We start from the raw sequence: 110,577 nt of genomic DNA on the forward strand, positions 1-110,577 counted from the left end.
CCCCGGGGCCTGTCTCCCTGCGGCGCCCGGCCGTGCCGCTTCCCCTCCTGCAGAAACTTTTAGGCAAATAAATGCGCAAACGCTCCGGCTTCTTCTGTCCAGCGCCGGGTGCTTTACCCCTCCGTGGTGTTTCGTTCCAGCGTCTCCAAAGGCATGAATGCTGCTCATAATACTTGCGCGGATTTTGTTCTTGTTTTGCTTTATAAAAAGAGCTGTCGGTAGGGTTACATTGGTAAGGTGAATGCTTTTGGTTGCAGGGAGGTCTTTTTCTCTTTTTTAAGTGTTTTGGGTTTTTTCTTTTTTTAGTAAAACACTTTCTAGGCTCTGACGATTCCATAATATCCGAGTGGTTCAAGAACGACCATTTTACTACCAAAACTTATAAGGCTGGAAAGTTGGTACGTGTCACTACAGTTGTTTTGTACCAGCAAGTTTGTCTTATGCAGAGACTGACTTTTGAAATGGGTGGTGCATGTGGATCCTGCCAGAGGACTGCTGTGTCCCATGTCCTCCTGGGAGCCATCAGTGCTGCCCAGGGAGATGTCCAAGAGCAGGACAAGTGTGTAACCACCCTTTCCCAGCACAGGGTCTGGCCTCCAGAGATTGTTTGGTGTGTTGTGGACAGGAGTTTGTCTCTTGCTGGGTAACAGGCCTTGCTGGTGTTTAGTTCTGAACGTGGTAATGCCATTTGTTACTGACTTCTTCCCTTCTATTGGGAAAGATGGTATATAATCATTCTTGTGAATGATGTACACTGGTTTATAGACTCCAGTTGTATCCCTTTTTTATTATTTTCAAGTTGAAGAGGCTTCATGGTTCCCAGCATGGAAGCTGTGCCATTCCTTTGGTCATCCTTCTTGTCTTGCTTGGTAGCTTTTTAAAGAATTATCTAATATAACCCCAAAGTCTTGTTCCCAAACAATAATAGATAGCAATTGGCTCTGACCTGTCTTGTCTCAGGTGTAGCATTTCACACTCCTCTACTTTGCAGTTTATCATCCAATATTTCAGTGCTCTGAAGTTCTTGTGTGGTTCTTTGTAGTCAGTCTCTGTTCTTACCACCATACCAGGGAGTGGTTTCATCACAAAACCTCACCAGTTCCTTTTTTGCCATCCCTTGCACAGTATTAGTGGATATGCTTATTAATGCTTTGGTGACCATTTCTTTCCTGGTTCTTTGCAAGATAACTTTAAAAAATATTTTGGAGTACATTTAATTTGTCTTTTTGGAAACATAACTGTCCCAAAATATGGTAATTAATATAGCATCTAAATGTTGTGCATGCTGTTGCATGTTTAGGAAGCACAGATTTCAAGTGGCAAGGGAATACTTGAAGGTGTTTTCACGTTGTGGGAGTATTGACAGGGAGCTCTTTTCAACAAATCTTTAGTTATTATGTCTATTCACATCTATTTTATTGTATGCTTTTGTCAAGAAACATTAAGCACATTCATGAGTGCTCACAGCACCAGAGTCTTAGAGTGTAGCCCATGGAAACCAAGAAATTATGATTAATAAAGGAGAATTTAGTGATAGTAAAGCATGGAACTATCAGTTCCTTGATCGTTTGCATTTAATGAAGGTTGTGATTTCAAGTAGCAGGGGAATACTTGAAGGTGTTTTGAAGTTAATGTTATCATGGCTCACGTTGTGAGAGTATTGACAGGGAGCTCTGTTCAACAAATCTTTAGTTATTATGCCTATTCACATCTATTTTATTGTATGCTTTTGTCAAGAAACATTAAGCACATTCATGAGTGCTCACAGCACCAGAGTCTTAGAGTGTAGCCCATGGAAACCAAGAAATTATGATTAATAAAGGAGAATTTAGTGATAGTAAAGCATGGAACTATCAGTTCCTTGATCGTTTGCATTTAATGAAGGTTGTGAAAATAAATGCCAATAGAGGTACTTGAATTTCTTTTCCTTACAGAGATTTTCAGACGTCACCCTTTGAAGTGTCCGAATCTGGCTTGTAATCTAGTGGGAGTTTTGAAGTTCAAAGAAGGATGGAATGTTCAGAAGTCAAAAGGAGAGGCACCTGATCTGTCATGTCACTTGAGAAACTGCATTTTATATCTGTGCAAAGTAGCCACTCCTCCTTCTACAGTTGATTAATGCAAGTTTTAAAATGGTGTAACTTTTGTTATTATTAAATGTAGTGTTTGATAAGTGAGATATGAAGCAATGATAGATCACTTCAGTGAGATTTTTTTCATGGAAAAATGGTGCTTATTATACTCAGTTGAGTATCCTTGCCACAAGAAGTTGGAATGCATATACTTGCCTTAGAGTCATCATAACCTGTGCAGGACCATCTCCAGGCTTAGGACAAATGCCCATTCCTCTGTGTATTTATACAAGGACAACGTAAATTTCCTGTTCTTTAGTGAAATGATGAGGCATCTGCCTGCCTTTGGTTAGAAAAAAATACTTCTAGTCTTGCTAAAGTCAGAATTTTGTAATTTGAGTGTATGCATTGCTTAGAAGATGCCCTGGGTTCTGGAAGTGCTTGTGGACAGAACCTGCCATGGTTTAACTCTTTTCAGCTTGTCTTACAAAGACTCTTGGCTTCTACTTTCTCTCCTAAAAAGCTGTACCTGCAGATCTCATTTCCAAAATGCCTTTCTGCTTTCTTTCAGTGAGCTGGAGCGTCTGAGCAACTTAGTTGGTAAACCATCTGAGAACCACCCTCTGCACAACAGTGGGCTGCTGAGCCTAGATCCTGTTCAGGACAAAACCCCTCTTTACAGCCAACTTCTTCAGGCCTACAAATGGTCCAATAAGGTAAGAGAGCACACTGGTGTAACTGGGTTGGGCATTCCTACTGAATGTTTGCTTTGTGATCCAGTAGACTTCAGAGTGTTTGAGACTGCCAGAATTGCTGAGGCTTTTATGAAGTTGAGGGGCATAGTGTGTACCTAAATATACTTTCAAGGGTTAAAATGGTGTTTTAATTCAGAGGAGACTTTTCTGCTATACTGAGGCATGTCCCTGTTTTTCTAAGGAGGTGGTGGCTCTCAACAATTTTTGTTGAAAGAAATTTTGTTCTCATGAGCATAATTCAGTTTAATAAACCTGTATATAAACTCTGAATATATTTAGAGGCAGAAATTGGATAGATAAGTTTCCTTCTCTGTGACTGTAGTGTACTTATGGATCTACAATACTCCTTTCCTCACATCTGATTTGATTACATAAGTAAAATTTGCATTATTGCAATTATCACCAGTCTTGGCACCGTTATATTTCAGGTTGCCTGTTCCCATCCTGAATTTTTTGAGCGTGCTTATAACTTTTTATAGAAATATTTAAATAAGCATGTAAAAGCTTTCTTAAAAATGCTTGAAATGCTAGTAAGCAGTAACATCATGTAAAAGATAAAGTCCTGTTACAGTAATTATTACTAATCATATATTGCAGTCGTGGCTTTTAACAACCTCACACAAGACACTGAAATGCTAGTAAGCAGTAACAACATGTAAAAGATAAAGTCCTGTTACAGGAATTATTACTAATCATATATTGCAAAGTTGTGGCTTTTAACAACCTCACACAAGACAGCTGGAGTAAGCAGGAGTAGTAGAACTGAAAATATTCAGGGCACTAAAAGAAACAGTTCCACTTTAAATTATTTAGTACAATACATGAGCAAGGAAGACTTTCAGACTGCACAAATACTTCGTAGGCCGATTCTTGTATGTTGGGTCAACCAATCTGCTATTCAAATTTACACTGCAGTAATATTTGTACAAATACAACAGTAACATTTGTACAGTTATGTTTCAGGATACCAATGTGTGTTAATGCCTTCTAAAATCAGTAGGATTCAGCTCTGATAAAATTTGGGATAGTTGGAAAATGGGGGACAAGAATGATTTTTAAGAAGAGATTCATTAGTTGAGAAAATGTTTCATGTTTGCTTGTATTTCTTGCTGTTAGTAGTCTTGGCACTGAAGAAAAAAATATTAATTTGCTAAAAAAAAAGCCATTTATACCTGAAAACTTCTAAACTTGTAATGCAGTTAAATCTTCAGTGATTTAATGACTTCTTTAGATTGTTCAGAGTAAACTCAGTTGATAATCACATAGCTTTGACAGAGATGTTCTAATGGAGTTTTTTGTTAGTGTTAGGGAGCTTTGAAGAGCATTTTTTTTTTTCTAATACTGGATTCTGATTTCAGAAAGCAGAGAGGTTTAGTATCCTGCACACTCATATACAAAGTTAAATGTTCCAGGAGAAAACCAGATTTTTTTAAAAAGTTATTTGCTCTCTGTTTTGACTTCTGTTGTATAGCTAAAATGAAATATACTGTTCAAGTTGTATTTAAATAGCTATTTTCTACCTGATGGTTCTTCTGAACTTTACCAGCATCCTTTCTAGGGTCTGCAGTAACCAGCAGGCATGAGTAGGTTGTCTCTAACAGCAAACATGTTGTCTGTGTCAGCTACCAGAGTTATCATTAGCAGCAAAGACCCTCTTGATGCTCGTGTATGTTGCTGCTTAATTCTTCACTGAATAAGTATTCCTTCATTACATCTGTTGGTCGCCTTTTGTTCTTATTATGTGTGTCTGGTGTTTTCTGTTGCTTCAAAGGGAGCCTTTAGATGTGGTGATGTCAATACACTTTATGTCTGTCTGCATTTAATTTTTAATTTGTGACCCCTTGGTGGCTTGCTTGGTTGTATTTTTGATGAGCTGAGATAAGGGCATTTTCCTCTCTCAGATTGTTCATTCATTACTGGTGGCATGAATAGCCACATGGCTGCCAGGGGAGGATGGATGGAGCAGAGTTTTGGGGCTGTGGTGCAATTCTAAAAGGACATTTGTGAAATACAGGGAAAAATGAGTACGCAGACTTTGTGTTGCATGTTTTGATGTTTATTTTTAAAACATGAGGTGGCTGATAGTAGCAGCTTCTAGAATAATAACAAGTAAGGTTGGTAATAACTGGGCTATCTCATGAGAAGCAGACTATTGCTGAGTATATCAAAGCATTATACATAGTATTATTTTTTTCTTTGAAAGCTTTGCTGCATTATTTTTTATTTAAAGACCAATTAGAGGTGTGAAAGGTTAATTCTTTAAAAAAAAATGCCAAAAAAACCCCCGAGAATTTTAGGAACTATCCTATAGAACAGACTGTTTTAAAAGCTGAGATTTTTAGTTGCTATACTTATATCAGTACTTCTGCTTTGGAAATTATATTCTCAGCCAGTTTTTGGGGAATGTAGTGATTGTAACCTTGTAAATACCATAAACCACAGGAAACTCTTTAAAGCATAGTACTCCCAAATTGGTGGTGTGTGGTTTTTTTTAGTGTGTGAGTGTACCTAAAACTGAAGCAATTTTGCAAATCTGGAGGTGGATCATATTTATGTGGATGACTTTTACTTGTGCATACAGTTTTGCCAAAAAAAAGTTAAAGTTTTAGTTCTATTTTCTTAAATTTCAGCTGAGGCTGTATTAAACATTGTGCCTTGTGCTTGACAAGGTATTGGATGCCTGAACAGTTATTTCTTTATATTTGCAGTTTTCTTTAGTGCAAGTGCCCAGTTTTGATCTGTTCTTGGATGCATGGATGAATCTTTTGCTGCAAGGTAGCAGTGCTGGTTGTGAAGTGTAGTGAAGATAATACTCTAAGGTATAAATAGGAAATTCCTGTCTTCACATGAGAGTGTTAATATAGGAAATTAGACTTATCTGACACTTTCCAACTTGTTTTATTTACTACAATTAATTCTTGTAGCTGTGGCTAGTTATGTGTTGGGAGAAGACTCACTTTTAGGTACAGATTTAGTTATTTAGGTTTGCATTCAATTGTGATTTCAGAGATATTTTCCTGCAACCTTATTTTACTGCTTCTGTGAATCACGACACTAGTTCCTTTCTTTCTGAGTCTGAAGTTTGCCTGCTCCAGGGGTACAGAAAAGTACAATGGGAAGATTTTAAAAGTTCCCTTATAGAAGTGTTATCTTGGCAGTGCTTGTTATTTATTAGCACCTGCTATCCTGATATTTGCTTGCTGTAGTTTACCCAATAGTTTTGCAGATGGTAAAGTTGTCTGTATAATGGAAGCAGCTGTTTGGGAACACAACAGCTTGTCAAATGCATTAATTACATACACATGCAGCTGTAAAGGAACTTTTCCAGGTGTTTAACAAAGCTAGCAAGGTGTAGCTGAAAAACACAGGAAGTTTTGGGTTTTCACTGCAGGCAAGCTGCAAGCAAGAGCTCAATGGTTTTTCTTCTTTGCTTTAGCATATCAAATCATACAAGTCAGTTACTCTGACTCTGGGGTAGATGTAGGTGTTTTCTGGCCATGGAACAGGATTTAGGTCTGCTTGAGAAATCTTCACCCCCTCCCCCCCTTCAATTTTACTTAATTATGAATTTTATGGAAGAAAAGATGTTTTCTTGATTACCATTGAAGTGCTGTTTCCCAGAAGGATCCATATGTGCCCTTTTAATGTAATAATGAAGATATGATATTAGATAAGATAAAAATGAGCTATCATTCTTTGTGGATAATACAGATAAAGTGTTACTGGTAAGTTAGGAAGTTTGTAGAAATCAGTAGAGGTTTTTCATGTGGACTGTCTCTGTTAGTAATTGTACTTGGATTCTGGGTTTAATAGTTATGTACATGTTAGCTGTTTGGTTTTTTGTTCTTAATACTTGAGTGATGATGAAGGGGTTTGGGGTTTTTTTTTGGGGAAAACTTGTGATGATGTGATTAAACCAATTTAATATACTGATCCATATATAAAATGCTCTATAAAGCTCACTGTGGTGTGGTTGCCTGCCAGCATTACTGTAGTTAGATCAGACAGAGTAGGTGCAGGTTTTTGGAATCTCTGAGTTTGAACTCAGTCGTTGAGTGGTATAAACTTTTGTTTCCCATCTGCTGCTTTAGTGAGGTTATTTGTTGCCTGTAGTTGTTCGTCCTCTTTGCCCTTGGCAAAGAATTTGTGTAGTCTCGCCCTGTGCATGCCCCAGGCACTGTCTGTTAAGGTGTTTCCACTGACTGCAGTAGAACAGAAAATATATGGAGTGTTTTATGTCCACTGAGCAAGGCAAATGCTTTTATAGGGCTACTTTCCCCTCTTGTAATGGGGTCCTGTCAAGTAGTTCAGGCCCAGTATCTGAGCTTTAATCACTGGTAGAGGTTTTTTATTTGCTTTTGTTTATTTAAGGGTAAATGCAAAATGCAGCAACCACCAGACCACTGCTATAGAATTACTCTTGCTACCAGACATGAGAGTCATTGAGTTTGTTGGGTAGCAGCAAACTCATCTTTCCCCAGTTACTGAGTGCTAGCAGCATGGGCAGAGCTCACTTGCCTGTGTGAAAGTAATATCTGCTATAAGTCATCTCTTCTTTTTCTTTTTTTCTTTGCAATAAAGAGTTTTTCAGACTTACAGATAATATTTCTAACAGCAGTAAAAGTGGGGGAAATTTAGAACAATTGTAGACTTAAAATTAAAATAGCATTATCTGGCTTTTTCCTCAGTTTTCAATCCACTTAAGTGTTGTGTACTCTGTTGCAGTGTTCATTTGCTTTACTCCAGTTGCAACACTTCTGTGCTTTGAACCTATAAGCATAGGTATATGTGAGTGGTGATGGTGTTGTTTAAAAAGGTTATAAAAATAAAAGATTAAGGCAACTTGCATAAACTTTTTACAGTATTGGTGTGTAAATATTCCGAGCAAACAAAGCTGGACAGGAGTTGTCGTGAATTTATTTAAAAGTAATACACTGGCAAATAAACTAAAAAGAAAGTCACTGTTGGTCTGTTTGTTGACATACACAAAATATATTTGGATTTAAATTTGTTACTTCATAGCTTCCTCTTGTTCTTACATAAATTTAAGATCGAACTGTTGAGATTACCATTAATGAGTTAAAATGATTTTCTGTCACATGACATAAGAGAAAAGGAATATATAGGTTTTGTTTATTAAATTATTTTGATGTGTTCACTGATAAATTATTTGTTTAAATTGTGTTTGTTGTAGGTCTCAAAAAAAGAAATCAATAGAGCCTGTAGAGAAAATCCAGACTTGTTATGACTGCCCTTGGTAGCTTCGTATTGATTAGACACAAATATTGAGTTTAATGACAATAAATGACATTAAATGTTAACCATAATAGTAGAGGAACACCGTCGAAGTAATTTTTTGTTGTTGTTGTTCATCTTGATTGTAAAATGAAGTGTTCATTCCAAGGAACATTAATTTTAAATTTTGGATGCACTGAAACATTTTGACTGTAATGTAGTTTTACAGTAGCATGGGCAATGTAATTGAATTATGGTGTTGGCAGTTCTTTGGAAGTTCAGGCAGATGACCAAGATTTTGTCCTTTCAGTACCCTCTTTCTACAAAAATGTGGTGTTATAATATTGTGACAGGCTGCTGCATGGAAATCCAGTTAATTCTGCTGAGATATCATCCACCCAACCTGGGAGACAGTTTCAGGTGTAGTGTAGTATCAGGAGCAGACCTGTAGCATTGAGAACTGCATCACCTCCTTGCCCAGTGCTTCTGGTTGTACTGAAGATCACCTGTGCTTGCTGGGGTAAGAGTGGGAAGGTTAGTGGTGCAGCTTGAAATACTGGAACATCAATCCTGTTCTCAGTGAACAGGAGCTCCAAAGAAGTTACTTCTAGAAAAGGTCTGAAGTGGCCAAAATCCTTTGGTTTGCTCACAGAGGGAACAAATGAAAAAATAAGATTTGAATTGAAGCAGAGCAACGAGTCTCTACAAGGGTATCTCTGTTAGACTGGAGAGCATTTTTTAATCTGATTTGTAAGAGCAGAATCAGTGCTTCATAGAGGGAGCCAGAGTGGGAAGGTTCTTGGGGATTACTGGTAGGCTGTGGACTCCTTCCCTGTGCAGATAAACCTGTTCTGTCACTGGAGAAATGAGTGATATGGGAACTGGTGTTCTCTTGTACACAGGACACAAAATAGGAGCTCGGCCAGTTGGATTCTATTCTTGCTTTTCTTGTTAATTTTTGTTGTAACCTTGAGCAGGATTCATTATTTTTTCTGTGCCTCATTTTTCTTATGGCTAAAATAGGATAATAATACTTAACCTACTTCTTGGGAGGGTTTCTGGTCTAGATGTGTTCAAGTGCATTGGGTTCTTTGGACAGAAATGTTTTGTAGATGCCAAATATGATGACTAATGTTGTTTGCCTGGCAGTCTGGAAAAATGCCCTTTATGGGCTTTTGATTTTGTGCAATTTTAGGCAAAAGTTTTGGTGGAATGCCCTTGCTCTTCAGAATTGCATTAATGTTCTTTTTTTTTTTAATATGACTAGGAAACAGGTGGTTACCTCTTTGCTTCCAGCTGCTGTAGTTATTAATTATTGCTCAGTTGTCTGCCTGGAGAATATTGACATTTATTATGGCAGGGTTGATTTTAGTAGCCAGCAATGGCAGGGGTGGCAAATTCAGGTAGTGTGCAAATTAACCCTGATATTACAGAGGTGGGGAGGGTAAAGCACTAGAAAAGCTGTGATGAGGGGAAAAAAATACCTGCTTGTGCCAAAATCTAAGGGGGTGGAGACAGGAATCACAATGATCTACATCTAGTTTACTGGAGGAGGAAGAAGGTGGGACAATTTATCTGAGGGTCTCTGAGTCATGGGGAGGGAAAAGCACTAGAAAAGCTGTGAAGAGGGGAAAAAAAATACCTGCTTGTGCCAAAATTTAAGGGGGTGGAGACAGGAATCACATTGATCTACATCTAGTTTACTGGAGGAGGAAGAGGGTGGGACAATTTATCTGAGGGTCTCTGAGTCATGTAATGATAGTTAAAAATAGAAAGTGAATAGAGAGAGAGGGGGGGGAAAAAATATTGAAAATAGTAAAAACCATAATGAAAACAGGGCCACTAATAATGATAGCAGCAGTAAAAGTAGAAGTGGAAAAAAAAGAAGAGCAGAAAAAGTAGCAGTCGTCGGCTGCTGTCTGTCAGATGGGTTTTATTCTTTATTTATGGCTATCTCCTTTCAGAGGATTTGTCTTCCCTCCTCAGCTGGGAGTCCCTGGAATCTTCAGCTCTTGGGCTTTTGTGCTTCTTTGCCTTTGATTCCTGTGCTGATTTTGAACAAAAGTCCAACCCTGGGCTATCTTAGCTGTTTTATGGTTAGCATGTATAACTGTAAAAGTGGTTTTGACACCTAATAATTGAACAAAAGGAAATGAAAACTCCCAGTTTCTTTTTTTCTTTGCTCTACAGGCAAGTTACTATGGCAGGTGAAAATTTGGCACCTATCCCAGTATGCAGGTTAGCTTAATTTCTTTGATATTTTAGTAGTCTGGGGTTAGTTTGTTACTTCAGAAAGAAAAGAGTGATGATGAGTAACTTGTTGCCTTAAAAAAAAAAAAAAAGAAGTAATTAGCCTTTGAGTCTGGCTTGTTTAAGTAGTTTGAATATTTTATATCTATGATCTTCCCAGAGTTGGAGCAGAATTCACACTAGGATGCTATTGTGAAATAAGGTTATATGTGTCCAGACTGAATTTGCCTTTCTTACTGGGTTTGTAGAATGTCTTGTTTCAAATCTGAAGTGGCCCGAGAGTACGATATGGTGTTTTTCTGTTGTGCCTGGTGCTTGTTGTTATTCAACAGTATTTTTCAAGGCTCTAATCAAAATAATGCTGTAAGCAGTACCAGTCTCACTTTTCCTCATTATGGGAAGTGATATAGCAATACACACTTATAAATCACAGACCCTTGTCAGCTGGTGGGAATTACTTAATGCTTTGCAACACCTTTATTTGCTAATGAGTGGGCTTTTTTTTCCTTGTTTCCTTGATAAGTATTAATGTTCTAGCTGTTAGCCTATTTCAGGATGGAAATGATTGATGTTGCTCTATTTTAACCAAAACACTTCTGCCTACTCCTGGTTCTTCCTCTCCTAACTGGTGTTTTTCTTAACTTAGCAAGAACACTCCATGGAGTTCCTGCTGGATGGCTCAATTATGTAATTTGTACGTCAGCAATCACTTTCCCTTTCTGGGCTGTATAATGTGGTCATCAAACCTAAGTGCTTAATGCTGCCTTGCTTTGTGTTAATAACAGACTTTGAGTTGAAGTGAGCCACGTGCAGGCACCAAAATGTGGTATGGGGATGGTGAAGTCATGTTACAAACATTAGATGGAAAGAAAAGGCTTTACTTCTAGAAGTTGAGAAATACAACAGAGTATAACTGGAAATCCATGTTGTGTAGGGATTAACTGAAGAATATGTAGGATGCAGAACGAGCATTTTAAGAAACTTGGCATTCCTTTGAATCTCATGCTTGCCAGTTGTCTCAGCTCTCCGTGGCTCACGCTGACTTACCTAGTGGATGGTGGCCACTCTGAAAGCATAGAGGATGTCTTCAGAGACTCAAAGTTATGTCTCACTTTCTTTGAGGCAAGTTAAAGATGTTTGGAAAGTATTTGGGGACCTTCATATGAAGGGCATTCAAGGACTATGCGCACTAACACAAATAACTGATGCAGGTGATAAGCATCCCATTGATATTCTTTATATGGAAAAGATTGGTGGTTTTTTAGAGCTTCTAAAGGAAATCAAATAAAATGGAAAATTTCATTATGTCACCCTGTTGCTCTCTGCTATTGTTGTTGTCAGATCTTTTTGTTTGACTGTTATTTGTTGTTTTTTTTTAAATGCAGAAGTGTGCTTATATCTCATCTTTTTCTGGAGTTACTAAAGTTGGCTCCCTCAGTTCACGGTGATTTGTTTGTCTGAATGGCATATACTCAATTCTTTTCCACTGTATCTTAATCAGATTGTTTTGATAACTGGGCTAGAAAAAAAAACAGAAGTTGCCTAAAAGCTAATAAAATGGAAATTAGTCTTTGTAAGGAGCTGTATGTGATCAGAAGTGCAGTTCAGGCCACTGGCTTGGCTACTGCTTAATCGAAATGCACGTTTGTCAGAAATGTGGCAGCAGCTTTATGTTCAGCAGCAGTTAACACTCAGCTTCTGATGTTGAAGGCCTGTAACTCAGAAGGTCTGTGGTGATTCTTGAAATCTCTTGCCTCTTGGGATCAACATATACTGATTTTTAGTTTCCTGGGAGGAAAGAAGAAAGCTTTGCAGGAGTGGTGTTTTGTGGCTTTGATGCTGAGAATGTGAATATGAAATTAGACCATGACATCAGTGCTCTTACTTCTTATACCTGTGCCTGGTTTCTGGTTTTAATGGAGGTAGAGGTGTGTTGAAAAAAATGTGCAGTTGATCTCAAACCACCTGTCAGAGTGAGTTTGATAATTTCAAAATATTCCTGATAATATAGTAAAACTGCTTGATAATTTGAAGCAAGTTGTCTGTTTTCCCCAAACTTATAAGATTTCACTACTAACATTAAGCAAGCCATTGAGGAAGTCCACACTTTGTGCAGTAGGTGTGGTCATTTTACATTCTTCTGACAGGGTTTGGGTTTGCAGGTGAACTTTGTTTCAGGTCTGGCTGGATCTCTAACTCAGCTTTTAGGGACACTTGAATCTGCTGTTCTGCTTTTTGCATGAGCTCTGATGAATGATGACCTGCTTCTATAGAAAACCAACCAAGACTTCTGTTGGAAAATGCTACTTATGAAATGAGCCTGGTTTTGTTTTTTTTTCTTCCACTCTTACCTCTATAATAATATTCATCCGTCTACTACAGCTGGGAGTAGAAATGGGGAAAAAACAATATTCTATTGTGGTACTAAGAATTGCAGCCTGTGTAACTTTCTGGCTGACTGTCAGGCTTGCTTAGTAGTTGCAGAAGCATCTTAACTCTCCTAACCAAGACTTATGTTGTAAAATGCTACTTATGAAATGAGCCTGTTTTTGTTTTTTTTTTTTCTTCCACTCTTATCTCTATAATAATATTCATCTGTCTACTACAGCTGGGAGTAGAAATGGGGAAAAAACAATATTCTATTGTGGTACTAAGAATTGCAGCCTGTGTAACTTTCTGGCTGACTGTCAGGCTTGTTCAGTAGTTGCAGAAGCATCTTAACTCTCCTAAAAGTTTTGAGTAGTGCCACAGCTGGGCAGGTTTGGGAGTTGATAGGAGAATAGAGATGAGAATATGAACACTGCACTCGGAGGTGCTTCACCTCTAACTCCATTTGTTGGTGGTACATCTTGGTATGTGTTAGCATTCATATCTAATAGAGCTGTAAAATCCTGAAGTTCTGGAGATAAAGATGGCTTATCAGTAGATCGTAGCACTTTCTCTGCCAATACAAGATTAGTCCAAACATGTATAGCAATTCACTTCATCTAATTTTAAATGCCTGAATGTCAGGCTTCCACTTGCACAAGAAACAAAAAATACGAATAAAATATATTACTGACATTTGTTCAGTTACAGTATGTCTAGAAAAATATGTCCTCTGAACTAATAAAAGATGATTTAATGAAAGCTGATTGATTCTACCAGGTGCTAGTCTTTCACGTTTTTGATCTTTTCACAGGAAGATCAGAAGTTTATGTATCCTAAGCTGCAGTTACCTTGTTGTGCCCTTTTGTAAGGCTCTTGGCTTAGTGTGAAGCATTCAATCATGCTGTAGAGCTCCACTGAGTTTGCTGAGAACTTAAGTGCTCAAGTTAAATGCCTAAAGCTAGACCACAGGAAAAAGCTGAATGGTGAACTGGCACATGACTGTAGTGTAGACACACTTGCCTGCTGTCTGAGTGAAACATATATTTCTTGGAATGTGCATTTTTTAATATGCTCCTGAATTGACTTGTTCCCAGATAACTCTTCTTCAAAAGCACATACAGTGACAAGCTGACAGGAATAACTAGTATACTTATTGGGTAGAATTAGTGTATATCATTATAATGAAAAGTAATGACCGTGTTGAAACACTAAGGACATCTTCAAGATTACTTTAGATTTGGAAAGCAGAGTATAATGGCTACATCTTACAGCATGTAATAAAATCACAGGGGTCTTTGATGTTCAGACTTGTGCTTTGGAACAAATAGTTCTATTCAAAGTCAGCACCAGTCTTGATTAATTTGGGTGTATTTGGATTCTCTAAGCTTCTGTAGCTGGCAGTGGTATAGTATGAGAGGTGCTCTGTATACTGCATGGGCCATTAGACATAAAGGAATTACATATAGATGGGACATTTTCCAGTATGTTCTAAAATAGATGTATTTACTTCTCACTGTATGAAACGGCAATTGCTGTGGAAATTGATATTGAAAATGTGCACTGAAAGCCTCCTAGGATCTGCCAGCCTGCACAGAAAGGAGCTGTACACTTGAACTGTTACAAGTGGGGGGTTAAAGTGAATTATTTGTCTTTTCATGTCAACAGCTATTGAGTATATTTTCCTTATTGCAACATCCTGTTACGTTGTGCTGCAGAAGGTGCAGAGAATGTGGACTAGAGCAGAAAGAGTCTTCAGGTGTCTTTAAACTGTCTTAAGCTGCCCATGGTTTGAAAATATTCAAGAATCTGTGATATGAGCTGTTTGACATTTTTCCTGTTCCAAATGCTCAAAGGAATAAATCTACATAAAGAGTGTTAAAGATGAGAGAGTCTTTGCAACAACGTCTGGAATCTCAGAATGTTACTTTATTTCTCTCTTTTGGCTGACCACCACGATAAAACAGCTGAATCAAATACAGTCTTTTATGTATAAAATATATTTTTTTGGGTCTTGACAGCTTGTTTCCAGTTTTGGTCTAATTCAGTTTGAAACAGCTGTTCCTGATCTCTGCAAAACAGTTTTTTGATGGAAATCATGACATTCTCAAAGGCTGCAGTGTTACTGGGTTCTATCTCATTTCAGAAGTTGGCTTTTCTTTATGTTAAAAGAATTCTTCATTCAGAGAAAATGTCACTTTTTGTGTCAAGTAAGCTGCAATTAAAAGGATAATAGTTTCCTCCTCCCCCTAAGGTGATCTCTCAGTGAGCTTGGATATACGTTTCTCTACCTACTTGACTTTTAAGAAAAAACATCACTGTGTGTTTTACCATTAGTTAGACTTTAATTCTAATGTTCCCTGCCCTACCCATATGTTTTCAGTTGGCTTCTATTTAGAGTTTTATCTGCAGTTGTCTCTGCACTCAGACTTCACAAGTTCTCTGGCTTGCCTTATGGTTCAGTTTTACTCTGGAGTCAAATCTTGTATTTTCAGAATTTTCAGTGTAGCATTTTCAGTTCCCTCACTGCCATCTTTTTTTTTTTTTATTGAGGGGAGGGTTGGCTGCACTGTTTGGTGCCTCTTCCAAAGCTGTTTGTAGAAATTTTGTAGATCACAGGGCTGTAAGCTCTCTTGTGCCCAATAAAGAAAAAGCTAACCTTTCATTCCCACTTTTCCTGGTTCCTTTGGACAAGTAGTAATGGAGGGATGTCAGTGGCTTTCTGCATGAATGAACTTGCCATGGGGTTGACTGTGTGAACACCAGTGTCTGAGAATACTGCGTGTGGGCACGTCAAACACCACCTGATGGGGAGGGTGAAGCTTTCAGGACTGGCAGCATTGCCAAGTTTAGAATGGGACTGGAGGGACTCTGGAGTTGTACATCCTCTTCTTCCCTCTGTCCTTAGCTTGCTGGATGAGGTTTCACAGGTCACTTAATTACACATGTCTTTGTTTTCCTATCTATAAAATCAAGACTGTGCTACAGAACGAGTGCTCTGAGAAATGGGAGGGAGATGCTGCTGTATGGGCAGGGTCACTACAGGTTGCTGATCTCAATTCTGAGCCCACTATGGACAAATAACACCATGAACCTCCTTTAGGTTATTTTGTTAAAGCACAATTTAACAACTGAAATAAAACTAGCATGTAACATTACGTGAAAGCTTTGCTACTTAAAGAGCTGTTAAATATGTTTTCAGTTCCAAATTCAACGTTTTGCCTGGCAAATACTTGAGAGTGTTTATACTTTTCTTTGCATTTTTTTTCTTTTCCCACAGTCTGAAGAACCTGACTTGAGGTTGAGTTAGGATTAAGTGAGATTACTGGCATCTTCTTTCCATCCCTCTTGTGTACCTTGTATGAATACATCCTAATAACTATTGATATTGCATTCATCCTGCGAGAAGCAAAGACCTTTAGTGTCTGCTGATGCTGCAGTTTTGATGTTGTGTTTTTCTTGCAAGTAAAATCAATTGAGGCAAATCTCAGTAACTTTTACAGCAAAATAAAATGGCTATGGCAGGCCATTGGAAGTTTTTTACCTATGGGTGTGCTCTTAGATCACATACGCAGGGTTGTTCCAGCACAATTGATTGGTTGATCTACTAGATTTAAAGGTCAACTGTAATCACATTTCAGGAAGATTGAAGAAGATAGAAAATTGCTACTGTGTGTTTCTGGGTCACATCCCTGTTTCTGGTGCTCTTTGCTTTTCCCCTGTACATCTTAATTTACTCATCTAGAGCATCAATACATAAAGGGCACGAGTCAATGTGCTTGCTGGTTATCTGTACTTCCTCCAAGCCAATGCCTTCCCTCTGGAAGACCTGAAGCAGAGAGGAGGAGGAGTCCAGTAGAAATCCCCTTTCCAGAGGAAGGCTGTGAGGAAAACTGCAGTCAGGCTGTCTTGTTAGATGATCCATTCAGTTGCTAGAACTGATGCATCCAAGGGGTGAGATTGTCTGTTCCAAGTGCAGCACATACAGGGGAGAGAATCAGCATAACCCTCATAATGATGGAGACGTTTGATTGTGGGGAGTGAAAAGAACATCTCATTAGTAGTGTTTTATGTGGCAGCTTGGAATTACACAGATGTCCATAGAGACCAAGCAGCTTTGGATATTATGCATTGTAAATATGGAAGCATGTCTGCATACAGAGCTGAATAAATTTCTTGCTAATTTTTTTTTGCCAGAACCCAAATGAGATTTCTGCTTTACCATACCAGGTTGCATGAGCTAAAAGCAGCAGGGATGTGGAACATTCACCTGCTCAGATACTTCATTTTCCCTTCAACAAAGCAAAAGGACTCCTGAAATTAAAAAGGGTTTAATGGTAAAAAAGATGATTTAATGTGAGAAACCAAAACATGTTATTCTTCAAGATTTTTCCCTCAGGAACAATGTTATTGCTATATTAATTTGACTTTGTTTCACTCTTCTCCTGTGCTGATAAACCTGCTGTCCTTCTGTGTGGATCTTGCATAGAGCATCAGAGGAGAAGTGTTTAAAATAGAATAGACTTCAGTGGCATGGGAGCTGTTCCTGAATCAGAGAATACTGCATTATAAATGCTCTCAGCTAATCTTCAAACAAATTTCAAAGTAACTTCATGATTTTGTGTGACTAGTAAATGCTTATTTGACGATGGTTGTGCCATAGTGAGGGCTTTGTTGCATTAGCTGTATGCAGAAAGATGCCTCCTTTGAAGAGTCACTTTCTCCCCAAAAATGTTGTAGGGAATGTTAACTGTTCTACAAAGGTTATTTGTAGTAGAGCTCCAGGAAGTTTAAATTAACTCAGAGTACTGTCCTTAGTGCATTTTCATATGTGCAAACTTGCAAAATGTAGTAATTCCCAGATGTATAGAAATCAAGGGTCTGTGGCTTTTCTGTAAGCATTCATGACCTGCTTTTAAAATAGACACTGGCATAGAGCAGTGGTAGAAGACTTTGCTTGAGTGGACTGAGGACACATTTATTGTGCATTTATTTAAGGTGGCCTTTTTCAGAGATTCTTGCTCTGATGGCCTTCTAATTTCAGTACACATTTTGCTTTGTCAGCCACAATATGAAATCTGGAAAACTAATGTCTCATGTTTGCTACACTTATGGTAAATATGGAATGAATGTTTTTTTAAATAAATAATGGACTAGGTGAAGTTTTCAGAGGCTTGTCTGATCAAATCAGAGTAGCAGCAAATCCTTTGTGTATATTCCCAGTGCCTGATGTAATCAAATAGTGCCTTGACTGACTGATTTGTTTTATTTTTCTTGCAAGTTGCTCAAATTTATTTTATTTATCATTTTGTATCCCTTGATGATGTCTGTCCTTATTAAAAAGGTACTAATGGAAAGAGGGAATTTGCTGAAGAGCAGAAGTGGTGCATGTAGGGTACTGGAAATGTGATTTTCTTTTCCTGTGTGCAATTGCATGTCATCCTGAGCAGTAGGTTAGACATTTTTTCAGGGACTTCAGAGAGATTAAAAACAAGAGTACATGATATGTGCATGAAGTTGCCAGGCTACAGGGAATTGTCAGGTTATAAAACAATGCTTGTGTGGAAGTGTGCTAGGTAATAAAACCTGTCAGTAGGATGATTAGTGTCTGTGAGCTTTATGCCATTTTCTCCTCGTGTTTTCCCTTCAACTCACAGAGCTCTAGCATCCCTCCTTTCTCCAGTTTGATAATTGTGGCAGATTGCTGTTTTGAATGAAACCAGTTTAATGTAGAATCCACTCCTTGCCAATGTAAAATACCCATTAGAAAAGCAGTAGAAAAATCCCTTTATTATCTAGAGTATTTAAGCAAAGTAGATAGTTTGTCTGTCTTAACAACTTCCTTGAGAAGAGCAGCACCAGGAGCAGCAGTCACAGCAGGCAAAATACTGTCAGTCACAGAATGTCCATGCAGGTTCTGCTCCCATTCCTCTTATACCATCTACTGGGCTGAATGAAGTCCAGAAGAAGAGAAATGTGTTTTGAAAGCATCTTCCTTCAAAAGAACTTGCTGTGATTTCTGACTTGATTATTATTTTAAAGAACAGTAGCACTTTGTTGCTCCCTGGGAGGGATAGTAAACTTGTGCTTTCCTGTCTCTTACAAACTAAACACAAGTGCAGTTGTGTTTTAATGCTGACTCCTTTCATAGCACTGCTGAGCTTACACCTTCCTCAGTGTTCAGACAGTGCAATACCCCTGCACTTTGGGAATGATTCAGACCAAGTTATTCTGCCTTTTTTTTTTAAACTCCAGTTGTCCTGTTGTCATCTACAACAACATGTATGTGTTGGTGTATTTACTCACAATGAATTTCAGTTTCTCATCTTTAACAGAATTTGTGTTGGAATGTGCATTCCAGAAGCTGTTGCAGCCTTATAGGGAAACATTTGAGTTTCAGGAAGCACTGACAGGTAATGTTCACGAGTAAACAATACCTGGAGATTGCTTCAGACAGATTCCTGAACCATGCAAAGCTTGGATGTGGGAAGCATTTCACAGAGCCATTGGGAGCTGATGCTTTAGTGAAAGTTCCCTGGCTCTAAACCATATTTTAAAACTGCATGCTGAGGCCTTTGGTTTCCACTGCCTTATACTGGCATCAGCAATTGTGTCAGTAAGTTTTGAATTAACAAAAATAATAGACATTTTCTGAAGTAAAACACTTGTTTTAATTTTTTTTTTTAATTTAAGTAGTCTTTTTGCTAAAACAGAGAATATATGATCATAATCTGTAGCTGAATAGCATCACCTGTCATGGTGTGCAGGGCAAGATACTTCCTCTGTTAACTCCAGCTGCTGGCCTTGCCCTTCTGAGCAGCCTGGTTTATTGTGGGAGAGCTGCAGAGGAAGAATCTTATGCTTGGCTTTAAACCTAGGCTTTCATCCATGCTCTGATTCCCTAGAGAGCATGTATGTATGTTTTAAGAAGTCTCTGTGGTCAAAGAGTTTGTAATTTGGTCTTTCTGAGAAACTGCAGGTTAGATTTTGAGAATATTAAAAGTGCTGGCATGACTCATTGCTTAGTCATGATGGCCTTGAAGTGTAACACTTAAAGAAAACAGTTTGAGCTCCTTATGCATTTGTCAAGAAGTCCTTTACCTGTTCTTCAAGTGTTTGTGTCCATGTGCACTGGGAGTTCATTGCCTTGGAGGGTGTCCTCAAGGTCTGAAAGAGGCCTTCCACTTGAAACCAGCCAGCTGCTTGTCTGCTCCAGCATGTAGTTGGAAAATACCCTTGGCAAATTTTGGGTTTGTTCCACAAATTAAGTAAATCTGCCTGAAAGAAAAAAATAAAAAATAAAAATAAAGCCCTCCACAGCTTGGTAATGCTGCCCAATTGCAGTCTGTGCCATCTCCATGGTTTTGAGCAGTCATTATGCAGCTTGCACTCAGCACACTTTTATTTAAAGCAGAGCTAAAAGTAGAACTAAATAGCTGACGTTCATAGCTGCTGGGTGTGATGCAGAATTACTGGGAGGGGGACGGGACAGGAGGAGCAGCACTGCTGGTGCTGCATGAATTAGTCTCCTTTATGTGCACAGAACTATGCAGGACTGTCCTAAAAACCTCTACACTGGATCACACTTTATCAAGGCATATAAACTAACTGTAATAAGTTCTATTTTGTTTTACTTTGTTTGCTTTTGTTGTATACCTTGAAAAGATGCAATTCAGTGTGCTGTTGCTCTTGCAACAACCAGGCAAACTATTGCTGCTACGTTATTGCAGCATCCCTGTGCTGATTGCTTTTCGTGGAGCCATCTCCATATTGCAGAGCCATCTGTTTTCCTTACTGTCCAAGCATTAGGCTCCATAGTATAAATTACAAACTGCTCTGTGGCTTTCAATTGTTCCTGTTTGTTTGGTGTGCCAGCAGCAAGTCTTCAGCATCATTTATAAGTTTTCCTTGCTCTTTTTTTTTTAATGCTTCCGGCAAAACTATAGTTGAGTGAATTGTTGGTCATTCATGTTGCTGAATTACTGGCTTGATAAGCTTCCGGAGGTAGGTAGATAGTGTCCTCATTTACAAAAGATTTTGTAGCTGGAGAAGTGGTAGAAACAAGTTAAAAAATGAAGGCTTGTGAAAAGCAATATCTTGCTCCCCCACCGCCCCAGTTTCCTTAAATGTGTGCTGGTTCGTCAGCTTGCTGGTGCTATGATCTCCTACAGCAAGAGCTTCTTCAGCTGTGGAAGTACGTGCACTGCTGAAAAGTTAGGGATACTTCTGGAAAACTTAATGCTGAATTTATCAGCTTGTGTCTATTTTGAAGCCTAATTATAATAATTGTGTAGTTTTAAAATGTAATTTCCATGTCTATCTTTAAGACCTAATAGATGCAAGGTGGATTTTTTTTGCCTTTAAATGTTTAGTATGTTTTTACTTTCTCAATTTAGTGCTCAGGCTAAGCTAGTCCCTTCCAATAGTTCTTTGATGTTCTGCACCCGCTGTAGCTGCAGTGATGGGAACCATGGCATGCTTAGCTCTGTAAGGTGTTTGCTTCTGGGCAGCTTAAAACTGTTGGAGGAGAAGGGGTTGCTTTGGGTTTTGAGGGGAGAAAAGTAAGAATACAGGTTACAGCATTTTGTGGTTGTTCAGGACTGATAACGTTTTGGAGGGTGACAGACCATGTATATTGAATGCATTGTGATTTTATGGGAAGCTGTTGATAAAATGAGGTAGATACAAGTTCATAATAGGGTGGTACTGAAATTTTGGTGCAGTGGAGAAACTGTGTGAGAAACTAAGTCAGCTGGACTTTGGACTTTCCCATCTTGGTCTAGAGGAGTAGTTATAATAATATACCATATAATGAATTGAACTGCGAGAAAAACACTTTTCCCTCTTTGTATTTCAGATGCAGTGTTAAGAGAGCTCAGATCTAGCTGAAGGCTTTGGGTCTCTGAGGCACCTGAAGCCTGGTGAGCTGCTGCTCCCTGTCAGGCTCGCGGGCTCGGTGGTGGGCAGCCTCTGCCACGGTGTGTGGTGCCATGGGGCATTCTGCCACTTGCTGTGGGCTCCTTTCTGTAGAGCTGTGAGCTGGGTGATAAAGGTGCAGGGAAGGAGGACCCCCTCAGAGTCTCCTCAGCTTTTTCAAGAGACTAGGATGCTTCAGAAAAAAAGGCCAGTATTTGTTCTGGCTGATCCATCCATTGTAAGCTCATAGCCTTCAGAAGAGAAGGGTGAAATAGTTGAAACAATCACAGAAGTTTGTCTTACAGTTTAAGGGAAGAAACAAATCTTTGTCAGGTGAAGCAGTATGGAAGAATTTTATATTCCAATCCAGTATTACTATGTCACTTGTAGCACTGTGGTCATTAGTGCTCTTAATTTACCTTCCAGTAAATGTGCCAGATATGTCACTGTGGCCAGCCACATTAATTTTCTATTTATTTTTGTTATGATGTCCACCTGAAGTAAGAGATGGATGCCTGCAGTTTTTACTTCATTATTAATGAAGTCCACAAAGCAGTGGGAAGAGTGTCTGTTCACTTGGTGCCTGAAACTGGGTGTACTGATGAACTGCTGGTTTTTTGATCTGTTAAGATTTTCTTGGTGATTATCAATGTACAGAAACAAGGTATGTCCAGAGTTGGATATGGAGCTGAAATAACTGTGGGTTAGGTGGTAGACATTTAGGAGATTATTGGGTTATTGAAGAATGCCAGCAAGACAGCTGATGCATGGAAAGTCAAATGTATGTCAGTCTCCTTTGAAATCCATAAAAAATTAATCATTTAGGTTTTCCTGTGGCTTTAACTGTGTCCCACAGCAACTTAACAGTGGTGCAGCCTCAAAATCTTAAAACTCTTCTGATAACGTCAGTGCAGATTCCTAGCTAAATAGGGAATCTGAAGTGTTTATCATCTCCAAACAGTATTTTTCCAATCCTGTTGTGGCATTTAGTGATAGGACTACTGTAGGGCTTGTGTGGGTGGGGATGTTTTATGCCACTTACAGTGACAGCTGCAAGTCTAGTCTTCAGGAACCTGGGTTTGGCCCCGAGTATCAAACTCTGTTCCCTCTATTCCTTTTTCAAGTCCAGTAAAGAGAAGCATATGTTTTGTTGCATCAGCTACATTGGTGTTACCTTGTGAAGCATGACAAGGTCGTGTGTTTGTATGGCAAAAGAGGAAATCTAAAACTGGTTGATCTGTCGCAGACCTGCTTTTTTCCCTGTGATATATTAAAGATTTCCATGATACATGGTTAAATTTCTCTTCATGTGCGTGTTGATGCTACATTGCTGCTCCTGCAATTGGTACTGTTATATTATTAATATTGCAGATCAGGCCAAGAAGGTGTCTTGCATTTAATATAGAACATAAGAAGGCTTGCCTACCCCATCTGAAAATCTCAAATTGGAACTGAAGATGCTATAAAAATTTAAAAGGGACAAGGTCAATCTGAAAATCACAGATTTTAAAAAGCAGAAAATGATCTATTTTTAACAGGATATTTCCTTACCTGTTAGTACCTCTACTAATAACGTTTTCAGTTATTAACACTTGAAAATGGTTTTTAAGCATAGTTTTAATTGTAAAACTACTTAGTTACCATTTGCCTATTAATTTGGGGGTTTCTAGTTGAGAGACATGAGGACTGATCAAAAGCATTTGGGTTCCTGTGCTCCTTCTGTATGATCAAACAAGTTCAATTTCACTCATAAAAGATAAGGGATGACTCGCTTGCTTTGTACCAATATTTTTATTGAGGAAGAAAAAGTGGATAAGAGGGTGCTTTATTATAGCAAGCAAAGACAGAGTTCAGTAATTGAAAATAGAAATTTAACAAATTCAGCCTACAGCATGGCTTAAATCCTGAAGGAAACTAGGCACTGGAAAAATTGAGCAGGAATAGTTTGGGACTTTCTTTCCTTGGAAGACTTGAAAAGTGGGCATGTACACGTTCTGTTTTTAAGTACATTTGCTAAATTATAAACACAAAAGTAACGTGATTTGGGTAAGAGGCAAGACTAAATATTCACAGAGGTTCTTTTAGATTGACTTAATATTTTCTAGGAAGCTTGTGAAAAGGATCAGTACCAATCATCCAGGCTCTTCACCATAATATAACTTTTTTCTCTTCTGTGCTCACCATGTGCCTTCTAATTTGAGTACTCAGATGGGAAGGGTCTGTATCCAGGAGAACATGCTGTCCTCCAGAGTGTAGAATTCAACTTAAAAGTTCAGAATCTCAGCTTTAAATATATTTCCAGAGAATAGCTGGCAATATGCATTTTACTTCCAATTAGTGGCTGACCAAGACAGAAGGCAATGGTGGGCTGCTACTGACTCATCCTTTATTTCAAGAGAGAGAACTGGGAGTAGAGATTCAGATCATGCCATGACCTGGCTTAAATCCTTTTCTAGCTGCTTCAAAGACTTGCTGAGCACCTGACTGAAGTTATCTGTGGGAAGTCTACTACAAATATAGCAAGTAGTAAAAGCATTTAGTGTTCTTAAAATCTGAGGTTCCTCAGATCCATACCCAGCCCGAGTGGAATAAGCACTGTGAAGGTAAATTTAACAGTATTTGTAAAGAAGCAAGATAAAGCAGGAAAATATCATAGGAGACATCTGAAAAGATAAGTGTGGGCATTGTGTGAAATGCTGTAAATAACATTCTGTGCATGGAAATGGGTGCTGAATAACTGCCTCATCCATGCTATCCTCCAGACTGGTAATCTGAGGTCCTTTTGAAAGAAGCACGTAATCAGTCTGAATTCTTAGCACAAGCAGACTGATTTAGATTGCATAGGCAATATGAATTCAAGCATTTCCTAGTTACTGAATTCGTTGTTTGTAACTCTAACAAATTGAGTATAGCTTTTTTACCATACATAACTATACATGAACACACTACTTTTCTTCTCTCAAACGAAGTGTTTCTTGGGTCAGCACAAAAGCTCAGATCTCATCGTAACCAGTGTGTTATAAACACCTAGATAAATACAATAGAAAGCTTCTGGAGAGGATTTCTTCTTTTTAGTTCCAGTGAGAGAGGGGTAAATAAAATAATTGATGTGCCCTGTTAGCTGTCGACCAAGTTTCATGTGGCATGTCTTTCCTTTGGCATGCAGATAGCAGCAGCGCATTTTAGCACCTCGCCTACAGCATCCACCTCCTGACAGCAAAACTTGTCAATAGAAAAGCATTCAGCACTTCATTATTTCTACAACCTGAGTGCATTTGCAAATTAATTGATGTGTGGGAGGAAAGGCATCTGCTATTGTAGAAGCCCTTAACTGTTGCAGCAAAACTAGAGCTAAGTTGGGTAGCTCCAATGAGCTAATATGCTGTTGCAGGTGTTGAAGCCTCTGAAGTGGCATCTTGTCCATTTTTCTTGCTGTCTATGCTTCTTGTGGGTTCTTTGTTGTTGTAATTCAAAAAAAAACCCAAACCCACTTCACTGAATTGTGACCATGAAACAAACAGCATGATATAGATAATATCATATGTACTTATATATGGTTGATTAGTTAGCAAGTAGTTTCACATTTCTTGCTGGCTCAGCACCAAAAGAGCTTTAATTAGACCTGTAATGAATGACTGGGAGCATTTTACATGCTATTAATCTTGTGGTGTAATTGAGTTAATTATAATATTAAAGTTCCCATGAAAATAATATGAAGTGTGTTCCATTTGTTTTACTCCTAAAGATAGTTCTGAGGTCCCCCAGCTTCATCTGAAGTATTCCTACTGCAAGTCTTCAACACTGACAGAGGAAACTGTAAAACCTCTTTATGCACTGTTCCACCAAACCCTTCTGTTTGGCCATCATCCTGTTCTGGTCCTGTGCTCTCTGAGCTGCCACTTCACTTGTAAAACGTGGGTAACTTCTGCAATGGAATGTGTCTCTTTTAGCTTTCCTTGCACAGTGTAGTATTTCCTTGTTTTTCTGGTTTCTGATGGGTTTGCTTACCCGAGCATGGCAGATGAGAGGAAGAATATGGGATCTATTTTCAGAAATAAAGATTACAGCAGCTTTTGAGCTGTTACTCTTTGTGCTGTGGTAAAAAAAATGTGTAGCAAAAGAGGTGTTTTTGCAAAGCATATGGCTTTTACACTAGTTCCGACTACAGCAAGCTTTGGATTCGGTTGTAAAACATCTCTGTGCTTTTTGCACTCTCTAGTCAGAGTGTGACATCTTCACCAGATGGACAGATAAACTTTCCATAATCCATGTATTTTCTTTCTGAAGAGAAGATGAAGTTCTCATCTGTACAAGTTGAGGAAAACCTCATCTGTACAAGTCTATTGTATGCTTGGATATTTGGGCATGAAAATTTGATGGATGCGCAGCTGAGCACTGGAGTTACTGGTGGTTTTGGGGCTGTCTGGGCAGCTACAAAATCAAGCCTGCTTTTGTTTGTCCTTCAGGCCTTCTGAGAGCCTTTGCTTTAGCTACTTTCAGAACTGTGTGCTTAATTGTGGAACAAACGTTGCTCCATTCCACCTTCTCTCTGTTTTGGTTGATGCACTGTCATGTTTCCTTTTTGTAACTCTGCACTGTCAGGATTGGTTTGGTTTAGTATTTTTAAATTATAAAATCAATTGTTGTTTCCAACCTTAATTAACCCTGCTGGGATGGTAGAACTGCCTTTCTTTTTTCTTTCACTAACTTTGCTGGTCACACTTCTATATTTTTCCATCCTCTTGACTATTACAAATTTTGTAAATAGTTTGGAAATGCCACCTTGTGATGTATGGGCCTCTTTAACATTTCTTTGATTTATGTGCACCGTGCTGAAAAAAAGCAGAGGAAGCATATTATTCTGGAAAAAATGTTGCCAGTCTTCAGTTTTTTCAGTCTTAGTTAAAAGCTACACTTTTATCAATCAAACTTGATAGATTCTTTTTTCATCCCTAAAAACATTCATAACTTAACTCTTTGAAGTCTAAAGAAATAATTTGACCAAGAGTTTTATATATGTCTACCTGTTTTTTGGATGTCTAACTTGAAATATCTTTTAAACTGATTTTTCAGAAATTGGCTTTTTCATGCATTACAGCTTGGTCATCTAAAAGTAGAGGTGTTAAAAGATCACAAAGGGTAGGGTGGTTTGGGTTTTTTTCTAAATAAATTTAGCCATATGTTATTATTAATAGAGCATTGCAGAAACTGATGTAGTAAAACACATTTTGATCTCTAATAGTATGCAGTAAGGTGATTTCTCTACCTTGTACAGAAATAACAAGGATTGCAGATTTCTGAATATCCAACTTCTGTAATGTCTCAATTAAAGGCAGAGAGCTGTTTTTTCTTAAGTCAGATATTCTGTTTTGGGTACAATTCCTGGAAGTCCATATTGTAAACCACAAATGACTATTCTGAAGGGTTAAAAAAAAAAGTAAATGAGTTTTAATTTTGAGTTTTTAATTCTTAATACTGCTTTAGCTGGAGAACATTTTCAGTGAAACTTCTTGGAGAAGGAAGAGCTCACAGTGCTGCTAGTGATCAGCAGGATTGCTCATTCTCCCAAAAGTCAGTGTTTGAAATGGGGGAGAAGGATGTGTTTCTTTTTTATGCCCTTCCTCCAGTGTGCAGCTGATCTAAGTTACAGCCACCTCTGATAGTTCTGGAGTTTCTGTGCAAAAATCTGTGGTACAAGGGAGGGTGAGAGTTTAAAGCTCTAACTACTTCTAACAGTGACCTGTAGCAGTTGCCATTATTTGTCTGTGAACGCTTTCTGTGGGTCACTTTATACTGCTTGGGGAGAAGTATAAATTAATCCAATCATGAATATTCTGAAGCTATAGTAGGAATGTTCATATAGGGAAATAGGCCACATACATTCTGTTCCAGAGCTAACTGTCTTGCTTCAAGCTTTATTTGGTTGTCCTTGCTAGCAGGCTGGACATTAGCATTCCCTGGGATTCCTGCTAGATGTGAAGAAAGAGGATGTTAGCAGAAGTAACCATTTAAGGAAGAATCCTCTTGTAATTTTGCAAGTTCAGCTCAATCTAAATATTCTCTGTGCAACCTCTTCTGCCGGCCGTGGTACTGTGCTCACCTCTAGTAGAAGAGAGCTGTGAGATCTGGGACAGCTTGGCAGAGCCTGTGGGATACCTGTGGAGTTCCCATCTTTGGGTGCACCTTCCCCTTCAGGAAGGCCACAGGAGGCTGAGTGAAGCCAGGTTTCTGCATGCTGCCAGAAGGACCCATGGCTGGACTAATAGCTAGGGTCTGACCCTCAGCATGGGTGTTTGCTAGTCTAAATAGATTGGGAGTTTTAATTATTGTGTGATGGACCAAAGCTGAGGAAAGGCATTTAACAGATGTTAAAGGAACTAGATTTAATGGGTTAGGGGGAAAAAAAGCAGCTAAGTACCAGCAGCAATCATTACCACTACACTGCTTACCCACTAAGATTTCCCTCTCAGCTCTTGTGACCACCTTTCTGCCCTTTGATGGTGCAGCTGGATGAATTGGATTTACGTAAGCTGCACCACACAGATATTTTATTGAAGAAGAATATTCATTTCTTTATTTGTCTGAAAAATAGTTGGTTTGCTGTAGTGGTGAAGCCCAGCCACAGTGCTGCAAATCATGGCATGCTGCTAGACAATTTGGAGAGTGTTTCTGCAGCTGATTGCAGCCCTTTATTCTACCACTTTGGTTTAAAGTATCTTCACATTTTTTCTATAAGCACCTGAGCATCCCCTGTCACGGAGGCAGCAGGCCATTCTTTATACTGACATAGCTGCCACCTGAGCCCCTGGCACTAAAGATTTAGTCTAGGGCTTTAGAAAATAATTTTAGCATGAGAGCAGTGTCTTCAGTTCAAAATTCTGGTGACTGTTGAAGAGGGCATAGCAGAACTGGGGGAAGACACTAATTCTGTCCTTATTCAGTCTTGAGTTTTAATGATGACTTTTCCCTGCTACAGATTATTTGTCATATGCAAAGATAATGCTTCTGTCAAAAGGGAATTCAGATTTTGTCAAATATTGATCAAGTGCACTTCTTGGGTCTTTAGACTAACGAAAGCCATTAAGTGAACACACAAGTGTGACTGTATCACATGGGGTGACACTAAGACCATTTGCCTGCTAGTAGACAACCTCTGTAGCAGCTACTACCCTTGATACTACTGTTTGTTACTGCACGTGGTTTTATTTTGTCATCTAGACACAGTGCAATGTAAGAATTTTACTCTGTGTTTTTGTGGTTTTATGTGGGTTGTAGTTGCTGTGTCAGTGAAATGCCAGTTCTTTTGGTTATTGTTCAGGAAATACGTGTTCAAACTCTTCAGAGCATCTGGAGGTTTTTATAAACATCTTAACCATAGAATGCAGTTACTTTTCTGAAGAGGTGAATAGTCTGTAGCCCAAGGTTACAATTATTCTGCCTCTTTATGCATTTCACATACCAGATCTCTTTAAACCTCACATCTGGTTGGCTCTGTAGTGCCCCTTTGTGTTGATGTTCTCCATAAAGCAAGATATGCCACTGATGTGACTATTAAGTGGATTCCAGAATACTTTTTTAAAAAACTGGGGGAGTGTTAGTGGCTTTTGCAAAGACTTTGAACAATGCAGATAATTTTATTGGCAGCAAGGATGCAGATGCTAAAGCTTTGACCAATTCCTTGAAGAAGATGCCACCAAATTTGCTATCTCTGCATGGTAAAAAGCCAAAGACTTGCAAGCAGTATTGGAGTGAGGGAACATTGATGCAGTCATTCATCAGCAGAACCTCGATATTTTCGAAAGAAAAGTATGGAAAGAAGGTGCTTTAAGGCTGAAATCTGACACTAATTAAAACAGCACTCTCAGCAAAAATAGGAATTCAAAGACAATGGAATAAAAATGTGTGGCAGAGACAAGATGTTACAAGAAACAGGTGTATGTGTGAATGCACTCCTGTTCTGTCTTTATAATAGATATAAATGTCTGAACTTGTTTTTTGACTCCTTAGCCTTGGGAGGGAGGAGGAGAGATCTAAGGGAAAGGCAAGATTGTCTTTGCAGGGACATGTGCAGCACTGAGCCTCTCGGTGCAAGGCAAACGGGAGCCGTGGAGTGCAAGAGCCTTTTAACACAAGTGTGGGCTCATTAGTTTCACAGTTTAGTTGGATCAGGGTGTTTAGGAAAAGATGCAATAGCTTCTGTACAGGAAGTTAAAAAAGAATGGAATGGGGGTAGCCTTTGTTCCCCTTGTGGATTGGTATATGTAGGTTAAATATTCTTGTAAAACTGGAAAGTGTTTGAGGGGCATAAATGTTTTAAAAACATAGAGCAGAGCATGCTAATTAAATTGTGAACTAGAGAAAAAGGCACAATAGCTAACTTTTCTATTAATTGAAAAGCCTGCAACCTAGTTCCACGAGAGGAAAAACAATGAGTAAAGAAATTGGAGACTGCTCTTTTAGTTTATTGATGCTGTTTTGGCCAGTCTAGAATTCAGCTATCCTAAAATGATCAAAAGTTGTTTGGAGAAAAAGAGTATTTCCAAACTGGCCTCATTATCTGAGAGAAGCTTAAAAATAGCAATTAAGGTAGGATAATTTCTTTCTTGCCTGCTTTAGTCTGCAGAGATGAAACTGTGGGAGTGTCCTGCTTGCTTGCTCGTTGCTCTTTTCAAACGAACGACTAGAATTTTATCATAATAGACAAATCCCTTGTTAGCTGCAAGGGAGAAATAGTTTAATGATGAGGGGCAAAGTCTTGTGCATCTTAAATGCAGGCAGATGTATCTGTGTTCAGTGTTCTAGTGAACTCTGAAAGTTCCATGATGGGCAAGTGTCTGTCAACCACTTTATAAAAGTTCATTTCTTGGAGGTATGGAAATAAACATGTTTTTATATTAACTACAGGTGAGAAATGCTTTTCTGTTTATTTAAAGAAACCCTTTTGTTGCTTAAAAACCTTTTGAAAATGCTCATGTGCAAATGTATTGGGCAAGGAGATCTCATGGAAGAAACAAGTATATAGCTCATGTACGAAGGGACTTGCCAGTTGGGAGAAGTTTAGGGAAACTGTCAGGACATGCAGGAAGGCAGTAAGAAAGGCCAAAGCCCTCTTAGAGCTAAAACTAGCAAAGGAAGTAAAAGAGAACAAAAAGGGCTTCTTCAAATCTATCAGTAGTGAAAGGACCAACAGGGGAAGTGTGGGCCTGCTGCTGAATGAGGCACAGCCCTGAGAACTGAGGCTGCAGAGAAGGCAGAGTTGGTGAATGCTTCTGTGCTTTGGTCAGTAATCCTGAGGCCAGCCCTTGTGAACTCCAGACCCCAGATATGAGGGTTAGTTAAATATATGAGGGCTGGGTGTCAAGAAGAAAAGGGCAACCTCTTTTCACTTATGCCCTGCAATAGGACAAGGGGCAATGGATACAAGCTGGAGCACAGGAGGTTCCACCTCAACCTGAGGAAGAACTTCTTTACTGTAAAGGTTCTAGAACACTGGAACAGGCTCCCCAGGGAGGTTGTGGAGTCTCCTGCCTTGGAGGCTCTTTAGGTCCCTCTGGATGCCTTAACCTGCCCTACACTAGATGGTCCTGCTCTGGCAGGGGGTTGGACTCGATCTCCAGAGGCCCTTTCCAACTACTAACACTCTGTGACTCTGTGATTCTGTGAACTGTGAGTTGACACAATCAATCCTAAATGTTCCAGTGATTGTTTTTTTTTCCTTCCCTCACCCCAGCTCTTACCTTCTTCCTACCCAACCTATTTTTGCAACGTTAAATGGCCTTGTCAGTAAGTGGAGTGAGATGACTTGTTTGGTCAGCAGTCAGCACATGCAAAACCTCCAGCCCATGAATTATGTAAACTAAAGACCTTCAGACCCAGCATGATTCTAATGATGAAGCTTTAATTTTAAAAGTTTTAAATTAGCACAGTGTATGTTTTTGTAGTTTCATAACATACCCTGTAAAGTAATCCTATTGGCCAAGGTAGAACCTGTTAACAAACTCTGTGAAAATGTCAATTATCGCACCTGTAAAATATTAGTGATAATATTTTCTAGAAAATACAGACCATGTTGCCATCCATGTAGAAAAATAATGTACTCAAAAATAATGAAATCTTATAAAAACCAAGTTCTGTATTTATTTACTGTCATGTAAAGCTTTTGTATGTATTGAAGTGTTGTTTTCAGTACTTTTCCTACATCCTTGAGAAGCAGAGTCTCTTTTGATTTTTAAAATGTGAAATTCACACATTACTTGGAACCACAGTTCTAAGAAAAATATCAATTATCATGAGACTCATCATGAGAGTGTACAAGTTGGCACTGGTATATATCCTAAGTGTTATAAATTGATTTTTGTTGTTGTTTATTTCTTAGTTTTCTGAAATAGATTCAATGTTTCATCTGCATATATTGGGGGGGAAAAGATCAATCTTGTTAAAATCTTGCAGAGGAATATTTCATTAGGAAGTAAAGAGCTTAGCATCACGTAAACCAGTTGGAATTCCCCACAACTAAACGACACGGATGCTTGCTGTAACAAAGCCACGGCGTGCTGGGGAATTCCATGATGGCTGATACAGAAATGATTTCCAGTACCACCTAGTGCTGCGTCAGTAATCGTGTTCAAGGAGCATTTAGTACAGTTTATGGATCAAGCTATTGCTACTCACCATTCTGCTGCTTTAAATGAGCACAGTGCAGAAGGGAGTTGACCATCCACAAGTGCCCAACGTCTGCCTGCGTTGGGTCGCAGGGTGTCTGAGAGCTGCCCAGACCAGCCCTCTGCAGACACTGGCACATGCAGCAGCTCTGCTGGCTCAAACCAAAGGCTCCTGTCACCCCAGGTCTCATCTCCAGCAGTAGCTGTGAGCACATGCCTCTACACAACGTCCTCCCCTGTGTTCTCCCAGCCATCAGCAGGCTCTGGCTCGGGGACTTACTGAGCTAAATGTGGTTTCTGTGTGTTAATCCTCAAAGGGTTTGTGTCCCATGAGCTTGTCTCAGCTTCCCTGTATGAGCCTTTTAGCACTCAGAACATCCTCTGACAGTCCATTTCGTATGCATTCCCTAAGGTGAAGAGAGTGTGTTTGGAAATAGTGTTCTCTTGTTAGTAAGCAAAATTTTTGAGGGATTAGTATGTTTTTAGCTGAGGTTTGCTGTCATGGCTGATGCTGGCAGACAGGTGTTTATCTTGCAAGAGGAAAAAGGAACTGAATGGCACATGTATTATCCATCAGGAACAGTGGATCTCCCAACTGTAGCTTTGATGCTGGTGGTGCTGCTTTGGTGCTATTTTCAGTCTTGTTTCTGTTCCTCAGAAAAAATTATTAAGAAACAACTTCCCAATCTCTTCAGTTAACACCCTTCAACGCCCAAAAAGGAATGTATTTTGTGCAGTACAGTATGTGATACTTAATAAGGTATAAATCAAGGTGGACAGAAGCTGCCTGTCAGTTTTATTAACTTTGACCTTTTCTCCCATTCTAAGGATCGTTTGGTAAATATTTAATGGCCCTTATAGATTTTGACAGTTGGATCTGCATTCCTAGGAGCAAAGGTAGATCATAAAGAAATACTTGTAATTAATAAAAATAGCTTAATCAGTAGGAGTCGGTCTTCAAGGACAGAAGTGGTTTTTTAGAATATACTTTTCTTTTTAATTCCTTCTTTTACATGCTGGGCTACTAAATGCCAGTTTAGCCATGGCTAGGAGGTTCTGAAGTAGGAGTTGGTCTTCAAAGACAGAACTGTTTTTTTAGAATATACTTGTTTTAATTCCTTCTTTTACATGCTGGGCTACTAAATGCCAGTTTAGCCATGGCTAGGAGGTTCTGAAATGTTTTTAAAAGGTTGCATTTAAAATTCATCTGTGATTAGCACCTGTGATTACCTCCATCTCTGATGTTACCTACCTGAAATACCTGTTGGAGTCATTCTGCACAGTGAGCGTAAGTGAATGATATCAACAGCACAGAATGGCTGATGGGGGGGCTACTCTTAATAAGATGCAAAAAGAAGAGGGAAAAACGTGTTCCTGAGTCAGAAGGGTCTTCTGCCAGAGCTGTCTTTCCCTTTAATTCCCTGCATATTGCACTCACTGCAAATTCTGGTAGTGAAGATTGAAAACTAAGCCCCTGACACTTTGAAACATTGCCTTTCAAATATGTACCGTCCATTGCTCTCATTGATTTTTTTTTTTTTTTTTTTCCCCCCATTTCAGAAATCTGTCAGAGTCAAACAACTCTGAGCAGAATCCCTTGGTCTGAGCAGAGCTGTTGGGGCAGTGCAGTCCCTGGTCCCTGCTGGGGGGCAGCTCTTCCCATTAGCAATGCCATGTGTCTCCGTGTTGTGCCAGAGCTGAGGTCACGTGCCAAAGCAGCCAAGTAGATCAGGAGCCTGTTAAGAAGCCTTATGGATGCTCTGAGCATTGACATTTGAGTCAAATTGGCTGGCAGGAGAGCTTCACTCATTTTAAAAGCCATTTTCAAGTAGATCACGTTACCAAGCTTAATTTTGCTCTTTTTTAGTCAGCACCCCCTGCAATAGTTTTACCTAAGACCACATTTTTCTGAACACTTGTCTTATTTTCCTAAATATAAGCTTTTCTTAGATGCAGACCATGGCATTAGAGTTGTTAACTTGTTAAACAGTTCATCTTTTTCGGAACAAATCTTTAGACAATTTAGTGAGCATGTTCATGTAGAGACTACAAAGGATGATGAAGGAAATTGCATGTGTCTGACAGAACCTTGTCCCCACACTTGGAAAAACAGGGAGCTAAGAATGTAAATAGAAAGTATTTAGTTGCACTTGAAGCTGGTTTCAGGACAGACACAGCACTGGAGTCATTCTTAGACCTGCAAGCAGTGGGAATGCACTCAAAATCTCACAGATTCATGTTGTGTCCTTCATAAATTTGTTTTTCATTGGCAAGTGGAATAAAAGGTTAGAGGAGAACGGTACTGAATGAATATTTCTGCAATGCAAATGTGCTAGCAGGTATTTTAAAGGCTAGATTCTTCTTTACAGTAGTAGCAACTTCTTTGTGAATATTTTTTGGTTTTATGCTTAAGAAAAAAAGATGAGTGTTATTCCTAAGAAGCTGGTTTAGATAGTGATCCCTCGGGAGGAGAAACAATCTTAACATTTAAAAGCAAGCCTAAGTTACAGGAGAGTTAAAACTTGAGAGGAAGTTTTTGATTCATCATCTTACTTGCCCTATAGCATAACTTCCCTGTAATACCTAATTCACAGCAGATTTTTTTCATACGCTCTTGTTGGTATCACTTCCATCCAAGCAAGATATATCTAATACCACACATTGACTCACTGGCTGTGATTTGAATCGAGCAGTACAGAGAGCAGAGGTCTGACAGAGTGCTGCAGTGGTACATATTTTAATAGATGTGCTTTTTGTTATCCAGCTGCAGTACCACGCCGGGCTGGCATCTGGCCTTTTGAATCAGCAGTCTCTGAAACGCTCAGCCAACCAGATGGGAGTCTCTGCAAAACGCAGACCCAAAGCCCAGCCAACGACTCTTGTCTTACCTCCTCAGTAAGTAATGGAATATTCTGGAGGGTTTGTGGGGGTGGGGAGTTTTATAAGAAAAATTTTTATTTATTCTATTAAATCATCCTAATAGCAGCTTTGTGCATGCATTTTTATTTCATACACAATGAATTATTCTTGTTGGATTGGGGGGGTACACTATGGAAGCAACATTTTGTTTCTTCTGTTTGTGGAGGCACTGTGGCAACAGAAAAGTTGGAAGGATTCTTTTTTTTGTAGCAGGTCATAAAAGTTTTTTTTCAACAAGACATTGTCATTGAGGAATGATGTTCCCCTGATTAGTATGACTTGGAGCTTCAAGTAGGACTTTTCTGAAGGTCCTAAAAGGCTGAAGCCCCAAAGTCTTTGGTGTGAGTACTTTCTCAACAAACGTCTGTTCGGCGTCCATCTGTTCACCATATGCTAATTTTTCATTGGATCTAAACATCTTTTACAGGTGACAGGCAATTATGAGGACACTTAGAAACTGTTTGAGGACATAGAGTATCAACACTTCAGGCAGTCTGTGTACTGATGCCAAAAACACAGAGATGTCCACAACTAAGCTTATAAATTAATAAACTGCCTAAAATATTTAGTCGTGTATAAGAAAATGATTATTATGTGGAAAATGAAGCACTAAGGAATTATTCATTGTCCTGAGCATCCTTGTAGTTCGTGGAAACTGCCTGCTTCTTTTCCACAGAACAAGAGTTGCTGACTTACAAACACTATGTTGCTAAAAACTTCATAGCTGTAATAATGAAAGTCCCTCTTGGCACCAGAGTTCACAGGCCTAAGTTCATGAAGGAATCAAAGGAAGTTTGGAGCTTTTTTCTTGTATGAGATGAGGAAAAATATCACAGTCACAGAGCTTTCCCCTTGTACGTTAACTTTAGAGGGATGCTAATTCAAGAATCCATAAAATGTTCTATTGTTTCACCGGTACGTCGGAGGAAGAAGAGTGGTTAGAAAGGCAGCTCTGGCAGAACTAAGTGTTTGAAAACCAGCTGTCATTTCTCATCTGTCTGTGAAAGAACAGGGATATATTGTGACAAACTTGCTAATTAGCTGCTTCCTTTGGGGTATCAGGTTTATCCAGAGCTTAAAATGGACTTCTCCAAGAAGTTTATAAACTAGAATAGTGCGATACCAGTTTTCACAGTTCTGATTCAGAGGTCTTGAAATATTTGGCTGTTTTGGTTTTTGTTAATCATGGCTTACTTTTCTAGTAACTGGCTTCTCCAGTTACTAGAAATATGTATAGTGTGAGAGAAAGAGCTAGCTTCTATTTTTGCCTTGGAAAGTCTGTACTTATACAGTTGTAGCTGTATATATTATACATCTCATGTTAAGATTTATACATTTAAAAGTATTGTATGTCTCTTGATCTGCAGGTGATTTTTCCTTCAGTGGTGCATTTACCTAGAATTTGCAGATGGAATGATCTTTTAGTGGGATGACTAAACTTTAGCGAGTCGTTGAATTATGTTTCTGTACCTTATTACCACTTCCAGCATTATTCACAGCAAAAATAAGTTTTTGCTGAGCTGGCCCTTTATCTGTCACTGGTTTCCTCCACTCTGGCTGCTCTTTGACCTTTCTGTATTTGTCCTTATTTGCTATCTTGGCGTGTCCTAAGAAGAGAATAGTAGTTTTATTAAGTCAAATCAAATACCTGTTGAGCTCAGTATCATTTCTCCAACACAGGGCAGAAGTGGATTATGAAAAGATTTATGAAAATAGGCTTAGGAGAAGGTTTTGTTTTTAAAAAAAAAAAAAAAAAAGGGAAATGGATTTTAATATCTTGATTTTGCTCTAGTCTCATGCAAATAATGATGAATCATGCTGTGATTTTCTAAAATGCAAAGGAAGAGAACCTCCAGGTGTAAAACTACACTTCTCCTTGAAAGGGCATGCTGCATACTAATTCTCCTGTGGTAATTCAGGAGTTTGGGGGTTTTTAGCTTTATTGATTAATCAAGAAAGGGGTAACTATTTCTTTGTCTCTTTTTGCTTTGATGGGTGTTATTAAAATTAAGTTTGGTGACAAGTCTTGGGGCTGAGTAACAATATACTATGATTCAAGTATACATTAAATGTTGTTCAGAGCAACTGTATTATCTAGAGCTTGTCTTAAATTTAAGTAGTTTAAACTGGGTATGTGCCAAAATGTCATTTTAGGACAGCACATTGGAGCAAATAGCAACACTGCAGTAATACTTTACAGCCAGCAAAGGAATGCAGGAGGCACTGTTGCTCAGGAGGTAACATAGGTGGTGATTTGAACAAAATCTTCTAAAAGCTGTTCAGTGTTTGTTGATATTGCATATGGATACTTTGATATTAACCATGTCTTAGTTTGAGGTAAAGGTAGCATTAGTGAGCATGTAACTGATCTGTTTATTTGTGTTTCTGTTCCTTGAAGAAACTGTGGGTCACTTTTGCTATTGCACATTACATTCTTAATGGTGATGATGCAAGCCTGGCAATTATCTTGCTAATCCATATCTTTAATCTTTCCTGCTACGGTGAGACTTGAGTTTTAGCCAAATGGCATTTCTTGTTATAAAGGTGGTGATAGAAAACTTGCTTCTTGTGCTGTGTCAACTTACTGTTCATTTGAGCCCTTAGTATCTATCCCTGCTCTGCTTTTTCTTCTTTCCTCTCCAAGATAGCAACAACAAACCAAATTAAAAAGACAAACCCCAAAACCTTCTCAGCCTGTCTTGCAGACTCAGCCATCTCTTCCCACCTTATGCTCACAGGAGGAGCCAGAGAAGGGGTTTTGCTAATGGCATATCTGATTGTTGGTGAGCCTGCTCATTTGTCCCTTGCCAACTTCAGGATAGGTTTTGATGTGCTCTGGTTTGGAAGTGAGAAGCTCTATATTTTCACTAGCAGATATCTGAAACAACAGTTTTAAATAAAAAAGGTATTTTTAAGAAGGTAAGATCTGTCCTATGCAACCATTAGTAGGAAACACCATTTTCTCAGTGTTTTCATTATCTGGGGGCTTCTAAGGGTGCCAAACAGTTTTGAAGACAAGACCTTTTGGTATTCACTTCTGGTTTTCACTGGCTCTGAGAGTGCAGAAAGGAATACTAGATTGAAATGCATTCTCACTTCTAGCCAAATGTATCTGTATGAGAAAATGACTAACTGCTGGTTTCTTTCTCTCCCTGCTTTGTCCCTCCTTCTGTCTTCTATTAACAAGACATCTCCCTGTACTTGCTAATAGATGCGTTCCCTCACATGCTTCTCATCTGGCTGCTGGTTCCTTCCTTCTGTTAAAGAATCTCAAAGCAGTGTTTGCTGAAGTGCTGAAAGCTGTCAGCTCCTTCTGAGTGACTAGGAAGTGTATACATGCAGCCCTTCTGAAAACCAGGACGGCTGCTTCTGGTCTGAAATAAGACAAGGATGCAGTTAATTAATCTTGTATTTTGATAGCACCACACCTCAAAAGCAAAATTCCCAGTTACAAAGCTGGCTCCATGACCCTGCAGGAGCAGGATGTTGTGCCCCAAAGAGTCTGAAGTGTCTGAAAGCAGTGAGCCCACAGGTAGTCCCTACCAGTGGACCACTCTGCTGAGAGCCCAGCGGATTCTGGTATGTCACTATCTAGCTGGAAAGTGACAGCAGTGAGTCACTGTGACATGAGGAGGAAGAAAAGAGAAAACACAGGATGTTGACTATATTCCTGCAGTTGTGCTCATTGATGCATACACAAGAGGGCCTGTTAGTTTTAATGGGAATTTTTAGGGGTCTCATCTGAAAACCTTATGACTTTAATAGCTCTGTTGCATGGGGCTGTCTCACTGCTCCCAGATTAATTATCTTCTCTGTCTAGAAGGAAATTGCCAGAACAAGAACTTGCTCACCACAAAAGGTACTGGACTCTTGCCCTTTATTGTGCCTTTTAGGGTTATTCATTGTGACGTTTGTAGGTTTGGGGGAAATAAGCACACTATAAACAAGTGGAAGTCTGGTTCTTGTTTGACAGCTTTAGGCTCAATGGACAGAAAGGCTTGAGTAAAATAGAGTCCAATTTCTTGTTTTAGGGCTCTTGAACTTGTCTTGTAAATCTCTTGTGCTCTGATGTATGCTCTAACCTGACAGTGAAAACACTGTAATAGATTGAGTAAAAATCTCTGTAAATTTGTACTCTATTCGTAGGAGTGGACCAGCAAAATTACTTTTCCTTTATTAAAAAGAGAACCAGCAGTGCTGCCTGTGATATTGTTCTAGATAAATGAGAGAGAAAAAGCTGTGAAGCTAATATTTCTTTTAAGAGATAATAAGGACTTGAAGATAGAGTCCTGGACAGAGACTCAGGAGGGCCAGGTTGTTTCCATCTCTTGTTCTGGATGAGATGGAGGAGGTCTTTATTCTGCTCCCTACACCTTAGAATCTGTCTGGATTCTTCTTCTAGAGAAGATGGATATATTCAAAAGAAGTCCATACTTGCTTCATCCTTTGGAGCTGTGTTAGTAAAAGATACTTTTTAGTGACTGGTCTTTTAAAAGCTTAATTTACTGGCTCAGCAGGTGTCTCTTCATCTGGATTTGGAAAATAAATTTACAGATATCCTAAACTCTGTGTTTACTGTAGCTTGATTCAATACCAGCTTAGTCAGTGTGTTGTTCTTTTGTAGCATTAATGTTCTATCAGTTTTAATGATTCTGTCATGTGAGTAGTGCTCTAAGGTTCTGTTTTATTTGTTCAAGAGCTTTCTTCAGGACACACAAGTTGAGTCTTGAGGAAGGAATTTAATTTAAAATAGTAATGTAGTATTCCAAAAGTTGCTATTTTTAACAGCTAACTGAAAGGTGTGTGTGTGTGTGTATATATGTATGTTTAAACACACTGTACACTTACTCATCTGATGAGCCAGAATAAATTATCTGGAACTTAACTTGTGTATTTTATAATTTTTAAATTAAGAAAAATCCTGATGAGCCCTTTGCCAAGAGTTTTTGGAGCAAAGGGTATTTTCAGCATTTTGTTTTATAAACAGCATTTAATTGCTTCCTAGGTTCAGGAATTTTCATTATGAAACAAGGAGGCAGATTATTCTAAAGATAATGGCAGAGAATGTCTACACCAATAAATGTTCATTGCCTTTGTATTTTTTAAGACTGTCCGTTTAAACTTTACATACTTAGTCTGGCCTCACTGTGTTACAGAGACTTGAAATCCCAGCCAGGGATTCATAGTTTGAAACCAAGAATCTGATGTACTGGTTGAGTGTGACAGCTGGTGTATAGGCTGTGGGGAATGCAGTTATTTAACATGCAAGTGTTGTTATTACAATAATCTCATTCAGCATTATGAGCTGTACTCTAACATTTGGGCCTCTTCTTAATGGTATTCAAGAGTATAAGAGCCATGGGTGTGGCTGTATGTCCCATTTTGAGAAAAGTCATCAGAAGTTCTTCGTGCAGTTCTAAAATTCTTCTTTCCCCCTACTGGCAAAGCTGCATTAAGTTTCAATATTCATTAAATGCCACAGAGATGATAATGTAATAAAGCAATAATCCTCAGGCCCACATCTATACTTCTCTCCAGAAGAGCTGAGGTTGAGAATATAATTAAAAATTAAAACTCTGTTTGCATTCCGGAACATGGAGATCTCTTTTTGTACATGATGGGGAATTGTATTAATAAGGAAGAGATCAGTTTCCAATAACTTTCAATACTGGGAGCTCATTTATTATCCTTGTTCATGTTTAAGTTTCTCAGTGTTCCTTTAGCATGACTTCAGTGAGACAGCACAGCAAGAACTGTAAAAGAACATGTTGGTGAAATACGTGACCCTTTTGCTCCACAAATTAATCTTTTTATATGAAGAAAAAAAGATTAAAAATTAGTTCTTTATATTGTAAGACAATAATATTTACATGAACAGGTTTAATTGCTTTACAGCCGTGTGCCATGTAGATGGAACATTCGCTTTAGTATTTGGTATCTCATGTGCAGTTTGGAGCAGATCTTTGTACTGTTTTCTTTTTATTTTTAGTAAGTTGATGAATATCTGTTCTGCAGATGTTTTGTGAAGCTGGTTTAGTTTAAGGTGCAGTGTATTACTGCACAGTGAGGTTGCATTTATCCCTAACTGCTGTATTGATTTTAGTGAATTCGGAGTTTATGTGCACATCTCACAGGATCTTTTGATACTTAAGGCTCTAATATTTCACCTGGCTCAACTAAACAGAAAGTCTCTTTAAAACTTTCTATATTGTATTTCATCAGCTTAAGTAACTCTTACTTTCCCTTAAAGAATCTCAAGCAATTGGTTCTTTGACCTTTTTTTTTTCCTGCCCATATGTTTGGTGTTAATGTGATTAATCATTGTTAAATACATCTTTGCCTTGCTTTTTAATAAGCTCCATATTTTGTGCAGAAGGTCCAAAATATCCCCTATCCCCTTCAAATACTGGTGATTTAATTACCCAACCTAACCTAGCTAAATAGAGTACTAGTTCATCAGGACCTTTGGTAAAAAAAGATTGTGCTCATTATACAGGTGGGTTTGTGTTTGTCCATTCCCTAGAGGAAAATCTATTTAATTTATAAAATCCATAATGTGCATTCTAGGGGTTAATTCCATTCTTTCTAAACACAGTGCTGGTTGAGGGGTTTGATGCAGTGACAGGGTTGCATGGCTTGCATTCCTCTAGATTTTTTCAAAGGAATACGAATAGTGTATTTGTAGTACTTAAGTTTTTTAAAGGAAACCACAGAATACTGTGAACCTCTTCAAACTGCTGCCTCCAACTCTGCTTTGGAGAACAGCGACATCCTCAAGTGTATTTTTCAGACCATGTAGACTATAATAGAGCCTAACAAGCAAACAGGAAACACTATTTTGACAGCTTTGTTACAGGAAGATAAGTGCTGAGAAATTCAGATCGTAATGAATTTCAGCAGCTATTGAAAATACAATAGTTGCAAGTTATTTTAAGATAGGCACATTTTGGTTTCTTTGGGGATTTTCTTCAGGTTTCCCTTCTGCAGAGTTATCTTCTGCTTCCCAAGCAGAGATGACAACAGTTGCTCTTAGACAAGTTGTTTTATGGTAACGAGACTGCAGCCTGCTAGAGGAAGAGTGAGTACACATTTGGTTTAGTTTGAGTGAGACCCTTGGGTACTTCTACTTGTAAAGTTGTATCTGAGGCCATGAGAGGAAAAATTATAATTATGGAATCCTAACTTCTCTGTTTTCTTATAAACAATGTTTTCCCACCACTAAAAGCTAAGCAATGTGGTTACATGGTTTACTATGAAGTCTGTTGCCACCATGGTGTTAGGGATTTTAATTTAAGTTACCACTAAACTCAATACAACATTTAATAGATGGCTTGGAGCCAAATCTGTTTCTTTTCAGATTCAGTAGCCAGGACACTGAGATCCCAAAGCTGGGGAAGCATCTGCCATGATTGAACCCATATTGTATTACAAATTGAGGGAAAATTCCTAGGTGATAACACATCATTACACTTTCTTGAGCAGAGTTTTATCAAGAGAACAGATGTGCCTGTGGGTGTCACGTTGTTCTTTCTGGCTTCAGATGTAACACAAGCAAGTTAACCAGTCCTTGTCATTTGGATGAAAGATGACTCTAAGCTTTTAAAGAGAGAGAATTTTTATTTTTCCTAATGGCCTGTATCCACAGGCAGTGGCAGGCAGTTTGTGGAGCTCAGAGCTTGGCTGTTCTCTGGAGCAGAGCAGTGATGGGACTGCCACTGCTTTATCCTTGTTCATTCTTTGTGTTTTGTTTAAATACTGGAGGGGAAAAGCAGTATGCTATTAAATGTAATAGCAATCTGTCTCTCTTAGTTATCTGCTATTTAGAGCTTAGCACTCAATATAATTTAACTGGAAAGAAAAAAACCCAAAGTAGTGTTTTGATTCATGAGGGGCTTTATTAGACAACTCCAGCAAGATCAAATCCAATAACTTACTGGGGATATAACATTGATTAGTCGTCTTGCTATTTGTAGCCAAAGATATTTTACCAAGCTCTGCTCAAAGAGGGAAGGGGGTAATCCTATTGAACTTTTGATTTCATTTCAAGAGGTAAATTTTGAAATAAGGCACTGTTAATTTATTTTATGTGTCTGCTTTTTTTTTTTTTCCTACTGTTGTTCTCTTGGCTTATCTATCAGGTTAACGTTGGACCATAGATGTGTGTTGTAACCTGTTTAGATACCAAAGATACCAAAGGCAGGCAGATGATCCTCCCCCACCTTCTTTCTTTTCCTGTTTGCCCAGTGGAGCTTTTGAGGTCAGTTGATTGTCCTTTTCTGTGCCTTATTAAGGTTGTATGTGATTTCATTAGTGACAATTTTGAATAGTGGACCAACACAGATTTAATGAGAATCTGAAATGTGAGGAAGAAGTTTTATCTGCTTTTAATATTTGTGGAAGATGAAAATGTCACTCAGTCCTACAGCAGGTAGCTGCTGGGACCCAAGGCCCACTTCTGCATGTCTTAACTGCTAAATTTTTGTATGGCATGTTGTAATACCATACAAATCCAGTTCTCTTTTACGATGTGAAATTGATCACTCCTACAGTATTAAACCACCATTTGCAGACTAGGAGAAACCCTCTTACTGTGTTAATACATTTTGGGGTTTCATGTATGTTTATCTCCGACCAGTTAGAGGTGTTGGAACCCCAGGTGGAGCTTTATGGCAACAGGAGCTGAGTGTGATCAATACTAGACCCTTACACTGGTAAGAGGGACTGGTTCCATAATAAACCCTTGTGGGTTCTAGCAGATGTGGTGCCAGTATGTGTGATGTGAGGAGGCACTTCTCTGCTTTGTGGTCTGTGCCCTCCTGCTGTAGTCAGTAGGAGAGACTTCTTTGGAAGCCAGAGGTCTAGTAGCCATCCAGGTAGACTCCACATTGCCACTGCTTGGGTACAACATGACTTTGTGTGGAAGTTTTGTTTTGTTTTTGTACCAGCTGCCAGTTTTGAGTCTGGTGATGCTTCCTATGCTCAGTACTGAGTCAACACCTTTGCTGGTCTGTGTGTCTTTAGAAATACAATTCTTTTAAAGATTTTAATCTTGATCTAATCTCCTAATATGTTGATATAACTGACAGCAGGGGTTTCTGTAATAATCTTCTTTGCTTTGTTATGCCAGATCAATGCTTTTTTTTGGCCATAGTTATATGCTGAATTTAATTTCATTCCATTAAGTACTATACAGTTTCATTTTTTTCTTTCAAAGTAATTACAAAAAGCCAGCAGGCATTGATCAACACAGATTGTCCAAAGGATGGATTTTGACTAAAGCCAAATGTTCCTTATGATATTCATTAACAGGATAATTTCTATCCATACAAGTACCAGAGACAAGGATCTCGGATTCTGCTTTATCTGTAGGAAATTACTGAACAACATTAGTTGTAAAACTTCACAGTGTATGTTTTACACAGAGGAAAAATCTGGTTTATTTATGAACTTTTCAACAAGTATTCTACCCAACCACTGTGGAAAGGGTGCATAGAATAAAGATTTCATCATTTCTTTACAGTGAGTGGAGCTTCACTTTGGAGCATGTTGTGGGCTGTTATGGACTGATAGCTGTAGCTCAGATGTCCTTGTAGTGAACACCTCTGTGAGCACATCTGTCTTGAAGACATTTGCCAAAGGAGGCTGATTGCTGTTGATGTTTTGGTGTCATATCCCACAAACTAATCCCGAAAATAGGATTGCTGGGAGTGTGATGTGCAGCCCTGTGTGACTGAGCACGGCGATTTGAAATCATTCCCATCTACTTTGCTGAAGATTAGCTGGAGCACTCCATAGTCAGGAAGTGGAAAAAGCTGGATCTTTTTGGAAACTTTTGAGCTGTGTACTGGCCTTGGTCTGCATGTTTGTTTTCCAGAAGATGCACAGATCCGGAGCAGTGTGTAGCCCTTAGTAAATGTTAGTGTTACTGGGGATTGCAGCTCTGTTGGAAAAGAGCACGTTTCTGACTCTTTGATGTATGTTTGCCTTAAAGGTAATGTTTGTGTGAGAGCTGTGCCATTAAAAGGTGGCAATTAATTAAAAGTTGTTCCACAGTCCCGACCATTAGAAGATGCCCTTGCAGCATTTAGAGCAGAACACTGATATTGCACCGTAGGGAATCCCTGTACTTTCAGTAAAAAAAAAAAGTTAAGGATGAAGATTTTAATGTGTAATTAAAGACTGCAAATACTAGTTTAACTGCTTGTTTCTGTATCCAAAAAAAAAAAACAAACCACCACAAACTACCAGTGATTGGACTAATTAGACAGTGAAGAACAAGCTAGATAAGAGAGGAAATTTGTATGAACTTAATGTTATCAAAGCTTTTGCTAAAGCTGGGATTTTTATCATATGATTGCTTTCACATTTAACACTCCCCCCCTTTTTTTTTTTAGCTTTACTATTTGGAGGAGGGGGATTAGAGGCTGCTTCACTGCAGCAGATGATCAATCTGAGAAGAATAAATTAAAACTGTCACTTGCCAAATTCAGAAACACATTACAGCAAGTGTTTCCCTCTGCATTGGTTGTATATTCCCTTGTCAAAGATGAGGAACAGAAAGAGCAGAGCTGTGATAAGGTGGAGGGAGGTCTTTATTTTAGTGGCTTAGCAAGAATGGAATTATTGCATAATCATCTTGTGTAATGTGATGTGATATGAATGCACTGTGAATGTATTTATTAATGACTTTATTTCTGTACCTCGACATGATTCCAAGTAACCTTTAGCTGTTTAAGAGGAAAACTAAACAGCTACACTGTGAGGGGAATAAAAACACTTGGAGATGTGAAGCCTGGACTGTTAAGGAGAGGGAAGCTCTAGGTATATTGGACTAAAAAAACTTTGACATGTAAGTCATATGTGAAAATGAAGGCAATTAAAGTCCCCTGTAGTTTGGGAAGGTTTTCCCAAGTAATGAACTGCAGATGGGGAGTTGCCTGGGGACTGAAGGGGCTGTTCCCTTCCCTGAGTGGGGCAGTGGGTGGTGGGCTGGCCATGCTGCAGCACTGCCTCCAGCTGCTGTATCCAGCACCCGTCAACTTACCGGAATCAGGGTTGGAAGAGGAGAGCTAGATGTCCTTTCTGACTAGGAAGGACACAGAGTAGAACTGCTTTGCTCTGCTTTCTTGACTCGATGTTAAAAATAACTGTTATTACTTTTTAATTCCACTTTAGGGCATTCTCTGGGTATTCATGTGTTTACGACGAACCCTGTGGATGGGTTAAATGGAAAAAGCTTGGGTAGCAAATTCATGCCAGTGACTTCATGACATTTTCCTCAAAACATAGTCTTCATTTCACAGAATCATAGAATTGTCATTTTTAATAAAAAGTAAAATTACAAATAATATGTAATGATTTGGAGTATTTTGGTACAATCATTTGGCTAGTCCCATTTTCCCAGCTGCCACAGGGAAAAAATAAAAGTGTAACCCTTAGAAGTTTCACTGGGTGGAGTGACTTGTTTTTCATCCTTTTATAGATGCTGCTCTACTATTAGTTTCATTCATGATGGTTTAACTTTGTAAGACACTTCTTTGCTGTATAGATTTTACCTATAAAGAGTAATCCTGTCTTTAGAATTTCAGTGATGTTACTCAGTAGTGCGTGTATGTCATTTTGAAAACAAGTGTATTAAAAGTGTAATGCACAATTCTAATTGGACATAGATACAGTTGCCTCAGTTTTAGTTTGTTTTCCTGATTTTTACCTTTGCATGGGTAACATAGGGAATAAGACACTGTGGACAGGGAAGACGTTAACATTGGCAGACTTAGTTTTGACTTTTTTCTGCGTACAGTTTCTTTATTGTAAGTGAGTCATGGACTAGTAAGTCCTTTAATTTTAGCAACCAAATCCATCTCCATGCAGCAATTTTTGCACTGAAATGAAATTTTTCTTCTGTGTTGCTCAGGATTGTTCTTAGAAATTGTTTTTTTGGGAAAGAAGGTTAGTTTGGCACAGAGAGAGATCATGATAAAGCAGTTACTTATTTAACCTTTGCTGAGTTTACCTGGACACTGAGTGGAAAGAAATGAAGATTACATTCAGTGTATGATCATTGTGCTCCACTGTTGCCTATAATTCTTTGTTTCCATGCCTCAGAAAATAGAACTGTGCAATAGTGTTGGGCTTTTTGATTCTGTACTGTGTATGTTTGAAAACACTTAGATACAGAGATTTCTGAATAGGTTATTGCAGAGCAATTTACTATTTTATTAAGTTGCTGTCTGCCTCGGTTTCCCCAAGTGAACTGTGTGAATTGTATCATCTGGGAACTGTTCAGGAGTGCTGGGAGTGACTGGAGTAATATTTGTACAAAGCTGGGATAAGAGAAGGCATTAACTGTAAGACAGGTGCTTTCATCCAGGGGAAGAGTCTGGATTTTTGTCTTTATTTGTAGGTTGTTCAAGACCAGTTAATTTTTTTACAAAATCCGAAGTCCAGGAGAGAGACGTTGTGAGGAATGAATGACCATATAATACCTCCTTGCAAGACCTAATAGGAAGCTCTAACTGTCCACTGTCAGCATTTGTTCTGATAAATGACTGATGATGTGCTACTCGCTATCCTTTGTGTTCCTGCCTTGAGGTGTTCATTTCGGGGATGGCAGACAAAGTGCAGGCACATGAAATAATTACACGGCAGGCTTGGCTGGAGCCTGTCAGTCTCTGTCAGGCTCCCTAGACCTCCTGAATCTCTAAATTGCTGAGCCCTTTTGCTGATTGTTGCATTCAGTGTTCAGTGTTAAAATCAAATGTGCTCTAGAAGTGGCAAAAAATCTTACTGTTCTGATGTATTTCAAGTCAGAATTTAATACCTATGTCCAAAATAGCACTATAAAACTGAGATCCCCTCAAGCCAGAAACCAGGCTTTTCTACTTTCCTATTTTACATGCAGAACCTTCTTTGATTTTTAGCTGTTGCATTTTGACAGTTGCTCAGGAAGGATGATGCTTTTGCTCATGACAAATTTGTATGTGCTTTGTAGACAAGTCTTATAAAAGAGCCTATTGTAAAGGGCTGAATGACAAATCAAACTTGGATCTAAATTGGGGGCTAATCATCTATATGGCAGACTCATAGCTTGAAAAATCATACATCTAACAGTACTTTACCTTTATTATAAATAATACCTAAGTCTAAACATTTATTACTTTTAAACTTTTTTTGTGGTTCAGTTTTATTAGGCTGGTTAGCTGAATGTCACTGAGATGTTTTATTAGCAAGTAACCTGTAAATTTGAAAGTTTAGGAAATAATTCCTGGTTGGTAATCATTGGTTTGGTGTTTCAGTTCCTGAAGTGTGATCTGCCCACTGAGCACACTGAGTAGACTCTAGCTGTAATTCCCCCAGCTGTTCTCCTGTGTGTATTCTTCAGGTACCACCTCTGCTGACCCTCTCCCTGCTGCAGCTTTTCGTATTTTCTAGTCAAGTAGACCTTAATGGAGAAGTCTGCTGTGGCAGTGGTGCCTCACACTATTAACTCTCAGTCCTTTTTGATTTCTTGTTAGAGATTGAATTGGAGGGGACCTCGGGAAGTCATCTAGTCCAGCCTCCCAATCAGAGATGGTCTCGTGTCACAAAAAGATCAGATTAGCCGTGACGGTGCGTAGCTGAATGCTGGGAACCTCCAGGGTTGGATGACTACACTTGCAGTTATGAAAGCAGTTCACCTGCTTCTAGAGGTCCAGTTAGTGCTGTTCATGTTCAAACAGGTCTGCTGAAAACCCACATGTTGAAAATAACCCTATTCTAAGGAGGGTTTGAGAGGGGGTGGCTGGTGGAAGGGAAAAAGCAGCAGATGTTTTTTGAGAAACTACATTAATAGCATGGATTGTAGTAGCATGTTTAAAAAACACAGTGAGAAACAGATGAATTAACTAAAACGAGCGCTGCAAGGAGGAGTGCTTGGGATTTAAAATGTTATTTGTAGGATTTTCTTTTTAATCTAAACTTTGGCTTAAAGGCTGTTCATTTAGACAAAAGGTTACTGCTTCAACAACGTGATTTTACAGCATAATAGATGATAAACAAATCTAATGCTGTCTAATCTTAGGTGTTCCTGTGGAAGTGAAACAAATTTCTTGATGTGACAGAGCAATGGTGCTCTTGTATACCATTTGTAAAATGAGCCTGTTGACAGAAAATGCCAGGTACAAGTGTTTTAACATGTGATTATGCACTTAAAATGAAAATGTATTTTCAGTGTAAAGATAGCAACTTCAACAGCACAGACAGAAAATCAATTATAATTTTTTCCTAGAATGGCTAAAATATTGTCTGCTGCTACTAATTTCTTCTTGTTCTACAATTTCTGTCTTCCCTCTGTTTTTTATTAAGTCATTGACAGGGATAGAGATTCTGGTATCAGAGCCTGAGTGTTGTAATGTCCTTCTTTCTCTCCTGCTATGTACTTCTGCTATCTGGCAGTGCCACGATTGAATCATCTATTTCTATGTTTGTATGCATTTAAAACACTTAATTGTTATTGTCTGAGGCATCATCCTCCACCAGCAAGTGAACCACTGTTTGCTTTTGCTATTAATTGCTTTATTTAAGTGTCAGTGTGTGCTGGATCTTGAAGATCTATATTTTGCAGATCCCTTGAATACCTTCCGCTGAAGCTTTTCCCTGCACATTTTAAAATGCTGATCTAAACAAGCTACACAGAGAACCTCTAGTTGGATGGTCCTTAGTTTTCAGGTTGTTTCAAGTATTTCCTTATCTATTAACTTGTTATGGTTGGCTTTTGGAGAACCTCAAGAGGTTTTTCTGTAAGGTCCACTGAATAGTTGACTCCTTTTCCTTTCAAATCCCAAATAAGGATTTAATTTCTATCTCCTGAGTGTGAAGAATGGGATATATTGAAGAGACATTCAGCTCTGATGTGAGCAGAGAGCCTCTTCAGGGGTTTTCCTTGGCACTGATGCAGTGTGGCAGGCGAGGGTGGAAACTGCTCCTCAACTGCCTAGTGATACTGGGAAACATATGAACACACCCATATTTAAACTAATGGTTTGGAGTTTGGGGGAGTTTTTTAAGCCTTTGAAGAGAGTAAATGAGGCCTTGGTTTTGCTTGCCTGTGTTTTCTGTGTGTTGCTGTTACTGACTTCTCACCAGTTGCAGCTTACAAAGGAGTCTGGTTTTGTACCAGGGGATGGGTTGTGGGAAGACAGTCAAAGCCCCAAACCTGTCAGGTTTGCAGCTGATGTATACTCTATATACAATCTATCTCTCAACAAGATTTATTTTTTTGCTTTCTCATCTTCATGCTTCCTCCTCAGAGCTGCTGTGTAATGTTTGTCTCGTGTCTTTTGCCAAATAGTTACACAATACAATCAAATCTATTATTTTTGTCTCCCTTTTAAAAATACCTATTAAGAATGTCTCTGATGTTAGATCAGTGGAAGTGTATTTAGTGTCTGTTTTGAATCTACAGGAAAAACTTGATGATTGCAATTAGGCAAAAAGTGAAGAACAAGTAAATGATTTAAGAGAAGTCAAATACAGAAATGTGTCAGTGCAGTGAGTGGTGAATGCAAAGTGAGCATCAGTGAAGAGCTCCCCTGAAACACCTGCAGATTCACTCATGTTTGGCAGTTTAACTGCAGGACAAGCTTTTGAGGTGATAGATACCATTTGGTTATATTTTATCTGTTTCTGTAGGGCATCAGCTTCCACTGGTTGATTCTCAGTAGCTACATGTTAGCTAATTAATCATATAATTTGCTGTCATGTTACTGGGTGAACCTGTATGCTGGTAGCAGCATGAATTAGAGATAAGGGTTTCCTAATGATGGAAGTAGCTGTAATAGCCCTGGCCCTCATGGCTGACTTCATCTTTCCTCTGGTTGCTTTGAGCAAAATCTTTAATAGAAGGTTCCTCATAATGAAAATCCTGTCTGCTAATACATGTAGTTTGCAGCTGTATGTCTTAATATAGCTGAGTCCCATTCTCTTCTTTATACAGTGTGGTTTTAATTGTACTATAGTAACACAGTTACATCTATTGTACAAGTTTGATACCAGACTGTTATTCTGTGATGAAACAGATATGATTTTTTTCATGTATATTAGATATATTGTTTATGCTATCAGATCTTTTCCTGGGAAAATACAGAGCTCTTTATTTTGTGGAATACTTAAGAAGATTTGCCTAGAGAGTTTTTAATCAAAAAATTATTGAACCCCTTTTCACAAGAAACCTTTAAGCTTGGACAGTGTAACTGTGTAATGTAAACAGCCATCTCAAGGAAAAAGATAAACACTAAGAGTAAAACAAAAAAAAAAATCCCAAAGTAACCTTGCCTTAAAATAGACTATCATTTATCTCCATGTTTAAAATTTTGTCTGTGTGCAGGGAGTGTCTGTAGTCAGTGAGAAGATGTAATTAAATCTTCTCATGATAGTGATTCATAGCTGACCCTCTCTTTACTGGAGCATCTTATTAGAATAATGAACCACCTCCTGCTGAGCGACGCTGTCACTGCCAGGCAGGCGAGACACTTGGGCTGAGCAGGCTGCTATTGTCTTCAGAGCCTGCAAGAAATCTTTTATTGTTCCTTCTGTAGCAGAACTTTTGAGATGCCATTCACCAGGGTCCTGAGTTCTTGCTTGTAACCGTGGTGGATTATTGATTATTTCATGCCACTCATTGCCATTACAACAGGCAGTCTTTCTTTTTTGGTCAGTTGATTTTTATTTTTTTTTTGTTTGTTTGTTTTGGTTTGTGTTTCATTTAATTAAGGAATGTTAATGCATAGAGACTTTTTTTAACCTTTTTTTTTTAACCTTTTTACTATCGCCATTACAGCAGGCAGTCTTTGTTTTTTGGTCAGTTGATTTTTTTTTTTTTTGTTTTGGTTTGTGTTTCTTTTAATTAAGGAATGTTAATGCATAGAGACTTTTTTTAACCTTTTTTTTTTAACCTTTTTACTATCAGACATTATCTCACAATTTTGAATTTCTTTACTTTGGGCAACCAGGTTTGACATTCCTTAAAGGAACTTGGATTTTACAAGTTTTGAGCTTCGTATTCATGAAGTGGCTTCTCAGAATTAGAGAAACATATCTAAGACAAAGCTAGGCAATGTTAATAACCATGTTTGTATTTACCTAAGGAGATCTTCATTCCTTGTTTTACACTTAGGCAGTTTTCTCTTCGTGTGCTTACATAAACAGTATTCTATTATTTTTTAATAGGCTGAACGTTTCTCCCTGATAGCACCAGATGCAGTAGTTCTAAAGGCTTTATTCCACTTTAGATATGTAGTATAAAAGCTGATTTATGTTTTATTGTTTAGGGAAGCTCTGCAGGTAAAGTGATGCAGGTACAAGAACATACTTTTGAACAGAAGTGTATTAGCTTACCTGGCTTTAGTCCAGATTTCAGCCCCGTGGAGTGCTTTAAACTCTGCTCTGCCTGCTCGGCGCAGTGGAGGCGCACAGGAAGAGCAGAGACCGGCCCTTCAAAAGCCACGGTGAACATGAAGCCTCTCTGATCTCTGCTGTGCCTGCACGCTGATCCTGGTGTGTGAGGGGACATAACAAATGAGAGGGAGCCTGATTACAAGATTGGGAAAATGGCCAAAAAGGTGCAGTGAATTTCTGCAGTTGCTTTGCTGAGGTGTCTGGACTGTTTGTCAAGCCCAAGAGTAGCTGCCATGATCAGCTTGTTTATTCAACCAACTCTGTTTAAAGAAAAAATATTTTTCAGAGAATTTACTGAAGGGAATTAGCCCTCCTGCCCCATATTGACTTTCAGTAGAAGCCATGCAGTTACTTTCCACGAGCCCTATAAAAACACCCCAACCTAAGGAACAGCTTGTCATGCTGGAGGAATAAGTGATGGAAGTATATCTATATATCTATATTTTTTTTTTTTTAGAAAATAATATTTTGGAGGGCTTCTCTGTCCAAAATTTCTGTACTGGGAGAGTCTTGATTTTATAAATGCCTGCTTGTACTCATTATGTGCAGTCTTTGTACTGGAGTGTAAAGGTGACCTTGAAGGAATCTTTTGATAAACCTCTAAGTTTTAAGGTCTTTAGTTTCACAGGCAGATCAAAATACTTGGTCAGAGGACAATCCTGAAGAGAAAAAAATCAGGACTAATTATGAAACTCCCTCAAGAAAACTTGAAGTAGTGGTCACAAAACTTGGAGTGGACATTTGGTAAGAGTTTGTGCAATAAATTGCACTGGCAAGCACTCACTTGTCACAATCTCATCTTTCCTATTTTATTTTTGTCACCTTTACTTCCTTCTTAATTATGGAAGAACAAATTGATCTTAAGTGTCCTTAAAGGCTGATATCAAGTATCCTAAGAACCCTTTAGAACTAATGCTGTTAAAACTTGTCTGTTTTTACCATAGTTTATAATTGTAATATAAAAGCACTAGATCTTGAAGTGGATGCTTTTTTTGAGTGGCTGCTTGAAGTTTATTGATAAGGTCTCAAATCTGAGTCTTTACTTCCTAGTCCAATGTATTCCAATAGCATGTTCTATACTACTTCATAATGAAGACTGAAGCCCTGGTATGCATCTTGGTGTCTGCATTAGATGCAGACATGACAGAAGAAGGTATTATGTGTTTTTAGCTGAAATTAAAAGTAACATATGATAAGGACAAGAAATTCCAGCAAGATAGGTTGTCAGAGTACTGAGCCACTGTGACTTTAAAGAATGTTTTAAAACAACATGATGCTGCCTGCAAACTGTCAGAGTGGGATTTAATTAGGGGAGGCTATTTTAGAAGCAGAAAATGTCAGGGCTGTGGTAACTTAGCTGATAGGAACAAAACCTCTGTTAGGAAATGGTCCAGTCTGCTCTGCTCTCCTGTTTTGATGCGTTAGCCATTCTTCACAGGGTTATCTCCTTAATCCTCCCTTCTTCCCATCCTCTGGAATTTGCGTTGCCTTCCCTAAGTTCTGGGACTTGATGTGCCTAACAAACGATCACTAAGATCTCTTCCTTCCAGCAGTGCTTGTCACATGCTCAGGCATAGTAAATAAAAAGGTCTGTGCACAACATACTGTTTCCTATTTATCAGTTTCTCCACCCAAAGGTGAAATCTGGCTGCTTTTGATAGGCATGGAATACATATTGGGTATAATGTATCATCTGTTGCTTTTTATAAGAGGAGTTAAGTACTGTAACTTCTGCTCTGTTGAGGGAGAAGTAAAGCTCAAAAAGCAAGTGAGAAGACTTTGCTACTGAAGTAATTTCTTAACAGCAGAGCTGAAAATGTTATAAAATACTGAGTTCTAAGTGTAGAAGGCTGAATTCAGGAGTGACAGGGTGGAGTGCTGTGATGTGCAGGATCAGGATCCTGTCAGGTGGTCAGTCCACACAACGGGATCTCTTCTGTCTGCAGGGAGCCCCATTAACTTTGAGAACTTGGCTGGGCAGGTGGGCTGAAAACCATCCCAGCCTGGCATCGTTTCTAGAAGCAGGACTGAATTTGGTGCATTGTTTTGAGGCCTTTGTCAAAGCATGGTCTGGTGTTTGCTGAAGATCAGTATGTCACAGCTGAATCCCTGTCCCTTGCTGCGGGACTGACCGGTGAGCAGGGCAGTTGGCTCCACCTGACAGTGCAGAGCCAGGTCACCTCAGGTGAACTCTGCTGAGCACAGTGAGTGGGGAGGGTGGGGGTTATCCACCTCTGAAACCCCAGCAGGGAGAAGTGTGTAGTTTGAGTAAACATTTTCCTTAGAATTATTTTATTTTTTAAAGACCGTCTGGGTCCCTTGGCTTGAGTCTCTCTTGCTGACTTTTAGCACAGCTTTACTGCATGGGAACGTGTGCAGATGTAGCCTAACAGGTGGGGCCCAAACTGCTCGACAAGTTAGGAGTCATTCAAGAACCATCTTTGTACATAAACACCAATGTAGTAATTCTGTTTCTCATCCAGGCCCCTGACAATTACTGGTTTTAGCATTTATTGTTGGGCTGTGGAGCAACGTATAGTTTCACAAAGAACTGGGAATACAATATGTATGTGCTGTGAAATATTGCTTCTGAAACTTGGTTACTAGTGATGCTGTATAATTAGGGAGGGCTGTTTTTTTTCTCTTGAGGTATGTGTCAAGGAGTTAATGTTTTCCATAAAGTACAGACTAGTAACAGGCTCAGACAAGATCCTGGTGATGACTGTAAAGTAGATGCACGCTTGTTTTGTTAACCAGCTTTCACACGTTCTAATATCCATATTCCTCTCTTGATTACTGCTGTGAATTAAAGGCATTTGGAAGAGTGCTTCACATAAGTACAAAGAAAGCTATTTCAAGAATATAATAAAATATCTGTGGGAATTTGACTGCAAGGTCTCTATTTGTAACTTATTTTCTTATTAAAGTTACGCTTCTTAAGGTGGCCCACTGGAATTCAATGTTGTGAACAGATGTGGTTTTGCTCTGTCTTAGAAAACAAACTATGCTCTGACAACACATGTTTTCAGAGTGCATTAAAGAGGCATTCATAGTTAATCTAAATGTGCATATATCTGGAGGCAGTTTGATTCAGGGGCAGGTTTGCATTTCATGTGCACTGAGCATGAGAACTTGTGTGTGCATTTGTAGTATCACTGTCAGCTCATACTTTTGAGGACATTCCTAGCAGGTTTACACCACTTCACTTATCAGTGGATTCTCAGTAGCCCTGAAGAATTTGGGATTGTGTGTTTGTATAAGCAATACAGTATAAGTAACACATTTTACCATAAACCAGTATTTTATTGTGATAGAATGACCCGAGTGTACAATATTCCTGGCCCATGATGCATGGTCCCAGCAGGAATTGGGCTGGCACACAGTGTGGCAGCTGAATCATGAAACTGGTTTAGACTTAAACTGATGTATTTTTCTTCTATTTTGTACTTTTAAAGCCAGATCAGTTGTGTGATCCAGCTCTTCCAGCACAGTTGAGGGGGCTGGATGCTGCAGCATGTGGGGGGATGTGTCAGTGCCTTATGTCACTATTGGTGCTGAAGACTGAAAATTGTTGAATCACAGCCTCAGGTTTTTAAATGCCTTTGTAAATCCAACCCTTAAACACTCTGGCTTCTAGAGAACTGTCCAAATGACTTCACATGCAGCCTTAAGTGCTGTACCAGTTTGGCCTTTTGTGAGTGAGAAGTGCAGATGGTGAAGTGTTTGATACAGCTATATGTGCATATGCTTTTGGAGCAGACCACCCTGTGTTTATATGTAAACACTTCTAGACTATTTAGGCACATAACTTAATCTTGCATCCACTCAATAATAAAAAAGTAACTCCTCTATGACCAAAATAACATCCCTAGTAAAGTTAAAAACAAGCCAACTTTCAAGAATGAAATGAAAATCTGCCTTCTTTCAAGTCTGGAGTCAAATCTTTCAGCTCTTCCAGATGCATGTTGTCTCACTTCTCCTTTGCAGAGTGGAGGAAATTTGTTCCTTGGGACCTTTGTCCAAGGTATCTTAGCAAATTCATTATTTACAATCCCTGTGTTCTGGCTTGCTTCTTCCCACACCTGTGGATTCCTATTACTGAGGCACTCGAGTGCTGAAACTCCCTCATGCTCCTTGTGTGTTGTAGCCCAAAGACAAAAAAACTGCATATGACTCGAGAGACTCAGGTTTGCCCCTTCTGCCCTCAGCTTACCTCACAGCAGTCAGGAATCAGTCTGTTATTGCAGAGAGGTAACGTTTTCCCATGATAACACATCATGAATAAAGATTTCACAGCGGGATCGGCGGCGCTGAAGTAGCAGAGCCAGAGTTAGTGTGCAGATGAGAGCAGAAGGGAACAAAGCAAGCCAGGAGGAGCCTGGCTGGAGCCTTCCACCAACTGAAACTTGGAAATTGAGTGAGAAAAGAGAGGAAACCGCTGAAGCAGTTTATTCAGAAAGGACAAGAGGACAGTGTTAACAACTGTAAGAGAAGACAGCCTGGCAAGGAAGCTTATAGCTGGAGGAGAAGTTGGGCAAAACAAGCAAGTGATTTTAGTCCTAGAGCCTATGTAAGAAAAGGGCAAGAGCCTGAATTAACAATTAAAGAACCCCCAAAAACCAAAACAACAAAACCTGTGGAATTCGGGGAAAGAGGCAGAGACTTCCAGGCTTGATGAACCCCTGTCACGGGTTGTTCCAGCTGTCTGATTTAGTCCTGAGACACGAAGTCACTTTCGCAGCGTGAGAGTCGTTGAATTGTTTTTCACGCTTTTCATTGCCTACCAGGCAGGAAGTGTCAGCTCACGAAAGCTGGCAGAGGTCACTGTTTTAATAACTCTTGTTAATTGATGCTTCTGAAAAGCTTTCTATCAACTTGAATTTGCTACCTGCAGAGACTTGCTCAGCAGGTAGCTGAATCAAATTAAAACTTCAATTCATTGATTAGTAAATCACGCTAGAACTGTGACTGCCTTGTATGTTTTAAAATACAATATTTCTCTAATCAGGTTTCTTGAAAACTATTTAGTCTCTTTATAAAATCTTTAATGATTAAAACTGATACCACTCCTAAAAGCTCTAAGTTATATATTGAGTCTGGTTCTATATAAAATACCTGTTCCATAGGTCTTAGCAGAGGGCAGGAGAGATCTTGGCACCAATGCCTTCATTAGCAAGTACTACATAAGCTAGCGAGAGTCTGCAGGGCCAGCCTATGCTTCTGCAGTACCACACATAGGAGAAGAAATTATCAGCTGTGTTCAACACAGTAACTGAGAGCAAAAAAAAGAAGTCTGGGAACAAGTAAATACTGTGCTAGTAAGTGAGAGACTGTATGGAGCATTTCCCTGGTTGCTGTCCAGAGTATCATTAGTTGAGATTCAACAGAATTGTAGTTTCTTTTCATCTCATATGGGGCATTTTTCCCCTGAGTGTGTAGGAAATATTATGCTCTCTTATATTAAAAATATGGGGGTTGTTTCCCCTTCTTTTCCATCTCCCTAAGATCATTTAGTGAAGTTTTCTTTCTTCCAAAAGATCCCCTCAAAAATTATTAGTAATACCTGTATTTCTAATCTTTAAGTTGTTGTGTTGAGTGGAAAAAATGAACAGCATGCAAGTTAAAGGCTGTGTGGGATAAATGCTATTTAAATCTTATCTAAGCTGTTAAACATCACACTAACATTGGATTGCTGGATCTAATCCAGTAAAAAAAAAAGGTCACATTAGAGAACTAAGCCATCTGTCCAGTGCACAATTGAAAGGAATTACTAATGAATTACTTTTCTATATTACTGTCTTTTGGGGAACCTTTGTGTGAATCAAAGAGATGTTACAAGACTGTTTATCTGCAGAGATGGTTCCTGCATTATTTCTACCTTGTCAAGCTGATGTTTTAGTATGGAACTTCTCATTTAGTGTTTTATATAACTAATTAGTCCCTTACAAACAGTGTTTTCTAACTGGCTTCAGAAGCAGCTTCTGTCTTTTCCAGGCATTGTTACTCCAGCACGGACTGAAGGATTTATGTGTGCACTTATTGGCAAAATGGCAGAGAGATTTTTTTTTTTCTAAGTAATATCTGTTGCTTTATTCTAGGGTTGATTGTTTTGCATGCTCATAACAAGACTTCATTTGGAGTGAAACATTTTGAATTGGTTTTAGTCTTTGTTTGTGTTTATGATAGAGATTGTTGTGTTTTGATTTCTGCAGTATTAATATAGCATGTTTGTAGAAAAAAAAATATTCTACCATATTCAAGTGAAAATAATGATTTATAGTGTTGCCAGCCCTGGAGAGAACCTGATGTCAGGTCTGATCTCACTGGCTGGTTGTGTTGCACATTCAGATATATACCCTTTGAATGATCCTATTACCATTTTTTTTTTTTTTTTTTTTTTAAATAAAGATTTTCTGTCCAAAATATAATTTTAAAACCTCCTTTAAAATTATGAGTCTGTGTCACGAAGGAGAGAAAGAAGAAGAAAAAATGGGAGAGGGAAGTTGGTACAAACCTGCCATTAAGGTTTCTTTAAAAATCCTCCCTCTGACCAGTAAAATTACATTAGCAAAATTGCTTTAGTACTTGATATGATTTAATCATCAGAAGTCCTGTTGGTCGAGTCTGTTGTTCTTTTCTGACCTGGACACACACAGATCTGGATTAGGATGCAGGTATTGATGAGGTCACTCAAAACTTTTTTGAATAGAATGGGGCTAAGGTAGGATGTTGCAATTATCAGATGTTAATGTATTGGCTTTTGAGGCCCAGAAGAATAAGTGAGATAAAATCCTGTCTCTAAGAGTTTAAATGTTGTGCTGTAGTTGAACATGAGTGTTACTGGGTATGATCTTTTGTAGTCATTTGAGGTCTGTATTCAGACCTTTTTGAGCATCCTTTGCATGACAGAGAAGCTATGGAGAGGGAGTTTGTCTAGATGCTATTCATAGGCTCTTTGTAGGTGGAACAAGGCCTGCTCTAGGCCAAGAGAATAAGCTACAACCATATAATTTCAACTTGTAGTTAATTCTGAGAATTCCATGAATTTTTCCTTCTTAAGATATGCCAAATGTTTGTGCAAGTCTATTTCCGTTTACTTTTTCCCACTTTGCTTTATTTTTTCCTGGGTTTGCAAGAGCTCGTTCCCGCCAGCATCTCCTGTAAGTAGGAGCAAACTGAGATTTCCGTAATATAAGTACATTAAAAGTTAGAAATGCTTATTGGCAAGGTAAAATTAGACTTTTCTACATCCTTAAGTGCTACGCTTCTCTGAGGCTGTGTAAGAGGTTCTGTAACATAAATAGGGACTATCCTATTTTTGAACTAAAACTGAATGGACAGAGATGTGTCAGTTGTGACTCTGCCTATTTTGGAACTAAGTTAATGTATTTCAATTCTGCAAAATAAGTTCCAGGCAGCAGCTTTTTCTCTGACCCTCTTTCCAGACAGCCTTGAGAGTGCACTTTATCTTGTCTTCATCATATGTTCTTGAGTTTTCTCTGAAGTCATCACCAGTTACACTTCTACATTACTTTGCTGCATCTGATTTATCATAGCCATCCTTCCACAAGATGTTTTACCAGATGTCCTCTACTGAAGGGCATATCTATAGAAGAGTTTTGCCTTACTTTAGGTTGTTTGTCATTTTATATTTGAGGCCGCCATGTAGTCAAGCTAATTTAGTAATTACATATGTATTATATGCATCTTTGAAGAATCCTTCTGTTCTGACAAGTCCCCAGGAAACCCTGATGTCTACTGGAAAAAAGGCAAAGGGGGCAAAACAACATATACATCAATGATCTTTTATCATACTGGTCTTGGATTTTTCTCTGATATCATCTTGACTGCAAGGAGAAGGAAATGGTTACCTGTGTGGATGGTCCTGGTAGAGCTGTTGAGCCTTGCCAAAGTGGAACAGCTCCTAAAGTGTCAGGGTTTCATTTTTTTCTTTTTTTTTTTTTTTTTTTTTTTTTTTTTTTAAATCACCCCATGACCCATGAAGAGTAGTACAAAATATTAGCAGGCTTCTAAGGCCAAAGTATCTAGTAACTCATCTTTAAGTTCTTTCAGAAGCTGCTTAATACAAAGTAGAAGATTTCTGTTGTGCTCCATGTGGGATTTCACTTAAAGGGAAGAAGACTCTTCATAAGCTCCCTCTGAATTCCCTGTTCTGCCTTATGTTGCTCTGTTAGTAAATGGTGATAATCTGGATTTGAGTCAAGTTTTAAGGCATGTGCTCAAGACAATTCGTACATTTAAAAAATAATCCTATTGAAAAAAAGAGTTGAATTGTTTACTTCCAACCAGCCTGGACCACCTTTTCCAAAGACAGATGTACATGTCTGGGGGGATTTTTCAGAGCAACATGAGCAAATTAAAACACCAAAGTCTGACTGTCATTTATATGATTTAAAATCACTTGACCTTTCCTTCCTCAGTGCATATAGATTGTGTCATTGTCTTGGTTTATGCAGATTCATATTTTGTTTAGTTTTAACTCCTTATTGCACAAAGCTTGGAAAATGAGCAAACTTCAGTGCAATAATCTGCACCATAGTGTGCAAGGCTGTAAAGACACGTTCCTGACCACACACTAACCAAGAAACACCATCTCTCCTTGCCTGTTTCACAGTCATCTCTACTCACACCCAACCGATAGCTCGATTTAGTTGCAGAGCCTGGAGTAACTGCATTTATGGAACAGGATAAACTCTCATGCTGTATAAAAAAAGTATGGGCTCCAGTAATGTTTGAAATGAGTTGGGTGGGTACGGTCGCTGTGTAGCTTACTCATCCTGAAGCGCTGCCTTTGCCTCTCCTCTTTCACCATGCTGAGGAGGTTCTTGGCTTATGGATGTTTTGACTTTGCTTATCAGCAAGCAAGCTGTTAATGAGTCAGTCATGTGAATGGGGAAACTTTTTCTGCACAAGTGAGGATTAAGATTTTTATGCAAAACCGTCGTAACTAATGACATTCTTTTGTAGCTTTTTTGGAAGCAGGCTGGCTTTCCCAGCTGTGTAATGTAGCTTGCTTGAGTTTATTTTTTTTCTGATGATTTTTAATCCCTTGCAAAATAGCTATTGGAGCATAACACCTCATAAGGTTTTGTTGGTTTTTTTTACAACTGGTGTTGAACTGAATAACTTTGAAGAGCTAAAATGCAACGTTGTTCACCTTCATTTCAGCAGGTTAAAGGGAAATAACTAGATTTTTCAGTCTTGCTGTTAATCTGAGTGGGGCAACAGATAATTTATTATTTTTTTTCCAAAATTATTTTTTCAGAGCACATTAGTGGGCTAGTATGGAACCAGTTTTATCAATGACTTCATTCATGGACCTGATCTAGTTGCAGAGTTTGTAGATGGGCGTGATAAGAAGGCAGCAATGCCCCTCCCTTTTTCTGCTTATTTCAGGAGAACTGACAGTGCCACCGGAGGACAGATTAGTGCAGAGATGATAGACTGCCACACAAACTCTGCTAAAGCAAATTCCATTTTAATCTGTGCAGAGAAATGGCTCACAGATGTGAGATGTGCCTGTGGGATGGGGCAATGTGTCCTGGGAAACAAGGTCTCCTTGCTTCCAAAGTTTTCACCGTGAATGGATGTGAGCTCTTAATGTGATACCAGGGAACCAAGACAGCTGCATCCCAGCTCCCTTTGGCCTGCACCAGCAGAGGGATTATATCCAGCAGAAAGGATATTACCTCTGTGTTCAGTCACCCCAGAGAAACTCCTAGAATGTATTAGGCCAGCGAATGAAAGAAATTGGGAAGATTCAGGGGGAAGGGGGAACCTAATAATAGTCTGAAGACTCGATAAAAACCTTCATCTCTTTAGTTCAGCAAAGAGAATAAGGAGATGCCATCCTATGAATTCCTATGCTGGAAGAATAATTTTGATAATTTAGCCTTCAACCTCCTGAGGGAAAAGTATAGAAATACAGTGGCAGGAGTTTGAGGGTGACAGACATAGACTGAAAATTAAGTGAAGGCATGTTTTTAAAGGCAAAGTAATTAATTAAAAAAACTATTTGCATAGGGCTTTGGTTTATTTCCTCTTATTGATAACTCCTTGCATTTCACTTTAATGTATTTTTTTAAGAATATGCAGGTATCAAAGAGAAATTAATTCAGTGTAGTCCCATGAACATTGTCAAACAGGAGTGATAATCCAAGTTTGTGACAAAGAGCATGTGTGCTAATACTGTTGGTTTGGTTCCTTTGGTAGATACGTTGATGATGTGATCAATCGGATTGATAGGATGTTCCCAGAAATGTCTATCCAGCTCTCCCGGCCAAATGGAACTTCAGCAATGCTCCTGGTAAGTTGGATCATTTGATCCCTTGAGATGGATTTCTTAACAGATTGAACTGCTGTTCCAAAAATGCAGTTTATTAATGATATTTTTTAAACATACTGTTCTTCATTCGTCGCAGCAATGTAGGATCTTTCTAACTCTTGGGCAAAAGAGCAATGAAAAGACCTTCCCCTTTAAATGAAAGATCAATTACTTTTTATTGCTAAATGTGATTGTAGAAATATGAATGTAAACTCAAATGGTGGTTTCAGCAGTCTTGGCAATGAGCGAGTCTTAATCATGATAATTAAGAAGGAAAAGAGTGGTGGGAGGAAGAAAAGGAGGAAACCAGTATGATTGAAATTTGTTCATCTTGTTCTTGGGTCAGTGAATTTCTGTTATATGATGAAGTCAAGAATTTGCCTTTGAAGTAAATGAACAGTAAAGGCTCGATTAGAGATAAACAAGTCCAATACATTCGACTTATTTCTGCCTGACCAAGCAAGATTTCATTCCAGAAGAAACTATTGTTCCCATCAATTTTCACAGGCAGCTGTGGTGCTTATAGCAAGACAAGGTTTTGAGTCTGTAGTGTGGCAGGCACTTGGATACTGATTTTTCTTTAACAGGCTGAAAGGCAGAAGTCACATCTCTTGCAAAACTTTACAAAAAAAATAGAAAATATACTGTATGCACAGGTGAAGAACTAAGACCAGTTGTGTCTTTTCCAACTTGGATATCTTTCTCTTACTTCTTCCTTTCCTCAATAGGCTATTACAGAAGGCTTGGGTGTAGTGTACATTTAAGTATATTTCTTACATCCAAGCAAATGGTCAAATGAATCTGAAAATCAGATACTTTGTCAAAACAAAGCTGTTGAATCAATACAAGTCAACACTAGGGTCACTCCTTAGATTTTATATTGTTTGTGGAGTTTGTTGACTTTAAACACTGTTATGGTTAGACTTTTTTTTTTCCTGTGTTATTCAAAGGCTCTGTTAATTTCTCCATAGTAAGTATAGCTGTGATTGTGTTTAGTTTTAATTAATCGACTGTCTAACATCCCATTATTAACTTGCTTTGAACAGCCCCAAATTTGCAAGAGATTAACAGAGTCAGAGGTTAAAATAAACAGCTGGCATTAAAACATTTAATCTGCAATTGTTGTATTCACCGAGTGGAACAATATATTCCAGAAAACAATTGAATTCACCAGTGCAGTCCTAAGAAGCTATAAGTCATAGAAGCTTTTGCACTTCCTCTTAAGCTGACTTTATAAATATAAACTATTTTGCTATAGAAAAATGTCTGGGTTTACTTCCTTGTTTTGAAACCTTTTCCATTCCCTTGGAGCTCTTCTTTGCATATATTAAGTACCTTCCAAATCTAATGGCTCTTTGAGGTCAGAAAATACTTGATGCTTTTCAAAATTCAGGCACAAGTAGGAAATAAGATGGATGTGACTGATAAGTGGTAAGGTAGGGTGGAAGGGTGGTAACTGTAAAAGAAGCCCCTTTTACAAGCAGAAGTCATTTCGTGAGTTCCATGTTGCAGTTGCTCTCTGAATCAAGGACATGGCTGTTGCTACAAGATCTCAGCCCTGTGTTGAACCAATGGTATGCATACTTTCCTTGGATCAGAGATCAAAAAGATTGTTTTTAAAGTATTTTTATGTGATTGTGTGATGGGTTTATTTTTTTTCTTTTAGGCAGGTTTTCCCTCTTTCCCATCTGTCTTAGTTGGTGTTGCCAATATGGCACTTTCCATCTGGCCCTGGCTGCTGCAGAAGCTTTTGCTGTTTGCAGCCACAGATCATTCAGTGAAAGGTGCTGCAGGATGGGCAGTGTGAAGAGCACCTCCCCCAGAAGAAGGGAGGTTTCTTCAGTACTTGTGATTTCTCACAGTGAACTTATTCCAGGTTAGATTTGGAGTTGCTCCCTTGCAGCACTGTGGTTTACCACAATACCAAAGGATTCAGATAATGCTTAGGTTCTTTTAAAATATTTTACAACCTTACTATATTTCCAGAGTTAATTGAGTGTATAATCTCAACCATTTTCATCCTTGGACCGCTGATATCATAGAATCATAGAAATCATACCTGCAGTTGTTTATGAAGGTCTTATATGCAGAGGTCTAGTTGTTATATAAAACATCTTTAAACACAGTCATTCCATTTATGAGAAAAAAAAAAAACATGTATTCATCTTCCAAGGCACTGCTAAGCAGCATACATATTTTTAAGAAAGTGCACATGATTGGGAGGGGATGGGGAAGAAAGAGAAAGGAGTGTCTGTGAGAGTCTTTGAAACTTCAGAATAGGTGGAGACTTTGCCAAATAAATCATTAGGAAAAAAGGCCTAATAAAGTTTCATGTACAGACTCTACAGTCTCATGTGCACATGGAAACCAGTTTGTCTTGAGCTATAAAGGTGGGACTTTCACAGCCCTGAGGTTCATCTGGTGTTTCAAGAAGAATCATTACCAGCCACGTGAGCCTGCTGGATTGACCCCTCTGGCGAGTAGCCTTTGTGTTCAGCTGGGTTCTCCCTCACCAGGGTACAGCTTTCACCTAAGCTGAGGAAGTAAGGCAAAAAGAAAAATAAACTATTCCTGAGAGCATAAATGCTGTGTCTTGAAAGGCTGCTACCTCCTAGTCCTTCGAGGTTACTGCTTCCTCCAGACAATAAGGAGGTTTTTTTATGCTTTAGATTTATACACAGCAATTGTACCTCATTAGGCTGGATTTACGCTACACAGACCAAACACATAAATAATTGAAACCTTTCAGAGCTCTGTGAAATCCTCAGCTGATTTTTAAAGCAGTTTATCATGGCATTTCAAGGTGCTGTTTAATCCCAATCTTCACTAGTGATTTTTCAATTAATCTTTTAATCGCACTATGCGTAAAAAAGACTAAACATAGAATTCTATCAGCTTTAATAACAGTGTTATGCAAAATTAATTTCCAGCAGCAGCAGAGGGAACTGCAGACTCCTTAAGGTTTTTGTGAGGTACTGTTGGTCAAATGCCAGGAATTGTAAATACATCAACCTCATCTTGTATGTTAAGAAAACACAAACTGTTTTTTTTTTCCTTTTTTGAGTGATTAGTTCTGTTCCTAGATACACATGATTTTTTCTGATAAAATAATTTGATAGTGTGATTACTAGATGATTATTTCACATGCCTTGTTTCTGTTACCAAAATCCAGAATGTGGGTTTTTTTTGTGTTTGTTTGTTTGTTTTTAGTTTGAAACAATTCCTGGATACAATTAATTAATTAACATCAGAAATGTTTTGGAAAATGGTAGATGTTAGCCCTGCTTTTCCAGTTGACAGCTATGACCTCCTTAGGGTCATGTACCCACCCAGACCTGGTCAGGTGTAGAAACTTGTTTATTTGTCTTCATCTGGAAACTACTTTGTCTTTAAAATCATTTGTATCCCTGGTGTTTGTAAAGCTCCATAAAAGCAATACTTATAGAAGTTACAAACACCAGGTAAATATTTTTACAGCTACTGGAATAGTTTTCTGTAGTTTGAGCTATTTGGAAGGCGTAATGATCTGTATAACTAACTTCCAGTTTGAAAAACTGAATTGTTTCTGCCAAACCAAAGCTCTTGGCAGAAATAATTTCTTCTTTTCATGTTTTCTTACAAATTTTTGATAAGTTAATTTTATAAATTTATACTGATGTCTAGATTTTTAATGGATCGATCGCTCATAAAAAGCTTTATATTATTTTATGCATTCTCCATAAAATCAGACATATTTATGTTCAAACTTTCAAATCTTGTTCCAAGCATTTTAAACAGGCTGATTGTGTGGAAGTGGGCTGTATTAATTGCAAATAAGCTAGACATCTGTTCACTGAAACTTGAATAATTTCTTGTGTCTCATTTTTGTTTATCAGTGATTTACATAAAATTATTTCTGGTTGGAAAAATGGTTTCTGAAATGTATTATTTGCCCATTAAGAAGGTCCACCAAACTGATTTTTGTTCAAGAGCCCCCAGTGTTGAACTGGGAGTAGGGGGAATGGATTTGCTAAGTGACTTGAAATCAGTATTGATGTAAAACTTGATTAGTTACAATTTAATGCTGTTCTTGTCAAAACAATCCCTTTTCTCCAGCACACTCAGCAGTGTGAGCAGTTCCTCCTTACCCAGCTGGGGCTCATGAGGATGCTAGTGCACAGCAGGCACTGGGTAAGGGCAAGCAGGTTAGTGGGAGGGGTATAGATCTGGTGATCACATTTGGTGGCTTATGCACCTAATTTTAGGCCCATAGGATGAATATGAATGTAGGGGTTTACTCTTTTGGAGACTCTAGCTTGGTTTTGGTGTCTGGTGGAACTGCTGGGATGTTTCAGTATCTCTTGTGTGAGCTGGAACTTGAGAAATTGCTTCTAAGCTCATAGTGGGACTGTTGTGACTGTGGTGGCTTGGCTTTGTCTCTGAAGATTGAGAACCAGCATTTAAAAAGCATTAAGCCATCATTTGAGGTCACATGTACAGAAGAAGAACATCTTGAATCAACAAAGTATGTGAGCAGAGAACGTTAAGTGAATTACAAATTTTTTCCTCTGTTTAAAACAAAAATGAGGAAGATGGGGAAGAGCCTTTTGATGGGAAAGTGAACAAGAGTAGAAGAAGTAGAGAAAGACCTGTAAGATTAATTTCCTCAGCTTTGTTCCTTCCACAGGGTTCTTGTGCCCTAAGTTTGCTGCACAGTCCTAAAGGTCTGTGTTTATATTCCATAGATTTATTTTCTGTGAGATCAGGCACTGTTTTCAACCCTGTAAAATTCCTGGTGTGCTGTAATTCATAATGGAAAAGAGACAGAATCTGTTTCATCATCTGCAGTGATGCTGGACTAGTGTGACCCTTCTGTGACTGGCCACTGGCAAAAATCTGTCTTTTAACCTTTGAACAATATCCTGTGCCAGTTTGTCTCATTAGAAGAGTATGCCATGTTACTGAGGGAGGGGATCACCAGCTCATCCCTAAATCATTTAAAGTCCTTCATTTATGTTGACTTCTTATCATGCACTATTGCAATTAGGTTAGACTAATGAAAGGTAAATTCCAGCCCTTACATAAAAAAGGAAATCCTTGTCAAGAACCTAATTAGTATGTTTGTTTATTTAGACTCTAATGGCTTAATTGCATCTTATCTTGCTATTTACAAATAGGCATCATTAAAGAATAATGAGCATGTGAGGGAAATCGTGGCACTCATACCAGCAGCAGATGAGCCAGGAAGGGGAAAAATAAGAAAACTAGGTGAAAGTGTGGGCAGGGTTTGGGTTTGTTTTTTTTTTTTTTGCTTTATTTTTAATACAAACCCTTATTTTTCAGTACATATAAATATGATTTGCAGACATTGTACTAATGAATGTAGATACATGAGTGGGAGGAGAGGCTTATGGCTGGTTTGTGGCAGGGAGCAGGTGTCTGGCCTTTTGCTGGAAACACCTGCAGCTTGGTTGCATCTCTGCTTTGATAGTGCCTTATTTTTTCTTAAGGTGAATAAAGAGCATGTACAAACTTGTGCTTTTTTTATTCAAGTGGGGAGGTACCCATGCTAACCGAAAATAATGTTTTCTTTCTTTTAGCTCTGCATTGCAGAGCATCTGCAGCTCAAATCAGCAGCAAGTTCCCTGGGATGCTGAGTGGAAGTCTGGAGCTTGGGGATTTTTTTTTTTTGCAAAGTGTTGGAGCTTCGTGTTGTCAGTGTTCATTTTCCTAATATCAAATTTACAAGTAAATCTGAAGAAATAATGTTTGTTAATGCATTTTTAAAAGCTGTTTATAAAAGAGGTTTTCATGTGGTATGAATTTCAGTTAGGAGGCAAAATTGAAAGGGGGATTTCAGGCTATTTCCTGCAGGCAGAATTCTGGCATGGTAAATTAATTTTGATCCTTTTAATTTTGTAAATTAATTTTGACCCTCATTCTGACTTACTTGAAGAGGTACTTATTTCATTTCCAGTCATAAGTGATATTAAATGGGAACTTTTTTAGCAGTCTTACAAGACATTATCTAAGCCGTTCTCACAGATTATTCTGTTTCCCCCTCCCTCTTTCTTGGCAAACAGTGTCTGTCATATGATCTTTGAGAATTATCTTCGTGATAGACAAAATATTTTTAAAACTGGGATATTTCAAGAAGATTTTTATTTTATATATCTTTGTCAGAGGAGCTGCATAATATTGGAGATTTCAATCAGCTGCCTGTCCTACCTTCTTCTGGAGCTTGCCAGTTTAGGAAGCAGGGGATTTATGAATAACTTAACTGTCTGAATTTAGTATACTTTACTTAAAAGGAAGTTAGAAGTACATTGTTATTACACAGACCAAAACAAGCTACAGAAGTATTTAACTTGCAGGCTGTTCCATTTTCAGCTCGCAGAACTGTGGGGCATATTTTTTCATTCATATTAATTGAATTTTAAAGTGACCTTGTACATGTATTGATTTGAATTAAAATTTTCTACATCAAGGACGAGTTGGCATATATCCTTCAGGCAAAATATTAAAAAGCCAAGTGCTGTCTTAACAGGATATCGACGGGAGAAGTTGAAATTTAATAGGAAAAGTTGGCTTAGGAAGGAAATAGTTGCCTTTTTGTCACGATTGAAAGGTGTCTTTTCTGTATAATGAAAGTAGTTTCTTTCAGTTGGTATCTGTGGAAGTGCAGGGACATTTCAGTGCCCATTAAGTAGGGACCATCTGGGTGAGTCTTGATGTCCAGGAGAGACCTGCACTACTGGAGCTCAGAGTAGAACTCCCAAATTACTTTTTTACTAGAGCCATTAGTTTACTACCTTCTTTCAGGTGATCTGTAGGGACACAGTTGTATGACTATAGGTGTATTTTATATTCCATAGTTAGCTAACTGGAGTCCATGTTCACAAAAGACCTATGTTGAGCAGGTATTGAAAGAAAATCGTTTTCTGCAAAATATGATTTGTGAAATATGGTTGAGGCAAGCAAAAACATTACGTCCTGAAAACAGTTACAAGTCTTGATTATTAGAGGACAAAATAAATGGTATTGTGTGCAATACAGAATGTGTTTTACCCTGAAAATAGCTGTGGAGCATACTTTTGGCTTCCAAATCTAACACCATCCTCCAGTCTAGTGACAGGCTGTTGTTCAGGCTTTGTACTACTAGCCTCATTCTTTCAATGCTGTTAAAATGATGAACTATAATTTCTGAGCTATGTGTAGTTTTACAGAATTTCCGCTTCTGTCAAGCTTAACTAATGACACAGTCCTACAAAAAATCATCTGAAAGTCACCATCTCTCTTCCAGCCAATACAAAACCTACAGGAATCCTATGTCAAAACAACAATGGCACAAAATAGGAGAGTTTTCTATTTTGGTGCCAGAGCACTGTAAGAGCTAATTCAGACAGCCTGGCACTAACCCAGCTGAAGCTGCAATCGTTTTATTTATTGTTCAGTTGTGTTACCATGATTCCTGGGTGTCCCTTGTCCCAGGGAGGGGACACCCTTACACAAACCATTGTCTGAGCTGAGGTCACAGTAGTGTGTCCCTCAGGGAGCTCACAGTCTTGGGTACCCCCTAGGGATGGGTTTACACAGCTCCTCAGACGTGGGGGAGACAGTGTAACCCTGCTTGTTTGACATTCCAGCAGGTGGGTGGTCGAGGCTGCTGTCCTGGACCACTCTGCAGAGTTTGACCTTTCAGCACTGCAGGATGGGTGATCGCTGGGGCCTGAGTAGCTGTGATGGGTTCTGAAAGCGTGGAGTGAATGAGTGCAAGGGTATGAAAAGGGGAGATCTGGGAAAAGGCAATGAGCTGATGCAGAAGCATTTTGAAAGCATCTGTGCAGGTGAATCCTGTGGGGCGGTTTGAGGCCAGCAATAAGTATGTTCAAGCAAGTTGGAGTGCCAAACTTGGGATTTTTCAGCTTGTTGTGTTCCACTGTTCACTCTGAGGATTTTCAGGAACATCCCACACAGGCTTCAGATCAACTTCATCCAGTATTTTTTTTCTACCTGGCAGCAGTGTGAGCTATCATGAATGCAGAACATAAGGGAAGAGGAAAGAGGTGAGCATCCACTGAAGTGTGCAAAGGCAATGGAGATAGAAAACATTACAAATAAAGCTGAGTCTGGGTGTTGTAGGGCAGCCTTTTTGCTCTTCAGTTAAGAACATCTATTTTCTTTTTTTAATGGCTTCTTCCCGCCTTTTAATTTTTCTGTATCTGGTTGATGCCTAGTGTGAAGTTATGAGTCAGTTCTCTCAGTAGACCCATATCCTAGTGAAGTGCCAATCTTTCTAAGGTAGAAAAATAAATAAAAACCTGTTAACTCTTAAGTGCACTGAGAGCTTTTTTAAGAGTGACTTTGCTTCCTCATCTTAGCAGCTAGGACAGAGCTCTCTTTCTAATTCCAGTGCATGATCAGCATTATAGATCAAGGCACTTCTGGATCATGACTTTTTTTTTTAGCTTAGTTGATCCAGTGGGAAGTGCTGAAATAACTTTGCTGGTTTATTTGCAGACCAACTAGGTCTTATTACAGAGTATCCCAGCAAGATGCTATGTTTAAGCTCAAATTTGCAGTGCCTGATACTGTGATGTGGTTGCCTGAGAATGATCAAGTGTTCCATACGTGTTCAGAAAATCCCCATTGATTGTAAGAAGGTAGGAATAAGAAAAAACTATTCACAGTATGTGCATATCCCAGGCCTTAATATAAGTTACCCTACTTCAGCCTGTGGCATTTTTCTGCAAAACCTCACCCGTTCTTCTGACCACCTTTTTCTCTTCATGTTCTTGTAAAATTATACTGAGCAGCCCATCTTTAAGTCTGTCATTGGCTCTTTTTTACCTTCTTGTTTCCCAGTCCTTGCTCTTGCTGTAAGCTTGTTCTTCCCTCTTTAGATTCTTCTCTCTTTGAGTTGTTTTCTCCATGTCCTGTGCCAAAGGGTTATCATCAGTTCTTTTCAGGGTTTGTAGCTCTGTCCTGTTCTATACTGATATAATAAGCAGGAGTTTGGGTAACTGTTCTGTAAACTCTTTTATTGTTACCCCATTCCTAGTACTATTTCCCCTCCTAACCCTCCTTCAGCAGCATGATCCTTGCACCAGCTTTGAGATGGAGTCTTTGTGCCAGATCTATCTGTCTTCCTCCTTGGGTGAGTTTGGGAAGCATCTTGACACTTGAGAGTTGATTTGTCTGTTAATCTTAGTCAGCATCAGATTGAGGTTACTAGTGTTAAAACAAGGTGGCAAGTAGGAGTCATTAGCAGGAGTTAAAAAGGAGAAATGTGACAGATCAATAAAGATGCATATTGACTGATTTCTTCGGCTGTGGATTTGTCTGCTGAGGTTAGAAGTAAAATCACAGTTCTAGCCTGTGTTCATCTATATGGGACGAGGTGTTGGAACAGACAATGGAAAATGAGCCACTGCTGGTTGGGAAATATTAAAATGAACTAATTGTTTCTTTCTTATCTTGGTTTTATGCTTTTATGAGTGAGGAAAAACTCAGTAATAATCGCTGTATAACAAACCACAAAGAGTTATCGTTAGACACATCTTAACAATATTGAAGTGCAAGTTCATCTTTGAAATGTAAATTGATTTTTAGATTAAAATTACTTCATTATTGCATTTTTGTCAATAACTTAGGCTTATTTCCTTTGTTATACTCTGACCCTATATATTTTGCACGATACTAGTTTTATTCTTTGCAGTCTATCCCATTCACAGAAGAAAATTAAACCTTTGAAAATGTAATATTTCTACTTTTTAGCTGTGGTTTCCTTTTAAATAATTTTCATTTTTATTTGACCTAGAATGCTTGACATTAAGCTTGTGGCATGCTTTTAAAAGCTAGCATTAGAAGAGTCCAATTCTTCTTTTAAATTATTTTTCTCTAAGTGGAATTAAATTGGCGTATATCAAATGCATCGAAAATAATCACATTTGCTCATGGTTTTTGACAAGTTACTGAGTTCTGTTGTTAATAAAATTGAGAGTTGCTTGGCAGTGTCGTGTCTACACAAGGGAATTCTGTGAATTCATACATTCTCAGTTGCAAATGAATGTTTGTTTGTTCTGCACTTTATAGTCTATCTCTTCCTTATAACACTCTCAGTGGTTTTAGATCTTTTATTTTGGTCTGCCTATAAAATATTGAAAACTGAAATTGCATCAACTTAAGCTGTTAACTTGATGGTCTTGTGAATTCAGATACCATCTACTCTCCTTCAGCTTGTTTTTGTCCTTCTCTTGTTCCTCACAGGTTACCTTAGGAAAAGTGTTAAAAGTGATAGTGGTGATGAGGAGCCTCTTCATTGACCGGACGATAGTAAAAGGGTACAACGAAAATGTCTATACTGAAGATGGCAAGGTAGGTTATTGTATATCCAGTAACATAAAATTTTATTTTTACCTAGTATTTAAATGACGGAGCACAGGAATCCCATCACGAGTATGCCAGAAACATAAAACTGTCAAAATACTCTGTGGACGTGTTGCAAAATGCTCAGGTTTAAATTTGTCACGCATTGCTTGCATTTTTCTTACCCAAATGCCTGACTTCTAAGCTCTGAAGCCCTTGCTTGAATTTCTAATTTAGCACCTTAGACCCCAGTTGCCTCGTTAATAATGTCTACTGAGAAAACATTTTTTCAGTGTACTAGCATATCAGTAGCCCAAGGTTCAGATTCCTCTTTTCTGAGAGCCATTGGGAAATCGTGGGCTAGTTTTGGGTTCAACTTGATAAACATGACTGCACGTATCATTGGTAGGTAGTCCCCAGTAAGTTGCTTGTCCATAAGAGCACATCTTGAACAGCAGCTATTAAAGCAAGCGTTACCTGTTTGCAGAAGTGATTTGTTACGTGAACAATTCACCCTGCTTGAACCCTCAAATTTTGTCTGACTGCACACACTCCATATGGCTCTTTAGTGCGTCAGAAGATGTTAATGGGACCTGACGGCCTTCAGCTCAGCTTGTTTCCCTTTTTAGGGTGGAATGGTCTCTCTTACTGAGACATCCACCAGGACTTTCCTTTGCCAGTAACAGTACTAAATACCTCCATGTTTCACGTTTTTCTCTCTGGAGCTTTCTCTTCTGATTATGAAGCCTATTAAAATAAAAAGTTCATTATGTGAAGATGAATACTTGGCACCCATAGGCCATGTTATAATGAGGTGAGACTTTTTTCCCTTTCAAAAGAGCTAACTGTGTTTTAGCACACAGAGGCACGTTGTGTACTGACCCAGAGTTCAGTGGCTCGGAGTCTGAGGCTCCGTTCCTTAGGAAAGGCCAGGAGCTGGTGTGCTGAAGGAAATAGTCCAGCTCTGTTTCCCAGGTCAGAGATTCTCACTCGAAGGGCAGGGGATTGGCCCAAGAAGTAGTAAAATAAAAATTGCCTGGTTTTGATTTGCATTATTCAAATATGCAGGTTTAAATGCCACTTCTCTGCAGAAGTAGCTGCACCACACTCCCTGTATATTAGCATATAAATACAGACTTACAGCAGCAGCCCCCTTCACCCCAAGTTCTGCTCAGGACTGAAATGATACTCTATCTAAAGAGCACTGACAGTGCTTGATGGATTCCTGTGTCACACTTCATTTGGGTGTGCTCATTTTCCCTGATGAATCCAGTTTCCTTTGAAGCTCCATTGAAATAGAATAATGCTATATATGCTGAAAAGCCAAGTAAAAGAGTTCCTTTCTGAAACTCGGCATCTGGAGTTGGGTTCTGTTTAGCTCAGGGTTCACTCTCTTGAGACCATACACCAGTTCTCTGCCATCTTTTGCTGCAAGGGGGAGAGCAGGACTCACCAAGGCCAGGATTGGGCATGGGGCACTAACCTTTGTCTGCTCTCCATGGGGAGCAGCTCAGCATCTCCAGAGCATCAGTGCTAACACCTGGCTTGTTTTCTTGCTTTAAGCCAGTCTGCAGGGGAGTCTGTTTTCTACAGATTTAGCTTTCTGTGTCCAAAGCTAGGTTAGTGACTGTTCCCACGAGGCTGCGTGAGCCTGTGACCTTTACCTGGCAGTTTGCTATTCCATTGGGCTATCCTGCAGCTTTCACAAACCTGAATTTCTGTGCTTTAGGTATAAATAGGAACATTTCATTTGACTTAAGTAGAATTGGAGTTGCAGTCACTTAAATCATGAGTAAATTTGGCTTGGAAGATGGAATAAATGCGTAGCTTGCTAGTTTTGCCAACTGGAGCACATATTGACAAACAGTAAGCTCCCTCTTTTTCACTAATTAACTACTCTGGTAATTGGAGAATAAGAATAAGATTGTGCTCTTGCAATGATTCGCTTTACTTACTGTGCCTGCTGGGAATGAGCGATTACAGTCAACTGCAAATACAGTCCATTCCAGTTCCTTCCCTGTCACAACAGATGCTGTTGGGAGAGTACTCCAGTGAGGTTTCACCATACTATTTGAGCTTCTCAGTTTCTCACCTGATAGAGGGGGAAAATGCAGCATTCGGAGGAGGCACGAGTCTCTTTCAGAAGAATATGAAAAAAGGAGATCAGTGACTGTCACCTCTATTAAATACCAAAATTACCAAGAACCCTCAGGAGCACAGTAGGAGGTGATCATTTTTCCAGTGAGCAGTTTACAAAATAATTGTTGATTTAGGGGTTAGCTGATGTATTCCTAGATAGCATTTAATATTTGTAAACAGCAGTGACAAGATTAACTAGGTGGTACAATAGAAGGATAGCAATTTTGAAGCTCCTGTCTTTTCTGTCAGCCCTGTTGAAGAACAGACAGTGGATAAGTCATTGTGCTTCTTTAGACTTAAACAGCTGACTGAGGGTCTGTTGAGTCATCCTTCTAACTGCACAAGTCAGAAGGTCCTTGAAGTAACAGAAGAGAAATTTGGTGGGGGGCTTTTGCCAAGTAGAGCAGGGTTTGGGGCCACAGAATCTGTTCAACAACAGAGGCAATGGCCATCATTAGGAGACTGAATGATCACACCAGACAATAAATGACAACTGGACTATGCACCAAAGAGGCCAGCAATTTGCTGGCAGATCATTGTTTATCTTGCTTAGCAGATTTTGCATTACTGGGAAGAAAAAAGGAAGAGATGAGGGCAAGTGGCAGAGGCATTGATAGCCTTCTGCTCCATTAGTCAGACAAGTCTATTTTAAAAAAAAAAACAAAACAAAACAAACCAGGTCTGGGTGTTTCTCCTAGTTGTGGAAGTGCCTGGTGGCATCCTGGCAGTGACACAGCAACGCTGAGGCTGTGTTACCCAGGTTGCTGTAGCTCCCCGTGCGCTTGTACACTGTGCTGTGTAGGGTGACAGGCTGAAAGCTTTGCATGGCTTCTGCTGCACTGAAGTCTAGCTAAATTGGGTACTCTGTCTTCCAGATTTAAATACTTTCAAAATTAAGGTGAAAAAAAAATAGAAGTCTTAACCTCTCAGTAAGGTAAGACACTACCTTCTGGGGTCTTATTTTCGAGCTTTGCTTCTGGAGATGAAGAATTGTTGCATTTCTTAAGTGCTTCATGTACTCCCCTCGTGAATTATTCACAAACCCTGCAGAATGTCTTTCCAGGTTGCCAGCTGCATAACTTAGACAGTTTTGGTGACACTTTGTGAAAACAATAGGTGAGGTCTGGCAGGCTGTCATGTCGTGGGTTCTGGATGCTGGTCGCTTTGCAGCCTCTCTTGCTTACCATATGAACCCATTGTGTCCAGCATCTACTGAGGGGTTTTAATTAGCCCTGTGGTTTTAGTGATGGCACTGTGCCACACCTAACTTCAAACTCTGACGTACTCATTGTGCACTGGAATTTAATCATGGACAGTAACTAATTACTAATGTTGTCCGGATTCCTGAATAAATGAAGCTATGCAGCTGACCCTTCCAGAGCAGGTGTATTGTCAACCGAGCCATTAGGAGCCTTAGTCTGCCAATAAAAATAAACATATGGGGATTTTTTTGGCATAATAATACTGTGCTTTTCCCTGGATGCAGAGACCAAGAACCACCTTGACAGGGCGTATTTAGAGTAGGTGCTCAACATCACTGCCTAGCCAGATTCCTATTTTTGCATCTGTTAGACTTAACTAAAGAAACATAAGTGTCTCTGTTGAATTATCATGTTAAGGAACTTGGGTTATGTTAATGCTATGGCTTCATTAATTACTCCATATCAATAAGAAAAGGCAGCTTTTAGCCTCCTAGCGTAAGAGAGGAAAAGAAATAGTAGTATCAAAGGAAAGCTTCAAAGACAAGCAGAGCCGTCTCTTGGGTAATTTCTGATCCCTGCATTCTTTCCACTTCAAAGCTGGATGTGTGTGTGTTTGGGTGAAGGGGGGGTTGAATCAGATTTCTCTAATAAGTGTTGGCACCGGACCTGTTTGATATTAGATGCAGGGAACATTCTGATTTGTTATCGCCTTTGAAATCGTTCAGACGACCTTCAGAAAATGGCCTCTTGTTACTTATGCTGGGGGTGGGTGGGGAGAGTGGGGCATTGGGAAAAAAAAGCCCCAGTTTAATTCACATGCAGAGGATGCCCTGAAATTGTGCTTTCAGCAGTTTTTTAGTTACAAATGTGTGTCTTGATTGAAAGTGAAAAGTTGAAGAATAATAGACCTATAACGATGCATTCTTTAATCCGCCTCTGCCTTAATCCTCTGTTGCAGGGGGAAAGGTGGGCAGTCATTGAGGATGTGTGCGTGTGGCTTGGGGGTTTGGTAGCTTTTTCTTCTTTCTTTTTTTTTTCCCCTTTCTTAACTTGGACAGTATAATGTCTAAGAAAGACATTCATTACTTTTTCAGCTTTTCAATCTTCATGTCAGCTAATGAACATTCAGAACCTGTTGGACTCATCTGAATGCAGCATCTGAAATGAACTTTTTTTAAAAGATTTTGGTTGTAACTAGAGAGGATCACATACTTGGTTTGATCACTAGAGATTAGCAAAACCATAAATACATTCCAACTCTGCTGTCAAAGGCGGCTTTAAATTACATGAAAACAGTTTTTTAAAGATCTGGTTTATTATTTTAATTTCAAAATGTAGCCTTTCTCATATGGAAATGCAGTGCTTCCTTCCTGACAGGCACCAGTCTGTTATCACAGTGTAACTCAAGCTCAGGTCCAAGTTTTGAGCTGAGCTGCTACTTCTGCACTCCAGCGTGTGAGTGGTGTTGGTGTTCACACAGGTTCTTGATCCTAGCTGAAGAGCCAGTAAATGTAAAAACATTTGTAGGTACATGCCTTGGGGTGCTTCTGTCTTCATCTAATCTGGAAAAGGCACTGACACATCAGCTGCCTTTTGTCTCACGGCAAGGTCAGTTGTTCTAAGCCATGAAACACCTAACCTTGAAGTGATTTTTAGTCTTTAACATCACCTCCTGTCCAGACTGGGGATTCAAGAGTCACTTCTGTACCAGTGTTTAGAAGTGGGCCACTTAACAGTGTTACTTTTGAAAGAATGGGAACTTCCAGCCTTCTGAACATTTTGTGAATTAATTACTTGGGTTCAGCGTCCTTGCCCCTCTCCTTTCCCCTGCCCTCGTGTTCTTTACTTAATTCATATGACTTCCTTCATTTCAGACATTTTTTGTGCCTTTTAAAAGACTTGCAATTCCAGCTAGGACTTAAGGGCATGTAAGACAGAATTAAAATGATCAGTTGCCCCTTATAGTAAAGAAGATGAACCCCCATTGTGGGAAAACGTGGCTCTAGCTGTTATCAAGCGCTAGATGAGCTCTCTCTGTTTCATAAAGTCACTCCAAAAATTTTCTTCTTCTGTCTGGAGTAAAGATTCCTGAGGTTAACGCTATATCAAACACCTTTCCTGTGACAAGGTTTATGCATATGTGATTGAGTACAGTGGAATTGGGGAAGAGGAGGTGGTTTGCAAGTCTGGGATTGATGGGAGTTCCTCGTGGTTTTCCCTCCTGCTTTTCCTTGTCAGAGGAGTGCAGGATATTCCCCAGGGGAGGGCTAAAAGTGCAATAGCACGTCAGTTGGAATTGTTTAAGTGGGAGCCATTTGGTGGTTTAACAAGGGCAGTCTTACCTTCTGGTGTCCATGGCTGAGAAAGCTTCCCTCAGTTTTGTCCTTTTTGTTTGCATATAGTTGAGCACATGTTTAAGTTGTGTAGTTATCTCCAACCTTAAATCTCCTCCTGTTTGATTTTTGACTGCAAATGTAAATGCAGTTTCCTGAGGGATGGTTTATTTAGCCCCAGCAGACCAGTGCTTTGGCTTAATTCAGCTAAACGTTCTTTGTGTCATTTGTAACTGAATCACTTATTCAGACAGAAGACAGGCATAAACTTAGTAAAACTGCCCTCATTTTACAAACAGACTGAAGCTAATGAATATTTGCATAGATGAGGCACAACAAATGAAGATTTTGCTGTTTTTAAAGAGAACATATTAATTCAACAGGTCTTGTATACATCATTATTTATTTTAACTAATGAGCTACATGCATTTGTGCAAAGGACATCTTACATCATTATTTCCCTTTCTTGGGTTGCAACAGGTAAAGGCAATGGGTCAAAACAGTGACCTGAGAAATACATCTCTGAAGAGCTGTTTGCCTGCCCTTTTAATTTGAAAGCTGCTTAGCTGCTTTTTCTCTGTAAAGCTGCTTCATCTGGTAATATGTAACTCTTTTTTTTCCCCTGCTGTAGCTTGACATATGGTCTAAGTCCAACTATCAAGTTTTTCAGAAGGTAAGTCTCACATCATTTCTTTCTACTTAATGCATGTAGAAGATATGCAGAGTTCATTTTAAATATTTAGGCCCTTCAATTTATCCCCCTGACATCACAATTTGCAAATAACAAGCAATAAGCTGTAATAATGGAAAACTGTGAGTAGAAAAGGAGATGCCTTCTGCTCTTATTTAATTTTGATTTATTTCCCATCACAGTTCCAGTCCATGGTTTGGAACAGGAAACTGGAGATTATACTGCTCTAGCCTTCAAATTTCATGAGCTGTCTTCAAGCACTCTTCTTTCAGTTTAAATCTTTTGGGGGAGGAAATCTTTTCAGGTTCACTTGGATTTTGTTTTGTTGTTTTCATTGGTTTTGGTTGCCCTCTCCCCCACTCTGAGGGCTTGAGTTGAAGAAATGAGGAGATTTATTTACCACTTCCAAAAGTGATTTTTTGCAATTTTTTCCCATGACATTATTTTGCCTACTTCTGTTCCCATGGTGGTGGAAGCAAAAGGAGTAACTTACAGAAATGAATGCTGTTCCAGAGAGTAAGAGAAGACCCGTGAGGGAGTGGGAGCACTAAGCATAAAACTATTAAGAAGGTTAAAGTGTATTTTGGAAAGATCTATATCTCACTATTTTCCAGGCAGGGAAGAGAATATTCCTCTTTGAAGACCTCTTGTCAAAATGCTGTATGTTCAAATTGATCCAAGTTCAAACTCGGGTTTCCTTACCTTCAAGCCACAGTTCAAGGAGCTTGGGTCTCCAGCTAGCTTCCTTTCATCTGCTTCTGTAGTTTGTCTAACAAATAGGGGTCAGGGTCTCAAAAGGGCATAAAAGCAGGGGTCAAAACATGGCATATTGGCTGTATTTGTGCATCTTCCTTCCAAGATCTCAAATGCAGTCGGAAGGGAAGATGTTTGACCTGTGGTATTAACCTGCTGGAGATCAAAGGACAGCTTGTGGGGAGGCCGGTTGCTCTCCCTCACTTGCCTAGTGTTAAAGCAAAATTTTGCAGCAGTTGATTCTTTACCCCAGAGAGTAGTGGATTACATACTCTTTCTTTTTCTTCTGAATCCTCAAAAATATTTAGTGTCACGTTGAGTAATATAGCAGGAAGTAAAACAGCATGAAGCTTAGCAACTTGTTTATCAGTAGGCTTTTAAGGAACTTTTGCAATGGAATATGTTCAAAGCTCTGTAATTAAGTCTCAATTTCCTCATGTGTGTAAAGCTGTAAGATCATTTGGGCGTAAGATTGTCTTCCTGGATGTTTTGGCTTAGAATAACTTGGAAGGGTTATAATCATATTGCCATCATTTGTGTTAAATGCTAAGGAATCTGAAAGGTTTGAGTATATAATTTTAATTACCAATATGCAAGGTTATGGAGTAAAGTAAATGCACAGGTTTGTTTAGGAGCCCAAGCTAAGGATTTGGGGAGCATAAGCAGGCAGAGTAAATTTCTGTTCAGGTCCAGCTGATGGCCTTCAGACAACAGGTGAAAGAGCTCAGGGAGGAAACGTAAGAGGGGTGCTTCACTGTCACCTGTGTGGCTGCATTATTGGTAAATAAGAATCTTTATTCTCTTCCTAAATATCTAAAATAATGTGATACAACCTGACTATTAAGTTCCTGTTGTCCAGTTCTCTCTTGGTAAGTAATACTACCAGATGTATTAATGTTTACCAAAAAATAGAAAGAAAAGACTGCAGGAGAAAGGGTTGCCTGTAACCAGTTGAAGAGCCGTCTGTGTTTTTTGGTAGTAGTTTTACACATTCTGTTCCCAGGTCTGACACTGTGTTACCTTGGGCAATTTAACCTCTCTTTGGATCCCTTTTCTGCATCCCTTAGGCTGGGGTAATTCTTGCTGACTTTACAGGAGCTACTGCTGAATTGGTTGCATAGTGCTCTCAGATTGTTGCATGAAAAATGTGATAAAAATGCAAGGTGATGGTGCTTTCTAATCAATAGATTCTGTACTATTGAGCTGATAGTTAACGAAGTTGAGGCTAGGACCTAAGTCAAGTTTTCGAACAGATGATGGAAAATGCTGTGGTTCAGCATAGTAAGTTTTCTCTCTGTGGTGCTGTGCTTGGTTTGGTTTCCTCTTTATTCTCTGAAGCTGCATTTGTATCCATTTATAATACCCAGGACTAGTGATTCAGCAGTAGCAAAATGAAGGAAATAGAAAACAGTGTTAGAGAAACTATTACACTTTTACTGGTATGGGATCTGTGCTGCAGGATCTTCAGAACAAATGTTTTCATGCCATTAAAAAATCATCAGTAAATGTGTCAGAGCACATCTGAATGTTCTTGAAATGTATTTCTCATGGCAGTCACCAGCAATGTGATGTGGAAGTGCTGTGCTGAGAGGGAGAAATATGGATGAGTTACTGCTCCCACTGAGGAGACTGGGTAGCCCTTTCAGCTCCACCACCTTTAACACCTCAAAATCAATCATCCCTCTGAAGGGCAGGGCCTTTTGTTTTTAAAAGCTGGACCAAGTTCTCAAACTCTCTTCAGTAATAATACAACAACATCTGGAGCTCACAAGATACCTGCCTGTAGTAGCTGCAGGCCTGTCAAATTCTCACAGGGTTGCAGTATGACTTTCTAGGTTAAGGACCAGAGACCTCTGATCTTCAATCCAACCCTGTCAAACAAAGCTAAATTTGTCCTGACTTTTGTTTGCAAATGTTGGCTGTGTCAGCAAGCCTTTTCTCTCTCCTTCTTATTAGGCAGGATACCCGAGTGTGTATAATTTGATGGGGGACGGCTCCCGGAGGGCCCATTACTGTTAAAGTGTACAGTCATTTTCTGAGTTCCCTGGAGACTCCTTGAATCTGGTCCCGGGGTGAATAAGCTTTATAGGCATTGAATCCACCAGCAGGGTTAGATTCAGAGAATGGAGCTGGGAAATAAGAAAAGGAAGGCTGAAAGGGCAAAAGCACAAGGAGCAAAGAAAAGGTTTTTCAGACTTCCATGCTGGTCTGACATTTAAACTCCACACAACTGGCAACTGTTTTGATCTTAAACCTCCTTATTTTAACACCTCGCAGCATCTCTTGATCCACTGGTGCAAGAGGAGGAACAAAACAGGAAATGGGGAAATATTTGGGGGCTTGAATCTCAGTGAAAAGGGCATACATGAGCACTGCATAATTCTGGGTCAGTGTGCAGAGGATTTTTTAAACTGTGTTGTAGAGAACAGTGCAATATTCATAACTTTGCATTCAAAGAAAAAAAGGCAAAAATAGAGAACAGTGGTACTGCTATGAGTGGATTAAAATAGGATGTAGTGTCAATCTTGAACTGCTGGGTGTAGCAAGCTGCTCAGTCACAAGCAGTGTAGCTGGTTTTGCTGTGTAGTATGATCAGTTTGGCTGTTTTAAGTCATACGCATAGGCTTCAAACCCATCTATTTCATTCTGATCTCAGAGTCCCGTTCTTATTTTCACTGAAATGGTCTATACATTTTAGCATGCCACAGACTGGTTTTGTTTTGGCTAGGTGTGCTTCTTACCAAGGCACTTTTTAGCCTAATTTCTGAGAAGCTGCTTGTGCCTCTCTGGTTGTTTGTGAGCTGCGTGGTCCCAGAGCGGTGGAACTGAGGAGCAGGATTTGCACCACCACAAGGGCACATAAGTATTGTAATGTATGAAGATGTATTCTTGTCAATAATCTCAGAATAAAATCACATGCAGGATGAATTCATGCATGAGAGAAATATTGGGCTATTGATGATGTCTGTTCAAGGAGAGGAGATGGACTGTTCCAGGGTCACCTGCATGATTGCTCCCGTGCATGATCAGTGCTTGCCTCTGTTCAAAGACCTCCTTAGGTGAAATAAAATCCCTATGACCCCATCCAACTAAGCAGAACAAGAAAAATAAAAACCTAACCACTCTGTGAGCTCTGTAAAACAAGTGATAAATTCTGTGGCTCAGAAAAGTCTAGTAGTGCTTTTCTGAACTGGGGACAGGGAAGAGTGTGTAAAGGATCTGCGTGGAGTTCATCAATGCCTGTTGGTAGAGGCACCATCTATCATCCTCCTGGGCACCAGGCTCTGTGCATCAGATTCCCTCCAGAGAGAGTCAGACATGGTCCTGGAGAGGAGATTGAGTAATGGGAATCCTTGGAAGTGAACAAAGGCATTCATGCAGTTTTCAATGCTATAAAAGGTCTAAACACTAATAAAATAACTTCTTTTTTTATAATTTTTTTTCTTTCAGTGCTGTCATCATCCTCCAGAACTCATTGCTACAGGCTACTTACTGTTAAGGCCATGAACTTAGCAGGGTTTAAAAAAAAAAAATTAAAAAACTTTCAGGGGATTTACAGAATCCCTTTATATTAGATGGAGTTGCCAGTGCCATGCTTGAGGGAATAAACCAATAAGTAAGTGGCAAGGAAAGTTATGACTTTAAAGGAAGTTTTGCACCTACTTTTGAAAAGCATGAGGTAAAATACTAGAAGAGGAAGACAGCTTCTATATTCAGTGTGTGATGTTTGTATGTTTATGGTTTAGATTTTATGTCAGGCATAGCTTCATACATCTGTGGAACATACCCAGGCTATGGGGAGCAAAGTTATACCATATGTCCTGCCTTTTGTGCTTCTTATTCCAGGTAGAAGTACTTGTTCAACTTTCTCAACCTATGAAGTCTTTAGAATGTTGTGGGGTTTTTTAAATGAATTTTCAGCTTGGCGAATGCTGCATGACTAACAGGTGTCATCAAGGCCCAGTAATGCCAGTTTTTGGATGTGTCACCTTTGGAAAACACATTTCAGCAGAGCACTGTTGTCAGGTGCTGTTTATCTTGGTTGAGACCAATACCAGGGGTTTTGTTTTCTGGTCCTTGCTGGCTGCTGGTCTCAGGAGTTACTGATAACTTCACTGCATGTTGGCTGCAGGAAGGGCCATCAGGAGACCACATCTCCAAGTCTGTGGAGCAGAGCAGTGGTGCCAGCTCAGCGGGCAGCTCCTCATGGTAGGCACCCAGTGCCCAGGCAGCCCTGCTTGCTTGCCTGGGGCTGGTGGTTCCCCAGGAGCCACAAGTACCTGGGATTTAATTTGCACAGAGTCACAGTGGTGGTTCAGGCTGGTATCGGGCTGGTTGGTGTGCCTCGTGTCCACAGTGCCCTAGAGGAGGGAGCAGAGATGCTTTTAAGAAGTACATGGTTATAGTCAACTTGAATTTGGAAGTGGAAAGGAGAGAAAAAAATGAAATCTCAGGCAGTATCATGAACTATTAACAAGAGGCAAGTTTTCTTGTTCAAACTGAGTCTGTCAGAATTTTTCCCCATGTAACTGAAGTCTCTTTTGCTCTGTCTCAAAGTGCTGAGTTAAACAATAGCTGTTTTATTTAGCAAAATCCAGCTTCAGGAGATTGCCTCGTCTTACCTTCTTTTCAGACAAAAATTCCAAGTGCTTTTTAGTATATGAATTGTGAAATATTGAGCTTTTTTGCAAGATCTCTTGAAACTCTATTTCAATGTCCAGAGCAGCAGCTATCCCAGTTAGTGTGTGCTCTCTGAGTATGTTCCATCTAAAAGAGGCAGAGAAATTAGGAATTGGCTGATAGTTTAGATAACACTAGGTAAGGCAGAGCAAGAAAAGCAAAGTGAATAAAATCCAAGCCTGAAATGTACAGAATGTTATCCTACACCCAGAATAAATTAGTTTGTGATTCCAGCTTGGCTGGAAGAAAGTGTGTGTCCCTCAAGTGAGCTCGCACGTATGCAGCTTGTTTTGCTTTGCTTTGGTGTGAAATTGTATCACCATTAGTAAAGCTGGGTATTGATGTGGGTTTTTTCTTTTTTTCTTCTTTTTTCTCCTTTTTTAATCTTGGCCAGTCTGTGCATTCTCTCATCATCTCTGTTATCTTGGGAGGGTTTAATTCTTCCTTCACTCCCATGCACTGGCCATTTTTTTTTATCCATCTCTTTTCTCTTCTGTTTGACATGAGGTTTGGGGTGGGGAGGTCATTCCCCTACTCCTCTTCCTCAGATTTGACACCTGCTTTGATCTTTTCTAGAAGCACTTTATCAGCACTTGTTTATGGTAGGAATTGGCTCATTTTTGTTCAGAAAACATTATTAGTGTTCTAGCAATGCTTGGATGGCTTTTATCTCCCTGTGGAATCTCATTAGCTTTACATCACAATAGAAACAGCATATGTTCAACTTCGACAAAGCGGTCAGTCAATTTAAATTTGTTAATAGCAGTATTTTTTTAAGCAACTTTCTTCAGTACCAGGAGAAAACAACTTTGTTGTTCAGGAAAAAATAAAAATTAAAATACAATTTGTTAGAAGTAGAAATACAGCAGAAGGAGAGCGGCTGCTCATAAATATCCTCAGAACTTTCTATTCTTTGACATGTCTGGTACTATCCTATATAAAAGCACTATCTTAAAAGGGAAAAAAAAAAAATCACATTCCTAGTAGGGCTTGGATTACAGTCATTTCTGAACACTACGTGAGATGTGTTTAAAAGAACTGACTGAGTTGTGCTGTGCTATTAATGCTCTGTTAATCACATTATTTCTAATACTTTCTTTTTAATACACTAACATAATAAATGGCTTAAGCAGGCTGAGGTCCTTTTTATGACTGTTTTTGCAAACTTGCCAGAATGTGCACGATCCCAAAAGTTTTCCCTTCCAAATGTCAGAATCACATGTCCTCGTTCAGACTGAAGGGAGCTGCTTTTGGAGTTAGCTGTGCACGAGTGATGGGGAGCAGAACCTGCTTCTAAAATTACAGTTTGACTGAAAACTGGATTCAGTGTAGGGCAGACTGATGTAGTGTTCTGCAGAGGCAGTTTGTGTGGTGTGAATTAGAGCCTGTCTCTACATGGCTTTATTCAGGAATACAGCTTTTACAGGCTCACCTCCCTGAATAGCTTCAAGCACGAGCTGCTCTTTCTGCAGTGAAAGTTTGAGTGCTTCAGCACAATTCACATTGCTGAATTAGACTAAATACAAATTGGGAACAAGTGGAGTTAGCTGGGAATAGAATTGTAATTTCAGTTCACACTTCATCTTACTCAAAATTTGCTGTAGTACATAGACAAGCCCTGGGAAATACATAGACAAGCCCTGAGAACAGCACTTTGTGTTAAAACTAGAAAATACAATTTAATCACTAACTAGACAATCACGTATTTTGTTGGATGCTTTGATATTAATGATGAGGACCATTAATAGATTTACAAGTTACTAATGAGGGCCATTAATAGATCTACAAGCCACAAGATGTGAAAGGCTCTCATGGTTGTGTTGTCTTGAGTTCATTAATAGTTCAGCCCCACAGTGTTTTGCCAAGAATTTCTGCATTAATCCTAGAACTTTGGAGAAACAGCAAACTCTTGACTGTGCTAATAATTTAGGAAGCTGACAGGCTGCATACTGGTAGTGAATTGTTATAGCTGTCAGAAACTGCCCCCTTCCAGAACCATTTCTAAATGATAGTGATTTAAAAAGAAAAAAAATAATAAATCTATGAAACCCTTTGGTTTCTTGATATTTTTTCTTTAGTTATTCTTGTTATTATAAATACACATTTTATATGTGTTCTGTCTAGCTGTAATTCCCAGATGTAAGATATTGTTATGACTCTGTCTGGGAAATAAAAAAAGCTTTCTATCAGAAATCTTTTACTAATGCAAATATTTATAAGCCATAATCATATTAATTGATTCTTGGTTTCAGAGGAAATGAAACTGAGAGTTTGATTCCTGTTCAGCGTAAGCAACCTGAAATAGGACTACAAGAGTTCAGTGTTTTAAATTTTCCCATTAAAAAGTGGAGAGCGTGCTCATTTTTCTGTAAAAATACAGTTTCAATTCACAATATTTTATCCTATTAGGAGAGGGTGGATGGGGCTGATGTTTTCCTGGTTTGTTTTTTTCCAATGTATCAGGCCAAAACCAAAGCTTTGGATTGTTTGGGGTTTTTTGTTTCATTTTGAAGTCTTAACCTCTGTTCTTAGAATTTAGTCTTGTAGGAAAATTAAGTAGTTCTGCATTATTGACACTGTTTTTTCTTTTGTTGAGCAAATCCTTGGGAACATTTAAAGAGAAAACCAATGTGCTTTCCTCTGACAGGATTAGTGTAGTGACTTTGCTTGTTTGTGATGTCACAGAATACATGGGATTTCAGTCACAGAAGCACAGATTCTGCTCTGAAGCTGCAATCATTTGAAAGTTAGACAATTTGTTTGGATGTTTTTATTTTATATCATACAGGGCACTTATTTCTTTTTCCATTTTCCAGCTGGGTTGGTAGCCCAAAGTGGGCAGCGAAGCATGTTGCTTTGGCATTGCTCTGTGTAGCACAGAGCTGGACACCAGTCTAGATCCTCTGACCAACACCATCAGCTTTCACTACCTTTAGAACTTCCAAAGGTGTTTGACCTTGGTGTATCCACATGAAGTTATTTGTCATGGTTGCTTCTTGTATGAAGCAACCATGACATTCAGCTGATTCTTGTATGAAGCTGGCTGAAGGAATGGAAGCTGGCTGCCAAAACCCACCCAAAATTACTTTGAGATTGTCTTCACAGTCTTGTAATCCTTGATTTGCTACTTCCCCATGGAATTTATACCGTTTTCTTGCAGATTAACACTGCTTGGTCTGAAATACAGAATGAGTAAGCATATATCCTCCTTTTGTCTGGTGCAGGTGACAGACCATGCGACCACTGCTCTGTTGCACTACCAGCTCCCTCAGATGCCAGACGTGGTGGTCAGATCTTTCATGGTAAGTGTATTGGAAAATGCATTTTTCCAGATAGACTTCATCATGCCTACAGGGATTGGCATGAGGTAGTTCTGGTGCAGTTGTAATTTCCTCTATTTCATCAAGCTAGACAGTAGCAAGTGACTGTAATTCCTTGTGTGGTACCTGGAGAAGGATGAGGAGCTTGTTCTTATTACCCTGGGACAGCTGGTGTTGGAAGGCTGAGCTGTATATGGTGGTTCTGGTGCTGGTCTCAATATTTGCTTGATGGCTCCTATTTGCAAAGTTACTCTGTGTGATTTCAAGGCAGCAGGAAAAAACTCTCAACAAGAATCTTTGGTATGATCCAGCCCTTTCCCCCTCTTCATACTCTGCAAGTAATTGAGTTTCTGGTTCCCGGTAGGAGGGAACTCCCAGGTACTGTGTTCTAGCACAGAGTGAGAACAGGGGGTTATGATTCAGAATTCCTGCTACCAAGATGGATTTTGGCTGGGGAGACTCTTGCTGTTGTCTCTGCTACAGCCTTCCAAAGGAGGCTTTTGGGAGAGTTTTCACTGCTTTTCAGACTTTTCCTTTCACTTAACTTCCATTGCATTGCCCCTTCACCTGGAGCGAAATGTAATTGAGACACTTTTTTTTCAAACAGACACCTAATTTTGCCATTCACAATCTTAAGGTCTACACAGTAGCATTGGGTCTTAATTTCCACTGTGTAATCTCAGGTCGGTCAGACTCCCTTACCTGCTGTGCTGGTTTGCTTATTTAACAAAGCAGCCACTAAGATGAGAGATTTGCAAAGGTCTCTTTTCTTGGAGTGCATCTTAAAATAATAGGTTTTGAAAGGTGAAGGCAGCTCTTACTGGTCAAATCCATGTTGAACATGTATCTGAAAATTAATGTTCAATAGAATGGGTAGCACGTTTCTTTGAGCCACGGACCTGCCTTATTGATTTGATAAAACACCACTACAACTTTTAACAAAGCAGACGCAGACGTACACCACAAGTGTCAATATGTTGGTCCTTTTGCATGTCAGTTGTGCAATCCACATGACAGGGTGTAGTGAAGCTCTGGGTTTCTGATGGGAATGAAGAACACCTTTTTTTCTCTTCTTTCAACAGCTGTCTCAAGTGCACAATTTAACTTCATTTACCTATTTCTGTATTATGGTTCAGAAAATTCGATTTCTCTGTAGTGCAAGCAAAGCCCATCCAAGCTGAAGTAAATAACAGCAATTTACTTGTAGTGTTCTGTTGCCCTTGTCCCCATATTTACTGCTAAACCCAGAGAAGATCTAGTTCTTTTGGAGGAGACTTATTGACGGCCAAAGGTTTGGTTGCTATAGAGAAGGCTCTGATGAAGATGGAAGGATTTGTTTCAATAAACTCAGCTGACCTCTTCTTCAGAGAACAATTTTCTCTTATCGATGTAATTCAATAGGACTTTAAATGACAAGATTCATGTGCATCCTTCACAGTATGAATCTGCTGGTCTAGGTGTTTTTTAGTTGTGTATCTCCTTGAGTTGGGAATTGAGTTATGTAATGCTTATTGCTACCTATGACAGTGGGAACAATCCACTTCAGAGACAGGAGCTTCACCCGGGAACACCTGAACTCACTTGGTGTTGTTGAGCACTAGCCTTTAATGTATATGTATTTATCAGTGTAATCAGATTTAAAATGGTACAGTATTTTTATGACCAATGAGTATTGATCCTAGAATTGCATTAGAGAGGAAGTTAGTTAGCTTGCTCTGAAAGCCCTTATATCTTCAGCTGTGGAGGGTTCAGACTGTTGCAGTGTGACTGCAGCAGGGGTGTGATAGATGATCATAGGAAGAGACAAACCAATATTTGGTTGAAGAAGGTACCCATCAAGAACAATTATGTCCCAATAAAAATATGAGGAGCATTACTGTGCTTGCCTTCCACTGTGATTCTCCAGCTGCAAATACCTCCTTGCTCAGAATGCATGAATTTCTATTAACAAATTTGCTTAAATGACTAAAAGAAAAAGGAAAAGATGATTAATAAAGTGAGAATTCAACTACACGGTGACCTTGTAATCTTGGGCATGTTTCTTTTTCTAACATCTCTGTATATCTCTCTGGGGCCTCGCCAGAGTACATCCTCTGTCCTTGCTATGGCTGTTTGACAGGAGTGATGACAAAGGGGAACATCCCTACCCAGCTTCCTTCACTTCTCTCCCTTTCCCTTCCAGACCTGGTTACGCAGTTACATCAAGCTGTTCCAGGCGCCGTGCCAGCGCTGCGGAAGGTTCCTGCAGGATGGGCTGCCCCCCACGTGGAGGGACTTCCGCACGCTCGAGGCTTTCCACGACACCTGCAGGCAGTAGTAGCCCAGCTGTTGACAACGTGAGGAGTGAACTCTCTGTCGGGCTCAAGAGGGCCAAAGGTTTATTAAAAGGTGGTTCCACTTCTGAACCTTTCATCCCGTCCTGAGCAGTGAGGTAGAAGGGATACGTTTGCCTCTTTAAAAGCCATCAGTCTGCAGAGCACACGTGAGGCTGGTATCTTCTGAAGAAGATGGTGAGAAGCTGTGTGTGATCACTCGCTGCTTCTGAGCTGACATTGTCTGTCTGGGGAGATCTGACAAAGATAATCGTTGTTCTAAACCTTAATGAAAATATCTGTGTACAGTTTGTGTTTTGTGACAGAATTTGCAATGTTGAAAACTTTTATAAGCTTGAAATAAATTTTGTATTCCAGAATTGGTGCTATTTATTTCATTACTTGAACAACAAATTCCTTGGGTTTGGTGTGGACTTTTCAGCACTGATCTTGTCTTTAGAATAACTGGAAACATTTAAACGTGCATGCTGATGTAATAGGGGATGCTTGTTCTCATTGCAAGGCTGCTTATTTGAGTGGTGGGTTTTTTTGTGGAAGAGATTATTGACTCTTGTCTTTAGAAAAACTGGAAACATTTAAACATGCATGCTGATGTAATGGTGGGTGCTTGTTCTCGTTGAAAGGCTGCTTATTTGAGTGCTGGGTTTTTTTGTGGAAGAGATTATTGATTAAACATGGAATTTCAAAGGCATATGGCAGCTTGGAAGATGCAATGGATTTCTAAGGTGGGGAGAAACAGATGTTTCCCTTTACTAAAATTTTAATGAAGAATGTTAGCAAAATCTGCATGTATTAAGTGGTTAGAAGAAGTGTAATGAGCAGTGACAGTGTGTATAACTCATCATGCTTTAGGACTGAAGGTAGTAAAATAATTCAACTCTAAAGCAGAGCTCCTGCAGCTCAGACACAGTGCTCACTGGCCGGGGGCTCTGCCGGGTCTGGTGTCTTCTCTGCTGTTTTCTTGAGGACTGCACTTTTCATCTGTCACCTCCTGATAGCCAGTTTGATTAATTCTCCTGTCATTCCCACTAGCACACCCTTGTTTCCTTTACAAGCCACAAAGGCTTTGTCAGGAGCTGGTGAGGGGAGGGCTGGAGAAGCTTTGTCACTCAGTTAATTTTCACATAAATCAACATTAAGGTGTAGCGTGCTCTGGACTAATTTTTGAGGTTGCTTCTGCCTGTGTGAAAAGCCTCTGTTGCAAAAAGAGTAGATGTCCCTCTTTGAGAGTTTGGTGGTGGTGAAGTTTGGTTTTCAGCCAGGAATGTTAAGTTAATCACATGGAGTAAAACGAAGTGGATGTGGGACACACACACAGGGCAGCATGGGGAGGGACCTTGGGTTTTGCAGCCAATTGAAAGAAGGTGTTCAGAGACGTTAAAGCTCTTGGTTAATTTAGTGTGAACCTGCAGCACTTCTGAAACAGCCTGTTGCACAGCTGGGGAAACTGGAAATGAAGAGACTTGGGTATCACCCGGTGCTTGGCGTGGTACTAAATTGACTGTGTTTGCTGGTAGCATGAAAGACTGAGCTGCCAAAGAGCAGCTCCTGCCTGCAAGGACAGCCTGTGGAGGGGGAGTTTCAGCTTTCGAGGCGTAGAAATCCCTGCAAGACTGAGAGGAACTTGAAAGCAAATACACCTTTGAGCTCCTTTGGAGGCACAACGTTGCGTATGAAGAAGGTGCTTATATTTGTTTGAGGATGTTGGTGAGCTCTGATTCTTTTTTCAACTTTGTAAAAGTTATTCCCATTCACTGAATAGAAACATTGCCATGGCAGAGGGACAAGGGCTGCAGCTGAATCACCTAATGAAAACTTTTTGTGCTGTTATTTGACCCAAGTAGCCTTCTCAGTACAAAGATCACCCAAGACAGAACCATGTCTGCATCTTAGATGAGAGAGAGCCTTGTAAATAAGCAGCCCTGCTAACCATCCCGTTACTGTACTAATTAGAAGGCCTGGGTTTCTGACAGTGTAAGCATTTTCTGGTTTTTAATAAAAAGGTCATAGTATGGAATCCAGCCTGGTTTAGGCACTGCTGTCTGCTCCGATCTGTTTATACTTAAATAATGGTGTAGAAAGCAAGTCCTGAAGTTCACAAAAGTATTTTATGTGGAATCGTGTCTTGGCACTTAGAAATAATTAGCTGCAGAAAACAGCATCAGCCAGTCTGTGTGTTAATTGAGCCTGAAATTTTAAACCTGTAATTGGTGAACCTGATGGAGAGTCATAAAATTCACTCTAGGTACCTCGATGCAAAATTAATTATCTCTACAGAACTGCAGTGGGAACCTGTTGGTCGAGTTCCTTCCCCCAGAGAACTGCAGCAGGAGGGAATCTTCTCCCCTCCTAGGGAGAAACAGGGTTATCCATCCCTGAAAGCCTTTCAGTGTCACGGGCTGGAGTGTTTCCATTTTGGGGAGTGAAATTCAACTGTAAATTCTTCTAAAGGTTATACATTTCAGCAGTTTGGAGGCACTATGTGCTTGTTTCTGCTTCTTGTCCTGGAAGTGTGAATGCCAGGTGGCCAGTGCCTGATGATCACCAAGATGTGGATTTCCAAGCCAAGCAGGAGTTCTCAATGTGAGTAATCAAAATTAGGAGATTCTAACCAAAAGGGCATTCTCACAATGTGCAACATTTTGGTGTTCTTCCTCAGCTTTGCAGCTTGGGTACTGGACACTTCGTGGAGAAGAATCCCTTATTTAAAAGGGATGGGTGACAAAAAGCTGTTTCATTGCAGGATGAGCGACCTGGTGGGGTTTTTGTATCACTGGAGTTGTTGCAGCTTTCAAGACAGATCTTTAAGGCAAACAGCAAGAGCTGTGATCCCAAAGAGTGGTTGGCTCTTCCCTCTTCCAGCACATCTTCTAGGACTGCATTTCTCCTGGTAGCTGTTTCTGCGAGGCGAGCGCCGCTGCGCAATGGGTAACAGCCAAATGTAACAGAGGGAAGAGGAAACCCCTCTGCATGCAGAAGCAACGGTGGCTCAGGTTGTGTGACAGAGCTGGGTCAGTCCAGCATTGCTGGTGGCACAAAGATACACGGATCTCCCCCAATACTGCAGGCACTGTGCTGCCCCACCCTGGGTAGCACCAGCCTGGTGTCGCTTGCCGTGAGCAGAGCAGGCCGGCTTCAGTTGCATCCCTGATGGGAAGAAATCCTGGTTGCTTTCCCATGTGCAAACCCCACCTACTGTGCTTGTGGCACTTGCAAGTGCTAAAGGTTACAAAATCCATCTTTTTGCTAAGAAAGCGACTTAATTAATGTGAAAGTTTCTCTGGTGGAGGGAACCCGCCGCAGATAGGCAGCGCACATTGCAGCCAGCTCCCCTCTTCCCTCTCAGCACCCCTCCCAAAACCACTTTAATTTCTCTGCCAATATTGGACAAATGTAACAGGCTGACTTTTTAATTTTCTACTCCCAGGTCTCCCTTGTCCCCTCATGCATTTTTCATCACAGCTCATGGCTCCTGCCCTGTGAACAATATTGATCGACTGATTAAGCCATCAAGCCATGGCAAACAACTTTAATTTTCTAACCAAAGCCTTTTAGTTCTCTTCCCTTTCTTGTATATTTGTTACCTTCTTATGAAGTTTTTAGTGTCTGCTTGGAAACAAATGCATTTTTTGAATTAGTCCCCGGGTTAATTGGGAGCGGTGCACCACTGAGAGCAATCCACATCAAAATATTAGCCCATAAAACCCAAACAGAGAGTGGGAAGTGCTACATACCCTGTTTCAAAGCCAGAATCCTCCCTGCCCAAGCTTTTGGAGAAGGGCTGATAGAGGGCTTGGGGTGCTTGGATTTTCAGTCCCTCCCAATAGCCCTAAAGGTTAGTGAGAAGAGAGGAAGCCCCTGCCTGAGCAGCACAGGACCCCTGGGTACCAGGCTGTGCACATCAGGATCATGCACAGCTCTGCCCGCACGCTCTGAAAACCCTGAGAGTTCCTGCAAGACCCAGTTTGTCTTGTAGAGTATTTTTAAGTGATGATGATGATAAAGTGAAAGAAGACTCATCTGACCTGAATCCCAGGGCTGGCAGGTCTGTCTCTCAGACTCAGTGCACGTGTTCTCAGCGAGGCTTGTCGGGATCGCTCTGTGGGTTTACAAATTGCTTTTCAAGGTAAAAATGCATCTTAATATCAAGGTATTTGTCTCACTGGAAGCCTTAGAGCTCTGCTTTGTGCAGCAACGGTGCTGTCTTGTCTTAGGTGCTGGTCCTTTAGGCAGCACTTTGTCGTGCGAGCACAAGTGGTGACCTGCAGCATGTGCCAAGGATCCACGTCCTGAGCATTCTGATATCTCCAGATCTGTGAATTGCAGAAAGGTGCAAAACCACCTAAAGAAGCTGGGCTGCTGTTGGTGGAGGGTTGGTGTAAAGGCAGTGCCAGGACCAAGCTTCACCCTCCTCTAACTGGTCTTTCAGCTAGTATTTAGCTGGGAATCTATTGCTCCCTGCTCTGTACCAACGCCTGGCAGGAGCCCAGCCCCTGGAGGGGGGAGATGCAGCTCCCTGTGCTCCCAGCGAGGATCCACATCCTGAGCGTTCTGATGTCTCCAGATCTGTGAATTGCAGAAAGGAGCAAAAACAGCTGGCTGCTGTCAGTGGAGGGTTGGTGTAAAGCCAGTGCCAAGACCAAGCTTCACCCTCCTCTAACTGGTCTTTCAGCTAGTATTTAGCTGGGAATCTATTGCTCCCTGCTCTGCACCAACGCCTGCCAGGAGCCCAGCCCCTGGAGGGGGGAGATGCAGCTCCCTGTGCTCCCAGCGAGGTGGTTAAGCGGGAGGCTCCGTTGTCTGAGTCAATAGCTGTTACCCACTGTTGTGTGGAAACCTCAAACGTTCCCATTGCCATCCTCACCTCCACCCATGGGACCTCAGCACAGACCCATGCTGTGGATTCAGTTCGGTTCCATGCAGTAGGGTGACAGAACAGCCTCGCAGCTGGCTCCTGGGACAGGTTTCCTGGGTGACTGTAGCACTTGGATTCATGTTCTGGGCTCCCTGCCCCTGCTCCGTATGGGAATTGTCTCCTCTATCAGGTTTAAAACTCTCAGCCCACACTGGAGCTTCTAATTCCCCCACAATCTGCCTGGTTTGCCATGAGTGTGCCATGGGTAGGCAGGGCTTTTGTTCTCCTAAACTCAGCTCCTGAAGAGGAGTTTTTCTGCAGGTGAGTGGGGAGCGATGGCCTCGGCTGGGTTGCTCTGCTTCAGAAATTGGGTGGTTTGCCTGTGGTCACTCTGAGGCAGCTGGGGTACGATGGGGTTGGCTGTTTTGTCAGCAACAGCTCTGGAACAAACCTGGCCTGGACTCATTGGGGGTTGTGTCCCCTCTTGCTTTGAGGGACTTTGATTTCAATATCAGATAATTAGCTCCTATAAAGGCGTGCCTGTGTCATGAACTTGTTAGAATTTTTAAGGTTGTCTTTTTTTTCTTCACTTTTGAAAGCAAATGATCAAAACGAGACATCTCCAGATGTGTTCCTTGTTAACAGGAGGAGGCAGTGACCCTTGGGGAGGTCAGGGGCATGTGCCTTTGCTGCAGCCACGGGGGGGTTTTATCATCTGGCATTTCATCCTCTGTAAAGCTCGACAGTGGCACTAAGACCTGATTATTAGGGTTGTGTCATGAAAATGAAAGGGGATTAAAAAACATGAATTATGGCATAGGAATGTAAATGGTCTTTTATTGTACGTTGGTCTGGGAGAACCCAGGGTCTGCTGGGCATTTCTCATTTTATTTACTTTTTTATGTTAAGAAGGAGACTAATTTAAAATGAGAGTCCTTGTAGTTGGTAATAGAAGGGGTTGTGCTGAGCGAAAAGTTGCTCTGAAAACCAGAGGTTTGGGATCAAGGTCGGGGGAAACGTTTTGTTCTTCAGGTACTGAGAATCATTTTGGGTTTAACAGCGTTGTGTGCACCACGCTCCTGTCTGCCATTGTTCAACGTCTCCACCAAGTTCTGCAAATCAGCCGAGGCACGTCTCCAGAAAACAACAAATGTGGGAAAAAATATTAATGGTGAGATAATTTTGAATTCATGAGAACAAATATTTGCATCGAGGAGGCGATTATAAGAGTTACACTCCTGAAACAGTGACGCAGGCTGGGATTTATGCACCCAATTACAATTAACCCCATGGTACTGACATTGCAGCTATCGAGTTTCCACAACAAGCTGCTCATTCGGCATCCGCAGGTGAAGAATTATTAGCAGGAAATTTCGCCGTAGCCTTGGTATAAAAATAAAATTGATAGCAGGGAGAAGCAGCCCGTGCTGGTGCAGCGCTGCCATGCCCTTGTCTCTCACCATCTGCACTTCCTGCATGCATTTTGGTTTATTAAGGTATTTTTAGCCCTTTTTCTTTCCTTATAGCCTTGGTGCTGTTGACGATCCCTCTTTAAAATGCTGCAAAGAAAGCAGGAGTCTGGTTTTTTTTAAAGGTGCTGAAGTCCTACCAGCCGGGGCTCAGGGATGACAATGGGGCTGTGGCTTCCCCTTGGTTCAGTAGAATCTATAGAGCAGCTAGAGGGAAAGGTGACCTGTGGACACTGTTCATTTTCTGCTAGATGAAAAAGTCCACTGGCTGTCAGTTCCTATAGCTGAGCAGGCTGGAACCTGCCGGGGGACCTGAGGGGAAGTGAAATGTCAGCTGAGAATGGCAACTCGGGGAGCCTCTGCCGCGGGGCTGGCGCTGTCTGCGTCCCGCTGGAGGGAATAAAACTGGTCCCCACAGGGATGGAAGAGGCTGGCCAGCCCCCGGGGACCAGGTGAGCAGAGGCAGGTGAGTCCCAGAATGCTGGATCTGAGCGAAAATCACTAATGGGACCTTAATGGAAGGCTTAATTACATTTTGTTTTCCTTTGAGTTTTTACCCGGCTCCTGTTCTCGTGGTAAATTCCTCCTGAGCCAAGAGGTGACTCTGATGAAACACTCACACACTTCTAAACCCCTTGTTCCCAAATTTTCCCAGACTTGGTTTTCTGACTCGGACATGCCCCCAGCTGAGGGGAGGGAGTGAGACTGTCCTGGTCCTTCATGGAACAGTCTGTTCTGCTCAGGCACCACCTGAACTCACCTCTGAGCTGTGGGTGACAATTCCCCCTCTGTACCTCCAGAGAGGGGGTTGCTGCTGATGTACAACGTGCTCATGATCTTACCCTCCTGCTCAGCTCAGTTCCCACTGCTGCACCTGCTTTTGAGGCAACAGCCATGGAAGATTACAGTCAAATTAGTCTTTGTATTAAATAGCTTTTTCCCCTATTGAAAAGCATGAGGAAATTAAATGGGGAGTCTTTAACAAAAAGTGCTAAAAAGTAAAGCTGCTAAGCTCTGAAGGTTCTTTTTGTTTTTACTGTGCACCTCTCTGTACTCACGTAATTACAGACATCCATGAAATTAAACTGCAAATTGCTGATGTAAGAGAGTGGAGGAGCTGTGCTATGAAACAATTAAAATTACTGCAATAGGACATTTTTTCATCCTTAAAGGAGCAGCGGGTGATCAGTAAGGAAGAAGAGTCCTGCTCAAACTCTGCTGACAACTGTTAATTGTATTGGGAAATCAGAGGTGGGCTCCCAGGTGCCATTGCCACTGGTACCAGCAGAGTCTGCAAGTGTAAGGGGACATCATCCTCTGCGAGAAAGAAATTCCCATATTTGCTCAAGAGGCTTTAAAACTGTACATTTCCTTCACAAATTTAGCTCTAATCTTTGGGTATCCTCTCATGTTGGACATCTCAATTTCTAAACCAATTTATTTGCTGCTGTTAATAATTCTTTGGGGTTTTTTTTACTGTTAACGGACTGTTACAAGAGTCAGCAGAAGAGTTAGTATTTATTTTTTCATCTAAGAACATTTTTTGAGGGTGGGGATGGAGCAAGGAGGGTGGTTCACCACTGCTTAAAAAGCAGTCAGACATGGGCCTTTTCCTAGCAGGCTCTGAGCTAGAAAAGAGCTGACTTATCTCTTTTTTAATACAAGCCACCTTAGAGCACAAAGTAAAGAAATCAATATGCCCTCACCCAGGTTATCAGAAGCGCTGAAAATATTTATCATTAAAGAGTGGTGATAGAAACACACAGTAACACCTTCAGCCTTCGAGATTAAAAGTGGATTTACTTTCTTTTTCCCAAATTATAGTGCCATCAGAGCTCTGCACACGCACCACATGAAAACTGCTTGCTAGACATGCAGCATGGAAGATGCAAAGCTTTTAAAAGACAGTCAGAAGGCAAAACAATTAAATGGTAGTAAAAAAAACCCCAGAAGCTACCCCCCCACAACTCTAAGTCACTAATTTTTAGGCTGCATTTTAAATTTGTGCTGCCAGACAAAACTTTCTCTTGTAAGACTGTTAGGGCAGAGTAACATGCTCTTGGTCTGGTTTAATGCTAGTTCAATTTTGTTGATTTCCCAGCTGTAGATAAAGCTGTTCCTTCTCAGGCTCTTATTCCAAAGAAATAACTTACACATTCAGATACCTGGCATTTTGTCCTCTTCCTCCATTATTTCGAGGAAGCTGCAAAAATCAGGGGTTTTTTTTGCTGTTCTTTCTTATTGCACTTAAAGGCCCTCAGTGCTGAAGAGTCTCCTGGCTCATCGTGTTCTTCGGTGCGAGTTCAGAAGAGGGTTTTGGCACATGGGCTCCACTCCATCCTCCAAGGCTGTGCTTAGATTTCAGCAGCTTTCCCCCTGTGCTCAGTGTCTGCAGGATGGGAAGGATTTCCTGATTTTCATTACAACAGCCAGCACCGGTGTTTTATTGGCCATGGAAAACAGGAATTCTTTAAAATGTAAATTTTGAATACAGTTATATTTTTATCTTTGATCCCTGAGGTACCACAGGCTTTACAAACCCTTTTTAATCTTGGATTGATTGATGTCAATGGGAGTTTTCCACTGGCTTCGATAGATCTTGGACTGGTCCCAGGGTGCAGCAAGGCAACGATCTCTGGGAGGCAATGCAGCAGCTGTTAAACCTCATGAGGTGATGCTCTAGGACAAGAGGAGGTGCTTCCTCAGGCTGAATAAAATAGAGGTAGCTTGTGGGTAGGCAGCTGTGAACCCTGAAACAGCCAGAGGTCGGAGATGGGTCTGGGCAAAGAGCCTGGATCCCACTGTTGGCTCAATAACACCTCCAAGGGTGTCACCTGCAGTCTCAGAGCACAGGAGACATGCTCAGCAGAAGGTGGGGGTCCCTGAGACCTCCAGGACAGCCCAGGGCATAGGGACACCCTAGGGGTGGTGTGTTCTGAGGAGTGTCTGTAGGGTCTGGGGTTAGGGCTGCTGCAGGAGAAGGGATGAGCTGTTTGATGCTCATCTCACAGTTGCACTGTGTGGGAAGAGGGAGGGAAGCCTGGTATTGCTGGGGGAGAGAGAGAGGGAAGGGGGGTTCAGGCCTCAAGAAGAGGAATGAGGTGGTCATGCCTCAGCCTTCACCTTGCCCTATGTACCAGGTCCCCAGCACAGGCTGGAGATACCCTGGCCTGACCTTTTTTCCAACCACTGTTTGTAGGAAGGTGTTTCCCCCAGCAGGATTTGCTTATGCCCCATCTAATGTCTCCACACTAGGGTTACGCATCTAGTTAAAGAAACAATACCAGTGGGGGGGGGCACGTGTTTGCTCAGGGACTGGCTTAAGGAACTATCCTAAGATCTGGTGTAACAGAGACATAAATCACATCACTTTTTTCTAATGTGCTTGATCAACCTGTGCTACAGATCACCCCACTCCCCCCACTCCTAATGCTCTGTCCCTCCACCGTGCAAGATTAATAGTAGTCAGCTGGAGAACATTAAGATGACATTACCTGGAAAGAGAGCAAACACCATTTGAATTAAGGGCTGTAATGGGATTGACATTCCCCTTATCTGTGGGAAGAGGTGACTGACTTCTTGTGCCCATGGAAAAGCTCCTGGTGCACAGATTGGCATCACACCCAGCCTGCAGCCAAGTCTGGGCACTTGTGTTTTGCTCAGGGTGGTGGTTCAGCCTCGGGGCCAGGGTGGCACCTGCGGGGCCAAATGGTGGCACAGCTCCATGAAATGCTGAAGATGAGCAAGGGCATCACCCGAGGGTGTCTGGACACCGAGATCTCACACACGTGGGACTAACAGGTACCTTCCCACACGCTGCCCTGTGTGAAGAGCTGATAGATTTTCTTTTAAAGATCTAAAAGCCAAGAGGTGAGACCCCGAGAGACGCTTTAACGCCACTGTCCTCTTTTCACAGGCTTTCAAGCAGCTCAGCACAGGAAGCAGCCAAACCCGCCGTGACCTTCTCTCCTCAGCTCCCTCCTCATTCCCCAGCTCTGCTTTGAGCACCTTTGCACAAAGGTAACTCCACAACATGCAGATGTCCTCTACTTGTCCTGCTCTGAACTGTTCTGGTGCAGCTTTTTCTCCTGAGCTCGACACTAAAAATACTTTAAAGGTAAACCCTGGGGTGGCTCTTCCCACAGATTCATTCTCCTCCTGCCTCCTCCTTCCCAGGCAGCTTCCCCCAGCGGCCGAGCTGGCTCTTTTATCCCAGTGGAAACGTGGTATTGATCTCACCACTTTACAAAGGAAGGGGAAACACGGCCCCTTTCATCTTCTCCTTGCACAGACTGATCCCCTTGTCCGGTTTGCGTTTGATGACAGGCGGGTTTTAATCTGGAAGGATTGGAAATCTTTACCTGATCAAAGAATCCCCCTGCCCGGCAAGGGCTTCAGGCAGGGGCTGCAGCTGCAGCAGGTGGGTGGAAAAGTGGGGAAGCAAAAGGAATGCCCAGCTCGGGAACCTCAGGGGTTTTTGGGGGTGGAATTGCACAAGCTCAGCCGAGCATCGTGCGGCAGAAGCCCTCACACGGGACGGCTGCAGCCATCCCCTCAAACGAAATCCAAATGCTTGTGTGTTTGTTTTAATCCCCCCCACACTTCTGCTTCTTCATTAACTCAGTCATTTCTGAGCGTGAACACCCGAGATGTAAATCTGAGGCCATTTAGCAGGTGAGGTGAACTGTGAAAAGCAGATTTGCACAATTTGCAGATTGCTTGTTGAGGTGAGAGCTAATGCTGCTGACTCACAAGCTGATCTGATGCTGCTGGCAATCCCTCCTCAGCCTCCAGCTATTTCTATCCAGCCCTTCACCCCTCAGGTTTTGGCAGCATCTGAAGTTTATTCCAAGAACAGAAGTTTTCTGGATCCAGCAAAGCCACCTGTTTTTTCCCCAAACGGTGCAAATACACCACTGCCTCTTCCAGAGCCTGGTCCCGGAGCTGTGTTCGAGTGGTCTGAGCTCAGCCCGGCAATTGGTATTCAGGCTGGAGAGGCGGCTGCCGGCGGGCGCGGGGGGAGCGCCTGGGCTCCAGCTTTATTCATCATCTGAGCCCCTGTTTGCTCCCTGGGCTGGGGCTGCTGCAGTGCTGGAGCTGCCGGCTCCGGCCAAGCCGCTGAGGACCTCTCAGGAGCTCCGAGGCTGTACTGCTTTTTAGCATTTTGGGATCATTTCTCAGCTCAGGAGGGGCAGAAAATCCACCCAGCTCAGGGCTGGGGCTGGTGGTGCTCGGCCAGGGCAAACCTCACTGGTGCCAGCTGGCTGAACAACGGTGGGCACCTCCCTTTGTGTCCTGCTCAGTTTTCCCTCCCCATCTCAGCCACCTCTTGTCAGGCTTGCTCTGTGTGCTGGTGTAGAACTGCCTCCAGCTACGAGCTTTGTGCTGGTTTTCATCGGTCGCTTGGAAATCTCTTGTGATGGTGGTGGCCGGGCAGGGGAGAAAAGAGTTTCCCTGCCCCAAGTATCACTCCTGCCAACCCTTCAGCTCCAGGGCATCCCAGACAGGGGCAAACCTCTTGTTCTTCCAGCCAAGGATCTTTAGTTTGGGCTTTGTGCAGAAACAGAGATGATGTTTTAAACCCCACTTCTCCCTTTGGCTTTCATCCTTCTCCAAGAGGTTAACAAGCTCTGGAAGTTGAGCAACATCTGCCAGGGTAAAGCCTGCATCCACTGTGTCCCCGGGCTGGGATGTGTTGAGAGAAAGGGGTGAGGAACATGATGCTCTTAGGGAGCAAGTTTTTGCCATGCCTTCTTAGCTGGAACCCCCACGGTGTCCTCAGTGGCCCCAAAACCAGCATCCCGTGAGCTCTGTCCTCACACCGCCGGGAAAGGCAGTGACAGATTAATCCGAACCAAGATTAATCAATAATTTATGCTGGTGTTCTCACTCACCTGGGGGCTTAGATAGACTTTGATATGATTTGATGGGGTCAGACCCACCTTGCTTTAATTAAACGTGATGTTGGAAATTAAAAGGAAAACCTGTTGGCTACCGGAACTGAAATCAATCCGTGATCAGTAAGGAGAGACTGATTAAAGAGGCGATGCCCGGGAACGGAGGGAGAGATTCAGCAGACGCTTTCTGAAGGCCAGATTAGCAGGACATATTGAATGTAAATACACCTATTGGCATTTTGTCACGGCGTGGCCTTTAGCGAGGAGCTGTTGGAAGGGGGTGATGAATGGCTCTGCACCGGGGGAGGTGCTGCGGGAGCTCAGTGCCACGCTGGATGCTCCCCAGGCGGCGGCTGCTGGTGGAGCTGAGCCCCTGGCCCCCAACACCCCTTCCTCGGTGGGGAACAGGCTGCCTGAGGCAGTGGGACACGTTTGTCTGGGTTTTTTGGCCGAGCGTTGCCTGCAGAGGGACTTGTGCAAAGGCAAACTGGTGCAGGACCCCGCGCAGGGCAGGGCACGGGGGCTGGGTGCAGATCACTCCCGCACCCACTCCTGCCTTTCTCTCCAACTGCCAGGCTCTGCTGGGGATTTGTAGAAGCAAAACTGCAGAAAAATACCACACAAAAACACACTCTGGACTGGGAGGAGAAGGGTGGTTAATGATGGAACCAGTGTTTGCAGGGACTAATTAAACAGCTCTGCATCTGCCCAGGGAAATGAGGTGCTCGAGGTGCTGTAGGAGGGTTGAGACCAGAGCTCTGAAAGCACAAGGCTTGGGCTGGGGAAGGTGGAGAGACCAGACCACTGTTTCAGCTGGGAACAGGGCTGCATTTGCGTGGCCACTAAGTGATCTAGGGCAGGTTTGGGGAGCTCATGTGAAAGGGAGCAGTTCTGATGGCAGACACTGTGCTGGCCTCTTTGCTGCCATCAGTGAAATGTTCTGAAATGCAGACAGGATGGCAAGGAGGGACACTTCCCTCTCACCTGTCCCCAGGGTAACCAGCCAAGGCAGCCAGTCAGGCCATCGGGTGCTTTGCTGTGGTGAGCAGGGTTCTGTGTTCACAAGAAGCTCTGTTGTCCTGCCCCACCACCCTGGCACCAACATCACCTTGTGCCCCTCTCCCCACCAGCCCTCCTGGTAGCTGCTCTTGGTGGTGTGACAGGGAAGAGCCTGGAAGCACCCCTGGGCTGATTCAAAGCCTGGAGCATGCCTGCGTGCAGGCAGGTTGCCCACCTCTCTTTGCAGGGCTGGCTTTTTCCTCTTGAAGAAGAAAATTAAGCTGAAACATTCCTTCTGTCTCTATGTGGACCGTGATCCACAGCAGACAGGAGGCACAAGCAGTATTTCTCCAGCCCCCACGTGCCTCTGTCCTCTCCTCCACATCTGCAGCTCTGCAAAAGACACCTTCCAAGCCCCAAGGAGACAGGGGACAGTGGGGATGGGGGTCAGGACAGGGATGATTCCTTCTCCCAGCTCTTGCAATTGCTCTTTTTAACTTCCCTGTGACTTTGCAGGGTGAAAGAGCCGGCGGGAGGCAGGATTTTAAACAGTCTCAGAGGCTGCTGGCAGGAGATGGAGTCTCTGTAGGCAAGGCAGAGCTGGGAGCAAAGAGCCCTCAAGTAGTGCTGCTGGAAATAGGCTGGATTTGAGGATGAGGGGGAGAGGTCTCCCTGGGAACAAGGTGAATATCTCCTCTTCTTTTTGACTATCTTTTCTCTGGAGATATTCAAAACTCACCTAGACATGATCCTGGATAACTTGCTCTGGATGACCCAACTTCAGCAGAGGGATTGGATGAGATGATCTCCAGAGGTCCCTTCCAACCCCCAGTATTCTCTCATTCTGTGACTTACCTGCCTTAAAATAAGCTTTTGCCATCAATTATTAATACACAGGGGCTTGGAAGGAGCTCAGAAATGGGGTACGTGTGTGAGGCTCCCACAGGCACAGGCACCAGGGTCACACAGGGACAGGGGTGGGGACAGGGACGGGGACAGTGACAGGGAGGGAAGCAGGCGAGGTGCAGCACGTGAGCCAACGGACCCACCGGCCGCTCGGGGGGGTTGGAAGCTGCTTCCTCCCCTGCCTGCCTTGTTGGGGCTTTGATTCCTCACTGACAGCATGCTGAAGGATTGATCTGAGCGGGGATAAATAATTCATGAGCTTTTGGGCTTTTTTGAGCAGCTGTGAATCTTGAGACGTGAGCTCTGCACAGCAGACGCTGTTGGGACTAAAAGAACAGTTTGAGGAGAAAGCTGTATATTTTTGTTGTTGTTGTTGTCTGTTGCCGTTTATAATTCCTGATCTCCATTTTCTTTTTCTTCTTCTTTATTTTTTTTTTTTTATATACTTTATTTTTTCCCCCACATAGGCCTGTTTTGTTCCTCTGGCTCTCAGCAGGTGGCTGGGGCAGGAGGCAGCATCTCACCAGGAGTGGATGGCTCCAGCAGCAGAGCTGTGCCCAGGCACGGTCTGATGTCTGAGCACTGGGTGGGCTCTACCCTCTGTCTGAAGGGAGGTGCTTCCCAAGGGCACCCCCTGCTCACGTGTGCCCGTGGAGCACCTCAGAGCCACCTCTGACTGCTGGCATCCACAAAACCCTGCTGATCCCAGGGGTTTGAATAATACCTTGGTAGATAACACCTCACCATCCTGGGAATTGAGCTCCTCTGCTGCTGCCTGATGCTCCTGATGGTCAGCACACAGATCCCCTTAGAAAACAAGGGTCGGAGCAGCTCTGTGCATGGCAGCGTGGGTGGGAGAGGGGATGGCTGGGGTCCTTGGGGAAAAAAATGCCTGGGAGGCTCAGCGGGGGCTGAGGACCTTTCCTTGGTTGGGCAGAGGACAGGGGCGTGTTCCTAGCAAAGCTGGACTGCAAACCCCCAGGAGAATCTGCCCAGCTGCTCAGGGGACCACCCCAGAATGCCAAAACTGCCCCTGCACTCACCCCCCCTGGCAGCACAGGGGCGATTTACCCAGCATTTCATGTTTCCCAGGTTATCTGGTAGCATTAGTTAGCTGGGATCCCCAGTTGGATCATTACCAGTGGCTTAAAACTGACCATGCAGAGGTGTGAACGGCGCAGGGAGTGGAGCTGCCACAGATCTGACCCCACAGATCAATGCTCACTGCAAAGCTGGATGCTGTAAAACCCGCACTGAGCACCCACATGCTGGCTCCAGGAGATCCCAGGAAAGGAAAACGTGTTTCAAAAGATTTCCTAAGGAAAAAATAACAATAAAAACATTCTGTTGCAGGTCAGCCAGGAGTTGTAGGCTCAGCTCCCTGCGCTGGGCTGAGGCTGGGTTCACAGCGGAGGCAGCATCCCAGTCTGGGGGGCCCCTGCTAATGCCAACACAGACCAGTGTGCAAAAAACTTTGCTGTCGAGAGGTTTATTTAGGAAAACGGGAAGAAGAGGCAGCCCCTGTACTGCTGAGGTAGGCGGGAAGCTGTCTGAAAGGCCCCGAGGGCAGCATGCCCCCGTGCTGCCATCAGCCTACCATGGAGGGGAGGAGGGAGGAGACACAGCAGCTCTTTGTCTTTTTGTCCCCCAAATCACCCCCAAGTGCTACTGTCCGAGCCCAGAGACCCCCCCAGGAGCTGGGTCTGCAGCTGGGTGAGGCTGAGCTGGGGGTTTCTGCAGCTGCATGGAGAGAAGAGCTGACACCAGCAACATGCCCAGTGCAGCCCCTTGTGCCCAGCATGACCAAGGTCTTCTCCAGGGGTGCAGGGACAGACCTTTGCTCTACCCCGGGAAGGGGCTGAGGCTGGGGTCAGACCCTCAGAGGCCACCCCTGTTTCATGGCTTTCACTCCAGGGTGGGATTGTCTTTGTCACTTCAAGCAGCTCTTGTTTCCCAGAACAGCAAAGCTGGTGCAGAGCGTTGGCCAGGACATTTCCCACGGCATGGGGAGGAAGGTGTGTGGGGACGACTTGCACCACTTCACTTGACTCATCCAGACTTCCATTTGCTTGCTGTAGAGCAAGAAGATGGGATGAAGTCTGGTCTATGTTGGACCCAGAGGATTCACAGGGGCTTTGGGGTCACCTTTCCCAGCAAGTCCTGCAGGTCCCCAGCCCCCAGGGACCGAAGGGCACCTCATCCCTGGATCTCCTGCAAGGGGAGGGGACACCCACACTGATCCAGGCACCTGGGGCTACGTCTCATCAGTGGTAAGTGGTTTCAGGCTGATGGAAATTATTCATGAACTTGTGCTGAATTAGATGAGGAGTTGATGAATGAGGGGCTGGGTTTTGTGTCAAAATGTTTCTCTATAATACTTTAAAAATGGAGTATCTTGACTTTTTGAAATGATGTTAAAATGACTATATTTGGCCAACACTAATTTCATAAGGAGGAGGAACACCTTAACGGAGTCAGACGTTAGGTTTGGCGGCGAAACATTTTCAGTATTCTTTTTTTCATTTGCTTATTTTGTCAAGGGAACGGGAGAGGAAGCTTGGGAGGGATTTGAGGAGGTTTCTTCTTTATTCTTTTTCTGAAGGCCATGGCAGTTCTTACAATCCTGCCTTTTGCCCGGTGGGTGGAGGTGGTAGAAGACAGTAAAGCAATACTTGCTGTTTAATTCTTGGCCTGTTACATAGAGGAGAAGGGAGTTATTTAAACAACAGTAAGTTGTCCCCCCGTGCCGAGCCCTTGAGGGCTTTTCTGCAGCGTGGTGAGTGTATCTGCCATCCTGGCACCTTCTCCCACACCCCAGGTTCCCCTCGCCAGCGAGCGAAGCGATGCAGGAGCTGCCTGTGTTGGATACATGGATGGTTAATCAGCTAATTAATTAATCAGCCTCTGGGATCCAGCTGCCAACCCAATTTAGCCAGTTTTCGTTTCTCTCTTTGGTGGTTTAATGATGTTCCTGACAACTTCTCCTTTGGACCTGGCGATGGACCCGCAGCAGCGCAAACTTGACATCAAGAGCTTGATCTGCTCAGTCCCCCCAGCCTGCCAGGAAGGAGGCACAGCTGCCAGGAGAAGGAGATAAACACTTGAAATGCGGGATGAAGGAGGCTTCAAACATCTCTGCTGCCTGCAAAATAGATTTCTGTTTCCAGCTCCCTTTCTGAAAGCCACAGAGATCACAGGGAGAGGCTCAGAACAGGTGGAAATCTGCGGCGAGACATTACTTATTCATAAAATAATGTGTAATCATTCCTGTAAAGCGTCGGGGTTGGAGGGGTCACTGTAATTCAGATGAATCCTGCTTACTCATTTCCATTTCAGGGGCGGTGGAGCCTGGTGCCGGGGGGATAGGTTCCCCCAGCACTGGGGGGAGAGGAGCCATTCACCTTTCCTGCAGCTGGCAAAACACAGGGAAAGCTCAGGAAGGTTGTTTTCTTGGGAAAAAAATGCTGCTTGAAACGTGGTCTCTCTTGGTCAGGTGAAGAGCAGAGCAGCCTCCTGCTCTGTCCCTCTGCAGAGGGGGTGAAATGGGCACCGTGTCCTGTGGCTGTATCTGTGCAGCATCACCCTGCACTGCCTCCGTGCCAGCTTTGTGACCAGGATGCCTCAGAGGTGCCCTCTTGGAGCTCCATAGTCAAGAAGTGGGAGGTACCCCCATTTCCTGGGATACCTGTAGGAGCTGGGAGCTGCTGTGGGATGCACATGGTCCCTGGTGCTCTCCTCTTGCCCCCCTGTTGCTGCAGGCACCGGGGTGACAACCATCAGCAGTTGCAAACATCCCACAGGCAGCTGCCATTCCCGTGCTCCGGATCCTCCTCGGTCAAGTTGTTCCCCTTTAAAAATAGCAGGAAAGCCAGTGGGAAACGAAGCATCTTGTGAAAGGGGGAAACCTGTTTCATTAATCGATAGGAGATCAAATGCTCCTCGCCGGAGCGCTGCGGCGCAATTACCGTTATGAGATTCGCGGGTAGTTAGCACGTTGCTGCTAATTAATTGGCTGTGTTAGAGTATCGGGCAAAGGGCTGAACGCAGCCTGCCAGCAAGGAGTCTCCTGCTGTAATTCACCCAGCGAGGACAACGAGCTGTAATGGGAGCTGATGGGCAGCATCGACGTGGAGGACTTCACCCCCCAGGGGAACCGTGCTGCCTCCGAGGCTGGAGCCCGCAGCTCCACCACAGCCAGGTCCCGAAGGGCAGCGAGGGGGAGAGGGAAGCCCTTTGCTGAGTCAGTGCTGATGATCTGGGGAACCAGAATTTATTTGGTGTTAGCACCTTTTATGTTGAAAAAGTCTCATAAACCTCGATGCCACCCACGGTGCTGCTGTCAGGCAGACACAGGCACCTCCACCCTGCAGCTGGGAGGGCACGGCGGTGAAGGGGGGTCCCCACATCCACTCACAGCAAGGGCAGGGGCTGCAGGGGACCCCACGTGCTCCCAGCGTTGCCCAGCCCGTGCTGGTCCCTGACATAGTCACCTGAGATGGTCGCTGGGTCTCCGTGCCTAAATGTCACCTCCTGGGGACAACTGCCCTGCACAAGGTTCCTGAGCATCCCAGCCCCTCGTAACCCTCACTTCACATGAGGCTTTTAAAAGGGAAAAAATAGGAGAGAACCGATCCTGGATGCTCAAAGGATGTCTGAGAAAGGGCTTTCTGGACAATCCTGCTCTTGCATACGTGGCCGTGACCTCTCTGGGGCTGGGCCAGGCCCCTGGGGCTGGCTGCTGGTGCTGGCTCCTCCTGAACGGCTCCGGGCACTTAACAGGGCCTTGGAAAAGTGCCTGTTCTGCTCCTGACCAGGGCCAGGGTTTCATTTGCTTGCAGTCAATTGCTAGGGCTGGTGCTGCATGTCTGATTGCATTTCCAGTGCTCCCGCCCTCCCTGGGCCTGGGAATCACACTCCACCTGAACCAGAGACACAGAGGCTCCTGTGCAAATCAGTCCAGAGAAGAGCCTGCAAGTCCCAGAGGGACCAAGGTGTTCTCAGGGGTGGAGCTGGAGCTTAGCTCAGGGTGAATGTCACCCTGGGGCTTTGGGCAGCAGCTATCTCAGGTCTCTGGATAAAACCACTCCTTCCACCCACTCCCTGAGGTTCATCCCTGGTCCTCTGATCAAGCTGAAATACTTTCTATGTGTCGCCAGATGCTGAGAGCAGAGCTGTGACATGCTGCAGCCCAGGACTTCAGGACAAACCAGGATTAATCCCCTCAGTAGGACCCACCACTGGTTTGGGACCAGGCTCGTTGCTGCACTTTGCCTCCGGACCTTGCCTAAGTCATTTGTGAGGTGGGTCCTGGGGAGATTCAGACTGGATGGGGCCCCAGGACCAGCCCAGGCTCCTCTCCCCTTCTTTTGTGTGTGAAACTTAGAGAAAAATGAAAAAAAAAAAACCACTCCAACAAACCAAACTAGTTCTTTAGCTTTATTTGGACGGAGGCCCAAAACAGAGTCTGGCAAAGCCTCGCCCAGCACAGATGGAAATCCTATCTGGGGCTACTGACTCACAGCATGAAAAAAACCCTGTTAGCCAACGTTCAAAAGGGCTGGAGCTCCACAGACACCCTCCCTGGGCCCCACCAGGGATGCTGCACATGGGGACGGCTCTGGGCAGGAGTCTGTGCCCCAGGAGCTGCATCCCCCAGGCTGCTCCCGTGGCTGGTGGGTGTTGGGTGCTGGGAGCCTGGCG

The 110,577-nt window shown here is 41.1% G+C and overlaps 1 protein-coding gene across 1 annotated transcript; it reads left to right on the plus strand.

Moving 5' to 3' along the window:
- Positions 1 to 2,643: 2,643 nt before the first annotated feature.
- Positions 2,644 to 90,735, plus strand: MED27 (mediator complex subunit 27; the record flags this gene model as incomplete). The annotated part of the gene is made up of 7 exons (XM_008944766.1): positions 2,644 to 2,788; positions 35,021 to 35,151; positions 62,842 to 62,935; positions 73,202 to 73,309; positions 79,606 to 79,647; positions 88,323 to 88,400; positions 90,601 to 90,735. Coding segments are annotated over 7 exons (733 nt in total), but the record flags the coding sequence as incomplete, so codon positions are not given.
- Between the last annotated feature and the right edge of the window lie 19,842 nt (positions 90,736 to 110,577).

Source organism: Merops nubicus, unplaced genomic scaffold (assembly GCF_000691845.1).
Source record: "Merops nubicus isolate BGI_N331 unplaced genomic scaffold, ASM69184v1 scaffold12527, whole genome shotgun sequence".
In the NCBI taxonomy this organism is placed as follows: Eukaryota; Metazoa; Chordata; class Aves; order Coraciiformes; family Meropidae; genus Merops; species Merops nubicus.